The 121,180-nt window shown below is 34.7% G+C and overlaps 16 protein-coding genes across 22 annotated transcripts; 9 read left to right on the top strand and 7 right to left on the bottom strand.

Annotated features, from left to right (window-relative positions):
- Positions 1–16,989: 16,989 nt before the first annotated feature.
- On the top strand, positions 16,990–24,355 carry LOC136413931 (transcription factor glial cells missing-like). 2 transcript variants are annotated; one of them, XM_066397696.1, is made up of 6 exons: positions 16,990–17,183; positions 21,453–21,614; positions 21,675–21,877; positions 21,961–22,211; positions 22,947–23,043; positions 23,104–24,355. In XM_066397696.1, the coding sequence occupies exons 1-6, from the start codon at positions 17,173–17,175 to the stop codon at positions 24,072–24,074; spliced, it is 1,695 nt and encodes a 564-aa protein (XP_066253793.1). In that variant the 5' UTR covers positions 16,990–17,172; the 3' UTR covers positions 24,075–24,355. The 2 variants fall into 2 exon arrangements, with proteins under 2 accessions (XP_066253793.1, XP_066253794.1); XM_066397697.1 differs by having other exon boundaries at positions 21,675–21,865; positions 23,104–24,354.
- A 952-nt stretch (positions 24,356–25,307) lies between these two features.
- On the bottom strand, positions 25,308–26,273 carry mRpL20 (mitochondrial ribosomal protein L20). The gene is made up of 3 exons (XM_066397715.1): positions 26,082–26,273; positions 25,869–25,979; positions 25,308–25,592 (listed from the first exon to the last, which is right to left on the bottom strand). Exons 1-3 carry the CDS (start codon positions 26,166–26,168, stop codon positions 25,335–25,337), a joined length of 456 nt encoding a protein of 151 aa, XP_066253812.1. The 5' UTR covers positions 26,169–26,273; the 3' UTR covers positions 25,308–25,334.
- A 529-nt stretch (positions 26,274–26,802) lies between these two features.
- On the bottom strand, positions 26,803–30,786 carry LOC136414112 (uncharacterized). The gene is made up of 5 exons (XM_066397936.1): positions 30,391–30,786; positions 28,963–29,996; positions 28,840–28,912; positions 27,805–28,435; positions 26,803–27,616 (listed from the first exon to the last, which is right to left on the bottom strand). The coding sequence occupies exons 1-5, from the start codon at positions 30,643–30,645 to the stop codon at positions 27,288–27,290; spliced, it is 2,322 nt and encodes a 773-aa protein (XP_066254033.1). The 5' UTR covers positions 30,646–30,786; the 3' UTR covers positions 26,803–27,287.
- A 479-nt stretch (positions 30,787–31,265) lies between these two features.
- Positions 31,266–33,624, top strand: LOC136414038 (protein asteroid-like). The gene has a single exon (XM_066397830.1). It carries the CDS (start codon positions 31,343–31,345, stop codon positions 33,575–33,577), a length of 2,235 nt encoding a protein of 744 aa, XP_066253927.1. The 5' UTR covers positions 31,266–31,342; the 3' UTR covers positions 33,578–33,624.
- An 85-nt stretch (positions 33,625–33,709) lies between these two features.
- Gmppa (GDP-mannose pyrophosphorylase A) lies at positions 33,710–35,270 on the bottom strand. Its single transcript, XM_066397826.1, has one exon. It carries the CDS (start codon positions 35,093–35,095, stop codon positions 33,824–33,826), a length of 1,272 nt encoding a protein of 423 aa, XP_066253923.1. The 5' UTR covers positions 35,096–35,270; the 3' UTR covers positions 33,710–33,823.
- A 1,858-nt stretch (positions 35,271–37,128) lies between these two features.
- On the top strand, positions 37,129–44,849 carry LOC136414055 (CKLF-like MARVEL transmembrane domain-containing protein 4). Its single transcript, XM_066397850.1, has 5 exons — positions 37,129–37,342; positions 40,119–40,263; positions 40,323–40,495; positions 41,081–41,177; positions 41,463–44,849. Exons 2-5 carry the CDS (start codon positions 40,126–40,128, stop codon positions 41,607–41,609), a joined length of 555 nt encoding a protein of 184 aa, XP_066253947.1. The 5' UTR covers positions 37,129–37,342; positions 40,119–40,125; the 3' UTR covers positions 41,610–44,849.
- A 1,760-nt stretch (positions 44,850–46,609) lies between these two features.
- On the bottom strand, positions 46,610–58,025 carry Ack-like (activated Cdc42 kinase-like). Of its 4 annotated transcripts, XM_066397930.1 has the most exons (22): positions 57,845–58,015; positions 56,520–56,607; positions 56,279–56,460; positions 56,062–56,223; positions 55,634–55,820; positions 55,360–55,485; positions 54,727–54,863; positions 54,116–54,238; positions 53,914–54,054; positions 53,647–53,761; positions 53,138–53,405; positions 52,793–52,961; positions 52,455–52,530; positions 52,230–52,364; positions 51,946–52,105; positions 48,879–48,950; positions 48,668–48,821; positions 48,305–48,516; positions 47,801–48,022; positions 47,595–47,717; positions 47,136–47,355; positions 46,610–46,671 (listed from the first exon to the last, which is right to left on the bottom strand). In XM_066397930.1, the coding sequence occupies exons 1-21, from the start codon at positions 57,858–57,860 to the stop codon at positions 47,158–47,160; spliced, it is 3,066 nt and encodes a 1,021-aa protein (XP_066254027.1). In that variant the 5' UTR covers positions 57,861–58,015; the 3' UTR covers positions 46,610–46,671; positions 47,136–47,157. The 4 variants fall into 4 exon arrangements, with proteins under 4 accessions (XP_066254027.1, XP_066254026.1, XP_066254028.1 ...); XM_066397929.1 differs by lacking the exon at positions 46,610–46,671 and having other exon boundaries at positions 47,021–47,355; XM_066397931.1 differs by lacking the exon at positions 46,610–46,671 and having other exon boundaries at positions 47,022–47,355; positions 57,711–58,015.
- A 117-nt stretch (positions 58,026–58,142) lies between these two features.
- mRpS11 (mitochondrial ribosomal protein S11) lies at positions 58,143–58,955 on the top strand. The gene has a single exon (XM_066397938.1). The coding sequence runs from the start codon at positions 58,248–58,250 to the stop codon at positions 58,857–58,859; it is 612 nt and encodes a 203-aa protein (XP_066254035.1). The 5' UTR covers positions 58,143–58,247; the 3' UTR covers positions 58,860–58,955.
- Positions 58,956–59,263: 308 nt separating this feature from the next.
- On the bottom strand, positions 59,264–62,430 carry LOC136414140 (protein asteroid-like). Its single transcript, XM_066397990.1, has one exon. The coding sequence runs from the start codon at positions 62,201–62,203 to the stop codon at positions 59,687–59,689; it is 2,517 nt and encodes an 838-aa protein (XP_066254087.1). The 5' UTR covers positions 62,204–62,430; the 3' UTR covers positions 59,264–59,686.
- Positions 62,431–62,503: 73 nt separating this feature from the next.
- LOC136414144 (coiled-coil domain-containing protein 28A) lies at positions 62,504–63,807 on the top strand. 3 transcript variants are annotated; one of them, XM_066397996.1, is made up of 3 exons: positions 62,504–62,796; positions 62,855–63,017; positions 63,203–63,807. In XM_066397996.1, the coding sequence occupies exons 1-3, from the start codon at positions 62,659–62,661 to the stop codon at positions 63,490–63,492; spliced, it is 591 nt and encodes a 196-aa protein (XP_066254093.1). In that variant the 5' UTR covers positions 62,504–62,658; the 3' UTR covers positions 63,493–63,807. The 3 variants fall into 3 exon arrangements, with proteins under 3 accessions (XP_066254093.1, XP_066254091.1, XP_066254092.1); XM_066397994.1 differs by having other exon boundaries at positions 62,536–62,796; positions 63,158–63,807; XM_066397995.1 differs by having other exon boundaries at positions 62,536–62,793; positions 63,158–63,807.
- LOC136414145 (partner of xrn-2 protein 1-like) lies at positions 63,682–64,533 on the bottom strand. Its single transcript, XM_066397998.1, has 3 exons — positions 64,293–64,533; positions 63,841–63,971; positions 63,682–63,765 (listed from the first exon to the last, which is right to left on the bottom strand). The coding sequence occupies exons 1-3, from the start codon at positions 64,466–64,468 to the stop codon at positions 63,716–63,718; spliced, it is 357 nt and encodes a 118-aa protein (XP_066254095.1). The 5' UTR covers positions 64,469–64,533; the 3' UTR covers positions 63,682–63,715.
- A 217-nt stretch (positions 64,534–64,750) lies between these two features.
- Positions 64,751–66,899, top strand: Dus2 (Dihydrouridine synthase 2). The gene is made up of 6 exons (XM_066397991.1): positions 64,751–65,027; positions 65,259–65,397; positions 65,457–65,789; positions 66,051–66,338; positions 66,395–66,724; positions 66,779–66,899. Exons 1-6 carry the CDS (start codon positions 64,856–64,858, stop codon positions 66,885–66,887), a joined length of 1,371 nt encoding a protein of 456 aa, XP_066254088.1. The 5' UTR covers positions 64,751–64,855; the 3' UTR covers positions 66,888–66,899.
- A 294-nt stretch (positions 66,900–67,193) lies between these two features.
- bys (Bystin) lies at positions 67,194–69,916 on the top strand. Its single transcript, XM_066397992.1, has 7 exons — positions 67,194–67,367; positions 68,195–68,359; positions 68,470–68,639; positions 68,799–68,959; positions 69,018–69,221; positions 69,277–69,508; positions 69,641–69,916. The coding sequence occupies exons 1-7, from the start codon at positions 67,236–67,238 to the stop codon at positions 69,861–69,863; spliced, it is 1,287 nt and encodes a 428-aa protein (XP_066254089.1). The 5' UTR covers positions 67,194–67,235; the 3' UTR covers positions 69,864–69,916.
- A 293-nt stretch (positions 69,917–70,209) lies between these two features.
- LOC136413928 (uncharacterized) lies at positions 70,210–73,010 on the top strand. The gene is made up of 3 exons (XM_066397693.1): positions 70,210–70,310; positions 70,418–70,630; positions 70,684–73,010. The coding sequence occupies exons 2-3, from the start codon at positions 70,480–70,482 to the stop codon at positions 71,109–71,111; spliced, it is 579 nt and encodes a 192-aa protein (XP_066253790.1). The 5' UTR covers positions 70,210–70,310; positions 70,418–70,479; the 3' UTR covers positions 71,112–73,010.
- Positions 73,011–73,942: 932 nt separating this feature from the next.
- LOC136414143 (uncharacterized) lies at positions 73,943–74,976 on the bottom strand. Its single transcript, XM_066397993.1, has 4 exons — positions 74,622–74,976; positions 74,424–74,564; positions 74,217–74,370; positions 73,943–74,160 (listed from the first exon to the last, which is right to left on the bottom strand). Exons 1-4 carry the CDS (start codon positions 74,824–74,826, stop codon positions 74,016–74,018), a joined length of 645 nt encoding a protein of 214 aa, XP_066254090.1. The 5' UTR covers positions 74,827–74,976; the 3' UTR covers positions 73,943–74,015.
- A 1,524-nt stretch (positions 74,977–76,500) lies between these two features.
- LOC136414012 (protein big brother-like) lies at positions 76,501–107,345 on the top strand. Its single transcript, XM_066397797.1, has 5 exons — positions 76,501–76,734; positions 78,523–78,711; positions 93,911–94,123; positions 103,262–103,338; positions 106,966–107,345. The coding sequence occupies exons 1-5, from the start codon at positions 76,564–76,566 to the stop codon at positions 106,985–106,987; spliced, it is 672 nt and encodes a 223-aa protein (XP_066253894.1). The 5' UTR covers positions 76,501–76,563; the 3' UTR covers positions 106,988–107,345.
- The last annotated feature ends 13,835 nt before the right edge of the window (positions 107,346–121,180 follow it).

Consider the following 121,180-nt stretch of genomic DNA (forward strand, 5'->3'; position numbering starts at 1 on the left):
ATAATTCTAGGATTGGCCGACAAGCGTTAGCCCTAACTGATCTCGTTCCAGAAAATCTAATTGCTTCTCCAATTTTGCCCACAACCACCAAAGCTCGAACGTCAGGAACGCAAATCCAGCATCACTATTTGCAATAATAACAAGAATTCCGCCAACAAATCCCTGTGCAATTATTCCACTCCATTCCAAGGGGGTCAGAACTCTATGGTCGTAATTCGACTGCATTAGCCGATTATCCAGGCTGTTTATCTCCAACAAAGCTTCCTGCGAGTATCAGTTAATTAGTGCCGATGATCCGGCTGACACTACTTTGAGGGCGCAGCCCTATCTGATGGCCCTTCGCTTATCTGGCCGCTTTGTTTTCTGCTAATACACACACAAGAATTGTCTAGCAGATCCAGCATGCATGTGATATTTGGATATCAATTAATCTTATCTGGATTCCGTGCTGGGGAACGGAAAAAAGATGAGAGTGAGCAGACATCTGAGATTTTGCAATAAATTGTTAAAACGTAAAGATCGGACATGTTCTGAGGTGATTCGTCATTCTCCTTAACTTTTTGGAAATGACGCCTTACAAGGCAGCAGGGGTGGAATTGCACAGGATTTTCAGTTAAAACCAACGGAGCACAGTACTTACCCTTTACTAAGGGCTGGGGCAAACACCCTTGTTAATATGTCGGTAATAAATCTGTCGCCATCTTCAGAACCCAAAAAAGAGTAGGAAAACGCAAATAAACGGAAAACTAAAATATACAAGAGATTAATATTTAAAATATGTGAAACTCTCTAAAACTCCTCTTCTGGATCGTTACTGGAACATGAGGAGTCGCTCCCAAAAAATAAAAGAAAAAATTTAAGTTCCAGCCAAAAAGCTCACTTCAGACATTATCTCAACGCCTCGAGTTTCATCATTTATTTAGATGAATCTTCCCGCAGTTTATCTGTTCGACAAGGATGATTTAATAAACTGGCATCTACGACCATTTGTTCAAAAATGAAAAGAACTCCTCAAATTATCAGATCTACCACAATAATAATAGCAGTAGTAGCTACAACAGTATTATAATTACGATTTATCAAGTAAATAAATATATTTTGATACCATCTGACTGCATTCTTGCGACCTACGGTTTGCCAAGTGCGTACCTATCTAGCCAAAGACATAATGTGCTTATGGGCAAATCACCTGATTTGGTTAAAGGCAGTCGAATAATTACCAATCGTATACTGCATTCACTCTGGTTTATCAGCATTACCATCTGCTGACGTATTTGGTTTTCATTTGCATGCCCAACGGACTTTTTCACTCAAATCAAAATATGCGGTTTTAAGAAACATTTTGATCTACAAAAGATGCTCATCTCATCTGTTCAGTGAATCAAATGGGACATATATAAATATAAAACGAGTGAATCTACTAATCTGTCTGTGAAATCTACATATCACGCCGTGACCGCTTCAAGGGCTGCCTTGGGATTGCTTGAGGAGTCTAAAGCGTAGATGACCAGATCCTGAAGCAGCTCAACCGATGAAGGATGTTCTTCTAAAAATGTTGTCAGATTTAGCTCTCGTGAAGTGCCACTCTAACTGGCAATGTAAATGATTGCGAACATCTTCATTGCTACTTCGTTTAATTCACTACCTCTCTCGAATGTCAGACTAAATCCCGTGCACTCCATGAATGCGGTACAGCGGAATGAGCCGTGGGAGTCCCGCGGTGAGGTTGCCGCTATTTTCTATAGCGGAATGACCCGTGGAAACCTTGCCTTAGATTTTCCACTGTCTGATATTGAAGAAAATCGCTCAAATGGCAACGTTCCTTTTCATTTTCGGGGAAGTTGAGCTTTTGCACCTTTTTCAAATATTGCACAGAAACATTTTGCCACCTGTATAAGTCGTGCGAATAACTCTTCTCCTGGGGAAGTCGATAAGGCAAAGGTAATATAGTAAAATTCCATTTTCAATTTATTCGCTCTTTTTCTTTTTGCTAATAGGCTCACAATGGCTGATTAAATTTATTTAGACATAATGGTTAACCATACCCATGTATTAGCGTCGCACAAAGGTATGGATAATGGGAATTATTTTTCTCAATGGGTAACAGATAGAATTAGTTAATACTTTATTATGGTGGGTGTAGAAGAGAGCCAAGCAGTGGCGCAGTACGATTCTGAGAGCTCCCATCTTATTGCTCTTAAAGCGACGGTTTCTCATAACAAGAGAACTATTGACTGTGTGTGTGCAATTGAAAAAAAGAAAGAAAAATAAATAACTTATTTTGGAACTGAAGAACCACCAAGAAATCTTCCCAATATCGGGTACCACTGGTCGGTGCGGCTCGGTCGCGTATGAAATAAAAACCTTGACCACCGCCGGACGGTCGTTCGTAAGGATGGTCAAGTGCCGGGCCGAAAGAGCCATATTAATAATGTATCAAGATTGTTATCGACGATTTCGCTTACGATGTGCAAGCGAAATTACTTATTCTCCTCTCCAGCACCGCCAAAGATGCTTCGACCTTTAGCCTCATTGTTCGATGATGTCCGGCAGATAAGATTTTGCTATTATTAATTTACTGTTATAGCTGCATCCTGCAAGTGTTGATGTATTATTACTGACAATGCGCTATGTGAGTGCATAATCGATCAATTAGCTACAATATATTCCACCTGGTTATACATTTCCAATTCAAAATCTATTCAAATACTTGCCAATCAGGCATTTGTTAGAGGTTCTTTGAGAATGTTTCTCTTTTTTTCCTGTCTTGAGTGTAATTTCTAAGAATTAAAATCAAATTCTTAAAGGGCACGTACACCTAATATCATCTAATGTTACAAGTAAAATTGAAACTTAAAATAAACCCTGTAAGGCCCAAACAAATTTCCCCTTTAAGCCCTTTAAAACAAAACAATACGGTGGTTGTCGACCGCCCGGAGAGCGAATAAGTTTGGGGATGAACTTTGAATGACCACTCGTGCGAAAGATATTGTTTATTACATTATTGTTTGCCCCTAAATTTGGTTTCGTATTATCTGATGGATTAGCGGGGGGCTGGGAAGATGGATGAAGTTTTCAGGGGATGTCGAGCCTGACAGTGATCATATAGACGATTGGACCCCATTGAAGTAGTTGGCTATCTTTAATAGAAAAACCTTATTTTACTTAAAAATCTTTGCTATGGGGCAACACATTGTCCTTCTAAAAGCAAAGTAGGTCAGTTCCAGAGACTTGAGATTAGTTAATGTATTTCCGTATAATTGATCTACTTAGGAGGAAAATCACAGAAGGTTAAGCTACTGAAAGCTGTGAAAACATGCATTTCTGCTAAAAAAAACTTTATATGAGTGACTTAGGTTAGAGGATGTCTGTTTCTGGAGCTCTGTAAGGATTACATACAACACGCACATATAACTTAATTGGTTACCTGCGTCCCTGTCCTGGGTCCCAGCTACTGAACTTTTCACATTCAATTCGGAAAATGCAGCTCTACCATAATTTTAGCGCGGTCCGGATATGGGGGAATCATAAGGTGGTTTTCAGCAGTTAGCGTTACCACCATGTTGTCACATCGGAAAACTGTGGAAGAGCTTCAAGTTAATCTAAGATAATGTAAAATTATATCGTATAATGCATTAATCTTAAGGCAATTTCGACGTTCTCGGTGAAAATGTGCGTTATCCACGCTTTTCACACCATTCACAAACATCACATTCAATACCCAACTAAGTTGAGAATGCCGGTGAAAAGTCGCGGCCTAAAAGAAAGGGACGTAGCATTATTATTTACAATTTTGTCCCCCTTTTTGGCAAATGAGGCACTAATTCATGGCGGCGAAATCGGAGAAAATAACGCCAGCATGAGCGCGCATGATGCATCTCTGGCGCAAAACGACCTCAAAAGTATGGCGGCCTTCCGGCCAAAAAGTAGAAGTTGATGGATCATTGGTGAAAAGGAACGAGCATTTCACATTCATCAGGTTCGCGCGGATTCTTCGCATAATGAAAGACGAAATCTGATACACATTGAACAAAGCAATAAACATTGGTAATTCATGAATATTCAGGTGAACGAAACTTCCAGTGAAACCTTGTAGTGACCTTCCAGCAAGTTGACTACCGCTTCCGTATCGAGCCTTAAAATAAAGCGGGATTCAAACAATTTAGATTTTATGAAGACCGAACCCAAGATGAACGGTACCAAACTCGGACGCCGCCATAGTATCATGCTTTATGTTGTTTTAGTTACGGTTATGCATTTTACGACAGCTCGTGAACTTTAATTGGACCTAATAATATTCTACAACATTCGCTAATGTTTTTGAACCGGACTTGAGCTACACCTGGCGCCTTCCTATTATCGCAAATAGCGCGAGCAGCGCTCACTGGTTCTGGTACCATTTTACCGTCGCAGGAAAAAATAACCCCATCTACGGCTTCAAAACCAAAATATTTATTCCCATAGTTCCATTGTGTAATGAAAAAAGTCACCGCTTTCACGCCCCAAATTTATTGACACACAAAAAAACATACGCCTTCAAAATTAATGTCAAATAAATCATCCTTTAGTCACAACGTTGCCAAATCAGAACGGCCTAATGCGCGTAATTCTTCCCGAGAGGTTCCCCTTATTATGTAACAATGTAACCGACACCCCCTGCATGTCAAACGTAAAAAATACCAGTGTCACTTGAATAGATGAGGCCAGCGCCGGGCTCAGCACTTGGCATTTTCGCCCTGCTCGCCGCGCTACGCACTAGAACCCTTGCTGTTGACAACCTCAACGCTTCCCACCATTCGACAACATTTTGACAGGTCTGGCAATTGACAGATGACCACAATTGACGAATTTGTAATCGCAAAGAAACTGCTGAAATTCACAGAATCCCTGAATGCGCCCCTGTTCCGATCCCTTATTAGCGTTTTTTATACATCTATTAGGAAGCCAGAGTGAACAATCGAGGATCGAGAGAGGAGCGTGTGAACTTCTGGTATTATGGAGTGGGCATAATGATATATTTATAACAGTTGACAATTAAAATATGGAAATGGCCACTCGATGCCACCATGATTGCGAAGGAGATCTGCGATTGTAAAGTTGATTGGGGCTCATTCAAAAATATGTAACTTTCATTGTTCAGGGGGTGGTGGTGGGTTAGAGCGTGTGACTTTTCTGGTTTAAAACTTCGAGTGCAGGGATTGGGCGCAGAAATTAAATGCCTCAGTATTTCGCAAGCAAGGAAAATAAGAGAGGAACCGACAAAGATGTGCCAATCAACAAACATGAGAATCGAACAGATGCGGATTCAAGGGAGCAACTTCAACCTTTGATTCCTTTATTTTGTTCGTTGCCTTTCCTCGAGTTTTAAGTTCACAAAATGCCCTTTGATCTTCTTGTTTGCACGCTTCTTATGTACACACCTATCTTGAAGTTGGAGTAAATTTTGTAGCTCTTTCGTTGGATAGTGTTTCCCCCTTTTAGATCAGGCAGCCGTTTTAGGCGAAAATGAAAATGGATTTACGAGGAAATTTAAATTTATATCAAATTAACATTTCAGTCCTGTCAGATAGAGGTATTAAGATATAACGCAAATCAAAATGATTACACACAATTAAAGATTTAAGCATATTCGTTGATGGCCTATCATCTCCGAAGATGTTAAATTAAATCGTGATGCCTGGTAATTTTTATTCGTCACTTCTCCACTTACATTAAATTACTGGTGCAGCTTATTAAAATTTTATTCATTATGTTGGGTGCTTTAAAGTTATAGAGATGGCTCGAATGTAAATTAACGTTCTCTGTACTTAAATCTTATTTGCCTTCTTATTGCCAATAATACCCAAATTAATAGTTTGTATATCGCATTCGGGTTTTATTTGCAAAGCGGCAGACTCTGTAATCTTTATTTGTCCTCTGTTCATTTTGCACATGTCTGTCATCACCATTAAATTTTTTAGAAAAATCCACAGAGACCTTGTATGTGACACATTTTTCTAAGTTTTTAAATAAAGCAATTGTGGGAGGTGTACATTCTCCCGTGCAGACCCTGTATAAAGCTTCTTCTAGACTTACCCCATTCGAGAGATCAAAAGTAACCGAACAAACCTGAATTATTTAAGTAAACACAGTTAATATCTTTACAGTCTTCTATAGCAAATTTCAAACAAAAACCTCAAAAATTAAGACATTTTTCAAACTTGGATTAGTTAATGTACTATACAGTGGGTCCAAAATATGGAAACACTGCAAGAATCTTCTTCAGTACTTTCCTTTTCCTATATCAAAATAAATTTGGAAGCAGATGGCCACTTTTTCTCTATGAAATCATGTAATTCGATGTGGGAACACCAATCATCTCTCAATCATTTCATAAGACCATTAGCGTACATGAGCCACCGAACGAATATGCGCTATTGTTATTAGGGTGGGATACTTCTATTAAATTTCCTTTGAAAAATTGTGTTGGGTAAAAGTGAAACTGAGCGATAATGAAAATCAGATGAAAACATGAAAAATTTCTAACGGGCTCCATGAAATTTACAAATCACGCTGCCATTTGGAGCAATAACTCAGTCTGCTTAAGCAACCGTTAAAACGTAAATTCTCATTTACGTTTAACCTTATCTGATACAGATGGATGTATTAATTGAAGTACTATGGTGTGATTTCAGATTAGTTCCTCCTAAAGGAGATTAACTGCCAATTTTCACCTTGCAGAGAGGGAGTCTGCGTGGGTCTTTTAAGACGCTTTGTCCTTCATGATTTTCACCTCACACTTCATAAACGGGTTACGCAGTGCATGTGAAATATGAAATTAAGGCAGTAAATCCAAAGAATCGTCGACAAAATTGAGTTTTATGTTTCTCGGACATGGCATGTTTAAGTAGTTATGGTCTCGTGCAAATTGGATCATATTTATTGAATCGCTCATTTTCATCAGTTCACGAGCTGTTTTGGATCGGTCTTACTGCCGGTAATCATCATACCGTTTATGCTTTTTATCACTTTAGGCCGGAGATGAGGAGGTAATGTCTTCATTAGGAAATACGTAGGTTTAATAAATTTTAAAGTTCCCTCCTGTAAAAAATACTTCGTCTATACGCAATAATTTATTGTTATACAAGAAAAATCAGGTATCCAATCGCAGAGGGTTTAGATCCATGAAAGTGGGTATTGAATGATGCGGACGTGTGGTTATCAATGAGATATAATAAAGGGACACCCGATCCTTCTCTGGAGAGCAGACATCCCTTTATATCGAGAAATAAAATAAAGCGAAGCAAATCCTATTGACTAGACTTGGTTGTGGCAACACATATTATACAGAGTGATGGCATTCATTATGTACATCAAAAGAGAAATAAACCACAACACCATATGTAGGGTGTCCCGAATTCCAACTGCGACAATTTGTAAAAATGTAACAAATTGTAAAAATTGGTCAAAATATTATATAATCGAAAATACTTTAAAAACTTGGTTTTTGCTAGTTCCCTAAACCTGAAGATAGAAAAATCCATTGGAATCATATCAGGAGAAATAGGAGATGAACTAAAAAAATTGCACAAACGATACATTGATCTATTCAGGGATTAAATCCGCCAGATAACATTGTAGAAAGAAAATAACTAAGAAAACTGTATTAAACTTAAAAATATATATCGAACTTTTTTTGACCGGGCGCAATTTAATGTTTCTCGTAAAATCTCAGAAATAAAAAACAATTTGGCAACGCTGCACACGACATATAGCAAGTCGATTTTGGACGTAGCGATAGTGGGCACACCTAACTAAAGCACCCTGTATATATGCCCAACGCAATTCAGCTTAGAATAGTGATCGAAAATATGAAGAGGGCGTTCATAAGGCCAATGAATTTGCTCTTCCCCTCGACTAGCGGTCCACTTAGTGGTTATGACTTGCATTTTTTTGTAATTGTGGGAAATTTAAATATTAAAGTCATTATGCCTATCGTTAATTTTGGCTTATTTAAGGACCATTATTTATATCGTTGATTTTAATGAAAAAGGCTCAACTATAGTTGCAGCTACTCATATAGGTCTTATAAAATATTTTAAGTGTAATCATTTATGAAACTAATGGTATAAAAACCAAATATAATGGTTTTCCTGGAAGTTTAGAGGGCTACAATACACACTCGTAAACGTATATACATTTTTAAAATGGAAAAGTAACACAGTCTAGTGCCCATAAAAAGGCTCATTCGAAATAATTATTATTATCAGCTAGTAGCACGTGTGCTCTGCAATGCAAGGGTGAATTTAAAACCCTCCGTTCCAGTGAGTCATTCAATTAACCATATTAACACACTGATTGGTTGATAATGCCGCCGAATAGAACGTTTTATTAACGCTAATGGTTTTTGCCATTTACCTAAATGGAAGATTGAATATCAAATTTACTTTTTTATTTTTTGGGACATAAAAATGAATTAGTTCAACTGAGATGTTCAAAAAATATGTAATAAGCGAAACGGAATGCAGGCTGATTTGTTATAAATTATGTTGATGAAAAAAGTTGTTCAATTCCAGTTTTTCACTAGGTCTTCATCGCTTTTGAAAAATCATTGCTCCACATATGTCGAATACTTTCAGAATTGTATCTATCGGATTAAAGGCTGACACTGGCAATCTTGAGAATAATGTGATGTGTCTGACGATAATGTCATACTGTGATAATGCGACGATAATGCAATAATGTGACGATGGTGTGATAATGTGATTATAATGTGATAACGCATCGATAATGCGATAATGTGGTCTCTGATAGTATTACGGCGAATGTTCTCGATGGATAATATTCAATTTTCTTTACCTTTAATATAGCCCATATTCCTGAGTGCTTCCGACCATCTCCTACAATTTTGTACGAATTTTTCACCGATTGGATTTACGGTTCTTCCTAGACCATTTATGGGCACTAAATTTCATATAGAGTACAGCAATTTTTTATATTACCTATAACAACAAATTACGGAAATCAATTATCCTTTTTCATGGGTCGACTATCGAAGTTATGCTAATGCGAATCTTAATCTCGTGTTACGACGCATACTTTCCAACGTTCTGAAAGTCAACCCTCCAGAGTGCCACTCTTCACGAGTTAAGTACATCGTAAAAACAGGAATTTCGCATCTTAGGATAGAAAATCAATGATATGGAAAATTCTGTTAGGGCCTGTTTTGCTAATTTCGAATTTCTGGACATTTTTCTAGAGTTGCGTATTTATGGACGATAATGGTAAAGTGTATTAAAATTTATGAAACTTTGTTCTGTAAACTCGTAAACTGGACACCAACGGATAATAAACTGATGCTTATGGCTAGTTAAGTAAATTTCATTTAACTACGACACTGCACGATAGTACAACTAAACAAACATGCAAAAGGAAAAACCAGAGCAAATTCGTAATTAGTTGCCTTCTTAGGGTTAAAAGCTTTGTAATTAGACCGGGTAATAATATAAAATCTACAAGAGGCACCTGACAGGATGCCCAAGCTGAATCGATCTTCGGAGAGTGCAAACCCTTAATTGGAATTAAAACATATATTATCGATACAACTAGCTACTGCCCGTCATAAATATTACAGAACTGCCTGTAAATTTATTGTGTCCTTCAATTTCAAGTTCGGATTAATTTAACAGCGGTACTTGTTATCACTAACCTCATGTTAAGCTTGGTAATCTTGACTTGGTGCAGGTAGATATTCTACATTAAAGTTACTGCCTTTGTAAGGACCAGTTTTTCAATTTAAAGTTATGATAACCATTACTTCAATTATTTCATTTTTAACCGATAGTGAATACAGAATTCCTTTGTTTTACACTGGGGTGACGGTCCTTGAAAACATCGTATAAATGAGTCATAAACATTTTTATTTACTTACGCACGTTTCATGGCTTTACGGGGTAGAGGACAAATGGTGATATATAATAGAAAGATATGATACAAGTTTGATTTTTTAGCTTCGCCTATCAACCCAAAAAGAATCGCCCTGATTGCAATTAACCGGACGATGAGGAGCGCAGTCAGCAATCGAGTGCGGTAAAGCATCACTTTCTGCACTTGATGAATAATAATGATTAAAAAATAAAATATAATCCTCTATGCACAGCCCGTTAAATATTTTGGTACGCTGTTTCGTTAGTTAGATTCATAGTTTTTCTTTGAGAAACAGTTAAAGCCTTATTCCTTAAGCCCAATTTTAAAACACCCTGTACAATAAAAATCGGTTTTAGGTGCGTAAATCACCGAATTTAAGACACTGTTCGCATTCGATTTGGGTCATCGGGTATACTACGTATTGGTAACTTAATACATGAGCTTTCTGGTAAAATCACTACCAACTAACAGTCCCAAACTGCATCAGAGTCCACACTACCACTGAAATTACAATATTTTGTAAAGTCAACTTGATGGTTTAGAGATTGAATAATACTGCTCACATATTTACTTCGTTTAGACATTTAATATCCAATTAATCGGATCCAGTTACCAGCAAGATGCCAACAGCAAATTATATCTTTTGAAGAAATAACTTATCACATCCTGCGCTTTTTTTCGTGTAAGTGCCTTTAATACGTTTGAAAGAAAATAATGAACTAATTAATAATAACTAAGTAAATAGCTCCTTAAGGCTGCACAGAGGTCTTCACGTGTTTATAAGCTTTTTGTCAGAGATAAATTGCCATTATTTGATATTAATGAGAACATTCATTATCGGCAAGCAAACCTCTTGATCTAATTAAATCTAGTAAAGAAGAACGTTCGAAAAACTCGAAACTACATTCAAGAATTGCACACCTTTACAAGCAGGAATCGTCATAAATGTCAACGTAATTAAAACGTAAAACCATAATTACGTTTATGTGTAATGCAAAGTGTTTTTTTTCTTTTGTGAAAATTCACAGTTAAACAAGAGATTTGTTTCGCTTTTTATGTTTTATTGTCTTAGTCACCCTGATGAATGTTCCCTTATTAATTAAAGTGACTTTTTTCACTTATAAAGTAAACATTTAATTATTTATTTTGCGTGATATTAGTGAGCTCTATAACCACAACCTTCTATGGCCACATTGTCTTTTTTGCCCTCTACGTGTTCGGCAGTTTGAGAAACTGCTCTGATTCGTCATACTTTTTCGTCACCGATTCACCATCTTTGGGTATTTCCCAACATTTCACAATACACGGACCGGCACTAGGACGGAGACCACTAAAACTGGTCGTTCTGTTTGAACGGAAGGCCGTCACATGTTAGTACCCTTATGACGTCACTTTGTCGCTAGAGATGCGTGATGTGCAACTGGTGCCTATAGAAGACGTGGATGTCAAGGTGACATCACTTCCTCCCGTTAAACCGCCATGGATTAGTGCCTCATTTTGCCACGAAGGACGGACAACATTAAAAATGTAGCATAGCATTCATTCATCGCCGCTTTGCTCCTCGCTTTGCAAACTAGCATCTTAATGTATGAAAATCGGACTTTGCCCTTGAAATCAATTTTTTCGTTTTGCTGCTCTATGAACGAGGCACATGACAGTAGTCGAGTTTGACATATGAATGAACTTTTTTATAACTCACTCCTGCTATTCCACTACTCCCACGTTTACAATACGTCAAACTCGGACGCTGTCACAGCCCCTTATTTATACAAGGGCAAGACAATTAGTTTCCGAGTTTTGAAACCTCCCGATTGTTAATGAGTGGGAATAGCTTATGCGAGTGGGAAAATCCATTTTTTTGTATTTTTTTTTTAAGTTAATCTTAAAAATTGATTCATTTAAACGGATTCGCTTCAAAAAAAATTCTGTAATACTATTCCTCCAGGTGTCTCACCGACACGAAGAAAACGCGCCCGCCAAACCGGAGGCAACGCGGCCGTGGGTTATTTACCTGGTGGCTGGTGGTACACTTGATGACCGCTGAAGAAGACGACGCCGAAGAGCACGAGCCCCTCACGAGTTGGGTGTCACGATGCGGTGCCTACCTGCATAAATGCTAATGGGATATCGTTTTAACTATTGCCGTCCACGTGCCCCAAAGGACAAGGATGGGCAAGGTAACAATGTCCTTTTCTTACCATTCTGGACCTCCTGAAACGTAACAGACATTTCATGAAAATTCTGACATCAAATTAGTGTTTCCACAGTTTTTCAGTTATTTTGCTGTAATCTGATTCATCCAATTTTTAATTTGGTCAATTAGTCAACTTTTAAAAACATGAAAATGTACATATCTGTTTACAGCGGACTAATTAAAATGCAGCATGGAATTTTAGAGCATTTGCCTGATGTTGTATGTGGTTTGCGTATATTATTTTTCATGCAACCTAGTAAATCTCCATGCGAATAACCATAAAATAAATCTAAGTGCTCCTAGGGTATGGTACTACCTAATCCAAATACTGTTACGCATAGTGGTACGAGTAGAGCAGTATGCGGTATGCGTGATGCGGAAGTTTTCCGGTACATATTAAGGTGCTGCACTTGAAAAAATTAAATCATAGAAAATATTCACCTATCACATGCTGTGTGCTCTTTCAGCATATACAGATTGAGCCCCACATAGGCATAACATAGAATGGAAATACAGGGTGATAAAAAAATCTAGGACTTGATCAAGAAATATATCATACATAATTCAAAAAATTGCCTACGGGGTACCTAATTACACCCGATTATGGGATTATGGGTTCTGAATTTTTGATTTGTAGATTATTTTGATTTAGATTTTTGTCTGGGTGAAACCCCATAGAAGGAATGTATAGGAGATTTAAGCCGAACGGACAAGAAAGCGATTCAAACAATCCTCTTCGCCCAATTCTGAGATCTGGAGAGCCATGACTCTTGGACAGACAGTCTTATTGGGGTCATGCATTACCGTCTGGTTATTTTATTACTACCGTTTACGTTAGGAAAAATTAAAGCATTTTGCGGTATTCGGTTGTATAGGGGCTCGATTTTTTTCAACATTAGACTAGATATTGCTGAGACTTCCAACAGTCTTTGCGAGACGTTTCAGTTTTAATTTGGAATCTTTAGCGTTTACGCAGAAGTGCATATGGTGAACATGAAATAATTAATATTGCAAAATGGACATTTTTGTCAAATAAATTTTCCCAAACACAAAGAGGTGGACAGAACACACAACGTCTAGTTGATTTTTCTCAAAGGTTTGCTCCTTTAACCAATTGTTTCCATAGAACTTCAGTTTTCTTACCTAGCAAACTTCCGGACCATCCTTGGTCGTTCCCCTCTTCGAGGTTGAATTTCTCCAGCAAACGGATACTTCCGAAAGTTGCAGGAGATTTCAGCAATTCCGTTTTAGGGTTGCAGCAATCTAAAAGATGCACCTTGTATAATTGCATGGATATTTCAGATTTATTTCATATATCCATGCAGCGACCACGCATAGCGTCAATTTTCGCAAATCTATTCGTTCTTTACGGATCATGCAGTAAGTCTACAAACTACTGAAGGGCTGAAAAGCATTAGGAAAGCGTCTCTCAAAGCCAAAGAGGTTGTCCAAAATCGGGATCATAAATACGTATGTTTTATCTAACATTAAGTTATTCTGACTGTTAATCCAAGAGATGCGAATTAGAATCTTTAATAAAAATCAGGAACTTCTTTGAAGATTCTGAAACTCCTGCGTTGGTGGTCTACCTGACAAGCAAAGAAAATCTTAATACCGAGAAACGGAACCAAAACTGAATACTTTGTCACTATCTCCGAAAATATCTGAATTATTTCGTTTGACGGGTAAAGGCCCATATTAGCGTGAAGTCCGGATAAACAAAATCAGCAAACCGGTCCCTCGGGTGAAAAGGCGTACTGCATTCTTCAAGTACGACGCGGTACTTAAAAACGACTAATTATAAATTCTACGCGCAATCAATTTTTATCTGGACATTGTCAGTGCAAATATTTCATTCATGTTTCCAATCCCGAACGGAATTAATTGAATATGAATTCGATTTCACTTAATAGCAGTGGACTGATTGCTAAATTTAAGCTGGTAACGATCTTAAACCTTTTTCGTGTCTTAATATAGTTAACCACGCAAAAAATACTCCTCTTCGCTGCATAGAGCTTTTTTTCACATCTATATCGAACATGTATGCATGAAAGATATGCCATTGTGTGTGTAATTTAATTTATTCCTTCGAATTACTGGAGTTGTTAAAGGATTACTTAAATTCTTATAACTCTATTAGTCAGTTACACGTAGTGTAAGAATTTTAAGACTTAATTACCTGTCGGTTGATTTGTGCTGCAGTGTGAGTCTAAAGGTTTCGTGGCCTCTTCTTGGGTGTGTTTAAACCAGACCAGTACTATTATACGTTATTTCCTTACTCAAATGCAAGAGTTCGGTGAAAATTCTTTAAACCTTAAATTTACTGCTAAATTAAACTATTTAAATAAACTTACTATCTAAGGTTGGAGGAGTTACTTACTTAAACCCCTCCAACCTTAAACGTTCACTCACACTCATCGCCCATCCCCGCTGACTTATTAAAGAATATTTATCCTCACTGAATGGCACAATATATTATTGAATTAGATTATTTATTTATTTATTATTTTAGATTAAGCTGAGAGTCAAAATAGTGTGAGTGAACATTCGGTGTTATTTCTAAATGCCCAACTTCATATTGCAAAATGTAGTTGAACTAAAACAATAAAAGTAAATAAGTAACACAGAAAGAAGCCTCACGCTGTGGTCATAAACCCTTTGATCTCAAAGTTTTTATTGTTTGCGATGTCAATACAAAAAGGTCGGCGATATCTTAGAGGGAAAATTAGCATTGTGAGATTAAGACGAGTTGCTCATGTTGTTATACGTTTCTTTATAATTAAATAAATAATGCATTTACGGCCTTTTTGTAGATGCAAAATACGACCGTAAAAATGAAAAAAAGAACAGATACATAAGCACAACAATGCGAAGGGATCATCACTACAAACGAGGATGATCCAAAAACAGTATTTTGATCATTGATTAATTCCATCTTTAATGAGGACCTTCATGCCAGAAAAAATTACGAAAGACATTAAAGTAAAGTTTAATAAAAAAGTGGTATTAAGTACTACGCTGCTCATCTATTACAAAACTTTTGCGAAGCTACTTTTTGCCATTTTGTAATAGAAACTTTTAGTTAAATTCAATATGAACTCTATCGAGGTTCGTTGCTCGGTGAGCGACTTTGTACTAGTCAGGATTCCGCAACAACACTGTGCTTCCCATCCATCCGCATTAAGGCGAATTCCTCTTCATTATCAAACGAGATAATTTAAAACTTAAGAAATTACACGGACCTCCTGGAATGAATACGGTTAGCGCCAAAGCAAAAGAACAAGACCCAAAAAACGTCGAAAACGTGTCGGTGTCGCCTTTCGTACCAGCCTACACAAGCAAATAAGGGAAACACAAACAAAAAGAAAGAACTTATGAAAAAATGAATACAAGGGAAATGGGCGCAGACAAAGTAAAACCAGCTCAGAAAATATTCCTTTTATAGTAACTCTAAAAGTGAGCGGAAAGTTTTCAAACCTTTTAGCCGTAATTGGAAAAACGAACTTCTTAAAACTGCCAAGCTATAGAGGATGAAAATAATTCAGTTAATGATCACAAAGGGCAATGCGGTAAATCTACAGTCCAAAATCCATATACTTTTGGTATAATATCTCGAAAACAGTTGGAAAACGGAATAGAATAATATAGTTACTACTGTTACACAGGGTTACCCTCTCTTAACGCAAGGTTTGATAAGCTATTGCAAATGTTGCTGTAGAGCAGAAGTGAAGTCATGTCGGCTAGGATTGCTTTTTAAATATGGTGATCGTTATACAGGGCGATCCAAAAATTGTGGCGATGAAATGATCACCCACATGTTTTTTTTTTAACGAAACAGCCTGAATACTATTATTTATTTCAATTAATAGATTATCTCGCTTTCTAAAATTTCCCCTGCAATAAAAAATTTTTTTAATGTAGCTTTGCAACGTGACGTCACGTATTCCAAAACGATGTTTTTAATATTAAACGCTATCGAATTCTGCTACATGAAATATTTGCATACTTTTAAGGCAAAAAAAAAGGATTTTCAATGGCTTTAACCTTTCAGAACTTTCTTTTCAGTTGCCCCTTTTCTAGGCAACTTCGTAAACTGGAAAATATATTAAATCGATTCTACAAATTAATTTATCTACTTTTCTTTTCCCAGTATTCTATGAGGAACGGTTTCTGAAATATACAGAAACTTCCCTTATTATCCAGAAATTATATTTAGTTAGACGAATAATGTCATAAAAAATACAAGCATATAAAGCATACAGGGTGCTGTAAATTTATGGGGATGTGTAGAGATCTTCGAAACCATAAGATATACAGGATCGTCTATTATAGCAAATATGCACAATTTTTTTTCCGTTCATTCAGCTCGTTTTACCTGACGCTTACCCCTACCTACAAACACGTGGTAGAAAATACACGGATGACGTTCTATAGCGGCCGTTATATAGCGACGTCGTTTTCTTAGGAAACCATAGCTTTACCTAAACTTAAATACACCATCAAATTAAGCACTAAAGGTGATTAAATCATTCACCACGGCTGAATAAAACAGTGGCCCCTGTAAAACCATCGCCCAACAATAAATCAACCGCGCTCCATCTGACAATAACCGAATCGATAAACAGACCCAATAACAAACACACACCCGCCCCTGAATCGCCGAAATTTTCAGGGCCTCACACCAATCACCTTAACTTGCGACGTTCGCTTGTCTAACACCTGAAAATCGCGGGGGTGTACCCACGGTCAGCCGCAGCCCCTATTGGCTGACACACCGTTAGAAATACTGGAGAAAGGGAAAAGAGGCGGAGCAAATAGACGAGTAGCAATTGTTTCAGCATCGGCGAACCAGAGCTAGAAGAGTTTACAGGCAGTTAGATTTAGAATTTGTTAAGAGACGGTTGCCAAGGGCTGCGCTTGCGAGCTCTCAGTAAAAGCTTACGTGCGTTGTCGTCAAAAGTTGTAGAACTTTGGAAAAGTATGTCGCATCGAAGTGATTTAACTGGGCGGAATATGTGCATTAAAAACTGAGATTGTTGGAGCAGTGTTACACTATTCAGCCACAGGAAGATATGGTAATTTTGTAAGTATTTACGAGTTTCTTTCGTACTTGATTGTTAATATCCCAAGATCATACTGCAGCTCGATGAGTTTGCGGCTTATGTTCTCGTTGATATCTACGAAATCTTAAGTAAGCTATACGTTATTTTTTCGTTAATTAAACCAAAGCGGGCAGTTTCTGTAAATTACATACATCTAAGAGACATCAATCATTACTCAACAACAATGTCATCAAGATTGGTTAAATTGAAGCAAAAACATAATTTATCATTAATTAGGAGTAGAGAGTTAACGCTGCACGTTAATCTTTTAACTTTAACGGTCAATTTTATTAACCAGACATAAGATTTAACGAAAGCGGCAGAGCTAAAAGTAGAGTACCATGGTACTTTGTAGTACCATGGTAGCGAGTATGACAGGTACTTGTTAAAACTGATGCCTCTAATTACCTTATTAAAGTTTATGTTATGTAATACTATAATATGTTATATCCTCTGTTATTACCCTTACTTCACGCTGGAACATTTAAGACACACTAATCGCGACAAGAATAATTGGAGATTAAAATTTACTTAGTGTTAAAAAGTCCCGGTAGCTTCGGAACGATAATTTCCATAGAAATGATGAAATAAAAGCACAATATTGGTTAGGTTCTTGATTACCACGCAAATTATCTCCTAGATTAAAGTTACCAGGACTGACAGGATCTAGTTACGTAACTACTAATATTTTATTTATGTATAACATAATAACTATACAAAAAAGGTCCATTTAACAAACCAATTAATAAAAGAATATGTGTACAGAGTGGTCACGGAAACCACAAATTGTGAGACATAACTATTATTATATGAGTACTTCCGGTTTGACCTAAAAGGACCCTAATTTGATATTTTCAAATAAGCCATCCTGTGTTTGCTTAACATTTTCGATTTTAGAGGGTCACTTCACCGTATGGTACTGCCCTTTCTTTATTTTTTCTTTTTTAATTAGTATTTTAAACTCAACCTAGGTGGATATTTTAGGTTAGTGAACCTTTTTCAAAAGCAGGAAAATCAAGCATGAATGCCGTTAAAAAAACCACATAGAGATACATAATATCATGTCATTCGTATATAGCTTCCTGTAGTTGTTATAATTTTTCCTTTTAACCGTAGCACTCCTATCCCTCATCGCGTCTAAAGTTTCTGGTGTCTTTTTAGAATTGTTATTATTATTTGGCAAACAATGCTTAATTCACAGAATATGACACTTTTTTTGAATAATGAAAATAAAGATTCAAAAATGCCCTAAAGAAACGGCAAAGGTCGTTTCCAGGTTACGATTAAGCTAAAACTTTTATTTTGTCTAAACGAAGAACATTTACTTCAATATCTTGAGAACTATATTGCAACTTCCCTAAAATATGTTTCAAGATAGCATTATAATACTTTCCACACCTTTTTACCTTCCTTAACTTTTTTGTGGTGCGCCACTGACCATTTCTTTCTGAAAAATCGAATTCAACGTTCAATTTAGAAACATTTTTTCTCCTTTTTATTTTACTATATAGCTATTACTGGTTTAGAGTTATTTGTAAAAATTTAGGGCATGCAGTTTTCATTATAATTTTTCAGAACTCAATACTAAGGCACGATATGTAAAAATACCACATTAAGCAGGTATGTCAATAGAAAAATGGTATGTATTGCCTGGTATTTGTGCAAATAACTCTAAAACGGTAACAACTATATAGTAAAGTAATGAGAAGGAAGAGGGAGTTTTTTTTCCTATTAAAGAGAGGATTCGATTTTTCGGAAAGAAATAGTCACCAGTGCATTACAAAAGAGTTAGGCAGAGTGGAAAGTATCATCCCGTAGATTTTAGTAATAACTTAATTTATCCGCTGGAGTCAATCTAAATGAATAAGCTCACGTGAAAATTTCAATTAAAAATTACAAAAAATGTTAGAGCTATGGGAAAAATTGATAAAAATTATCGAAAATTTTACAAATTGTGTAAGAAGAATATAAGGTCACCCCATGTATATGTCTAATATTTCAACGTTGTGCATCACTTTATCGATAAATTGTATCTATAGTGAAGTACAGTTGACTGATTTATTACTTAATTTAGTTATTATTCGCCCCTAGAATGCATTTAACTTTAGTCAATTAAGCGGGTAGCTAATAATTTTTATAAATACTTTTTTTTCCTTTTTACTTAAAACTAAATTGCCGACCTATACATGCATCAATTTTAAATATTCGCCAAAGCATTTTTCCCATATTAATTAATAATTTATGCATAACCTCCTTGCCGGTGTCCGTGGCCAAGCTTATCTTTCATCCGGATTTTTCAGAACCAGATCCTTATCTGGCCAAAGCAATTAATCAACTGAGATAATTACAGCCCGAGCCGCGACAACTCTAATGAATTACAATTGTTTAATGTCGATAACGCCCCGGGCATTCTTCAATCTGTTATTCACCGTTTTACTCTTTCTCTTTATGCACGATTGACTTTTTTCATTGAGAGCTTATGATAGGTTTTGATTCTTCATTGTGGTATCGTCGATCTCTATAATCATGTATTTGCATTAACTTGGAAAATATTTGTTGAATGATGAATTGGAGAACAGGAAACCGAAGATTAAAACTCTTTCAGAGAGACTAACACTTGGGGCTTTTCCCAATGTAAAATAGCATGTCGAAGAGAAATGGAGACTCGAAGAAAATCAGAGATAAAAAATTCGACCACTGCCATTGTATTGTTCAACCCCTGTAACTGACCAAACTACTATGTGATCTTACAGGATTGTTTTATCACTTCGAATATACTACCTACTAGTAGAAAAAATAGATATGATTTGGCAACTTCAAAAATGGGGATGTGACACCTCGTTGGCAAAATGTGAACTCAAGGAAAACTATTTGAGATTATGATTTAGTATTCTTTTTCTTTGGATTATTTACTTTCTGCAGCGCCCTCGTTGTTAGCTAAGAAGCTACAAATATATTTAGCTACGCCACTGGTTATTCTATAAACCAAAAGGGAATCCTAGCGTAACGCGTGGGCGACGACGTCTGACGGTTAACATTACCTATAGTATTAAAGAAAATAATAACTGGAGGGTTCTTAGTTTATCTCCAATGGTTCATTGGCACATTCTGCACAAAATGGTGAAGGCGCTGGTAGTAAAGTTGGGGCAGAGCAAGCCCTATGATTTAGGGCTCTAAGGTCCTCGTCACAACCCAATTTACCTCTCTTCACTCCACGCAAGCGCCCACAGCTCAAAACAACCCGTAGCCCTTACAAAGGACAGCATTCTACCTCATTCAGAAGGCGAAAGTTCCTCCTGCAGGGGGGATATTACACCCAAGAGAAAATACTCCTCCTTACTATAATAACTATTGACACCTTGGATGGGTCCGTTCGGGCAAGATATCCTTGATTTCCATTTTACCTTTGTTCTTGTACACGGTCTAAGCTTAATTGTAAATCCCACCTAGCCAACTCATCGGCCCCTTCGTCTTCCTCAACGCCCCTGTGACCTGATTCCTATCTTATAATGACTCGTTGTGGGTCTGCAGATTCCTGAAAAACGTCTCTGGATCCTTATACGATCTCTGAATACATTTGGCTTCTGCAGACAATTCGCAGGTCTACTCTGTAATCAAACCGTATTTCGGATTAGATTTCACAAATTTGACTTTTACGTATTCTTGAAAATTTACAATTTCAAATGAGCAAAAAGAAAAAACCCATGTTTTTGTGTTTTTTTAAATCTTTCTAGTACAAAATAATATCTAGATATTTGGACCAAGCTGATCCGAATGTTTCAAATGTAATGAATATGAACCCTATTACAAAACATAGCTGAAATGGTAAATCTTCTTTGATCTTGCACTACGTGCAATATCAAGATCATCTTCATAGAAACAGGATCAAGGAGAAGGTCAACCTTGCACGCTACTCATAAAATAGTTTTGTGGTTTTTTTTATCATCGGGTCGGATATGACCATAAATTACAAGGTGTCCAATATAATAGAACATTTAATGGCTTCAATGGAAAATGCTATTTTCATTAATTCACTAAAACCATTTTTTTCCTGTAAATATTTTTTAAATTGGACGTGAACTGACGCGAAGGAAAAATGTTATACCAAACACATGCGGGAGGGCAAGGACACCCTCGTAAGGAAAAAGGCCCTTTGCGCAATTCTTAGGTAAAGAAATGATCAAAGATTTGACCCATTTTTTACTTTCTTTATCTTGAAATGTTTTTCATTCACATTCACGTTTTTGCAGACATACGCCCTCCCTTTCCCCTGGCATGTCTTGCCGGACAAGCTACTCGACCAGCGGCGGAGGACACGGGGACTGGGACATCAACGACAGTGCCGTGCCGAGAATACACGAGTTCGACCCTTTTTCCGAATGGGCGGACGGTCATTGCCGGCTTGTTTATCGGTGAGATTTCAACCTCTCAGATCTGTATTCCTCCCATAACCGAATCTTAACATTGATTAGGTCTGACAATGAAGAAGCCAAACGGCACTCTTCCGGCTGGGCCATGCGAAATACTAACAATCACAATGTCCATATTCTCAAAAAAAGTTGCTTGGGGGTGCTGGTTTGTTCCTTAAGATGCACCCTGTCTAATGGGGACAAAGTTCATTTGCGACCCGCTATCTGTGATAAAGCGAGAAAGAAACAGCAAGGTAAGGATAATGGTAAGTTCGGCGGCTTACCAATCTTAAATTTCTCTATCATTTCAAAAATGTTCAAAAAATCTAAAATTTTCTCTTTTTAAAAGGCAAACCGTGTCCAAATCGTCAATGCACGGGCAGACTAGAAATCCTAGCATGTAGAGGACATTGCGGCTATCCAGTGACGCATTTCTGGCGACACACGGAACACGCGATATTTTTCCAGGCAAAGGGGATGCACGACCATCCACGACCAGAAGCTAAAAGTACCAGCGAGGCCCGAAGGTCTTTAGGCAGCGGAAGACGTGTTCGAGGTTTAGCTGTATTGTTAGCCAAAGAAGCCGCTTTAGGAAATAAGGTAGGCGACAAAAATTATTACACCGCAACTTCAATAAAATATTAATCCAGTTGAAGCTCTCCCTCGAATGCCTAAAGAAAGAACGTAATTACAATATGTATTCAAGTAATAACAGAGTAAAGATATTTCTCGATATCTCGACAACGGGCAGAGATACGACCTGAGGCGGGGCAACAACTAACAATACGATTGATGCAATAATCGGATAAGTCTTGAATTCTGATTAAGTTACCATTTTTCAAATCAAGTGTATTGTAGTAATGGGAGATAGGGATCGAATGCGGAAGGATAGATATGCAGAGTATATTGAGTGAGATACAGGACAAAACTATTGTTTAAAAATAGCGAAAGGCTTAGTTGTCGCTTTAAATGAATACATGCAAACCTTGAGTGCATCTCAATTATTTCACACGCATAATTTACGTGTTCAATTTTTGAATGTAAAATAAATCAGAACCGTGCGCGACAGAATCAAACAAATTACAGACACGTGCGTTAAGCTGCTAAAATAATGGAAAGGTGCAAATATTGGAAATTCAAAACTTCATGAGGAACTTGCAAATCCATATTTTTTATTGACATTTTCAAGTATTAGCCCACTGTTAAAGTTAACAAAACATTAATAACTGGGTCATTAAAAGCGGTTTTGTTTACGCTGCCCAATTCTGCTTCCACTGGTTATCCTCATTACTTTAGATTATTTCACTTTGCTAAAAAAGCTCTTTTGGCTTTCAGTTAATGTCGCTACGAGAACCAAAAAGGCCTTGCAAAGAAATCAACCAACTGCTACGACCAAATCATAGCGCACCTCTAGTTACCAATGACGAAAAAAGTAAAAACCTTACTCTTGTAATATAATCGAACCCCAACTTAGAAAAAAATCTGTTTTCAGGATATTGTTCTTGTCCTCCTTTCGAATGCATCTGCAGTTACCAGCCCTCACTGCCTCATCAAATCCATCAACACTTCCCAACGTCACCTCAAGGGTACCAACAAACACCATCATCTCAGAGCGCCGATAGTTATTGGTCTCAGGAACCTGCCCATGCTCAAGCGTACCCCTCCGACATAGCTACTTTAGACAATCCCCCATACGACTTCAGTGGTATATCCGCAGAGTTATTCCAACCTGAAGAGATCTTTCAACTAGATCAACCCATTAAACCTGACTACGTCTATGTTTCGGGAGCGACGGATGTCAGACCAGGTAGCAACGACTTAGCAAGGTCACCTCCGACTTTACTTGATTTGGGTAGTGGCACTATACATAGAGAAATGAAGACTGAAGAATACTGGCCGCAAAGTGGAGTTGGTTTTTTGAACGACGATTCCAATACTAGCTCTAATAGTAGATTTAATGTTAGTCAAAGTCCGGAAGTTCCTAAAGTCCTAAACAATAACTCCGTTGTTCCTATAGATCAAGGATTTTATTCCAATAGTGGTAAGATTGATTCGATGAACTACGGCGTCTCTAGTGGCTCGCATATAAAGTCTTCTACTAGTGGTGTTTATGACCAAAGCGGTTTGATGGAAATTGGTGAATTTAAGTCGGAAAACTCGCACCTTGATCTTGGTATTGCCAACTCAAAATTACCCCAGTATTTCTATAATACAGACCACTTTAATCAGTCGTTCCAGAATTGTCAAGGCACTCCAAAAACAATGAAGTCAAACTACCAAGAGTTCATAGATTTAGGGCAATATAGTGACTATGCGAACTTTCTAAATGTCTATGAAAATAAAATGGGACATGAGAATGCCAACGTATTGAATGACTTGGATTTTAGAATTGCCAGTTCGAGTTTTAACGACGGATTAGTTGATTATAACGGGCAAAACTTTAATGGTGTTACCAACCAATAATTGTTATTGTGATCTCTATTTGTAAATATGTATAGAATCCACAGCACGTCCGAAGTTCTTAATTTTGTTTTATCTATCCACCTTTTGATTGTGATTTTAATATAATTTTATTAAGAATAAGGCAAGATCTGAAAAATCATAGAAATTTTTGTTCTTACAACATTGTGAATGTGTAAAAATATTATATACTTAGTGCCTTAAAATGCTTTCTATGATCTTCTCGTTTTCACATGTAGCATATGAAATAGTTCCGAGTTATACTCTACATAAATGAATCATTTTTAAAATGATACTAGTCTTTTCTTATAGCCTTTCCTGTAACTAAATATAGGGTGTCCCAGAAAAACATTTAAGAATTTACAGCCCATATAAATGGGAGGGAGAAATAAGCACTTTTTTACTTAAATTAAGCATTATGTATTTCTGACATGTCGAATGCCCAAATTACTTATTTTTAGCTCCTTTTTTTTCCTCTAGGACTATTAATATATTTGCAAGACCCCTGTGTATAAAAAATACTATCGACCGATCTAAGTAGGCTGAATTAAAATTAAATAGCAACAAATTCAGTACTTCAAGCAAGTATCAAATTGTTCGCCACAGTGATTTCACTTTCACCCTCAAGTGCACTTTAAAATCTCTTCCAGATGCACGTACAAAAAATTCCCAAGTCCCTAAAGACATTCGTGGATAAGAGAAAAGAAAGGCACAGTTTGGCCATGATATTCTTTTAATATCTTACCTTTCCTCATCTCGTTCCTTTACCCACACACACACAATTACAATATGTAAAAAAATTACTTCAATGAAATCCTCCATATAGGAGCTTAAGCTGATGCCAAACTTCCAAAATAAAAAATTGCATGTCTTTTAAAGACAAAACTATTATCAATTTTCCTAAAGCTACATTTGAACATATTCAAGCTGCATTCATGCCACAGTAGCCATTGTTGTTCCTTGCTACATTTGTTACCTCAGTTACAAAGTGAAGATACCTGTTTGTATTTTGTAACGAGTTACAAAAATTTATGTTGATATGGAGATGTCATATGCATTGAATTGAAAATAAGTAAGAGAAAAGTAAGGATTTTAGGACTAGCAGGATATATCTAATTTTTAAAGAGGATTTTTGTACTCACCTATTTTCCTAAAATCAATGGTGTTTAAAATTCACAGACAAATTAGGTAAAACTAAACATTTCTTCAAAAAACCTACATATACTGAATATCACTCAACTTCATTACCATCATTACAACAAACTATTTGTGGGTGCTTAGCATCCCTCTAGTAATAACTTTATCTACTTCAGTTTCATTCTTTATAAAAGACAATCCGTCATCTAAGACCTTTCTTTTAGCAATGTCAGTCAGAGCTTTAAAACTATAAGGCTCCCATATAGCAAGGTCAGAAAGTGTTTTTTTGTTTAACAAAATGTCCAAATCACGTAAAGATGTTTTAAATAAGCCATATTCAATTTCATGTTGATTGCATGCTGCTTTGATTCTTGTGGTCCAGAGCTGAAACAAACTTTATTAGTCATTAACATCTGGTTGAAAGTCTAAGAAGTACTGTATAAAATGAGGTACAAATGAAAATTGAATAATATTAGTGATTGGTCCAGATTTCTTCACATATAGGCAGAATTTCGGATTCAAATTCTTTATTCAGAAAAAGATTTAATATATTCAGTATTCATCCCTTTTCTTAATGTGTCACTGTGCCTTTGTGATTCACTACTCTTTTAAAATATTAGGACCAAAAAATCGGAGAAAAATCATGTATGAAACACTTACGTCTAGCATATCCATTTTCTTAAGCTTCCTCCCCTTCGTAGCATAAGCTAGAGCTCTATGGACATTACGAATTGCGAGGCTGTAGCAGTTGCGAGGTCTTCCAAAGTAATGCTAAATATATTTTAAATGTTTTTATGACACAAAAAACTTCCAGGTAACGATTAGGGCAATAGTAAATAAACATAAATACTCCATTAGAAAGGACACACTTACAGCGGAAAGTTTGAATATTTTTCGTTTTCTCCAGAACTCATCTGGACCACGGGAACGAATAAAATTGACGGCACTAGTGAACACCATTTTTAAGGTTGTGTCTTTAATAAAGTGCTTTTTATTTAAAAAAAATTCAAGCTATTAAAAAGTAACTTTGAGGAGAAACTTTCAAAAACGTATTTAGAGCATTTCGTTCTTAACCAAACAAAAATAAAGGTTATATTGAATGACAAAAGGTAAATGTCAAAAGCGCCCTCTAATATGTTAGAAAGAAAATTAACTAGCAATCCGGCAACATTGGAACTAGAAGAGCCATTTTATAACAAGATATTTAAAATTTAAGAATAACTTATCCGGTTTCTTAACTTTCGAAAAAACAATAAGAGTCTGCGACTCCTAATTAATCCCAATCGATTCCCAATACTAAATATAGCAGCCCAGAATTCACTAAAAATAATTCAAGAATCAGGAAAGAGCAAAATTTCTTTCTTAATCTAAGAAAAGCAAAACCAAGGTAAGCGCTGCTGTTTTATTTATGGAAATAGATGGAACCTAACGAAATTCACTGACTTGCCCATTAATGTACAATACATAGTTAATGTATTACGGTTTTTTTCGTTAGGATTTTAAAATCATTTATTTGCTTTCTTAATTTAAATACTCTTTCCCTTTAATTGAAGTCAAAGTTTAAATTAAGCTTAAATTATTATAATGGATGATATTAACTAGGAGTGACATTGAAATGTTTCGATAAATGTTTAATTGCGTCGACTGCCTCAGAGTCTGAAATGTATACATATATTGCGTTTGCTATGTGTTCAAGAAACGTTGGAGATTTTAAACTAAAACACAAATTTTTTGCAAATAAGGTGATAGTATTAAATAAAATAATATACCATACACATCCGTTAGACGTTGTTCCATTATAGCTCTTCGTACAGCCCTCAAAAAACTCGTACTGCAACAAATTATATACTGAACTTATGACATGAATAAATATTTCTTATCTATATTCAGAGCTTTCTGCGTTAAAGTAATTTTACTTTTGGCCACTGTGACGAATCAGAATGCAGTCACCCAGCGACTGACGCAATATACCTAAACCTTTGTTAGTCCTGCTAAATTACTTTTACTATTTTTATTTCTTTCATATAGATTGCCTAATCATAAAAACTATACCTGATATTTTGGATTCTCCATAGGCAATTAAAATGTAGATTTTTTTGAAAGCGGAGCTAAACAATTTTTTAATAGATTAAGATCTTCTAAAGTATCTATACTTTCAAAATGTTTCATTAGTTTCAACCGTAACCGTTCTTTTTCTTTAGCCAAGGATGTCTCCGCTATTTGCTGTAATCCTTCTTCAAATGGTTCCTGAATATGTTTTTTTTCGATTTTTCTGCGTTTGGGTATACTTCCGCTTTCCGTTATCAAATCACAGTCGACTGCTGAGGTAGTTTCCGCTGATGTTCCTGCGTCAATTTTGTGGTCTTCGTCAAGGTTTTTATACTTCTCTTTCTCTTCGATTGAAGCATCTGAATAAATGACGAATTAAATTCACAAATTAGTAAAATTACAATAAAAACATTAATCAAGTAGAGGTATAATGCAAATTTGAAAGATATTCAGAAAACAGCACAAACTTATTAATTATATAATTCGACTTTCAGTTACTTATCGGTTAAAATATGTGGATAACTCAAAAAAAAATACAAATACACACCTGATTCTTTCTCCACCATATACCGACAAAGAAAATGTATATGTTTACACATATTCCATTGGATAACTGAATTAGTACATGAGCAGGAATATTTGTGTATGCAAACATTGCAGAATGGACATTTAAGACGACAATGACACATCTGGGATACTTCAGTAATCTTATAACTTTCCCTAGTATTCTCCATGTCCTCGGCAGGTGGTAAAATCTCCCACCAGTCATCCTTATTAACTAATTTAACATCCAAAGGTAAACTGAGAGTATGCTCCATTTTTACCATATTCACTTTCGTGGTAATATTCATCTTATTCAACATATTCAATTTGATGAACATTGTGTCTTTGATGAATTTCATAATATCGTAAAGAGCTAACTCGTAATTGTCAATATTTTTTTCGTGTAAGTATATATATTTGATAACTCTATGCATACGTTCTAGAGGTTCGTTGTTGTCTGAATCTGTATAGGAATTTGCCCATGATTGAGATGTATTAGCGAATTGGTCACGGAAATAGTTTGCAAATTGTAAGGTATCCGGATCGTTTTCAATGTCTTCACAGAATCTTGCCAATGCCTCTGTGAAATCTGACTGTTCGTCCACTAGGAGTCTTAAGCGTTTATAAATTTCAACCTAGAATCATATTAATAAATTCATTTACAGAATTTATATAGTGCGTTATTATTAAAACGAGTCACACTACTTTAATTTTTAAAGATAAATCCTGCACTTTAATAATTATGTCTAACAGGACGTCTCATGATCTAACAATCAAATATATCAATGGTGTCTTTAGTCTTTACTTCTCAACTCTAATCGTGCTAAAAATTTCAAATTATGGGATTGACTGTTACCTCTTATTTGAGGAGTCTTTGCATTACTACTGCGTTTTTATAGATACTAGAATATTGTTTTCTCAACAACCAATGAATCAAGTTTTGAGAAATAGTATAGAAAAATCGGATTTATCAGAATCAACTCTATTAGGTTAGTTCAAGTAAAAGATAAGTTTGAAGAAACAGAATTCGCTTACTTACTTGCTTTTCTGGGAGCTCGATTTTTTGCAAATTTTCTCGCCATGACTTGTCTACATGCCATGGAGAAAAGACTCTAGAAAAACAAAACCGTTCAGAAAGTGACATCACTGAAACAAAACTTACTGTTTTTCAGCTGGTTTCATCACTTCTATCCAACAGTCATAGAACATAGAGTCCACATCAGACATAAAAACTTTGGTCAAATTAACTCCTGCCCATTTCTTCAATTCGGAATAAAACAGACTCATAATACGCTTGTCAACTTTATTGGTGGCTAAAAATGCACAGGGAAATCCTTGATTTTTCCCATCAATTACCATTACAGTCACTAATTCCAGCTGAGAATTGTTCAAATTGTGTGTACGGTCAACACAAATGCACTCACTGGAAAAAGAGTTTAAAATTTCAGATTGTGGCTGGTTCATTAGTATTAAGGCAAAGTCTTCCTCAAGTAGCTCTGGATATTCTAAATTACTTTCACCAATGGGTTTGTAGACTAAAATACTTCCACTATCTCTTTCAGCAATCACCCAATCCTTGAGGTTCAGGAATTTCTCACTACTTTCAGAAGAAATAGAGTCCAATTTAAAGGACAATTTAATATTTTGCAAGTCTTTTTTTGTGGTCCTACATATCCTTTTTGGGTAATCATCCACTGAATTTCTGATATCATTTAAAATGGCTTCAAAAGGGATTCCACTGGCTATTTTTACTGCTAGTTCGTTTCTCTCTTTGGGATTTAAAGTTAAATGTTCAATTTCATTGCCATGCCCCACATGCAAATTAATGTATTCAACCAAACATATTCCATCTTGTTCTACTTTAACTTTGATACTTGCTGGACAATATGCGTTGATTTTATGTGATCCTTGATGTTTCAAACGCCGCTTACGCTCGCCATCCTTTTTGGAAGGATTGTAATATCCTGACCGATTGCAGATATAGGCAATATGTCTACATTTACCTATATGCTTAGTGTATTCAGTTGAGAAAGCAGCATCTTGAATGTTGCTCTTCCAATCGCAAAAATCACGTATGTTGTCAAAAGTTAGTTCTTCTAGTGGTATATTAATCTCATGTGAATCTTGATAGTGAGACAATAGATCTTCTTTTCTTGAAGCAGTGTAATCGCAGAATGCACACTTCTTAGTTTGGCCCTGAAATGTGAAATTAAAACAAATTGTAAAAAAGCCAAAAAAAAATCTGTCCCATACTAAGTTGAATGCTAATGAGGTGTTCTGCCAATTTTAATGTACTGGTCATCATAGTACATTTTAACTAGCTACATATATAATTCTTTTGCAAGTATTTATCTATACTTAAGAGCCTGAATTTAGAGTTAATTCGACTCAATATCCATTCTGCAGAAGAATACTATATGCTTGTTGATGCCCAACCTTGCAATCACTATGGGAATTTCATGACCTCATACAAAAACTTCAACAAAAGCTTCTAGTGTTATCTGTTTTTATTTCGTGATCTGATGTATTGAGCTTTAGTCACATCTACAGCAATAGGTTGAAAATAGTTTTTTTTTATTGATATACTTACACTTGTCTTTGAAATATCAATTTGATGCACTTTTTTCAAATGAAACTTGAACAGTCGTTCGACATTAAAATTTTTGCCACACTCACAATTGTATAAATAATTTTCTTTCACCCCATACACCTTAGGAGCATTATGTTTCTTTTTCATGTGGCGAATTAAATTCGGAACATTGGCAAAAATGTAATGGCAGTGAATGCATTGAGTTTTTGGGTTTTTCTCATCCTTTTTCTTATTTTTATTAGACATTCTTTTCATTATTAAGTATTCTAAAGCATCTGTCACGCTAAACTGAGAAGTAATTGATTTTTGCCAGATTTTAAATTATTAACTTTAAAAACTATATTCACTCAAATCAAAATACTTCATCACGAACAAAAATTACAATTCGAATTTCATTTTAAAATACATATTTGTTTACATATTTTTATATATTTGACATGTACTAACAATTGTCAATCAACACATCAGCAGCATTTTCATAATCCCAGAAAGAGCATTTAGAACCTAAAACAGAATGAGTACTGTTTCGGGTATATAAAGTACCACCTTCTGCACTTAAATAAGTACCTATTCCCAAAATGATTTTACATTTCTACGCGAAATACATCTTAAGGATTCGGTTTAGATTTCAAGAAAAATACTGTCTGTGTGTTTTATACGCAAACACTAATATAACACACAGGTACTCTATTTCAAATTACTAAACACTACTGTCATATGGTAATATTAATGATGCGGCATAAGGTTAAGTGTTCCTGTTTAGTTTACTTTTCTTCATATTCGTCTTAAACATATCGGAATTGAAATGAACTATTTCCTAGTTTGTTTATGTTTCAATTCATGTTAAGAAATATAAAAGAAGTTGATCTTGAACACTTTAGCTCTAATAAATTAATGAAATTTAAGGTCAGAGAACCAGTTGATAAATTTTTCAGTAAACTCGAAGACTACGATGGGTATAAGAGGCCTCACAACATTCATTAACAATAGAGCCCACCTCTACTTAAAAGAGTACGAACTGCACGATTGCAATGTTGTCATTGATGGCAATAGTCTTGCTTCAAATCTTTACAAGTGGCACTGCAAGAGTAACGACTGCTTTGGCGGCGATTACGATAAATTTGCCCATGTCATCCAAGATTTCTTCACAGTCCTATCTCAGTGTAATATCACTCCATATGTAATTTTGGATGGAGGTTACGAGAGGCGCAAACTTAACACTGTTTTGAGCCGCATGAAGAACAAAATTCATGCTGCAGCATCCTTAAATCCTGTCACCGAAGGCAGTAACTCAGTGTTTCCTTTATTTCTTCGAGAAGTTTTTGTGGACGTTGTTCTCAAGTTAGGGTTAAAAGTAGCTAGGTGCGAATTTGAAGGAGATATGCAGATTTCAGCGATAGCTAAAACTTTGGGTTGTCCAGTGATTAGCTACGACTCAGATTTTTATGTTTTTGGCTGCCTGTATATCCCTTTCACCACTGTGGATATTGTTCCAAAAAAAGCCAAAGTTAAACCTCCAGAGAAACCATATTCATATCTTTCCTCTAAAATATATCACATTGAAGAGTTTCTTCAGGTTTACGGGGGATTAGACAGATCAAATCTGCCGCTATTGGCAGTACTTCTGGGAAATGACTATGTAAATGGAAGCATCTTTAGCCCATTTTTCAAAAACTTAAAAATGCAGAAATGTAGTAACAGCCAAAGTGACCAACAAAAAAGGATTAAGAGTATAATTGTGTGGCTTCAGAATGAAGACGTTGAGAGTGCAATCCAGAAGGTTTTGTCAAGATTTAAAGGCCCTCAAAGAAAACATATTTTAAAGAAAATTCAAAGGGCTATGGAGGGCTATAACCAAGTCAGCCCAGACTTGTTAAAATATTTGAACATTGAGCCATTACAGCAGAATAGGCCTACAGAAGTTGACTTCAGCAATTTTGCCATAAGTGATGATGTTAATGTAGCAGAAGAAGATAATCCAGAAGAAATTGAAGATGAAGCTTTAAGTGATTGTTCAGGATCCATTTCAGAAGTAGATGAATTGAACATTGAAACACAAATTGATAATGAACCTGAATATATGTTACCAGCAACGTTTCAGAATAAATACAGGATGTGTGAATATCCGGCCTGTTTTATGGACATTGTGACTTTAAGGAAATATTACTGTGTGCCCCAAGTGGAAGACAACACTTTAAAAGATTCCCATACAATCAGTTTGGAAATATTGAAACATATTTTTAAAATTTTATGCCCTAATTCCACTAGAAGCCTAACACTAGCATTCAGAATTGGAAAAAGGAGAATCCAATTTGCTTCTTTACATGGGTTCATGGAAAAACTTCCATCATTAGAAGATATAAGAAGCTTCAGTGAAGAAAATAGAAAACTACTTTTATTCAAATTATTATCTATTGACAACAAATTTAGTGTTATTTTCAATTCTTTTCCAGTGGAATGGCATTTATTTCTAATTTCTATGAAATATGCTTTTGATAATAACACTGGAAATTTTGATAATGCTCTCCTTTATGCTTGTGTGTTGTGTTTCATAATTCTAAACTTTATAGATCCAAAAATTGGTTTTTATAGAGTTTCGAAAACTTTTGACAAAAAGTTTTGTCAGACTTTAACAGAAATGAAATCTGAAAACATTCCTTTGGAATTTACAACTTTTGACAACTTGGATAAATCCAGCTGCTTAATGTTTATGGATAAAATGATTTCATTTTTTCAAATGGACTCCAAGCTGAAAATGAATTACAGATTATTTGACAGAACATTAGTGCACTCTTTATCCCAAATTCAAAGTGTCTTTCTTCATGTTAAATATTTAAATGCTCTTTTGGACAATCCTTTTCCTACTCTAGAAATACATAAAATATTTGATGGTACCTTTATTTACAATGTGATATCAAACTTCAGAAAAAGGAAAAATATTATTGAGTACTTAGAGTTATTTCTTAAAAATTGCCCTAGTGTGCTAAGTGCTATAAAACAAACAATGAATGTAGTGTCTAGTTCTATAAACAATACAACAGTTAATGGTCCTTTAAAAAAGACTAGAAAGAAAAAGAAAAAAGCAGTTACTGAAATCGAAAATCCTGAAGATTCACGAATTATTGTCTCAGATGAAGAAGTAATGTTTGATCCTAATAATCCTTATTCACTTTTAGCTATAACATAGTTTGTAGTTTAGGAGAAGAATTAATATATTGTTATTCATTCAGGAAAGTGATAAATTTGTTTATTTTCGTAGGAACAAAAAATAATGGAAAGAAATCAAAGGAAATAACAACCATGTAACAGAAATACTGATAAAATAATATTCCTCTTTATTTCTTATAAAAGCTTTCATAAAACAGCTTAAATAGAGACAGTTTAAAAAAATATGGTGCAAATAATCAGTCATAACAATTACTATTTGGTCTGTTTATAGTATAATTTCATTTTTTATGCTTCTTGACAACTGTTTATTTGGCAATACAATAGAATTCAACAAAATTGTTTCAGAAGGCACACTCACTGAGCAGCCCAATATCGTAATTGATGGATTCAATCTGCCATCATTATTAAACAACCTAGGATTTTCCATTTTGGCAAAAGGCTTATTTGGATCAGGATCACATGGTGTACCCTCAACTCTGGCCCATTGGCCCACTGTGGAGTTCCTTCCAATAATGCTGTGTAAGACTAGACTTCTTTGCTCTATAACTGCTGCATCCAAAACAATACTCTCTCTTATTCTTACTCCCGCTCCAATGTGAACTCCTGGACCAATAGAGACATTGGGACCAATAACTGCAGTTGAATGGATGGTAGCTGAAGGATCAATATGAACGTCTGGAATGATTGTACATTGTTCAGCCCTTTTTCCTGTAGATAACCTCTCAGGATGCTTCTCTTTGTAAAGTTCAAGATAATGACGGTTGGCATATATTGCTGCACTTGCAGTTTTTAACTGAGACCACCAATTGGTGGTCTGTAAAGCACACATTTTGCCAGTTCCAGCTAAAGGAGTTAAGATATCCTGCTCCAGTTGAAGATACCCAGTGTCCTTACTCATGTTACCATTGCCAAATTTGTAAAACTCTTCTTGCTTGAGATTAAAAGTTTCCCCCATAATATTAAATATTTTTAGCGAAAAAACATATATTCCACAATTGATTAGTGTGGAAACATAAGAGCTGGGTTTCTCAACATAATGGGTGACTTCCTGTGTTACCTTATCAATCACCATACATCCAAAATTAAGGGACTGTTGATGTGTAGCTTCTGTGCTCATTACAGTCACCAAGGAAGTTGAATTTCTCTCATGGTGAAACTCGTACAATTCTCTTAAAGGGAAGTCCGCACATACATCCCCATTCAACACAAAAAAGGCATCGGGAGACCCTGAACGAATCTGATCCCGAAAATGGTACAAGCTCCCAGCTGTGCCGAGGGCAGTGAATTCTTGCAAGTACTTAATAGTAACATTGTACTTCATCTGCATGTCACAAACAAACTCTTGTAGCTGAGTTACTGGATAAAATCCTATTATCAATATTTCTTTGAGATCTTTTACCTCTTTACAGGCTTCAATGTGATGCTGAATTACTGGTAACCCGGCCACTGGAAACAGTGGTTTTGGGATGTCTAAAGACAGAGGTCTGAACCTGGTTCCTTTCAAGGGGCCGCCAATTAAAATTACTGCTTTTAACATGGTAGAAGGGTTGTTATACAGTGGCTAACAGCAAAGCTAATATTGTGCATACGTGTCGTAGGATTAGATGTGGCAAAAACTTTAAATGTGCCACGAAAAATTGATCAACACTAAACGATAATAGAATTAAGCATTTTGTTTACTCTGTTCGAACGTAACCTAACTTTTTCAAAGGACAGATGACCTTCCCTCCTAGCAATCTGTCAAAAGTGCAAGGATTTATCAAAACTGAAATCCATTAAAAAATCCAGCACTTAGTGCGAGTGGTGTATGGAGTACGTAAGTGTGAAATGATGATGCCCCATACTTAGTGAGGTAACGCAACACTCCTTTCGCACAAATATACTTTTTGCCCAATAATATATATAAATAAGTAGTGTATGCGATTTTCCTTATGTAACAAAAACGTATTTTTGCCACATTCAACCGGTTTCGCATAACATGAATGGGCTCTCTATATCTCCGCCACTATTAAAATCCCTTGAATCCGTGAGAACGGAAAAGCCTCTATTGTATGCTGCTGGCACAAATTTTACGCTACCTCCTTAAGAACACACACCCGAGGTGGAGGCGGCGAACTAGAAGTTCTCGAATGGAAACAACGGGCAACTGAAATTCCTTAATGGAAACCACAAGGTAAGAAATTGATGGAAAATTATATCCCTTAATTTTCCTAAATTCGTTTATGGAATTTAGACAACCCATATTTCAAACGCAATAGGGACACTCTTAAGGTGCTCTGCAAATGCACAAGTAACTAACTGAATAACTCAAATCTCTTCATTTTCAAAATACTCAACAGAATGATTTTATACTGTCCTCATATCATATTTTTGGCAGCCACCAGACCAGAGATTATCATGGTCCTTTCTACAGTCAGTAAGCCATGAAAATTTATTTGTTTCGCTGCCATAGTTTTGATTATTTTTCCAAACACATTCTCCTTCGACGTTTTCGTTCAGTTAAAAAGTTTAAAATTATTTATCTTCCTCGTCTCGGTGAAAGTTGTATGCAACAAAGTTCATAAATCTAATCGAACGAATAAAGGGCCACCTACCATGACCGAACCACAGCAGACCGCAAAAGACGACAAGCCTACCGAAACGCCCCAGCAAAGACTTGGTAGGATACTTAAGAACCCATTTTTCAATTTTCTCCGAGAACTGAGAAAGAACACACAAGGAATGACAATGATCGCATCTGCTGTAAAGGGAGCTGAGATATGGAGGAATATGTCTCAAAGCGAAAGGGAACCGTACTATTTGATGGCCAGGCAGGCTTCATCTAGGAAACGCAAGAAGTCCAAAGTTCGCAGCGACTTGTTAACAACCAATAATCCAGACCATTGTGATGAGTCGGTCAGTAAAATAGCTAAGGCCAAGAGACGTAAGAGTAGGTCGAGGAGCAAGAGAAAAAGGTCCAGGTCGCATTCGAAAGGCTGTCAGTAAAGGAATATGAACCCTATCAAAATCTAAGTCCCGGTGTAACGAATAAACTCCTGTTTAGTAATTTTTTCATTAGAGAATTTTCAAGATCCTACCTGTTTCTTTCTGTTTGTATTGTATTGAATCGACTGGACTGATACAACAATCCTCCACCGAAACCCGAGATTTATTGCGGCCCACTCGATGCAAGGTGTCTTGCTGAGTGCCCTCAGTATGTTTAAATTCCTCAGCATAGCCCCCTCTGATCCCCTCCCGAGCGAAATATATAGTGTATTGATCCGAGAACCGACCAAAGAACTATATTATAGAAATGAATTGTTAGTAACTCTATGCGACTTCTTAAGTCATTGAGGTATTTCTTATATAATATTCATATTGCAAAATATTGCTATAATTTCCTGCTTTTTTTAATTCTCACACCTTCGTCTCCTTTTTGAAATTCAACTCGTTTGTATAGAAAATTGGCGTTGAATTGCTTTAAAAACGTGATACCACCTTCACGGCGTTGCCACGTTTATAATATCTTGTACTGGTGGAAATTGCGTTTTAGTTATCATCCATTCCGTCAATCTGCCTGTCAATGTGAACTTCAAAGGGAACCTGTCTGTTTTTTGTATCTTTTATTTATTTGAATTTAAAAATTGTGAGGATTGGATTTTTTCCAAATTCCGAAACGAGAAAGAACATTAATTTTCACAGTCCCGAGTCCTTGTCAATGTCAGTTTCTAGTTTCCAGTAGTTTCTGGTGCTGTTTTCTGCATTTCAACATATCTAAAAATAATCTAAATTTGTGACGAACTTGGTAAGTTGACCTATATTATTATAATTGTTCCTATTTAGCATAGATTGAAGTCGTTTTTATTAGATATATTTGTTGCTCATTCCCTAATTGTTGTTAAGCTTGAGGTATTTTGGTAGTAACTGCTGCCAAATTGATATGAAAATTCTATTATTTTATGAGTTCCATGGGACACAGAAAACTACACACTCATATACTTATGTTATGTGCAGAAGATAGGTGTATGTCTATAATATATATACTGGGTGTTGGGCATCAAGCGAAATGTCAAGCCAGATTTATGCCTCCAGCTAATCTGGAGTTGTACAGGGCAAATGATAACATAATGCATACTAATTGTTACAAAGTCAAAAATATATTAACTTTCTATGTCATTCGTTGTATATACCAGAGAGTGAGGAGATAGTAATACTAAGGATGTCCCATTTAAAAATCATACTTTAGGAACGTCACAAACTTTTCCCTACATCCTGCACAGTCTTCAATGTAATTTTAAAATATGAGGAGTATTTCTTTAATATGAATCTTTTCCCATTATGTGCTTTACCATGTATTGCATGAAGTAGATATTTGTATTGTAGGTCTTAAATCACCAATGTTAACTCCTTAATAACTGCCAATTTTTTCTAGTGAGTCTAGAGTTTTTATGTTTAAATCAATTGGGAAATACTGAAATCTAATAACACCCACACTCAAATTACCTTCAATAATTCAACACCAAGATTTTTGGAACAGTAATCAAACATTTGATCATTTCAAACTCTAAAAATTGTTATGGATAGTATCCAATATAAGCAAAGGATGGTGAACACTCTGTTGAAATAAACAACTGAGTAATTAAGTAAAGTTGAGTCATTCAAAATAATTAAACTGCATAATTAATGAATGTAGATTAAATATATAAAAGTAAATTCTGGTGTTTCCCTTTAACAGAAATTAACAATTAGCCCATATTACCCCATATTTACTTATTCCACATCTGTTAAGGCTCCAACCCAAAGAATTATAATCATTAAAAAAATATCTTTTTTCTACTCTTATCATCTTTATTACATTTTTTGGCTTCATCTCACGCATTTACAAGCTTTTTTACTTGTCCTTTTTACTTAAAACTTTGTACTGCACACAAGACGTTTCTATTATGTTTAAATTGAATTTTCTGATGTACTATTTCGTTTTTTTCTCGTGCTTCTTCAATGTTACATTTTGGTGCTATTTTCCTAGAATTACCTCGTCTTATATACTTACAGAACGTGTGAATGATTTACTAACACTGAAACTGAAGGAGAGTACTATTTATTCTAATCCTGGTCCCCCTGGTGGGTGGATTGAATATCGATAGGTATACAGTCAGTACATAGATTCGGTACTTATTGAATAGTTTAATACTTCTTTAAGTGGTTGTGAAGGCAGGTAATGAGTTGTAATTATAAGTTTAATTTTTGTGAATCACATGCAAATTAGGGGAAAATTTGCGTTTATCGGTTTATAGTTCGAATTTGCAAAAAAAAATGTTAATTAGATTTTATAAGTTCCCCAGAAAAATAAGTTACATTTATATAAATCAGGTGATCACAGTGGCCCGTACTGAAGGCAGCTATTTCCGCCACCGGTCCATCGACTTGTGTAAAACAAATCATCCGTAAAAAGAATGGTCCTATAAAATAAGAGTTGAGCTGAATTGGCTTATTTTCACTTCAAGAATAAGTGGTACGCTCTAATACGGGAATAGCCTGTATTGCAGCAATCTAGTAAATCGCAAAAATAAATATTTTGGAAAAGCCACACTCCCAACTAATAATAGCGTATAAACACTGAAGAAATCCCTAGTTCTATTTTAAATTTACTATATTTTTATTTGTAGTTTCACCTCTGATTACAATGATGTCATGCCTCGTTTTAGATAATCCATTCACTCCTATCGTTTACCTCATTTCGCATCATCGGCTCTGGTTGCTATTTTACTGTACTGATCATTTGTCTTTGTGATTCAGGCTGCTGTTTATGTTGTAAATTAACATATTGATTAATATATGTATATAAGTTCTATTGGATTTCACTTAACACGTCAAACGAAACACGAATTTTTGTGTAAATGAACAACAATAAATAAGTGTTTCTGAGGCTATTTGCGTGAGCCTGTCCTCTGGCTTACTTATGCAATATGTGGCTTGTGCATGTGTAATAACTGAGTTCGTTAACTTTGGATACATTCGTGTGTTTAAGAGGTATTATGGTCTTATCGATTTCTTTGGATCTAAAATTTTAATTAATGGCTTAACCACTATTTTGTAAACGATTTTTTGTCGGACTTCTTCAATCGACATCGGCATAGTAGTGATAGGAAAGGGCCTGAAAACAAGTATTGGGACTTGTTTACAAGAGTAGTTATTGCTGTGAACACTCAATGTTCGTGTTCCTCATTGAGAGTTATTAAAGTTACAAGTAAGAAAACACTTTTAAAGATAATTTAAATAGTTGCGATATCTCGTAGGTCAGTAGAGACATTGCCCTAAAAAAAATTCATCAGATCAGATCTTCTTGTTTGTTATTTTCTATTGGGCGTATGTCGGCACAGTAATTTTTTGTCATATTTTTTTACTTTTTTCTAATGTTTTATCCGTATCATGCTTTTCCCACGTATTTCGAGTATAATTTCATAGCGTATTCCAATAGGCGCATGTCAGCATATTTCTTTTTAAGCACAGGCTCCCATTAAAATACTTTTATGTGTCTCAACTTATGATAAATGTATATTTGATTAGTTTTTTCTTTGCAGAACAAAAATGGCCGATCCAGGCTTTCCAGGCCAACACACGACGACCACAACAGTAAAGTCTTCAAATACAACAGTGGACACCACAATCCGCTTCGATACATCCTACATCACGACCATTCCTGGATATCTCAAAATTGCAGCTATTGTAAGCTTTCATTCCAATAACTTGTGATAAACACCGAAACATTACAATATTGTTTTTAGGCTTTAAATTTGCTGGGATTTATTTGTATAGAAGCTAGCGGAGTATTTTCATACCATTCCAGAGGAACATGGTTTAATTTCGTGTCCATGACCGCATTTTGGGTTACTGGCATACTTCTTGCTTTCTACTTGTTCCATATCATTGAGAGATATTACAGGATTCCTTGGCTCAAGTAAGTATTTTGTTTGTATTGTCGTGCCTTATATGTTTCAATTATTTCTCATAATTCTAAAAATGTGAACGAATTTGTTTTCCGGCTAACGATTCATCCAAAGGAATTAATGAGCATTGATTAAATGCGTAACATTGTTTTGTAATAAATGGAGAATTTTAATGTTTTCCCAGACAGCTTTCTCTTATCTTTAATATTTTGTCGAATTTGTTAAATAGCAATTATTGTGCTTAGTATACACCTAAGATAGCATAAAACAATTAGATAAGAGTAGGTACAGGTTTTAGAATGCCCCAATGTTGATTATGTTCTCTATAGAATAAGGATCCCAAAGTGTAATATTTTAAAATATACATTTCAGTCTGTTGTTAGGCCATCTTAGGGGTTTTAAGTTTTGAGGAGGTCATCTGGAGGTCTAAGGTTCACTAGAAACGAAACATAGATATATATGGCTCTCAATACATTGAGACCATAAAAGCATAAGATACATTCATTTCCGATACCATTTGGCTCATATTTAATATTGACGAATTAATCAAGCCCCCAACTTTCTTCCACATGCAATGAATTATCTGTTTTTACCAGGTTTGAATTCATCTACTGTGCATTGTGGGCAGCATTGTATCTTATAGCTGCAAGTCTGGCAGTATCGTTTAAAGTGGAAGCATACATCGCTGCAGGGGTAAGTGATTAAAATTATTTTAGGGGATGTAGGTTGTGTTTTTAATAGTAATTCATATATGTACATCGTTAGTTCCGTTTTATCTGCATTCTTGAAATGTTTTCAAATATAAGGGTTTTATTTAAAATTGAATTTTTAATGCCATTTCCCCTTAATCGGGAAGTGCTAAAACCCCGTTTGGTACTTCTTTTAATGCAATCTTATTGTGTGAGTTTTTATCATATATTAATGTGAGAAAGTATGTTTTCTAATGATATCACATGCTTAAATTACTTTTTGTTCTAGTTCTTTGGATTCTGCGCTATGGTGGTTTACGCCATCGATGCCTTTTTGAAATTCCAAGGTATCAAAACGGGACAGTTAGCTCAGGGGGAACGAGTTTTGAATAAACAATCAACCACCACCGTTACCACGCCCTCCGCTTACCCATAAAAATGCAGAAGAACGTGGCAGCTTTAAAGCCCTTAAGACGATGTATATTGGCCAGTTATCTTTTATTTCGGATCTGAAAATTTGGGTAAAATTGTATAATTTTTTTCTGTTGAAACATTGATTTTTCCATCCAGGTTTCTACTTTTAGCAGAGGCAACAGTTGTGCAACTGTGTGAAATTCCCATCAAAAATGATGCCAGCTCCTAGTTAAACATATTTGAAAAAAGTGCGCCTCTTAACAGAATTCAACACAGTTGTACAATTATTGATTCTGTCGAATATAGGGTCATTACGGCTAGAGCCATATTCTTGAGTCTGGGGAGTAAAATATAACGTTTTACGGGAGGTTTTCGTTCTCCAGAGCCAAGAAGCCCTAGATTTTTGTAAAAACTTAATAGTTTAAGTTACTTTTCAAGGAAAATAAGTGACTTACAGATACTTTTATTTACAAATAACACACGTACGAACTGGTATATGTTTGAAACGTAGTTTAACGCTAAGATATTTTTTTATAATCGTTGTGTTCACTGATTGTAGATGTTACCACTTTATTTTAAGGTAAGTTGTTAATGTTTTTAGAAAATTAAGTGTTAACGATTTTGCCTTTTGCTTGCTTTCATTTATTTTTAAATTTGCACTGCACATACCTGGATTATGAAGAAAATTCTGCATAAATTCCTATTTTTAGGAACTTGCGATAGCTTTACCGCATACGCATGCGAGCTGCAAGAAGCATTTTACCTCATGCAAAATAAAGTGGCATGTGTCAGTGTCAAAAATCTTTGCGGTTAATGTAATGCCGTGACCTTTGACATGTGTGCGATAAAACCTTTTACTGCATGTGTGCATGAAAAGCATTTATTACAGGTTAATACTTAACTTATAGAAGGCAGCAAAGTAACACTTTCGCGCTCGTAGAAATATATTGTACCTACCACGTGTGAAAGTGTCTTGTTCTACTAGCATACGGTAGAGTGAATTGTTGCACACTATGTTTTACCTTACGCGTGTCAAGCTGAGGCAATTGCTACGTGTACGGTAAAACTTTCACCAGACAGATTTTACCGCACGCTAATATTTATTATTTATTTATAACACGTGCAAAAGTAGCGCGTAAGAAGTTCGGAAAGTATTATCTTCGGAACTTGTTAAAAAACTGTTACGTTGGAGCAAAACAGAGTTCGGTAACGTTGTTTATTCAGAATATAGTTAGATTTTAGTACGATTCTTATTTATTAAACCGTAAGTTAAAAAACTGTTAGTTCCACATGCAATAATTGTGGAACCTTTTATTCAAATTGGTATCTCAAATATTTCAGGAGTATATCCAGTAAAAACTGCAGGGTGTAAGTAAATCGAAGTTGTTTATTCCCAAAAATATATAAAACTGATCATTACAGGATATAGTAGGAGAGTATGTTTCATAGTTAATGTTAAAATCACTTTGTGAAATACAGTGGAGATGAAGGGAGCTCCAATTTTGATGTAATATTTTAATTCTAGGCAGGTGATTTAATGCACAGGACGTTGGATAGCGTCATCTTGCTCTTAATATACTTGCGCTCTTGGGTTGTAATGTCAAGGTCAGTTTCTGTCATTTTGATCCTTTTCTTCATATCTTGTAGAACGGATTGATTTTATTAAGTGCTTGAAATTAATTTTGGACCTCCCAGGAACGGAGTTATCTTCCACGAATTAAATGCCCTCTAATCTAGCTATCCCAACTGCATCCAAAGCATTTAACGGTCCATACCCCATAAAATTTTGGTTTGGCATAGCTCCATCGGGAAAGAAACCATCCGGCAAAGGATGCCAATCAGCTATCTGTTCTCTAGTGACTAGTCTTTGGGCTGTGACGTGGGCACATATAAGCCTTATACTTGTTATGGTCTTCAACATTGATCATTTCGAATGTATCTGCTGTGTATGAACCGACCTCATAGAACGGCTTATCAACTTAGGGCTTAGACCTAATAAGGGCTCGAAGGTCAGGGATTACTCTCTCTTCTGGACCTGGACACTGGCCATTGTTTTCATTTTTATTAGTTATTGCGAAGCTGGAGTTATTCTTCTTATTACGTCTTCCCTTCCAGTTCTGTAATTGGAGGGTCGATTCGGTTCTGGACACAGGATAGATCAAGGGTTCTCGATCATTGACGAATCGTAGTTAGTCTTCTCTTGATGCTGCCAAGTTCTGTGCAAATTACATTCTGCTTCGTCTGTCAACATAAATAATAAAGAAAATATCATATTGATGCACTTAAGTTTGCGACCCAATGGCGAGAGTGAGTTTGGACCCTGAAAACTTTTCTTGAATCACCATTTTGTTGCCTAACTCTGTGTATAGCACAACGTTTTTATATGTTTCCAACCCTGACACATTCCTATGTACATGTTTCTCAATCACTTCTGCTTTGCATTATTTTTAAGTTTGTTATATTAATAATGAGACTCTAAAAACAACGAATCTCTCTTTCAAGGCGCTTGTATTATGCTTTTTGCGTTTTGTTGGTGTACAACCCTGCTTTTTAGGGAAAAATTCGTTTGATTTATTAAAATTTTATATCTGATAAAGCATTAATAAAAAGCTCATAAATGTAATTCTTGAATGGATATTAATTTTTTTTCTTAGGTGTAAAATTTTAAATGGTTTAATCGGTTTGTTACTTAAATACACGATATAAACATTTATATTTGTATTATCCTTAATATGTATTAAAATAAATCCATACCTATATAATGCAACATATCATGGTTAATATCAAATGGGTCCATGTAATACGTGAGATTCTACCACTACACTGACATAACAATAATAATAATTATTGCAGTAAGATCTAAATAAGTAATTTTGGATGCTTAAAAAGCAATTACTGTTTATGTGACTTTTCAGAAGAATACATTTTTTAAATAAATCGTTAGATCTATCTATTTTTTCTAATTTGCAATTTTTTAAATATTTTCAGCAGTGTATTATTGCAATTTAATATTCAACCAATACATAAGATGGTAAATAAAAATATTTATGATATACCTATTACATACGCGTGTCATTGACTAATCTTTTTATATCATCTTTACACAATTTAATCAAGTCACAATCTTATCACAACCTAAAACATGTATTTATATAATATTATAGTATGTACTGATATAATAGTTTTTAATTGTACTTTATACTGATAAATAGGTCCACTACCATGTTTGCTCGATTGCAGATATATAAATTTTAACCAAAAATCACATAATTTATTTCATTACTACTCCAATATCCCTTTTTGTTTAATGCTCACTTCCCTTTATATTTTAATAAAACAACCCTATAATTAATTTAGCGAAAATTCATGAATAACCGAGACCATTGCTCTCATTTTATTACACAAAATGCCCAAATTGTCATCTGTATATTGATCAATTATCGATTTCACCACCCAAAAATTCAAACTTCTTAACAAGAAGATAAACCGAATCGCAAGCATTTGATATATTGCATTGGCAACGACTGTTTATAGTTTTGGTTGATCTTGGCACGATAAATCCAATTGACGATGTGTCAACACTTTGTTATTACATATAATAATAGATAATTATTGTTGCAGATATTAACAAATTTGAATTTTTTAAATGAATCTAACATCTTGTAATTTCATAACGAGGCATTTCCGGACTATAATCTCAATAACAAACTAACACAATTTTCGAATAAATTATCCAGTTCTGAAGTTTGGTCCACTAATTATGACTCATTCTGTATAAGACTTTTCCAAACCATTCGAGAAACTAGCCGTGTACCACGTTGGCCTGCTGGTTACCGCCTGATCATCGAAGTAGAGCGACGTCGAGCGTAGTAAGCAAATTGATAGGAGACTGGAGATAAAGGACGACCTTCTACATCACCACAAAAAGAACTGGCCCTCAGGCAAAAATATACTTCATGATGTCTTTCGAAGATTTTTGTCGTGATAGAAAAAAACCGTTCGAGAAACGAATCTACAAACACAACGCAGGTATAAAAAAATCAATTTATTAACTGAACTGATTATAAACTCACAATATAAGTGCCTATGCAATGAAATAACTAATATTCTGAATGAAAATAATAATAAATTATCTACTTATAATAATATATTATTAATCTTAATAAATTGGATTAAAACTATTATGATAGGAAGAGATTTAAAGATTCAGCAGTAAATTTCCACGACAATGAGGCTTTAATAGACACGATTTTGATTTCTTAATTTAATCCTCAATTCTCTCGTATTGCAATAATTAGTTCTTTAAGGTAGATTATGAACTACAATATTGTCTTTTTACAAGTGTATCATGTAAATTTGTTATAATATGGCAGTAGCCATATCCGACATTACACAATTTTGGTTACATATTAAAAAAATATAGCAAAATCGCTTTTGACCAATTTATTTCCATTATTCTATGATATGTTATCGTGAAAATAAGCTGTTTGTTAGTTTGTAACAATCGATTAATAAAAAACATTTTCTTAGTGAATATAATATCAATATTAATGATAATTTTTTTCATTTAGATAAACAATGTTTAGTTTTAATTTTCATTATTCTACTAAACAATTTAACATACAATTCGACCCTGTTTACAAGCAAAAATTAATTTACTCCTTGTTATCTACTAATAACTTTTCTCGACAAATCAACAACCAAGAAGGCAAGAATTCGCTCACAACACATTACTAGAAAAGAATATTTTGTCTTGTGTTTAGGAATAACGCCTCATACACGAGTAGAGATCTTTCCGACCAAATTAATAAAAAGAATACTTCACCTCAAACGTATAAAACCTATTCAGAAAATAATGATAGAAAACATTATGCTATAGGGTGGTCCAATTGCCTTAGTTCAGGTTATGATTAACAGTATAGAACGCAAGTAACAATAGGGAACAATGGCAATTAGACAACTCTATATAAAGCTTAAAGAGGTGAAGCTATAAAGAAGTATCAAACAGTTGTACTTCACATGCATATTTTTAAAGACAAAAAACAAACCTCATGCTTCTTCGACGAGCCTGCGCTGATTATGACCTAAAACACAACCCTAAGTACCTTATTGAATAAAAAATGTCAGGAAGAAATAGTTTAAGTTTGAAATTTTTAGCGTTTACGGGAAGGAAGGTGTTACATTGTATCTGCTTTTGCACAAACGCTAAAAATTACAATTTAAATATTTAATTATTAAAATATCATTCTGTAACTATTTATGTTCCTGTTACAGCTGGATTAATAGCCATACATCAGAGCTAGTTACAGAATTCTCTATATGTTATAATGTATTTTCAGTAATGGTAATACGCATTATGAAAAATGTCTTTCGAAAATGCAGTTATTTCGCGGCTTGAGCCAAATCAATCAATCAATATTATTTATATGTTCGTCTTTAAAACCACAATAGGTGTTTGGATGAGCTTAAAAAAGTCATATTTATTGGCATATTGTTGAGGCGCACGTTTTACACCTCCATTATTGAAAATCACTACTATAATACCTACTAAATTCCGTTTTCGTACATTTCTACACTTGAGCGACCTCTCCATCCATTTGCAGGATCCATTGCGCGGCTTTCGTCACGTCCCACGTCGAATTTTCCAACGCATTCAGGCAAGTAGGTAAGTCGACATTAACTACGTTTTGTAGTTTCACTATTTTTATCGCTTTCATAACGTCCCAGTCTGATTGGTCGAGAGCTTGCAGACATCGTTCTGTTGGTATCTGTGAAGACAATTGAAATTTTGGTCATAAATCTAGTCGATTTGAGACATACAGGATGTTCGACAGTCGATGGAAATATATTCACTTTTCCTAAATAAAGACTATTATTATTATTATTATTATTAGTAGTAGTTAAGTATTTAAGAATTTTTTCGTCAATAATTAATAGAAACATAATTTGTTCTGATTTTTCAACAACATTGCGCCTTTTTATAATATGCTAATGTAAATTGACTCACATCTTTTCCCAACACTTTAGACATTATCCTAACTTCGTCTGAGTCATTCCCTCTCGTTCTCGAACTGGGTTTTGCATTAGCAAATTTTAACAGATCTTCGCAACTAACATGATGACTGTGTACCTATAATAATATTTATTGAAATATACTAAGTTTCTTCTTTTTTTTAATTAAGTATGCAAACGCATCATATGAAACGAACTCACCTTGTTGTCACCAGCTTTAAATTCGCCACCATCCACAACATCGTGATCGGAGTGAATATCGTCTAATGCGTTGAGATTTGAGGCGATTTCTTCCTCAAAGTGCAAAGATTCAGGATTTTTTTCCACTGCTTGCACCATATTATTAGAGTAAAGAGGTTCGTTGTTAGAAGGATGAGCAAACGGATCGGGGATGATCTTATTCGGTGGAGACACTGTATTAACCTTGAAAAAAAACACAAAAAGTGTAAAAATGCTTACTGCAAACTTTTTTTGAAGTTATACAGGGTGGTCCAATGGTGTGAGGAGGAGGAAATATTTTTGATTATACAGTGTGTTTCAAAAGCATATGTTCGCATAATAAGTGTCAAAATGGTGAAAATTGTAATGTTTTTAATTGAATCTAAAAAACTAATAAACCTTAGTATTTTTTTCGCTATAACCGTTTTTCTTCTATCCTTCGCTCCCCTAACTATTAAGCCATCTTGTATAGTACTTGCTAGGCACCTTATCCAGAGTTCTTTGGGCACTGGAAGGCGGTATAATCAAAGGATGTTTCCTTGTATGCCTTGGTTTTGCAGTTAACAAAGTCTTGTTGCGATCTCTGGGAGGTAACGGTATGGGATTTTCATCATTTGAAGATGGATTATTTAACCTAGGAGGTACTGCTGATCGAGGTATTGTATTGGTCACTGTTGACCTCGGTAGCGTTGGAAAACCTATAGATGAAGTTATAAAAAGAGTTTTAAAACATTTTGTTTCTCATTGCACAAAGTACAACATTCCAAGAATGAATTCCCATAATAGGAAATATGAAGACATGTTCAGCACCTAAATAAACTCCAAAAATTTCGGAGATTTCTGCTTTACCTGGCTTATCATTTAAATTATCAGAAATCGAACTTCTAGTAGAACCAGTAAATCTTGTAGGCAGGGTATTACTCGCCAGACTCGCTGACCTAATTCTGGTACTTATAACTGGTTGACCTGACCTCAACATCCTTAACGGATTCGTTACCATCAGCTAAACAAGTTTTAAAAATGCATGATTAAAAATACTGTATAAAAAAGTTTTTATTACCTGATTTACTTCTGGAGTGGGACTTTCGACTAATCCCTCATACGCCATTTGTTTCTCCTGCGTTATAGTCGACTAGAGGGAAAATGAACATAAAACAAAAAGGGAAAAAAACAAAAATTAAAATAATCAAATATCGAAATAAAAGCGAAATAAATAAAAGAATAAAGTGGGTGAGGTAGAGTGGGATGAAAGATGAGATACTCATGTTTCGACATTAGATATATTTGCTTATGTAATTATTATGAGTGCGCTGGTTAACAAAATCCCTATACGAATACTTATAGGTACGTTTAATGTCTCGAAAAAGGATGGAATAAGATTGTTCAACGTTATGGTCATTGTATAAAATGCGTACAATAGTATAGCCACAGTATAATAAATTTAATAAATTATATTTGGCATTCAGTTAATTTTACTATAAATATACTCGATAGGGACCATAATATTGTTTTACAAACAGCCTTAAGGTACGACACTAATTAACCCAAGACATATACGCGCATATAGTGTACTTTAAAAATTGGTATTAAAAGTACTTTCATGAATTCACTGCTGACAATACAGAGACAGAGAGACAACAATAAGACAACAACATATGAAATCATAGTAGCAAATGAAGAAAACGCCTCAAAGGCAAACAACAAACGAGAACTGCAGAATTCATAAATCCAGCTTTAATTCAGGGCCTATTTAAAATATAAAGTTGATGATAGTTCTTGAAAGTTGAAATCCTATGGAAAATAATGACTAATACATAGTATCACGTTAAAATTGATTAAAAATTGTTACGAAAAGATAATTTTGCTTTCCTTCCCTCTGCCCATATTTATGGCCCCTATAGATTTTTAGACAATATTTCCTAAGAGATAACCATACAACATACAACGAACGTATTCAGTTACTACAGTTCAGTAGATAAACACATACATTAATTTACCATATTCATTGTACCAAACTTTTAAGGAAATGAGGATCATAAACCTCGAAGTTCAAAAGTTATAATAACATTACTTATAATAATTAAAAGTTAAATATACCGGATGATCAGATATTGGGAAAGGTCAGTATAAAATGATTAAATGTCTATAATAGTTATTTACTTCATAAGTTTATTAGATGACTTATTACAATACGAGTTTTTTACAGACGAGACGACATCACGACCCGAGTTTGGAAAATATCAACGAGTATTGTAATAACACCTAATGTATGTGTATCGTATATGATTTTATTCCATACTGGCTCTTAATTTAAAAAAGATTTGTGTTCTAAGTAAAAAATAATCAATGTTTCTTGAAATTATGGTGAATGCAAAATTTATCTATACTTATCACTCCAAAACAGTTATGAGCGCAATTGAGTATTTATCGAAACATGCTAGTATCAAATGCATTCATTATTTATTTTATAAATATTTGATTTTACATGCAAAAATTTAATATTGTAATATTTTAATTACCTTTAGGTAAAAATTAGTTTTCATTATAGTTACAATAAAAAAAATGTTTAATTACAGTTGTGGAAACGACTGTAATGTTTCAAACGGTAGATCTGCAATTAGAGTCTGATAAGATTGGTTAGCAAAAACAGTATAGTATTAGGTACTGTAATATTCAGTTCACCGGTCGCAAATAATGTTAATATATCATAGAGAAAATAACTCTGCCTAGACAGTATGAAATAAAAATGTAAACAGGGAATTACCACTCATTTACAAACTGGAATCGCTGGAACTGCACCCAGATAACTTTTTGCATCGGGAAACCGAAGTGGGACTTAACCCGCTTAAAATACTGCTAGATGGGGGAGGAGACCGCCCCACCAACTTCAAATTACATTGAGGCTTCAAAAACGGGTTAGTCGATTTATTTATCATCTCAGACCGGACACTACAATTGGAACTGGAAAACTTGGACAAGCGCCTGCGCCTCCGCCAATCGAAATCGACTGAACCTACCGAAATGCAGTCACTGTCACTTGAACTGGACTCGTATACTTGCGGATTATAAGATTGCCGGCGTCTGTTCCGCTCTCTGATACTTCTGCTATTTTTCCTTGTAACATTCTCATGAACGCTACTAAAAGACAGAATTCTAGGTCGATGATAAATGTGATTGTCTTCAATTGTAGGAATAACTGGATCTTCAGTGGAAGCTCTCTTATAAAAAACGTAGGACGATTCGAAATACTGAAAAGGTTTCCGACAGGTATGAGGCTCTCGAAAGCTTTGGGTCTCTTTGACATCCCTACGAAAAGGACCTGCGTGCGCATATATTTTTCTAGTAACACCCTCAGACTTAGTCAAATCCCTACTCTTAGGAGAAACGAAATCATAATCTACAGTCCTCCCGAAATCATCATCGAAGCTTAAATTTTGAAAACGGTTTTCTATGGTGGGAGTCATTTGCCTGCGGCCCCAGAATGGAACATCAAAATTGTCGCTTCGAGGTGACGATGAAGTTAAATTTCTACAGGAACTGTGAGGAATTCTACGAGCCGCAGGAAATGGCCTGGTTAATAATTCTCTGGATCTAGCGAAGTAAAATTCCGCTGAAGCTTTATCCCAAAGGGGCAGGCGCAGTGTTGATAAAGGATCTTCCAGAGAAGAATGGGAGCTCACGAACTGAAGATTTGTTTAGACGGATGAAAACAAAATGAAATAATAAAATCAATATGGTTAACAAATCAACACATCAGTGTGTGAAATGTGTAATAAAGAAATAATAAAAGGGAGGAAAAAGAAACGTAAGAAAAATGTGTTAGTATGTGTATAGTAGCTTGCAATCAATCGCTTAATTTTCTGAATATTATTAACTTTTAATAAACCTAATCCGATGTTTATAAATTCAGTTACACATATTTCAGAAAATTAAGTTGAAATGAGCACAATTAAGGATCTTCTCGGTTCGAAATCATGTGTAAATATAAAGTTTTTTCATTTCATTAGAATCGTAATTATTATTGATCTTCAATTCCAGAAAGTCCTTAATCTTGCATTTCAGATAAAATTAAAACATTTGCTCAGTAATAAAACTTGAAGCAACATTAAATTCGACATGAAATTTACCTGTAAATCAGCTGTTGACAAAGCTTCTTCTGAAAAGTTCCTTCTAGCTTCCGGTTGAATTTTGTCCGCGTTATCATGTACTGACGGAAACTTGAAGATGAAAGAACTTTTTTTTTTGCTTGGAGATGCGGGAGTCGTAGGAGCCGGGGCCGAAAAGGATCTGTGAAATAAAATTATGTGCAGCGTTACGATTCGTAAATCTCAATTTTAAGACAGGGACATATTTTCTGAGGAATTTTTCATCGAACTTTTCATGATATGTAGCCCAACTATGTCTAAATTACCTGGTGGTTAATTCGTTAGCTAGAGCAATCGCAGTATCTAAAGTCTTTTTGTCGTGGGCGGAAATGGGTTTTACTGTGGCTTGTTTTTTAGGTTTGGCATTCAACTTCTCCTTTAATTCATTGCTCCTATTCGATCTAGAAAACCACTTCACTGTTTAAGCAAATTTAAATATCTCATTAAATAACTTTTTATTGTAATTAAAACAAATTTAAAAAACTACGTACCCTTCGTGATCCACTGATTGGCTCTGATTACCAAAATTGCTGAACATGAGTTCCATTTCGGCCATAAGTGAAGGACCTAAGAAAATTACTTTATTAATATTCAAGTTATCTTAATAGTTATACAGCGTACAGCGAAATTTCTCCCCGCTCTTCTTCCTTTTACCTTCAATTCATTAAATATTTAGTCTTTTATAATGTTGAAGTTAAAAAAACTACAGGTATATAAAAAATGAGATGTGGTGGGCCAAGTTGGTTTGGATTTTCGCATTAAGTAGGTTCAAATTAAAAAAGAACAATACTTCTTGTTTCTCATACGCATAAATTTCAGTAACACTTACCTAAGTCCAATTGAGGACTATTGTTCGTTTCCTCATCGCTTATTTCATGATATTCATGATCTTGTAACGATGAAGCAGCGGGCGCGCAATCCCCGTCTAAAAGGGGAGCCGCTTCTAGATCTTTGTGAGGTCTGTATGGGGCCACAACTTGTGTGGGAACACTAACGTACTAAAAATACATAATACCTTGGTTGAATTACACCTTGAAATAAATAATTTAGGAATTTAATGCTCTTGCGCCTCGTATATTCCGTCCTCGTAAATATCGGATAATTTCTTTAAAAATTAAATTCAAAATAGAAAAATTATAAACATGCCGAAAAAAGTAGACATTTAAACACATACATTTCCTTTCGAGCCGCCTAAGAAACTCAGATCGCCAAAATAGGCGCCATCAAGTCCGACGTGACCAGTATGTTTAACATCCCCTTGAGGAGCGCTGATCATTTCACTCCTCAATTTTCGACGGGACGACGATCGAGAGGAATCCATTCCCGACCGTTGAAATGAGGAGCTCGGCAAATCGCTGCCGAGATATGCTACCACGTTAACGGGATCGAAAACGCCTGTTTTGCCGCTGGGACTCGCTCCTTTCCAAAAGGGACTATGCGTTCTAGATATTTTGAAGAACAAATTCAAATTATATTAGAATGTTCTCAAACATACAAGGAGTTAGTAAAACCCGGAAGCTAGAAAGAACAGGAATCTAGCTTTTCAAAAAAAATTTAATAACGTTTTAATATTTTTTACATATTAAAAAAAAAATCGTCTATCAGCATTCTAGTTCTCTTTACTAACTCTAAATGTCACTTCAACAAAAATATCTCGATTCGCAGAATAAATTTAAGACTCACTTTTTATCAAGCACAGTAATAATGTCGCTAACCCTAAAACTCAGCATATGCGGGCCCTCATTGGAGGTGAGTTTGGCTTGCACTTGTTCAGGTCTGCATTCTGCAAGAATGGGTCCTAAGAAAATGAAATATTTCTGAATTATAAATTTCTGGAGTTGAGTTCTATTAACTTTAATTAATGTAATAAAAAAAACTTTGTTATTTTAAATACTTGTAAGCACTTTTCTCTTAACTTTTATTATAAATTTAAATAATAGCAGAACTAACCAATATCTGCAAATCTGGGCCTCTGAGCCGGCTCGTGCCGCCAACAATCCAACATCAAGTTATAGTGATCCAAGGGACAGCAGTCCGGTTGCTCCAATCGTTGAAAATTAGGTTCGTCTATCGCTTCCAGAATTTGTTGACCTGAATTAGTTAATCACACCATGAAAAATAATTATATGGACCAAGAAAAATATAATCGTACCTGTTAAAGCTGCCCAGGGCTGGAATCCGTAAGAAAACATCTCCCAAAGAGTTACGCCAAAAGCCCAAACGTCGCTGGCAGTGGTAAATCTTAAATAGCTTATACACTCAGGAGCACACCAAGCTATAAATGAAGTTTTCTTGACGCGAAGCGAATTGGCATAACAACGCAATTTATTCCCTGATATTGTGTTAGCAGCAAAAATCTAGAAAAACGTTCAAAACATTGAATACCACATTTTTCCATTTTTATAAATCCCCGTGACTTGAACTCCCTAGAGGTATGTTGAACAATCCGTTTAATTTGATAATGCGAGAGGCGACATGTGATAACGTTTTTTGAAGATGTCAGTATATGCTTTATGTGACTAAAATTTTACTCTAGCGTATAAGATTAATTTAATGATTTCTTCTCTGACATTACCCATTCGTTCGTACCACGGAACAAGAATTTTAATGTTATAAAGGATTAAAGAAAGATTCAAATTTCAAAATACAAATCACAATCTCACACATGCTCAGTCCTTTCAAATTTGGATATTATCCTTTCCTTCTTAGTTCTAACATTTTTCGAGATTTTTTCTGTTGAGATATTTTTGAAGACGCACTTACCAATAGGTAACTTTAAATTGACATTAAAATTAGTCTGATAGTAGTCTTTTCCTTGACCTAAGGCACGACTCAGTCCGAAGTCCGAAATTTTTACTTTATTTTTCGAAAATACTAGAATATTTCTCGCAGCCAAATCTCTGAAAATAATATTGTATATAATAAAATAATCTTTTGGGAAATAAAAAGGACAATATTTATATAAAAAATCTGTCGTTATAATTTTGTATTGACAACTAAAAAAAGTTCCAAAGAATTAAGTAAACCGAATATGTTTATATTAAAATATAAAAGAAATGTATGCAAAAAGGAAATTGCAATTGTGTTAAAATTGTGAATAATCTTTATTTCATACTGTTTGGGTAGATATTCTCTTTAGGTTAAAACTAGTGTCCACTATGGTCACAGTAAGAGGGAAAAGTTTGACACAACTGCAGTTATTAAAATAATAGAAAATGAAAATGAATGCTTAGGATGATATTTCGAATTTATTTTGAGATTCATAATAATTCGTTCTCGCAAAAGACACAATAATCCCTGATAATCGTGTTGTCGAAATATAAAAAAATAACGATAATGTAAGGAAACAGTAGATAATAAATATTACTGATCAAATTGTAATCTTAGTACACTCACCTATGAATCAGTCTGTTTGCTTCTAAATATTGCATGCCATCACATATTTGATATGCAAAATCACATAATGTTAATACGGGAAAACTTGACCTCAATGAAGGTTCTTTTAAACATTCCAACAATGACCTGAAAATTGTTATTAAAATTTACGTACATAGGGAGTTCCACTGGAAACAATAATGAATGAGATTTCCGCACTAAATTATGCGTTATAATTCTCAATTCTCAACGTAGCCGGTGAGACGCCCTGTATAAATAAAGAGAACTGAACTACCTAAGTGGAGCTAATTCAGTCACAAGCATAAGGCTGCCCTCAATATTTGGAAGCACCACTCCAAAAAATCGTACAATGTTCGGGTGGTCAATATTATGCATTATAGAAGCCTCTTTTAGGAATTCAACCATGTTGCTTTGCATTCTATCCCTCGACAAACATTTTATCGCCACTTGGATTCTTTCACCTAGAATATGTATTGCATTATATCATATAGATTTTATCAAATTTTTGATAGATTAACCAAGGGAATATACTTAAATTCAAATTAAATTACTGAACATTAAGCTAATCTGAATAACAAGGCGATAGGAAATTCTTAAGTATTAAATAGGTAATTACCCAGAGGATAATATTTTCTATGGATTTACAAAAATAACATACTTGATAGCTTGTTTTAATCTCAAAAAATAGGAAATTTTTCCTACCTTCATTACACCAAACACCCTGCTGCACCACTCCAAATTCTCCCATTCCCAATTCTTTGTTAATTGTTATACTTGCAGCTGGAATAATGTGTTTACTAGACACTTTAGGAGACTTAGACATAGTTAAAGTGTCAGTATTTAACAAAAAGTTTGCATCTGCAACTAATGATAAAAACCAAATAGTTAAGTACACAATAGGTGAAAAAATAAATTTTACCCGTATTTTCTTGCTTTTTGTGTGTTAACAACTTTTTAAATTTGGACAAATAATTGTGAGGGAAATGTTTCTCATAATATTTCCTCAATCTCCTTATCTCAGGTTTTGACATTCCAATTTCCAATAAGTCACTATCTGCCGTGAATTTAAATTGAGATGGATGAGCAATTTTCAGAGTATTTCTTAAAGAAGAAAAATTTTTATACATTAAAATTTAGTCAAGATTTAAAACCTCACTTACTTGAAACTATTAAAATAATGCTGCAATTCGGCTTCTACAAGGAACTCATACAGGCCTGGGCCTTTTTTCATAGAGGAGTTTCCAATCTCTAAAGAAAGTAGATAAAAAAAGGGAAGTAGTTAATGTGTTTACCTACATCTGCTTAAATTCATTCATCAGAAAGTAAACTTATAAGTACTTTCTATTTTCTTCTCTATTCTTAAATTCAAAGTAGGCTTTGCCACCATTAGGTTTATTTCAACAATTTCAAGCACGACTGAAGATTATAACATACTATCCATTAAGTTGAATGAAACATTTATGTTAAGTTACTAGAATTTTTACTTTGTGATGGACACAAGAGAGCACATAGAGAATCTTCTGTAGATAAAATTTGCAACCAACATATAAAGCTATTCTCTAGATAGCTCTAGTACATCTACTTTGAATTGTATTATAGTAATGAGCCATTCACATCAATTCAACAATCAGTTAATCAGCTCAGATAAAGAGTCTGATCCCTGCAGCATTTTTGTGTATACACTTAAAAAATGAATTGGCAGTCTACCTTTTGCCTCAAATATATTTTTATTCAGAAAGTATGCTGGATATTACACATATTCATATCATTAATTTACAATTCTATATTCAATTTTATTATTAACTATTAACTTAATTCATATATAAAAACTCCTCCAAAAAATAATAGAAAAATCAAAAATACTATAAAGCTATGGCACCAGTCCCAAGCTATATGACAAGATATATGTGTAGGGTACTAGGTTTGCAATGCAGTTAAGTACCTAAGCAATGTTAAAAGGAACACATTTCTTAGGTACATTAATCACAAAATTGGCTGAGCCCTTATTTCAAGATGTAACTCACAACCTACCGAACTTAATGTTAAGGTGCAATATTTGTGAAGTTTTATTTATTAGATGCAAAAAATGAACAAGTCCCAGCACTACTATTTAATATTGGTGTCCTTTCTGTAGGTACTTAGCATAACATATAATTAAATTTAAGAAAACTTTGGTGTGCCTCTTCTTCACTTTTATTTCAAAATAAATAAAATATAACTTTGAATGATTGAATAAAATTGAAATTAGTTAAAAAATATTAAAAAAAACATTGACCAACAACTTCAACAAAGTAAGAATAAAAAAGTATGGATGACATACATAACTAAATTAAAGAAAATGTAAATCATACCCATTTTAACCAGAGTTTTCACAAAGGATCCAATGTAAAAGGGCTCAGATCTAGTGCAATTAGAATAATCATGCAGGGGGTTTAGTGTGCAGTCCCACTATTCTAATTCCTACTGTTTCAATGCATTGTAATACCTGGAAAAAAATCCATTCTGTCTGGAACTAAATGAGTAACAACTCTCACTGGTATTTTCTTAATTTAATTATGTTTGTAATCACGGAGAACTTCAATGAAACTGGTTTATTTGTATTTATCAAATTATCTCTCGACCTCCAAGTCGTTTAAAAATAAAAACATTTCTGTCAATTTTTTTTCAATTGTTGACATTTTCACTTTGGTCCAGATGTCATCAATGGGAAAAATCAGAATTTCATCTCACACTCGCCACAACACGCGATGCAATATGTACCGGGTAATTGAATGATCATCTTAGTGTAGATATTCGAAAACACCTATTCTGTTTATTAACAATAACCTAACCTATGAGGAAGGTCTTATTTTATTAATATAAACAATTTTTTAATTTTAAACGAAAACATGTATAGGAACGTACAACTTTTCTTTAAAACATTATCACCACGTAGTGAATCAATCCTACAAAATACCCTTTCAAGGTCGATTAGCACAAACTTAATTTTATATCGAGATGTAGTGAATAGAAAAGAAATGTTAAAATCGCTTCCTACGATGGATGAAGGTACAGCAGGAGAAAAAACCAAAGCCGTAGATCAAGTATTACATGAGAAGCAGCAAATGTTCCCAACTTCCAATTCCGCAGACCGACTATTTGATGGAGTACCTTTCAAAAACTTACCAATTGTTAATGTTCGAGTGTCCCACAATAACACAATATTCAACTTCACAGACGCTAAAGGAGTGCCTAGAATGATTAGGTCATGCGGCATAGAAGGATATAAAAATACAAGAAAGGGCACAAATATTGCAGCACAAGCAACAGCTGTAACATTTGGTGTCAAAGTCTTGGAGAAAGGATTTAAAACTGTAAGAGTTCGGGTGCAGGGATTAGGTCCTGGTAGGATGTCAGGTATAAAAGGGTTACAAATGGCAGGATTGAATATTATTTCTATAACTGATAATACTAAAGTATCATGGAATCCTCCAAGAGCAAGGAAACAAAGAAAGTTGTAAAATTGGTATTGATTGGGCATACAGTGTTACATCTTATTTTAAATTATGTAACTTATAAAGTTAACAAGCAATGGTCATTCTTTAGTTATTATGTTGTTTTGTTTTCATAAAATTTCAATAAAGAACTGTTACACTAAAAAGCATTAATTAAATTGACCCTTTTTACCAAGCAAAACTGTTTTTATATACAAATTTTAAAAAAAGTATGGAAACTTAGTGCAAATTGTCTTGAGGACCTCTGTAAACTTACCCAAACAGGTGAAAATATATGTATATAGTTCAGTGAAATTAAAAAAAAAAAACTGTATTCATCAGTTCTTAATTTTTATTAGACAATCACATATTTCTCAGTTTTTCTTCATTTATTATAAGGGAACAATAGTTAAATCATAGAATTTACTTTTTGTTTTCCATCTCCCTTTTGTAAATGACAGATATGCAAAATATATCAAAACCAAACTCCACATCCTAAGTATCATCTATCGCTTTAAAACTAAAGTAAAAAGATAATATTTTAAATTAAAGTAAATGTAGGTATAGATAAGTACAGCTTACTGTAGGAAGAAATTTGAGATTTTTGTTGATCAATACATAATGCCAAGAATTTGACCACAATCAGAGTAAAATAGATAACGGTTTCTGATAAATCTCTGCCTAGATTTGAAGTGTTGTGAATTAATTAACATTAAACATACACAGGCAATGTCCTACCTAAATTAAGTAAATAAATAAATTGGTATAAAAATATAAATTCAATACATAAATCCACTATACATATATAACCAGCTTAAATTTCAACAAAAAAAAATTAAATACAAATTTTGATTTTATAAAATGATCTGTTTATTTAACATACTTAACACATATTTGAACCCGGCTAAAACGCTTGGACAGTCCTTAAAGAAAACATTTAAATAGTTTGTATCTAATTCTGTGGATTTTTCTTTAAAAGTTTTTGATAAATTATATATAAACGTCGAATCAAATATCTGACTTATTATTAAGTTTGGGTATGGATATTTCAATAGTGAATTTAGATATTTTATATGTAATAATACGCTTTGGATTTGAGCCATCTGATGAACTAAATGCCTGTCAAACGTTAAAGAGTTCTCATTAGGGTTAATTTCAAAATGTCTCAGTACTTTTTGTAATAAAATTATGCAGTCTTTGGTAGGAAAGTAATAAAAGCAATTTTTGTCTACTCTAAATGGTACATGATCATTATTTGGCGGCAAATTATGCATAAAAGAGTGAAATCTGTTCTTGTACCTTTCAGGTGACCTATAATATCCTACTTTTTGATCAATATAATTGAGAATCATAAAACATAATACTAAAGAGTAAATCAAAGAGGTGTCAAATGATATTTTTGATGCAACAAATTTTAGAGCAACTAGGAAAGTATGCCACTCAGTGGGAAAATGTTCCAATACTGATGCAAAGCTAGTTTCTATATTCAGTATTTTAAACCACACATCTCTCCTCCCCTGCAGAGTCAGTTCTTCAATTTCTTCCAAAGAAGGCACTTGTTCCAAATATTGTTCTTGTGGGAACCTCTCAACTTTAGTTCCATCACCTCTCCCTACTATTGTAAAGTCCACTGCTTGGGAATTTGTCACAATTTTGTGGATGGCACGCAATATATCAAAAGACACTTTATGAGAATTTTCTTTACGGTGATCTTCAACTTGGGGAATTAGATAAAAAATATTTTGGGTAAGAATGTCCATGAATGATGATGGGTACAATGCCCTGGTGAAGTTCTTTATAAATTGCTTAGAAATTGCATTTTTTGATGTATTATTTTTTTCCAAATGTGTTTCTTCAAAGCTGAATGTAGAGGTTTCATTATATGTGTTTAACTCTTCATTACCTCTTCCAATATTTTTAGTATTCTCTACTTCATTTGCTTCAATTACAACCTTAGTTTTACCATTTGCTAACTCTTCTTCAACATTACTGCATTTTACCTTGATGTTTGTTTTGGAGCAATTTTCTTCACATTGAGTCACAGCAATTGTATCTAGTGAGTTGTCATTTGAATCTTTACTATTCAAATTACTTGTGGTCAGTTCTCTTGGAGTTTCTTTGACACTCACAATTGTGGTATCACTTTTTCTTTTCTCTTCAATGCATTCATTACTACTTATTTCAGATCTGATACACATTTCTCCATTTTCCACATATTCAATTTGTTTCTGTGTGTCTAAATAACATTTTGATGCACTGACCTTGCTTAAATTATTTTCACCTTGATCTTCAACAGAGCTAACAATAACATTACTAGTTTTAGGCTTTTTAATACTAGTTTCAATCTCACTTTCTATACTTTCAATTTTTTCTCTTATATGTTTGAAATCTATTTTTCTACAGTCTTTGACAATGTGTTTTTTAATGTTCAACTGCCTAAAAAACTGGCTCTCAACAAAATAATATGACGTAACAATTTTTTCAACTTTGTTTAAAACAAAAAGTCTTTCTTTTTTGTTTCTAAAGCTACCTAAAATGAGTTGCACAGCTTTTTCTGGGGTTTGACTTCTGAGCCACTCAAGCACCATTTGTATCTTACCTTGATTGCTAACGTTAGCAATCCCTATTGAGCAAAGAAATGGATTGAATATATGGCTATCAATGTAGTCATTTCCTAATAATACTGGCAATAGATGAAGAGTGTTTAACTGTAAGCCTGGAAAGCTTTCCAAGAACTTTTCAATCTTATATATTTTACAAGAAATACACTTGTAAGGCCCAGTTCTCCAATTCCCAACCGAAGTTACTTTGCTGTCCAATGTTTTAAAGGGAATGTATTGTGCCCCAAATAAAAAATAGTCTGAATCAAACGTTAAAACTGGACAATCCAAACTCCTGGCAATACTAGCAATTTCAGTATCTCCCTCATACTCACACATCATCATTTCAACATCTAACTTCCTTAAAATATCTTTGAATGCTTCACGCATGAACAACGGGAACACGACTTTATTTGGCTGTTTGACTTCAAAGACTGGATCTAATTGGTTAGCAATGTTGATTTTGTCTTGCATCCGGCTTATGATTGTGGGAAGTTTCCGCTGCTCAAAGCCACCATCAAATACTACAATAGGCTTAACACAGATATCTTTAAACATTCCGAAAAACTTCTCCACAATACAAGCGTATTTGTCATAATCTCCCCCATAGCAGTTGAAGGATCTGGCATCGAATTGCCAGTGTTTCCAATTATACAATTGGCAAGATATACTGTGGCCGTCTATTATTAATTTGCAATCTCGGAGTTCGTAATTTTCGAAATAATCCTCAGCTCTTTCGTTCATAAATTTCGTGAAGCCCTGAATTCCCATTTTTGTCTGGTGCACTTTTGGTTTTCTACTTACATGCTAAAATGCCATGTCAACAATGGAAAGTACATCTATGAAAAGTGAGGTTAACTAGTAATTAAAAATTCATGATATTTTTAAATAATGAACGGGACGTGTTAGATATTATTTAAAACGGCGTTCCCCAACTTTTAAGTCGCCTAAAATGATGAGATTCGTTATAAACATTTTACTTTCTCAAAAAGGGGAAAATATACCCATGAAACAATTGTTATCTGGTGTATCACTCCTAGCAATGGAATTTCTGAACAATTCCATATTCCACATATGTGTCAAAGTTGACAGCAAAATAAAAACATATCGAACTTCATAAATAATAAAAATATCTAGTTTTAGAAGAAAAGCGACGTAAAATAATAAATGTGATATAAATAAATCTAAATCCAGTGTACACATATCACAACCAGAACTTGTTTACAATGGAATCAAGGGGAGAGATATCGGAACTTCAGCAACTAGTTTCAAGTGATGCCGAAAATGACGACAGTACAATTCAAGAAGATCCCACTGACACCACAGAATCGAAAGTTATGTCTCCTATAAGAAGCGCGAAAGTAGTAAATAGGTTTCAAAACATTCAGTAAACTCTGCCTGATATGAGTGCCTAATTTGTAGTTTTCCTCTTCGGGAAATACAAGCCACAGTTCCGTAGCAAGATCAGCAGGAAGAGGGCAGGTTGGGTCAACAGGAGGCTCAAAAATAGCCTTTATTAATGAAAGGAAGCCTTTCAGAGAGCCTTTGAAAGCTAGCACTGCTCGGCCGAGGAATCCTCATAAAGGTAAATATTAAAGAAAATAGTAGTTTGTAATAATATTTTCATTACTTTTCTACTATTGTATTCCTAGTTTATTTTGCACCAATGTTTTTTTATGTTTTCATTTTGTTTTGTTCTTTTTATTTCTTTCTCTGCATGGATAGAGCTTCCAAAAACAGATATCCACCACCATTCTTTTATATCCCAAGTGCCAGATGTTCGACACATGGAAAGAGCTCTTCTTGGATTATTGGCAGACTTCCATTCAGGGAAATTAAGAGCATTTGGGGGAGGGAACACAATGGATCAGATGACAAACATCAGGGAGCAACAGGAAAAGTTGGCCAAGTTACACTTTGACTTGGCAGGGTCTGCTAATATACCTTCATTATCAGAGGATAGTTTAAAATCCTCCCAAAATACCATGAGTCAATTGATACAAAGACTTGAACAGCTTAGTGTTTCAATAGAGGCGTTGCACAGTAATTCCACAAAGTAATTTTACTTTATGGTTAAATTTGTGCTGTGATTTTTATTGTTATAAATTATTATATTAGAAAGCCTAAAGGTAATTTAAATGTTAAGTAATTTTTCATCCTATGGGAAATTCATTGAATAAAAAAGAGAAGTTAGGGTTGTTGGGACTGTTATGAAGGTTTGTTTTCGAACAATATTTTGAGGTTTTATATTTTATTTATAATACATAATTATATAATTTATATTCAGGATTTTTTATTTGAGGTCGATGAGACAGTATCTGAGTGACGTTTTTCTGTAATGTAATTAAAATTAAATCAAGTTTTATGAAAAAAAATTATATAAGCAAATTCACATTATGGTAACTTACTTATTTTGTTTTCTGCTGCATTGGAAGCAGTAACAAATGTCCGTTGCAATTTGCCTTTCTTAGATTCCCTGTATTTTTTTGCCACTTCTTTTGATAATTCTGCAATTCTTATCATGACTGGTGCAGGGTAACTGAAAGGTGAATGGAGATAAAAATTTCCCTGCATTTTAACTTTGTTATTGTGGTAAGGGTACCATTTTTGGTATCTAATTATAGTAATAATTCTTTATTTGCTCAATAAACATCAGGGGTTTTAATTAAATAGAAGATTTATGTTCTTAGTAGTTTTAGTATCAGAATTTTGACCATGTTATCTTAACAGGGTACTTATTGAAATGTTTGTGTTATAACTTTATTTTGATTATAATTTTAATGATATTCCATGGAAATGTCATACCCCTAAATAGTTCATAAAACCTCGCTGCCACCTACATTTTTCTTTTCTTTCTTACCTGCATCCCATAAATTCAATATTCGTAAATGTCCTAGCTAATGCCACCAAATACTCCTCAGAAAATCTGCCTTTGTGAGCCTCCATAAAGGCTTTGCGGAGTTCCCAGTGCTCCTCGGGCTCCGTTTCGTCCTTATAATCGTCTATATTCCAGTCTAATGAACATTGATGGGTCATTCTGACTTGAGCAGTCGTCGTCAAGTTTATATTAGAAACCCTTAAGTGATAGAGCACTGAATTTAAATCAATACAACGTCTTCATTTACCTATTTCTGAGTTCTTTAAAACTAAAACATTTCTTGAAAATTTACTACACAGAAAATCTCATTCAAATCATGTTAATTTATGCTTCATTAGAAAGCGTGAGGTTTGTATTTTTGACAGTGACAATAATTGTCATTACTACTTGACAAAAATATCTTAGGTTAGTGGTATTTATTCAAATTTTTAATGTTTTAGATATTTTTCATAGAGATATACTAATATTTAAATAAATAATAATATAATTAATATATTTTTTTATTCTTCTTTGAGTAGAAATCATTATTGTGTATTTATGTAAATATGACAACGAGAAGGGTCGGTTTAAAGTATGATAATAAAATAATCTTAGCCCCAATGGTTCGGGTTGGAACACTTCCAATGCGGCTACTAGCCTTACATTATGGTGCTGATATGGTTTATTCCGAAGAAATCATTGATTGGAAATTACTGAAATCAGTGAGAATAGTTAATGGTAAGTTTACACATTCAAAATCACTTTTCTTTAGTACAAAATCACTGAAATTCTATGAAATACTTCAGGCACATAAAGTTTTTAACCTGGAAATGTAAGCTTGTCTGTGTTTCCTGTTTTTCTATGTCCGTATTGTGTCTGCTGGACATTCACACAGGACATGTCTGCTCTTCAAGAGGCTTAAAATGCCAAAGTAAACAAGATAAACTATTTTTATAATATATTTTTCAGATGCACTTGGAACAATAGACTATATAGATAAATCAGACGGGACAATAGTTTTTCGCACCTGTGCAATAGAAAAGAATAAAGTTGTAGTTCAGTTAGGCACTTGTGATCCAAACAGAGCTTTAAAAGTAGGGAAAATGATGTAGGAAACATTTTCACCATTTCCCAACTAGATTAATTCCTTTTCATTATTCTTTGTAGAGAAACTGATGTGGCTGGTATTGACATAAACATGGGTTGTCCCAAAGAATTTTCTTTGAAAGGTGGGATGGGGGCCGCCTTGTTGACTCAACCAGAAAAAGCCAAAGCAATTCTGTCAATATTGGTAAAAAATGTATCAATTCCAATATCATGTAAAATTAGGGTGTTTGAGGACATGAAGGCAATGATAAATTTAGTTAAGGACCTAGCTTCAACTGGAATTTCAGCTATTGCAGTTCATGGGAGAACTAAAATAGAAAGGCCACAGCATTTAAATCGCAACACAATGATAGCAGCTGTGGCACGAGCCATTAATATTCCCGTAATTGCAAAGTAAATAAAATTATTATACAGGTGTTCACGTGTTTTCTGTAATGTCCTTAGCATTGTGTATCATTTAATTTAGCAATAATATCGCATTCATTTAAGAGGTTGTAAGAATATGTGAAAAATAGTGGATATGACTTGCTTATTACGCTAATTTAATGCCTAAATTAGTAAAAACCATTCATATAGTGTTACACAAATTTTTACTGTTTTTCTGCTAGTATTATCAGCAGTCTGGATTGTAACATAATGTGCTCCTATTTTCAGTGGTGGTTCAAGGGAAATAGATAGATACAGTGACATATTAAAATTCAGAGATGAATGTGGTGCTAGCAGTGTGATGATTGCTCGAGCAGCAGAGGCCAATTGTTCTATATTTTGTCAAGATGGAATAAAAAATCTGGAAGACGTTATTGTAGCTTATTTAAAGCTAGCTGTAGATTATGATAATTCTCCCAGTAACACAAAATATTGTGTTCAAAATATGTTGAAAGAATTGCAGGAAACACCTAAAGGAAAAAAATTCTTGGAGTGTCAGACGTTGGAACAAATTTGGTATGTAAAATTGAGTGCAATAAGTAACAAATCGAAACAACAACATGGTATTGTAGTTCCATATGGCATTTAGGTGACTACTGCAGACAGCGACAACTAGAATTTCAAGCTAAAGGAATGCTTGGTAGAAGAGAAATAAGTCCTGACATGTTCAATGAAAGCCCCAAGAGGCCAAAATTAGATGCTGAGGAAGACTTAGATGTCTATACTGTGAAATGTGCATTCATAAGGGTCAATTTTCATGACCCTGATTTGCCAAAGAGCAGGCTCATATCATACTGTGGGAAAAATAAGCTGAAAGTGCCGAAGTATAAAATCATCAATAAGGATAAGCTTTTTAGGGCTGTTGTTACTGTTGATGAGAGAAGATATACTTCCTCTTATTGGTATGGTGGCTGAAGTGTTGGCGTAATGGGTCTTTCATGACTATAATGTTACAGGGAAAAGAACAAAAGATTTGCTGAACAAGGGGCCGCTTTGTCATGTTGTGTAGGTTTAGGATTGATAGACCGAAAGACGTTAGTTACCAATGGAAGCATACTTGAATAACACTATCAAAAAGAGACTATTGTTTTATTTAATTTCACATTCCAAAATAAATTTTTGTATCGACAACTGAATTTATTCAAGAACTTATCTATTTTTGGGCAGAATAACCGTAAAATTACTTTCTACAGATGTGGAAGTTCACCTGTTTCTCTTCATTTCCTCAATTATTTACTTTAAATTGTGGCTATTTATTCACAATTTCTTACCTCGGATCTGCACCCTACACTGACAGTGTCATTTAAAACACGTTTTTGATTGAGGTTAAGTTTATCGTCACTAAACGTCTCAAGAAATCCAAAATCATTTAAACAGGATAATAAGTAGAGGTAATATTTAAGGAGGAAAGCAATGGGGAAAACTAAAAAACTCAAACCGTCTGAGACGGCTTTGAAAGTGTCTTTGGAACAGGATATTTATAATATGAAATTTGTCACAAGCAAAAACAGAACCAAGGTGAAGGAGAGCCAAGAGGAGGAACAGGTAAGTTTCCTATAAAGAATGCTAGAAAGCGAATGGAATGGGAGATATATGGTACTCAAGTAATCATAGAAACTGAGTTGCTAAAACTTGGTATTGGGAGGAGATTTTCATTATGATTCAACAAATTTACCAAATCTAGATCGGTACATCACTAAAGTTAATGTACTAGACTGGATGTAGTAAAATTCTTGCCAAATTATACATTAACTCTTATTATAATACCATATGTGGTGGTGGCCCATATAATTAATTAACTGAATTATCTAACAAGTATGCTTTCAATAATAAGCAATTGCTGCTGTTAGCCACATTGCTAAATATAAAGTCAGCATATGATAACGTAAATACATATATATGCAAGTTGTGTAGTCCATTGTAAGATCAATTGATAAAACTCTGTATCAAAAAAATATTTATTTTACAAGTAATGGTGGAGAACTTTTTGGACAGCTATCCTCAATTTGGGAATCCCACACGGATCCCTTGTTAGCATACTTTTTTTTAATTTGATACATTATCGCATAACAAAATGCATAATATAGAAATTTGGCTTGACAGATATACCTATTGCCATTTATTAGGCACATAAATATGCATAATAAATAGCATAAAAAATTCATACCTTTTTAACTTTCTATGCAATTTTTATGCATTATGTTATGGACATAACATAAGTGTGACTCCTTGTTGCCACTTTTAATGTTAGTTATCTGCAAAGATATCTTGAGCCAATTGAAAAATTTGACTGAAATACCTTCATTACATTGTTATAAAAACTATTAAACAGCAGGTGAAAATATTTCTACTTACTCGAGGTGTTTTTCTAGTTTGTAGATTCAACTTTGTCCAGAAAAATTTTATCTGCTGCCAGAAAACAACAAAGAGAATTGGAAGAAGATTTTGAAGATGCTGGAACAAGTAATAACAAGAAAACCCAAGTGGTTAAACTTGATGATGGAATGCATAGTGACTCAGATGAGAGTGCTGAAGAGGTATGTGCAGTAATACACATAATAAGATGTAAACAAAATACATATGGAAAAACTTGTAAACTTTAAAAAATCCTTTCTTGTTTAATATTTTATGTGTTTGTTTCATATAGGAGGATACCTTAGAACAAGACATATTTTATGAAAATATAACAATTAATGAAGATGACGAAAAAGCAATAGAAAAATTCATGAGTCACAATCCTCTTCCTCAAAGAACATTAGCTGACATAATTATGGAAAAAATTACACAGAAACAAACTGAGCTAGATACACATTTCAGGTACGTAATTTTAAAATTTAGTCAACATGATCAAATAATTACTGCTCCAGTTTTAATCCCTTTCTTGTGGGGCTAATGCAAGATGTTCTTTTTAAATAACTCTTTAATATTATCAATTCAAATAATTAGTTAAAATTAGCCTTATGAAAATATTTTTAGTGATGTTGGTTCATTGCAATTACAAGACTTAGATCCCAGAATTAAAGCCATGTATGAAGGCGTTAGGGATGTCTTAAAAAAGTACCGTACTGGAAAACTTCCGAAAGCGTTCAAAATCATCCCAAATTTGAGAAATTGGGAACAAATTTTGTATATAACTGGTTGGTAGCCAAATGAATAATAACAATATCATCAAGAAATTTTGAATCAAATTTTCAGATCCTATCAGTTGGTCAGCCGCAGCGATGTACCAAGGAACTAGAATTTTTACCTCCAATTTGAAAGAGAATATGGCTCAAAGGTTCTTTAATTTGGTGCTTCTGCCGCGTGTAAGGGATGATCTCGCTGAATATAAAAGGTTGAATTTTCATTTGTACCAAGCGTTGAGGAAAGCACTTTATAAACCTGGAGCGTTTATGAAAGGTTTTTAAATATTATTAAGCTATAAAGATTTATGGGCTGAGTTACAATTTTACAGGTATTTTATTGCCTCTTCTGGAATCAGGTAACTGCACTCTTCGCGAAGCGATAATCGTCGGGTCTGTGATTGCCAAAAATTCTATACCGATGCTGCATTCATCAGCTACTATGCTCAAAATCGCTGAAATGGACTATACGGGAGCGAACTCGATATTTCTCAGAATATTCCTGGATAAAAAATATGCATTGCCATATCGGGTAGTAGACGCTCTAGTTTTCCACTTTTTAAGGTAAGTCATAATTTTGCTAGAGTAAAAACATCGTGTATCTCAAGAATAGAGCCTTTAGTATAGACGATTGCTCAATTGCTAGAACAAATTAACTCACTACACTTATATTTAACAAACTAAATATTTTGAAAGGTTTGAAAGAGATCAGCGGGAATTGCCAGTTCTATGGCATCAGGCTTTCTTAACCTTCGTGCAGAGATACAAAGCCGACATATCAACGGAGCAAAGAGACGCTTTGTTGGAGTTACTCAAAAAGCAACATCACCACACCATAACTGCCGAAATACGACGGGAGTTGCAGCACGCAAAGTGCAGAGACGCTGAAGATGCAGAGCCTAAAATGGACTTTGACTAATTTTATTGAAATTTGATGTAATTTAAGAATAAATATGTTTTAATGTTTTTTTTTTATATGGAATTATTATTGCAAGGAAATTTTCTTGATATATGTTAAGAGAGAGACGATTATCGCGTCTCATAATTCTTTCTGATGTAAATAGAATGAGTTGAGACTTAATAAATTCATCAGCAAGTAAATTTGATCTCTCATTTTTTAACTTGTCCTTCGGTTTAACACATCTAATGTGATTACTCAATTTCTACGATGTTTACAGCTCTGGGTGTTCTGTTCCAATGTTATTTCAACTTATATAAAGGGTTGGTTGTTTGTTAAGTCTAATCTGTCATATGACGTTTGTACTGTCAAATCCAAAAAGTAAACAAACCTTTTCTTTCAAAAAGTTGTTTTAATTTAAACCAACAATACATGATCACATATCTAATAAGGGTGATTTGTTAAAATGTAAGTAATTGTTTTAAAGTATTAGAAAATTAGAACATTAGAAGAAGTATTAGAAAATCAGAATTAGAAAAAATAAGAAATTCAGCCCATATTTTTGTGCCCCCTAGGCCTGCTTCTATTCAACTTCCCCTAAGTTTGGAAGGAAGTTTTCCCCTAGTACAAAATTAACATGGTTCGATACTCCACTGCTTTATCACACATTATTTTGGCAGTCACTGGGTTGTACTGCCTTAAAGCCCTAAGTAGATATGAGAATCCTTTTAGTAAAGTGCCATTTGGATTGGTAATTCTCCATTCTCTACTGGGCATATGGAGATGGGGTAGGTATTTGCGTGATGATGTTAAACTTAAGCATTATTTATTTTTTTCTTAGGTAACCCTCAATATGGCCACAAAATTGATAAATTCTATAAAATCACTGAAACATTCAAAGATTTGTTACTAATTCCATCCATCAATGCAACTATATGGCTTAAGTATAACAATTATTTAAGCCTCATGTGTAGCCACATACTTCTTTCTTTAGTTCCTATAGTCATATATTTTTATGACAGTCGAAAGCAGGAAGTAGTAAATGCCTTTCTCTTAGGCAATGCATTTTCTCTGATTTTGGTTTCTTATTGGAATGAAAACTTCTTTGGAATAAGTACCTCAATATCTTATGTGTTAAGTTATTTTGTTATTAAACAAGATATGCTCTCAGGTTTTTCATGTGAAGTGCCCACTCAAGATCTACTTAATTATTCCATGTGTTTTTTTGTATTTTTCGCAGTGAGATCACTTATAGATCCAGTTTATTGATTTTAAGTCTTAGGAATTCTAAAGTGTTCACCCTAGAAAATAAAACTTTAAATTTGCATTTTTTGAACTCTGCTAATCTTCCTACTAATTGTAATATGGGAGATTCCAAGTAAGCCAAATTTTGTATTTTGTTTTGGAGGTGGGAAAAAATTGTTTTTGAAAAATGCAGGGCCTCTAGAAAAGGAGGTAAATTCCTTAATGATTAAGGCACAAATTCCTTGTGCTAAGGAAATATGAATATTTTTTTGCAGATATTAAGTTCATGTTTTATAGATATTGGTAGCTAGTATGTTACTATAAAAGAACGACATAAATACTGCTGTGCTGCAGGAAAAACCCATAACTGACAATTTTTCAGTAGTAAAGACTTATGTCTACTGGATTCTAGCAGTATTTCATATTTTTTTAAGTTTTCTGAAAAAAAAAAGAACATTTTAGAAAAAAAGAAAACTCCCAAATTAAAATATTTGACCCTAAGTACCCCAAAATATCTATAATTCTTCTTATAAACACGATAACTGAAGAGACGTGGTAGAGTCATTTTCTCACTTGTCAGGAACAAGGGTTTATAGTGATCCTTGGCCTGAGCGCCATTAAATAGACCCCACAATTCTCTTCAGGAGCAAGTCACCCAATTGTTCACCTAGTAAGAAAACAACTTCCTCCATAGTAAACTCATCAGAGGCCTAACGCATCTCTGATATGAAGAAATTAATAGTAGCAAGTAATCTAATTCCTCAACTCTATTAATGAAGAATTGACATTTTTCTACAAATTAAAAAAAAAACGTCTCGTTTCCAAGAGATAGATTCTTCTTCATTGAGGAATGATCATGCATTTTCTGAAGGAGTTTATCTTTATCAAATTGACTTAATTTTTCGGTCATCTAGTAAACTAATACCTAAATTAGTTCATTTAGAGTTAGTTTTATTTGTTTGAATTAAAGTTTAAACCAAGCCTTTGCCCTTTCCTGAGATAAATTAATAAATTTTGTTTGGCCAATTCTAAAAGTTTACCCCGACCCTTTAGATTTGTTATATTGGAATTGATAAAAATGGCTGTTAAAATGTTGTTCGGCGAGAGCTCCCTGTCTTCAGCCGCCGTGGCTTTGGGATGTTACGCACTACAATTTTCGTTACCTAAGGCGTCCAGGTTTCAGGAATCACACAGTACGTTCGGTACTCTGGGATATAGGTATTTTAGAGTCATGTTAGAGGAGAGCTTGTGATATTATAACAGGATTTCTATTTATTTTGTGCTCATCAAAATAGGGTCTAACATTTTTAGTAGAGCCTGCCCAATTTGATTGCTAAATATGGTGATACAACTAACTCAGCCTTAGCATCTTACTTCCCCTTATTATGATATTGTCCAAGCTGTACCTCTTACCAAATATCCAATATCTCATATCAAACCTTGATGTTTTTGAATACCTCTTTATACGTGTTTAATAATAATTGCATATAATAATTATCTCATGAATAAGATCTGGTAGCTATCAGTCTGTCTCTATCTAATACATTGCGACTTATCTCTAATTTGATCAAGGTAGTATCAGTTATCTTTTAAGCAATACCAAATGGGTAGGCATCAAAATTTTCACCCCTGCATAATTTTGCTTAGTGTCTAGATAGTACCTTTATGACCATTTTATAGACGCAAATCCTAAAGGGCGTCTTATAATTAAGTTGAATATGAAAATTATGTGTATATGTTATTTGTGTAATTGGACCCAATCATTCATCTTTGAAATTTTTAAGTGACTAAGTGCAAAGTAGATACCTGTACTTCTTGTGCTTTGTATGGCTGCAGTTTCGCATATCAAAATATTATTGTAACTATAATTTATGTGGTGGAAAATCCATCCACTTATCTACATAATTCAAAACTTATTTTTATAGAAACTATTTATAAACATAATAATACATATATATTTGTTTGATTTTACTGAATAAATGAATAAATAGTTCGTTACTAATCGCCGATTATCTTTATTCCACACCAGCGATTTCTGCAGGGATGTTCGAGGAAAAAAATTGTATCTTTGGTTTAGACACATTGTCTGGAATGAAAGTCTGAGCAATCTGTGATACATGTTTCTACAATTTTTCCGACGAATTCTTCCAACAAACAGCCTTTGAAGTGAAGTTGGATGATGGGATATACGATTCAATTGCGAGGAGACGATTATATGGCTAAGTTAATGCCAAACCATAAATAAAGTTTCAAGCAGGGTAGGCTTTAGCCAATCTGGCGCCCTGGTCTATATTTTTAATTACGGTTGCCCAACCTTGCGCTCCCACTCCCACTCCCCACCCTCCGTAAAGCCGGTACTGGTCCCAAGTTCACCTCCTGTTGATCCTTGACTTCAGAGAATCCCTCCAATCTCCTGACTCTTTCTACGAGAGCTTTTTCTGGATCGAACTTTTGAGGACACTATTCATGATTGCGTATCTTAGTTGCAACTGTGAACATGATCTTAATCTGCGTCGCATTATTCCTACGTTTCACGTTCACTTCTTGTTGCTCTTTGAGACACTTCATGGGAGCTTAGTTTCTCATTATACGTCAGAAGCTGATATCTCAACCAATTTGAGTGCGTAATGTCCTTCTCTGGTATTCCTACTCTATTTTGGGTCGGAATCAGGGAATACCCATGATTGCGCGTTTGTCGGATAAATACCGGTTTACGACCTTCGTTCAGGATGATTCAGGGAAATGAATAGTAAGAATAAACATTTTCACTAGCTCTACTTATCACCTTTAATTTTTCTTTCATGTGGATCTAATTAAGAAAACGCATATTTACCCACACTTATCGCCACGAAACATCAGATTAGCGAGCAAATACCGTTTAGTTTTCGTAAGATTGCCGATAATCCCCACTTGCTGATAAGGTGTCGCCTACACCCATAATAAAGACCTAATCTTCTGAATGATGGTGTCATCAAACGAGGCAAGAGAGAAGAACGCAAAGGCTACCATTGCGAAATTGAACTTGTCCGCTGGGGCCATACAGCATGGTTCTTGTCGTTTGTACATGCAGTAACTGTTGATAAGAATTTTTTTGAATTTATCAAATTAGAATATGCTTATCCGGTATACCCTGCGATCACAATTGCAGTGGCTATTAAAATGACGACATTCGTATTTGTGGCTGCAATGTAAAGTAGACTCCCGGCATTGGCAAATAGTGCTAAGTCAGTTAAATCTCGCCTTTTGCTTTCCGAGACAATATACATCAATACCGCGATAATTCCTGTGCACGAATAACACACTTTAGGCGATTCTTACGATATTTCGTTCTTTTACCTAATCCCGCATGAATTGTAGCGATTTCAGCAGGTCCCGTTTCGGTCTTAATCCACATTTCTGCGGCATAACAGGGCAGTGCCAGGGTAAGTTGACAGTAATCCAAAAGATCGCGCAAAGGGTAGAAGGAACTTTCGTCAACTGCAAAGAAAGCCAGAGTGATATTAGCTGCCGTTTCATGCCTCGGTGAGAACTTACAAAATTCACTGAATCCGGTCAATCCGTTGGCAACCATAATTATATAAGAGATGAGCTGCCAGTGCCAGAAATCGCTGCCTGCAATATCGGTGAAATATACGGAAAGGGCTGCCGCACTAGTTGCTGTTAGCAGCAAGTAAGCGAGGCCCGCCATTGCCATGGGGAACTTAGGATGGCGTTTTATTTTCAAAAGTAAGTCAGACATGATTTTATCGCTTGGATAAAACTGAGATCGGTATCGTATAGCTCACAAAAGAATTTAGATTTCCACATAAATGAGATGACGGGAATGTTTGACACTGGCAATGTAACTGAAAGCGCAATTTTCGAGCGCCTTCTTTTAACCGGAGGGGAAAGCTTATTCGGCAAAATTCTGCGCATTCACCATTTCGTTACCAGTCCAATAGGTGTACGAATTAGTTTCAATTGTAATTATTTATCTCTTCCAGCGGGACCTGAAGCATTCAATATCATTCTGGCTTTGTTACCCATTTACTTATAATAATTATTAATTAAATACCATTGTGAGAAAGTGATTGTATATTTTTAAAATCCTTGCGCATCCACCAGTTCATTACCAGTCCAATAAGTATACTAATTCGTTTGAATTGTGATTATTCATTTTTTCAAACGAGAACCGAAGTATTCAATATCATGCCGGCATTGGCACTTATTTATTTATAATAATTGTTAATTTAATACCATTGCGAGAAAGTGATTATATATTTTTTTAAAACTTAACGCATCCACCAGTTCATTACTAGTCCAATCAGTATATTAATTCGTTTCAACTGTGATTATCCGCTTTTCAAGCGAAAACTTAAGTGTTCGATATCATTTCGGCATAGGAACCTACTTACTCATGATGATAGTAAATAAACATTCTTTCGAGAAACCGGGTTTATTTTAAAAAGTCCTACGCATTAACCGTTTGATTACTAGTCCAATAGGCATATTAATTCGTTTCAATTGTAATTATTCTCCTTTTCAAGCGGGAACTATTTCCCAAGACATTGCCATTCTTTACAGTTTTTCAGTATTATTTCGCAGGCAGACGGATTGCAAAAATAAAATGAGAAAGACTGGAAAATGGTTTTGTCGATTTTTAGGTGAACTTTCTGGTCTGGATCGGGAACACGTAACTTTTGAGTAGAAAAACTGAACAGAAAATGCGTATTTTATGACAGATCGCAAAAAAAATGTTTATCAAATTACGTACTTTAAAAAATCTCTTTACGCACCTGATTTTGCGGTTGCATTAAGTAGGGAGTAGGCCCGTGATATATTCTAAACAGAAGAAGTTAAAACACTAGAAAAGAGAACACATAAACTGTTAGTAACGTCGTCTATGTCAATGTAAGTATAGCTATGATTATGTTAACCAACACATTAGGTATAATAAGCTTAATAATATTCAAGTCGTTTATCTTCAATAGAAACGCGCTTTTTTTATCCTTCTCTTTGTAAACACCCGTTAAACGCCTGTTTATCTAAAAAGCTCAAAACACTATAATCCGGACATAATTACGCACTCACAAAAGCGCTCCATAACAATAAAAAATTTCAAAATCCTCTTTTGAAGTCGCTAACCAGATGCTTCAGGACAATGAGATTTACAATGAGATAAATCTCATAAAGTTTCGTGCAATAGGTCCCTGTGATCACTCCCCTTTGACGTTTCTATACGTAACTCGATTTCTTGTTTAGCGTAGAAGGGGCTGAAGATCGAATCTGATTGGACGAAATACGTTTTAGTTCCGCCCATTTCAGGTCCCCTCAATGAAAAACTTAGGCGCGTTTACAATGTTCCACACTCTCTCACTTTGCCTTTCAGTGTTAAATTGTTGTTTGTCGGAGGTTGTTGCGGGTTTTTTTCTAGTGATATTGCTCAGTAATTGTGCGTTTTTTTTTGCGAGTTTTGGTAGTTGTTAAAAAACTGAATATGGATCACACATCAGTGTTGGGTATGATGCATCATACTTCTTTCGATAATATTGGACTATATGAGCAGCCTAAGCCGCGGTTCATTTTCAAAATGCCGCGGGTAGTGCCGGATCAAAAGGCCAAATTTGAGTCTGATGAGCTATTCAGGCGGCTTGGCAGAGAGAGTGAGGTGAGTTTTGAACTTTCTGTTATTTAGTTACCTTTACTACCTCAGCTTTGATATCTAATTATTTGTTTTATTTAATTAATGCTAGCATGGAAGTAATTTACTAATTTCTGTTGAATTCTGTTGGAAACTGAGGTGTCTCGTCATAAAAGACGTTTTTTAGAAGGTAGCAAGCCTTTTTTATAAGATAAAAAAAGACATTTTTTTACAATTAAAAATTCACGTTCAAGGATGTACTTAACAAGGAGAAATCCAAAATATTCTAATAAAATGAATTAAAAACGATAACTTATGCTCCTATCTCAGCATTTTTATGCAATATGAAAAATTGTCTCAAACTGATAGATTATGCCATTGCTGCTGTATCACTATAATGCCTAGAGAAGCGCGTGGGCACACACGAATTAACACATTAAGCAATGTTTTAATATACAAGGGAAAGATCTCGGTAACCATAAGAGATACGTGGTGGGTTAAATTGGAGCATAGTTACGCAATTCGAAGTTCAAAAATATGTAATTTCATTAAAAAAATCTATGACTTTTGGAGATATTTGAAAAAACTGAAATTTTTGAGACGCATTTTTATTTTTTATTTTTTTACAACGTGGGGATGTTATATTTGAAATCCAACGTTTTGGTTTTCAGCAGCCATCATCAACTTTCTTATGGGCACCATTTTGGAATTTCACATTTTTGAACTCATTTATTTTATGATTACGATGATATATCATTTATTAAGATTCAATCTTGTAGTTTGGTGGAAATATAAAAAATTCTACTTTTGCAAAAAATGCCATGAACACCGCCTGAATTAACATCTACACTTTTGTTTAATGAAGACGTTCTTCACCTTCAGTGACAAAACGAGTATAAATTTACTAAGAAAATGTCTTTTTCAAGTGAAGAAAACCGGAATATGTGAGAAATTTATTACATTTCACATCGAAATATGCGAGTTGTTGCGAAAGCAGATCTACAAGAATATTCAGAAAAACATTAACTAGCTCAATTATTTTGAATTCCTTCATAAACATTTAGCCGAGTTTGGTGCATTTTCTAAGCCTAAAATATGTATTTATAGACCAAATAAGAATGAAGTGAAAACTTCATGAATTACATCAATAACAACATTTGCTTCAACCTCTTGACTAACCTCTGGTTTCAACAAGATGGTGCTGCGTCACATAACGCTAGGGCACTGGCTGATTAATTGAAATATTTCCCGGTAGAGTCATTTCAAACAATGGAGATATATTTTGGCCGGTACGCTTACCAGATCTGTCCCCATGAGATTATTGTTTATATGGGATTACGAAAGACCTCATTTATAAATCTGTACCTACAGCTATTAAGCTGAGAAGGAAGATCATCTCAATTTTAGAGACCAAAATAAGATGGGACCAAAATAAGAATTTCACACGACGTGGTGAAAAATAGTTTTTCAGAATCTGATAAAAATCAACTTTAATCTTAAAAAAAAATTTCAGCCTATCATCTTAATTATTAATGTTTCAACCTTGGACAACGAACACTCATTTCTGTTTTAAACCTGTGCGATCGAATACCAAGAAACGACCGAAAAATCCAGCATGACTAACCGGACATGCCCGGGATATTTCTCTTTATTTAATAATCAGATATGTATACTTCTGGTATGCGAGTCGGCCTACATAAATATAAATGTGTGAAACCCCCTTGGATTTAACGGATTCCCGATATATTTTTATTATTATTAGGAATTATCACGTTTGAACTGTAAATTGTTATTAACTATTTATCATTGTTTCAGGTTCGTTATACGGGCCACAGGGATAGGCCGATTGATGAGAGAATCAAAAGGTTCCTAGCAGCATGCCAAGAGGGACATACGGAAATAGCTTTTTCTGCCACAGGAACCAACCTACAGTTGGTTTTTAATCCTCCAAATCCGGGATACCTCCCAGACACTCAATGCGATTTCGAGAAGGAGCAAGGCAAGGTATGCATCTCTGAGAATTTCACTTGTGTCTTTAACCATCTAAACGAACTTCAACTTTGATCATCAAGATAAAACTGGTCTTTTACGTTATTCAACTTTTCAAAATGGCGCATACTGACGCTGGTTTCGGCGAGCCAATAGCAAGACCGCGTCTGTATTGATCGCACCCGACGCCATGTTAGAAGGGGGAGATTCTCCGGGGTTGTGACAACATAACAAAGACCCCTCGAGGGTCTTTTTCAATACAGTAATTCAAAACTGGAATAATGTATGTGTACAGTAATCTGAGAAAGAATATTCATTCGAGTTTATCGTGAAACGTTGAGGGAGGGATAAAATTAACGATTATGCTCCTATCCCTAGGCTCCGTATTGTTATAGAAATCTATGACAGAATGGTATTGTAGGGAAGTTGGTTGTTTGATGTAGAAATGAGACCTGTTTGTGAATTTACAGAAAATGATAATGAATTAAATTGAAAAACCAAAGAAAGTAAATAAACTGAAATTAAACATCTTTCATACTTTTTCCACTGATCATGAATGAATACCTTTTTCAGTTTTCGTGACTAGTGAAAAACCCAGTGACTACCTTTTTCATCCGTCCTGAATTAATGACTTTTTCGATTTTCACGACTAGTGAAAAAAAGAGTCATTATTCATTCACGACCAGTTTTTTAAAATTGTTTTGTTGCTTTGACAATCCACTTAATTAACGCAATTAACGCTTACTGAATCGAACAATCTATTCTAAATAACACCAAAGCAAATATTTATTGGTCAATAGCAAATCGAAACCGTAATCATCTGGGGTGCTTTCACCACATTCAAAGTAAGGATTTTACGTAAGAAAAATAGTCAAGGTTGAATGATATTTCATTTTAATTACAATTGTTAAAAATAGTATTGTAGAGAATTAATAAGTACTTTTGCTTTAATTAGATACTTCATCTACGATGAAATCATGAAAACACTTTATTTTACATATCAATGAATCAACTTAAACGAAAATGTCGTAACAATTGTACAGATTTCGCGTTATTGGTCGGTTTTAAAAGCATCGCATTTTTCATCCTTTTAATATTGAAAATCTCTGCCTCGGCCCGGCCTGACATGACCCCTGGAAACTCAACGTAAGATCATCTTTATTTAAGCAATTAAATACGAGATCCTTATTTCATTTATAGTTAAGTCTTATCGTAGGCTCACTAATTCCGCATTTTCCCAACTACAACCGAAATGTGACATTTTTCCGGGAAATTCAACCATTTTCCAGTGTAAAGTTCAGGTATTTGCCGAGCAACTCTTATAGAAACTTTCGTAAACTGCCCTAATGGTACCTCCCTAACTCCTAACTTTTTGCGGAAAGTACCTTTTCCCCAAAACTCGACTGCACGGCCGACTGCCGTCCAACTGCAATCGCCTGCGAAAAAGTGTAACTTTCCGCACTTTTAGTTAGGAAAATGATTATAGTATCTTCTTTAGACGTAACTTTACATCTATCTTCAAAAAATCAATATAATGATATATTTCTGCCTCGGCCCGTGCTGATATAACCCGTGGGAACCCAACGGAAGATCACTTTTATTTTAGCGATGAATTCTTGAGATTGTTATTTTATTTGTAGTTAGATTTTATTTCAATTCTGCTTTTACTCGGCTGTAACGGGGATGTGAGATTTTTCAGGGAAACTAAATCATTTTTTCATTACAAAGTCGAGGTATTTGCCGAGCAATTGTTACCGAATCGGTCGTAAACTGCCTTAAAAGCACATTGTGACCTAAACGACAATAAACACGACGTTGGGTTCGTTGGGCGTAATAAATTTTTAATGGGCACCCTTCAAAGCTACATTTTACACTCAATTTACGAGCAAAACATAACAATATGGCAAAAACATCGTCTGAGACGGACATTTTTTTTTGTGTTATAATTGCCGACCTTCTAAAATCCGTTTCTAAATTTTCCAAGAACTTTTTTTTGACATTTAGAAAGACTCCCAATCTGCTAGCATACCCGATGGGTTTTATGATCTAAAATTGCTCTTCCAATTTTTTTATTTGTAGCTTCAGGAAGGTCGGTTTGAAGCTCTGTTCTTGTCTATACGATGGTATTCAATGCAGTCTAGAACATCTGTACATGCCCAGAAGAATAAGCATCAATGGACTGGTAATTTAACCAGCCCTAAAGACTAGAAAAAAACGTGTTACCATGTCCACGCTGAATAAAATTAACACCTCTCCTTTGTCTAGCAGGCACGTTTGCTCTTTTATTAATAGAGGAGATTAAAATATTATAGGGCCTGTTACCCTTATTAACAAAGGGTCAAATTTTTGACGCGTCGTTCCCGAGATATTAATGGCCCGTGTTTTAGCTCTATTATAAAACTAGTTGTCCATTTATCATGCATTGTTTTCCGCTGCCTTGGCGTCTCTAACTGCTCCTCTGTTTGTTTTTTAATTTGAATAATAAAAGAGCGAAAGAGACAAGTTAAGTCGAGATCTAAACCTCTAATTTTTATTAAAAGACAATGTGGTACCCAGAGAAATACATATGGGGACCATTCAAAGATACTTTATCTTCCCGTAATTATTCGGCAGTCAAAAATTCAGGTCATCCCAATGAAATACGAAAGATTTATTAAGGTTTTTCCCCGGCCTAAGTGGGAGTTCCAACGTGTATCCATCTGTTCAAAACATCGTTCGGGGTTGTATATACTTTTCCTTAAACATCCGGAAGAATGGTTAAGTCCGTGTAATCCTGTTTGCTAATTTTTCGCCCTATATGAGAATTTATGAAAAATGTAAACACTCGGTGGATGCCACACAGGGAGCTTTTATGGGAATCCAAGGGGGATTAGCCGTGTTTGCCTTTCGTGCTCTTCGGGATTTGAAAGATGATTGGGCTTAGTGAATCGTGAAAAATTGCCACAGGTGTTCTTTCAACGAGCACTAAAAGAATAAAATCTATAGTTGAGAAAATCATGTTTCGTATTCTATTCTCTATTAGATTTAATGTTCTTGCTGTCTTGGGAGATATTTTTGAGTGGGATTAATATAGTTATACAAATGAAAACGACATCCCATCGCTATGCTTCAGTGGAATAATAAACTGCTGGCCAGTTGCTTTGCAACATTCGATTTTTCGAATCGAGTTTGACGCAGCATAACTCCGAAACGGATCAGTGGATTTGTTCAAACGAGGTGAATTCTGGTTGGTTCAGGTTAATTCAGGTTAGCTATATAATTTAAAGTATCATGAATCGTTCAGGTGAAATAATACAGAGCGGACCAAATGTGGATGTAATTTTGCTTATATATCTGCCTTTTTCGGTTTTCCAAAAATTGATTCAAGTTCTTATTTTTTTTGTTGAAAATAATGGTCTGAAAGAATCTCTTTTACAATGCGATTTCAATTCACAAAATGCCACGTTTCGTGCAACTCTCGAGTTCAGATTTTTGTTCTTGCACCATGGTGGCGTCGAGATTTTGTTGGTGGAGACCCTGAGGAAAGTCGCCATGGTTCAAGACAGTGTGGCGTCTCAACCTCGAGGAATCTTTTCTCGATGAACAACCGCGAGGGGGTACATTTCATTGAAACATATTTTAGTCCACTAAAGCAGAAGGCATTAAATTTAAATAAAAAATATTCCAAGATATGTAAAATTATAATGTAATGTATATCGCACCTCAAGAGTTTAATGTACATTTGAGCTATTTAATATAGGAGACTCTCGTTAAGACTTACGCCATCTTATGTCCACACTAAGGGAGGATAATACTAAATGATATTTTGAAATAATATATTTTTATAATACCTCATGAAGGGAATTTGATACCAATAAAGTGCATTATATTAATTATACTGAACAGGCGATGAAGAGGAAACGGAAAACCACTGAAAATATGATATGTGAGTATATTTACAGGTCGGGTTTACCAAGGTTTACAAACTTCAAAACTGATACGCAATATCTGATTTTAATTTATACAGAGTGTCCCTTTCTCTAGTTGAACCATGGGGATCTTGATAACCGTAACAGATAGGAGGTCGGTTAAATTACTGTAAAGTTGTGCAACTTGGAGTTAAAAAATATGCTGTTTGCAAATTAAAAAAAAAAATAGTTTCTGCAGAAGTGGACATCCTGTAGACCGTTTCAAAACATAATAATTCCATATTGTTGAATAATAAGGCATAATAGTTTTGTTTTCTAAAGGTCTTTAAAATTCCAACATACAACTGTTTGAGCAATTATTTCTAATCTAATGGAGACATTTTTCTAATTGTCTGCATCTAGTGATGGAATTTCCTCTACTCGCTTATTGCGACTTGTCCAAATGTCCTGCCGCAGGAGGAAACGTCTAGCCGCGGGGCTATCAAATTTCAAAGAAACGTCGATGATATAAAACTCATCACATAAAACGAGCTATTGTTAAGATTAACCACTGATTATTTACAAAAAGGCTAAGTCGTAATGACTGCCATTCAGTAGCGTTGCGAGACATTACAAGAACCAGTGACTCTGTAATAGGCCGGAAAGAGCAGGATCCGAATGAGATCAACAGAAGAAAGTTCGAACAGAAAAGTGATTCACAAAGAGATGACTCAAACAGAAAATATTGTAAATCATCATGTTCTTTTGTACTCCTGTTAAGGTATATTATAATTTTTGGTATAAGTCCCTTAATGGAAACGCATTATGATTTTTGCCATTTGGAGATCATATCCGCCTATGTCTCTTTAAACATCTTGCATAAAGGCGCCTGATCTGTCATAAACCGTTTTACAGTTATTTACAAAGGCACGGGGTATGGCAGAGTTACAATAAACACGGTTTATAGTCCATGTTGTGTTGCTTTGAGGGCGCCGCTCACTATTTTAATTTCTACAACTGAATACTAAAAATTACTTTTGTGTCTTTTGTGGGCCTGTATCCACCGGGCTCTTACCCAGGTACAAAAAATCGACGAAATGAACTTTTTCACCAGTGCCGATAATTTTAATATTTTTACGAATTCTGATGCTCTTTCTGTAAAAGATGATCTGCAAAATAAAACTCAAATCACTAACCGTCTTCGAGATATTTTTAATTCAGTTTTCGGTGTATTGCCAAGCATAAAGATTCGATAAAAATAAAAAAGTTTAATACTGGAAAATCCAGAGACTGGTACCAGACGTATCTCTGAAGCGGTGGGGGTCAGCAAATCGGCAGTTTCTAAACTTCTACGGAAACAGCAGCCGTTTCCACACCATTCTCCGCCCAGAATTAATTTCTGAGATCTGCTATTCCAAAAGCAATATCATGATCCTTTGTTTTTTAATAACACATTGTTCACCGACGAGGCAACATTTACAAGGAGACATGGCACCCAACGTTTATTTATACCATTATATTTGGGACACTCTGTATATCATTCAGTGAGTGTCTAACATTCCGTTTGTCTCGATGAAACATAGTGAACCGTAAAAATTGCTTTCCCGAGGCATCGGTTTCAAAAAGACTTTACATTCAGGCGAGAGCAATAATTTGTTATTAACTCGAAAGGAGAGCATGTGAACATGACTAAGATTTATTTCCAGATACACATTTTTATTAAATTGGAGTCACGAGATTGAACCCTTCTGAAATAGTCGATTAGTAACAGCACGGGTTATCACCTGGGCTAAAATCTGCCGGGACAAAGGGTGCGATGAGCTTAATATCTCAGTAATTTGTCATACAGGATAATTTATAGTGGGGGGGGAGGTCGTGAACATCCTTGTCAGTGACGAGTTGGACAATGTAAGAATCGATTAGTTTATTTTTATTAACTTTTTTGACTATTTATTGAAAATTTAGTGTCGAAGCGAAAGGGTTCATTAAATAAATAAAAAGAAATGTTTCTATGACGCTGATTCACGATAAATGTGATATCAGAAAATCTGAAAAATATTACAAATCTTTTACGCAATTTCGGTTTTTTATTGCTTTGTACATTTTACATGCGCAGATCCCTTGGCGTCGTAAAGCTACTCCCTTGAATGCGCAATTTTTCTCCGATTTAACCAAATCTGTGTCTGCACGAGATTCCAATGTTGAACATCCTTATCTTGGACACTCTGTATAAGTTCTTATACCTACACGCATGTTAAACAAGATCGTCTCCGATTCGAAAGGCACGATCTAATAACGCAATGGGGTGAGCCTCCACCTTCTACAGGGTGGTCCTTTCAGTTGCACATACTGGGTGTAACTGCCCGATGCGCAGTGTCAATACAAATTCTCTCGCTTGGACGGACATTTCGTGAGGAGTTTTCAGATTGTCTACGTTTACGTACCCTAATTCCATTATTGTTTTATCGTTGTTGCGCACTGTTTGATTAGGGATATGTGTTGTTGAGCCCTGAAAGTATTTTCTTGTTTGAATGCCTTTTTGACCCTCTTGAAAATTAATCATTAGAAATTTAGAGTGCAGAAGTGGATTGCAACGCCAAGAGTCACCGAGTAGGTTACACGTCGAGTGCGTTTCTCAAAGATATTATCTTTCAGTGTATCTCTATCGGCATGTAATAATACTCTCGATATCTCTCGGTCGTTTGTACGGTTTCTCATTAAAAGAAAAACAAGAACATTAATAACGTTTTTAACGAACTTTGAATCAAAACTGAAAATTTGCCGTTACTACCTTCAATGTAATACGGAATTTGGTTGCGTGTCAATAATAACCACGCACAACACCATATGGGTGAGATCGGTCCAATTCGGGCTGTCTTGGTTTCCTTTTCAACCCTAGCACGAGACTGTTGCTCGCTTAATTTAACTCTCATTAAGTCGATCATCTACGAATCATCAATAACAGAAGGCACGATAATGTTCGCGAGAAAAAATAATTAGTCCATTTAGGCATTTTTTCCCTGAAGCTCACTGATTGTTATTTGCAAACTTCCCCGACGATGGATAAGGGTGCAAACACACCGGAAAACGGGTCACGTGTCGCCCATGGCGCATATCATCTTGAAACAAAAGAAAACTCTGATGGACGCCGTTTCATAATTGACGTCACAAAACAGAAGAACCAGTCAACAACAGCGCTAACTAGCGCGCGTATCCAGACACCGTGGGGGAGTTAAAACAAAACGAGCTTTTGTTTTTTCGTTAATGACATAATAGGTGTTTTGTTCTTTTGTTTTTTCTTAATTGGAGCTGGGTCGGGGATATAGTCCGGCTACTCGGTTGAAATATATGAAAGCTACATAATTTACGCAGATGTCATCAGTCTAGAAAGATTGATCCAGAAGCGATCGGTTTGCCTATCTGTCTGTCATCGCGAACTAATATGAAACACTATATCCTGATATCTAAACTATCATGAGTGAATTGTCTTGTCTAGCAGGTATGTTGCGCCTTGGCTTATTAAATGAGATCAACAAGTAACTAGAAAGCTCTCACAAATGTACAATCTTCCTATTTATGAATGCATTCAAGGACCAGCAAAAATTGAATTGGGCGTTGTGTTGCGGGCTAAGATCAGGTTAGTTTAGGTTAGTAGCAGGTCACAATAATAAATTTTCATTTTTACATTTATTTGTTCCTATAGAAACCAGGCCCAGCAGGAACGTATTGAAAATAAGCACCCACCGAGACGTCATTTAACTTCTTACGAAGTGTTGCCGTTGTTAAGTACTGGGCGCATTCAGGGAACAGCAGTGCTTTACTGCAGCGGTAGTATTTCGCTGAAGCGCTCATTTAAACTCGTAAAATGTGTCGCGATGGAATTTTAAACTTTTAATTGTTACAGGTTTAAACTCATAGTTGTTTGTCAAATTAAGTTGTCACGGAAAAAGTAGTCAGCAAATTCGAACTTCAAGTACTGCAGCGCTCGACTGCTGTCAGTCGCCCAAATGCGTCCATTAAGTATAAAAATTATTTATTATTTTTTTGTGGGAAATTAACGAATAAAATTTTTTTGAAGAACATTTAGAAAAAAAAGTTTTTCTTCAAAAATTTGATAGATCTCGACATGTGTTAATTTTTAAAACCTCCCTCAACAGTTACTCTACCATGACAAGTGATTTCCGTGATAAAGTATACTAATTTGTGATGTATGATAATTAATTTTTATATACATTTTCTATGAAATTTCTTTAAAAACTCAAATATACAGGTTTCTAATTTTTCCGCAGTCAAATTAGAGGAGCAGCAAAACCGACGTTTCACCGTGCAACGACACTTTTAATTTTGCAATCAAAGTGTGTTAATAAGTATTTTTCTTATCCCAAGCAGTGACATAGTTTTTTATTCTTCGCGGAAGCGTCGCACTATTCGGGAATTATTAGGAGGATAATACGATTTTATGGTAACTTTCATTCGAAAATATGCCGGATAATGCAGTTTTAATTTCGCATAAATAAACATGTTGTTATGGGTATAAAAATCGCCATAAGAAAAGTCAATTGAAGATTTTTATACTAATAAATTCACTTGACTATTAAACGCGCTAATGATTCCAATTTTATTATAGAAAGTACCGTACTTTTCAACTTCAGACTTTTTAATGCCTTAAATGTTTCAATCCATCGGCGGCCTGTACGATTTTTTTAATTGAACATTGGTGATTCATTACTTCAATTGCCTTAACCCGGATTATATAACTTTATTAGCAACAAAGGCTAATTAAATTGTAAATTCGACGTAAAGAGTGGTTAGTGAACTGACTCATGCTCCTTTCGTAGGACGCATCGAAATGAATTGCTTTTCCGGTACAATTAACGATTAATAATAATTAATTCGATGACGTCGGTAAATTTTCCGTTCGTTCAGAAAGTGAACGGATTGAAACCCGATCTGTTGTCATTCACCGTTGGTCACTTGTTTTATTAACATTATTAAAAAGTCATCTTTCTGACCATCTGCCGAGGACGAGGGACTTTTTGTCAACTACTAGATCGAACCTAATTCATTTAGAACGGCAGTCTTTTGAATCTGCCTCATAAAGTGGAACGTGACTGGACAATTTTACTTTTTCAGATGAGATTGCTTACAGCACAGGGATCATTTACCCTAAATTAAATCACTGAGCACAACATTTTTAGAATATAATTTACAAAACTACCTACAAAAACACGGTCATTTATATGAAGCAACAAAAAACGCACCAGTTGTCCGATGGCTACTTTCACCCTTGAAACCCCTTTTCGACGGGCCAACCCATACGTACCATGCAGCGGCCTATTTGGAACATTCTTATGGTAATTTCGATATTTCGGTGAATCAAAATAGGCGTGGTTACTTTTCATCTTTTATGAATAGCAAACAATAACAATTCTTTTCGGTCTGACCAATGGCCTACTTTTTTCCATCATCGGTTTATATCCGACAAACAAAGGAATTTGTTTTGCATATGTTTTGATGTCCTTATTTTCGAGGTTTTCATTAGTGGTTTTCTTATTGATAAAGAAATTGAGCGGTATACGCGATTCATGCACAGTGTGTTCCAGCCTTATGGTCACCACTTCAATGGACAGTCATATGGAAAATCTAAGTAGCCTTAAAAGTTTTTCAAATATTTTTCGGGTTTTCATTAATTTTGAAAAGAAAATCTGCCAAATCTTGTTTTATAATAATGGTTTTATACCGTGCAACATCTAAACTGTTGTTTTTTGACTACACAGGGATTTATAGTCTCACTCGCAGTTTTCTATTTTGAAGACGGGCCTGGATTTTTAATTTGCGATTTTTAACCAGTTTAATTCAAGGCTCAAATTACCCTAAAATCGATAAAGATAGCTATAGGAAAGTGATCAGGAACTGTGCTTTGTGATTCACAGGTTCATAATATTCAATGATACATACAGAGTGTCGTATGGAAAAAATCAGTCTCAGATGCGCCCACAAAGCTCAAAGTGGTGGTTTGAAGCTAAAAATTTTTATTTGTATTTTGCAACGGATATGCGCAAAAGTATCTCTTTATTAAAAAAAAAAAATTTTTGGAAAATTATTTTCAATGTATTTTCGATCTATTTTTCGCAGCTTTTTTCTTATTTTTCAATATTTGTATGCGCAGACTTTGCAACATCGTTTGATGTTTGGTTTGCAAATGCCTGCAATAAACAGTGGGATGAACTCTCTAGTCATGAAATATGGGCACAGTATATATACCTACGGTAAACCCATAATACCTAGTATTTCTGATTTTGCCACCTTGTTCAACTTCTATTGTAAACAGGTCTAGCTAGCGAATATAATAATTACCTACACCTAAAATAGTAATAAATCATGACGTAATCACGTTCGTCATAAACCCAGAACTTATGAATATGGAAAATCTTACTGCAAATCAAAATATATGTATAATACCAGAATTTCCTTGGGAATTTTTACTGTTCTTAAATTCTACTGAATTGTTTTTAATAATTTGTTTGCTGTTCATTATTATTGTTATTAAGGCCCTTTAAACCGGTCGATAAATCGACTATTAGCACTATGTAATAAATCTACCAGACAGGGCGACGTGATTCCTCGCTGGCAATGTTTCCCTGAACATCAAAATAAACCTAATTCATATTCAGCTCGTTATCATCGTATACCTTTTAATAAAACGTTTATTAGTTTTTCCAGTAATCGCTATTGCTGTTCTGCATGGGATTTCCTTAACACGATACACGTATCTCACATTTGTTATTCATTGACTTAAATTATACTGCTGTGACCGTGAAAACGGAGCTTCAGTCCTGTAGGTCACCTTCTACAAACTCTCTTCTGGAGGTTATTGTTGAATCAATATTGGTGTTTGTGAAATTATGCACGTTTTTTATAGTTAATCGCGGGAAATTTAATGCGGAGAAGATTATCTTTAATGATTGATTTGATTTTCTTGAATTTCAAGTCAATCAATAAACTCAAGTACTAATGATTTTGGCTCTTATTTAAAAAATAAAAAATTTGATTAAATTGAGAACATTGAAAAAAAAATGTAAATTTTTAAATAGTAAGTAAGTAAATATTAATAAAAAGTGCTTTTGTCTTTTTGACATGTCCAGTATTTAAGAATTATTGCTCGAAAACGGATTCTTCTACGCCACTGCTATTATAACTATTAGAATTTTTTTCTTTTATATTTGACATCTCAGACGTTAAATTTATTTAATATTATTTTATTTTATTAAAAAATTATAACTCCAAAACATCCTTTTGCAGCACCGAACGGTTGATTTTAGGTAAAAGCAAGTTTCTCTGTATCATCTTTCAGAAATTTACGTAACTCATTGGTGTTTTAAGCGAAGGGAAAATTGAGAAAAAAACTTTCTGAAAACCGTTTGGAAACTTGAGAACTCAGAGAATAATAAGTTTAAAAAATCATCGCTAATCCGGCCAAGCCACAGATTTTTCACCATTGAAAATAGCACATTTTGTTTTATTTTTGTGTTCAAGCGCTGCAGCACTTGAAGGTTAAATTCGCTGAGAGTTTTTGTCTGAGAATTTGATTTCATAAACAGCTGTTGAAATGCAACCGCTGCAATGGAGCAGTTTTCTGAATGCGTCTATAGGGTGAATTCAAAACCCATTAAGTGCATTCGTAAGAGACTAATGTTGTCAGGTTCCACATGAAATACTTGATTTCTGGTCTTAAATTTGAGCAATACCAGATCTAATCCATTGATTTTCCCCGTGAATCTTTGGGGCACTTTAAATACAAGCTAAAATTTTAAATAACCGAATCCATTAGGCGAAAGATGCACTACTAAAGGCCCCAAAGTAAATTGGGATATCTACCCGCTATACAACTGACGACATAAACGCCGCTCTAGGACATAAATTAAAACGACCTTAAAATGTGCTGTGTGCGGCGTCGGAACCCCTTGGTTAGCTTTGTTGTATTTATTGTATTTGTTAATTTCTGACTTCCAGCCCTTTCTGGGCAATTACGAAGTTGTTAAGTTAATGCGGTATAATTGCCTTCCAATTTTAGGGTAGGAAACTTTTAAATTTTATTAGAAGTCCGTAAAATGCCATAAGGTTACAACTAACGCAGAGAATTATTAAAAATTTAAAATTTTATTTCTAATAACGAAACTCAATTCCACTGAAATCCGTTAAAACGGACTGCACTCATACCAGATCTACCTCCATGCGACATTCCCTAATTTAAGAATCTTAAAGATTCAGTCCAATAGATTGAAGATTCTATGATATTTGGACATTTTGTGTATTCCAAAATAGGCTAATAACATATTTATTGATCGATGTGTAACAATCAACTATCGATTGGTAATTTCAATATCGTCTACTTCTAGTTAGATACCATGTTACAAAAGTGGTTGATGCTTTGAAAATTTGTTTAATGGATCAATTGAGTGGTAGAAACATGTGAAAGTGCTAAATGACCCCCTGGACGAGCGTCAAATAAATGTGCACAACTGGTCATAATGCAAAAAATCATTTTTGGCATGAGTTTTACGCGAATTATTTATTATTTATATTCGTTTTTGAAATCAACTTATAATTAATAATTCATACTTTTTAATTTTTCAATAGTTCGCATTAAAAAAGGAATCAGTGATACTATCTTGTGAGTTATATGAGACGAAAAAATTAAAGCTAAATGATGTAAAATGAAAATTTTGAAACTTAATCGTAACAATGTAAAATATACGGTATAAGGTAATAATTACCGTTTTTAACTAATAATTTATCGAATTAGTGCCTAGTGGATGAGAAACATCAAGAGAAACCATATCAGTTGGACCATAGACGGATATTAAATAGACCTATTTTATTAATTTTTTTACGATTTTTTCGGTTTGTCTAATAAATAAATAAAAGCAAATAATAATTCTGCGTGAAAATTCTAAAAGCTTTTAACCACCATGACGCCTCAGGAACTACTGAACCTTTTCTCATGAGCAAGAAATCAAATACGGTTTGCTACCGTGCCGGCCGGTGAGATTCCAGAGATATTGTTCTGAAATAGTGAATGAAACACTCTTTCAAGAATAAACTATTACGAACGAGCATTAAATTTCTAAAAAGAAATCAATCTTCACCGGAAATTGAATTTGCCGAGTCATGTCGGACGTGATCTCATTAGCGACGTAAAGATCTTGGTCTTGGTCCAGCTACTATTCCTCCGTAAAGACGATCGACCGTGGATTTTATTTAACTGAAAAACTATTGTACCGCCACTGTTTTTCCTTCGCCTTAAGATGTACCTTCATACTATAAATTCGTGAAAGGCATTGGTTTGAAACCAATATAAATTTGACACACATCAAAGATTTTTCAGTGCTAACCAGGAAGAGATATGGTGAATTAGAAGTAGATTTGGTCAATATTTGAACTTGTGGTGTCATGAAGCTGTAATTTGTCTTTTTCTCTATTGGTGCAAGACTTTTTATTATTTAAGAGAGCCATGCGCATTAATCTGTTTATAAACATTGCTTTGGTTGGCGCATATATTCAACCGAGAAACCGACTTTTTAGTCTTTTTGGGGAGTTATTTGACGTAATAAAATTTTATTACTCAATTTAATTTTCAGACGAAGTCTAAAGCAATATGTGGAATGTCCATATAGGGTCAAACAATACAAATTGTTACTCTTAACATTTTCCCACATCGCCCTGCCATTACCATCTAAATCGAAAGAGAAAACAGTCCCTTAGCACAAAAAATAAGTCACATTGGGCAATAATTCAATTATCTACATAGGAACGCCCTCACAGTAGGAAATTGGACGAAGGGTACATTTTAGAACAAAACTCAATATCTCGGTGGGCCTAACCCATCGCCATGGGACACTTACGGGAGATTTCACCCTTTCTAAACCTTTTTCTGTTATAATGACTTTATTTCTACTTAGAGGGTGCTATACCAGGGAGAATTTTATATTACTCTACCAGGGGCCAAAATAACATGAAGGTGAACAACGACATGAAGAAGTCCAGTTGTGCCATGACAAACACTATGATCCTCATTCGGTTCAGTTTTAGTACCATTTCAGTTTAGTTTTCTTGCGCTCTGTTTTACTATTTCCTGCTGAGCCTTCTAATTAAAATTTGAAATTGTATTTTTATAAACCAATAACTGATCCACTGAAATTCGTTAACATAGACTGCACGCACACTAGATCTAATTCCATGTGACTTTCTCTAATTTAAAAATCTTCAAGATGCATTCTAACATATTGAAGATTCTATATTGATATTTGGATATTTTGTGTATTTCAAAATAGACTCCCAAATCTCGTTAATTTTATTATCGCTAAATTAAAAATAATTTTACATAAACAAGAAATATAATATAAAGAATTTATGGCCATGGCTCTCAAAACATTCGATTATCATCACAATGGGAATTAATTTTACTGAAATGTATGTGACAAGAATCCGTCTCATCGTCCCCGAAAATAAATAACGTTAAATGATTCACAAACATATTTATTTGAGTTACAAGAATTTTTGTATGAATAATTGTTTAAATTTGGCTGACTAATAATATATACTTTTTATATGCTTATTGTTGGTTCATGACGCATAATTCGTTTATAGAAGGACGAATTTTCGACTTGTAAAAAAGGTTGTTTTTAGAAAATCATTAATTCTCCATGAATTCTACCAATATTTTTGAAAGCCAGTAATCTCAAAATCAGTCCTCCCCTTTCATTGATCGAATAATGAGGCCCATAACAATTAGCCCAGGCAAGGTGATAATTGCGTAGGGCACATATGAAAAGGTTCTGCCCTATTTATACAAAGTTCTATTTAGATGTGATTAGTAGCTGTTTTCGAAACAGGAAGTGACCATTGGGTCGAATGTTACACGGGAATTAAGAACGGAAAGTCGAGCTTGTGTAATAATTCTTCTTTTGTCGGATGACTGTTTTGGAGATATACGTTTCAACAGAGGACATGTCAATTGATACATTTCGGAGATTTACAGATTTTTGGTGATACTAGCGAACTGCGCAATTTAGGCGAGCAGACACGTTTAATTTTATATATTGTGTCTTCTTCTATCTTTATCTTCTATCTATTTTCAGTGTCAATTTCTTTATCAATACTTTTGTAGTAATGCCAAGGCTTAATCTACAAAACTCAGACTATGTTTGATTTTGCCAGACAAAGAACAAGACCTGGTCTTGTGGTGTGATGTAATTAACTTCTTGAATACTTACAAATTTTTTATTACTTTAATTATTTAATATCATTTTCTGTATTGTTTGCAGGTCCACATAAAATCTTCATTCATCATGAATGGGGTGTGCGTAAGATGGCGAGGCTACATGGACCTCGAAAGACTGGATGGTTTGGGGGCCATTGAGTTCGACGAGGAAGCGGCCATGAGGGAAGATGCAGTCTTGAGAGAACAGATGGAAAGATACACACAAAGGCTCCGGGAGTACGAGGACAATAAACCTCGCTACAGGTCGGAAGATGAGGTACGTCATGCCCCTGGGGCTCATGCCATGGGGTCTAGCTCGACGGCCATGTCCATGAGAATGAGCCAACCGTTCATGAAACTTTATTAAAGTTATTAAATAGACGAGGGTACTTAGGATAGGGAATGGAAGAAGAATGTGGAATGCGCAAATGTGATTGTCAGGCGTTTATGTTAGTTCAGGTTAGTGCTTCAGTGGTGTTGCCTCATCTTTCCATAAAGTCGTCGAATTGCAAGCCGATTGTTATTGCCCTTGAAAACGCATTGAAGGATGCGCTGATAATTATCATAGAAGTTTGTGTGGAGTTTACATGATGCAAGCTATTAACAAGGGACTGGCAATAAGATAGCAACGGATATATGAGAGAGTACCACAACATTATTTTTGCTGCAGCTCACATATCCGTCACACCTCCTTATCTCTCTCTCCCTTCCCACATATAATCTCCCAGGTAGCATAATTTAATCCAGTGGACTTCCATATTCCGTCATCCTATGGATACGTGGAAGATCTACTGAAAATCCACAGGATAGTCTTAAACTGGATGGTCATTGTCAATTTCGTATGTCTCACTCGTGGGCAGCCATTTAGCCTCCATTATTAGTCCTTATACACAATATGTGTAGTTTTACTGTTCCCAGTTTCGAGGATAATCAAATCGAGCGAGATTGCAAGATTGTCTGATCATCATAATCACATCACGAGTCACTCTTAGGATTCGCTATCACCAAAAATCATGTGTGAGCTGTCTAAATCCGACTAGCCATCTATTGCCATGTGAGTAGCTTGCATTATCGAAACTAGGCATTGGTATTCTTTCTTATACTGGGTGTCAACTATGTTCTACAATAATTAAATTATTTCTTCGAAGTTTTTTGTGATGGTAAGATGAAATTTGGAGGAAAAATAAAATAAAATAATAAATGAAAATATGAAAAAGTCATTAAAGTTACTGCGCTCGGGGATGGCCTTAGTTGGTAGAACCAAACCCTGTAAAACTGTAAACGCTAAAAAATCAAAACTATTTTACCTAAAAGTAGTATACTTTAATACGTCACAAACTGTACCATAGTACTAGAATTTTTGGAGCCAAATAATGCTAACGGGCTTGTTCGGTATTTTCCCATATATTATTGTCGACTATCTAAGAGTAGCTAAATCACAAATTAAACATTTTCATTAGACGCACCACCGGTACACCATACCGTTTTTCAGGTTACAAAGTTTTTACTGAGCATGCGCAGGAGTATGTGTAGAACTCGAAAATTTTACTCAAATCAAACTCAAATAATTTATTTTCACTTCAAGTACTACACATGACCGCTGCGTAAAAAGTGGGATGTTCATTAATATGTTCATTGAAATTGAAGAAAACCCTATTATTTCCTAAGATGTTTGCAAACTGTGCCATTGTGCTCAGAATGAAAAGTAGTATCTACCAAACGTTAAATAAATCGGTAACATTAACTGATGTTAGCATTCGAAACAAAAATAATAAGAGGTTATATTTTTTAGATCAAAATATTGCCACTTGCTCAGTGACTGTCAATTTCGATTTTTGACAGCTTTCAACAGAAATTTGCAATAATGTTGTGTCATGTGTCATATCCTTTATGTGACAATATTATAAAATCACAAATTAAAATTATTTTAGAAAAAACTTAAAACTGTAATGTCTGGCTTAGTGGAAAAATTGCGTCACAAATTTTTTTTTTCCCAAATTTCAGATTAATGTCATAAAACACTTCGAACACATAAATCAGAAGTATCGTTGATACCCACTAAACATTGGATCTAAATAACGAAATGAACTTAAATAATTCTGATGCCTCAAAAGTTTGAACATACTTACATTGAATCAAAAATTAATAACAATGCTATAAAGGTGTACCTAGTAGGTAGTGAATGATGTTTTTAACATATTAGATGAAGCAACAAAATAACCAAAGATCTCCATTTACTCTGAAAGTTGTGATCTGATAATTTTATTATATTAGTAATAGGCGTGTGGGGGCATGAGATGTGAAAATTTCGTGTCTGTAGGGTACAGCTAAAAACCATATTCTATTGAAACAAATATCCTGAATGTTTTTCTCCTGATTATTGTTTCTTTACTTTAGATTATGATTTGCCTATTTTAGCATTTTGCCAGTGTTGTAGTTGAGTCTGATCTAACTTTTATACTACATACACTACTTTACACTACTTTTATACTACTATATGATTATTGTAGGCATTTTTTGGTTGAAACGCTTTTTAGAAGAACTTCCATCGTTCAAATTTAAACGTAAAAATTCACATACTTTACTAATTTTCTAATATCTAAAAATTATACAACAGTAAACGATTTTGCGGCGGTGGCAAAAAATCAGACTTCTGCTACATCACTGGTAACTTGAAAACTGATTGTTTTATTGTATGTAAGTTTGTAGTATTCTGTATTATTGTAAATAGGATTTGTTGTTAAACTTGATTTAATGCTGCGATATTTTGTGTAAATATTTGTTTAATTAAATTTATTTTCAAACGATTCATTTTGTGTTTTTTTCTCTCCCCCTTATTATTTTGTTCTTTCGCTTTTTATCTTTTGTTTTTATTCCTTTAACGCAACATCGACGATAGATTTCAATGGAATTGCTTTGGATTTTCACAAGAAGGCAAGGAATTGTTTGACTTTAAATACCATAATATCTAAAGACAAAATGTGGGGAATCTGTAGGCAGAAATTATCAGTAGGTAAATAACTTTTGTGATAGGAATATTTTGCTGCTAATAATCCTTAAATTTCTTATAAGATCACGATCGGTTATATCGCTAAACCAATATAAAAGCAACTTAATTTTAAAGACGGTGGGGATTTTGATAATTATATTCACCCTTGTCGAGAAGTAAGCCTCTATTAATCCCATGTAATGAATTACGAACAGAGAAGGTTTTTAATAAAAGAAGGCGAGTATTCTGTCTTTTCAGTCCTGTTAAAACATTTCACTTTAATTTGTGATATAATTAAGTGAGAAAATATATTGTGTTAAAGAAAGTGTCTCACGCATGAACGAAAAGTTTGTAAGTCGAGTCGAAGTCGAAATCTACGGATTGGCGAGTCCGTAGACCTCGTCTTCGACTCGGCCTACAAACTTTCCGCTCATGCGCACGATACTTTATCTAGCACAATTTATTTTGTCTCTTAATTATATTGCAAATTGAAGTTAGTTAAATTATAAATTGAACAGCCTCACTTGACAGCCCTTCGGCATTTACCCTAATCCATTAAAAAATAACAATAATTAAAAACAAGGTAACTACGATTAGCTGATAGCTGTTAGGAAATAACATTCTGTAACTAGTGATGAGATGCATTTTTTCTGCAACTAATATAACGTTGGGAATGAGTTATTTCTGACGTAGTATTGGAGGAAAATTATTGATTCTACAGGGTAGCAATGAGAAAAGTACAAGGCTTAGTACCAGGTGGTAGAGTTAGGAATTCCACGACCAACCTCTGCTAATACGAACGTCCCTAGAGTTACCAAAAATTACTTTTTTTAATTCGAAACTGGCACATAAATAAGTAATAGTATAGATTAAAATAGCTAAAAAAATCCATCTCCAGCTATGCTTCCAAAAGATCCTAAATCTCCCTAAGCATCCTCTTACATAAACAATGTAGCGTGGCGCTTATTTTTTCTATGCTTTTTTAGTATGGGCGGCTTTTTTGAAGGATTTAAGGGCTTACCGTTCGCTTCTGTCCCTTATTTACTCCCACTAAAAAAATAACAAAAGGGAATTATGAACGGTCTTGGATTTAATCGTATCAGTCTACAGGAAGCTTCGAAGTTGTCACGCTATAAAGACATGTTGATAGTTTACGGTTCCGAGGCAGGTAGCAGTTCAAGTAAAAAAAAAACAGACAAAGCACAGAATCAAAAAGGTAATTTAAAAAAAAATAAGAATTTAGTTTTCTCTATTAAACAACTTGTAAGAGTTTGACAACATTGGTTGGAAAAACCTAGTATGTATCAGTTTTTTTTTAGTTGCGAAGTTTGTTCCCTGAGACATCGTTGTCTTTGTATTTGCATTATTGTGCGAAGTCATTGTCCACAATAATACACGAATATAACATATTTTTTACAAGTGAATGTCTAAAAAATCTGATACATATCTAAATGATGAGCTTTTTTAAATTTTTTAAATAATTTTTTTAATAACTTTTAAAAATGTTTTTATTATTTAAAAATTTTCTTTTGTTTTTCGATACTACTGTTCCCAGTGTATCCGCAGTGCTGGACACTCAACTTGTCCCAAGAAACCTTACCCAATTATTAGCAGATCGTATACTTTCCAGTCCATTTCCGTAAATGCCATTTAAACACTCCTTCCCACGATAAGATCAAATACCAAAATGGACATTGACAATGAAAAACGTTTTGAAGCCGCCGGTCTTAAGTGAAATGTAAATCCCTTAATAACCTTCTTTATACCCAGATTTGCGCAAACAGTATACAGAGTGTCCTTACTAAATCGCACAAGAACAGATAGGTGTCAAAAAAATTTAATGCGCAAGCCGGATTTGGTTATTCGTTGATGCACCCTGTATGAGGATACAGGTACAGGTGTCACTGAAACTGTGAGCTATCGTTTAAGGGATACTTGGAATTGACCTTATCTTTGTTCAATATGTGGCAGGTAGCTGGACGATATTGATCTCTATAGTGTAATATATCAGGCAGGTAGCAACGCCGAGCTGCCTCTAGAAAACGTCACGTTGCAAAATTTCTCATAGATTTTACTATAAATTACCGTGACTCTTTTTGTCAAACAGGTGCTGTTTGATTGAATGAAATATTCACTGAACAAACAACGACCCTCGAAAATCCAATATTGAAATCCTCCTACAAAAGAACAACTATTTAAGAAGTTTAAACTACAGGGGTGTTTTATTGCAATCGCGGAGATATTTTGATTTCAATTAAATGGTTTTATTGAATCGAGCCCCCTCGCAGGAATGCCATTATCAACCCCTGTGCGATGGGGCGACATTTCAAAGGGGTGGACCGTAAACGGAGCCGGTTTAGATATCCAACTGGCCGGACTGATCCAAGAGGTTTTCTGTAAATTTAATTTAAACCTAATTTTATTATTTAATTTTATTGTTAGGGATAAACTGGTGAAAGCCTATAGCTCAGAGAAGAAAAGAAACAAATTAGCCGTATAAGTTGTAAAACGTATCAAATTGTTTCGAGCGTGCAGTAAATTTCCATTATCGCACGTATTTTCAAGATGAAAGAAGCATTCTACCGCATCTTACGAGTGCGAAAAGTGACTTTTCGCATGCGTACAGGATAATACAAAGTAGTTGTCCCTCTGAACCATGGAGACTAAGAAATGAACACTGTTATAGAGGGCGTTCTATGAACATTGACACAATTTAGGACAGCGGATTAGAAGATCAAAAAATATAGCGATTATAGGCTTATAGGAACATTGATCTATTTTATTATACAGGGGGTTTAGCAACATTTTTAATTTAGTTAGTAGGAAAACTTGTCACAGCTTCTAAACTATGTACATGGAAAGTTGTTCATAAGGGAATTTTTGAACATAATCGATTTACTTACAATAGTTTTGATTCGTTCCTCTCCGAGCAATTTCCAGCCCGTAGGTTAATTTCTGCGAAAATTTGCAGATGAAAAAAAATTGCTGTCTATAGGGTGTAAACCCTATAGACAGAAAGAACATAGCAACCGAAGCGGCACATGATGATGGGCGTATCGAAGATGGGAGGGAGCTAATTAATCCATGCCTCTGGAAAATGGATAGAAAGGAATAACCAGAATAGGCCAGACTACACGCAATCAGGTGGAGACTTAAAAATTCGATCTTGGAACAGTCCTGGCTAAAAGCCAAGATCTAGATCTATGCAAGATGTATCCGGAAATATTTTCACAAATGAAACTAATTATTTTAGACCTCAAAATAGGAAGAAAACTTCATACAATCTGGTATGGGAAATGCATGTAATGCATAAATTAAAAATCGAGACATTCGGACTTCCTGTTTTAAAAGAAAAAAAGCAAAAATACACTGATGAAAATCCCATTTATAGACAACTCTACTTTTGCCGATCGGGAGCATAAGGGGGTGAAAATTCAGGAAAAGGAAGAGGGTCCCTCGACAGAGAGATTGGCCGTCAGTACGGGATCCTAATAAAGAGCCCCCTCTAATTTGAGAGGGTCGCGCCCTTCAATGCCACCCTCGTTGCTCGTTATAGAAACAACGGAGAACTTTGGCCCTAATACACAATCCAAAAAAGCTCTTCTATTATGCGCGAATAATAATAAATCGCATTCCCTTGTTGTAAGTAAGGAAGATGGAATTTGTAGGAGTAATGCGGAAAATGTATTTTCAGGTTAGTTCAGGTTAATTCAGATTAGTTGAGGTTCGCATAACTGTAGGAACACAAGGTGTCGGATTTTAAATCTGCTACCAACCTCTTTTTAAATCCTCCACCCATTTTGCAACATGTCATTGACGACAAAGATTATCAAAAATAGAGCGTAAATTAATTTTAAATTTAATAAATAATTTTTCAAAAATTTTGGTCCCTTCCGAATATTTTAAACACAGGACGAAGTCAAAATATTAAAGTTTTAAAACAGCATTTCACTAGGCTCAAAAATGCTCTTTTTTTAAGTTTCGCGAATCCCTTTCCATGACTGCTATGCTGTTAATTCTTCTGTGGAGTGCCCTAAAGATTTAGATAAGAACTTGTTGCTCCCAGGACTAAGGCGGGTATGGTTCAATATCCAGATTCAGCTCTAAAAATTCTTAACATGTGGAACGCATTAACTAATCCGATTGACGGATTAAAGGGCAAACATTCACAAATAAAACTCCTAAACTGCAACCCTATAGGACCTCGGGACATGTCTCAATTGCGTGGGAGACACGAGGTGAACAAACAGATTCTGAAATTAATGCCGAGGATTTCAATTCAAGGGATGAACCCGGTGTATAAATAGTAAATCCTACGGACTAACGCTTTTAGCGGGATGAGGAAATTCATTCGGGAACAAGCTTAAGGGTAGATTAAAGCTGTCTTAGTTCGAGTGAGAGAGAAAGAATAAAACGGGAATTTCTCACCCTCTAGTAATACGGGGATGACCCGCTGAATATCAAATTCTAAATTAATACATCAATGCTCTTGAAAATTATAAATATTGCGAAAAATATCCAAATATTATACAAAACGTTCATGGCCTCTTCAGATCAAGTGCTTAAGGCTTTCTTAGTTCAAGTCAAAGAGAGAATTAAACGGGAATTTCTCACCCCTCAGTAACACAAGGACGACCCGCTGGGTACCAAACTCCAAATTAACACGTCAACGCTCTTGAAAATCATAAATATTGCGAAAATGTCTAAATATTATAGGAAATGCACGGTGCCACTCGAGATTGAATGGGCGCAGCCAATCAAGGGCTGGCCCTTAATAATAAATCATCTGTCGGATCCTGGCATTATGTTATTACTGATATTTGCAGCGATTCAACATCCTGTTTAGGCAAACAAGGGAACAAAGAGCCGTTGCACCGGTCAGTTTTGGCACAAAAGGTTATTGGGCCCTATCACCGTTCCAGTTCGCTTTCACTTAGAAGTTAAGTAGGACGGAAGGGCGCAAGTGATTTTTCAAAAGGATCGATCTTTCAGTTGGTCTTTTGGTCTTTTTTGTTGTCGAGAATTTCAGTCTATTGTTGGTTGTAGGATTCCGATATGCATGTTAGTTAGGGCATTTAACTTTTCAATCGCCATTCCTACAACGAAAGAGGAACTTTTACAGCAGCAAATAAAAATACTACGTGGGCAATAAAAAATGGTATACATTTTTATTTCTTTTTCTTCAATTTCGAGTTGATTTTCGACACCTTCAAAAATCCCTAAAAGGAGAAATCTAATGAGTATAAGTCGTGACGTCCTGGTGGTCACGCATGTTTGCCCTAATCAATCTTTCCTTATTGGTGTCGAGTAATAAGCACGGACGGTATCCTACATAAAGCAAAAATATTCTCTTAAAACTAGATGAACGTCCTCCAAAACTAAAAGTAACTCGTTTCTTAAGAAGCTCAAGTCCCATTTTCTATTTAGCTTTGTCCGAAAGTTAACTGGAACCAAAATCCCAGTACCCTAAAATCTCACACAACACATTAATTGGAAATTCATGTTGAAAGCGACGTTCCCTCATTAAACGAGGATTTTATGTGTCGGAAGAGTCACTCTTTTTACAATTAAACATACCTCTTTTTGTAAATGTGGGCTAGCCGGTGAGTGAATGAGTGAGTAACATTTTATTAAAAAACAAACAAACTTAAACGAGGCATATTTAGCTGAATCGCTCTATTCTGGTAACACACTATCTAAATGTTTCTGGGACATCCTGTACACTTCGATAAATATATAGTAAGAGGACACCTACCTATACATACATCGTAGATTTTTCTTATCATAGTTATCAACACCATTATTTTTCTTTGGCTCATTAATGGGATTCTAATAAGTCAAAACATGGTACTTCAAATAGCAGTAACCTTTTCAGAATCAGCATTCATTGAGCTCGTTCCGCCCTTATTAGACACCCAGGGGGGGTGCCCCCCAGGCTTCATGACCCCCTTCGTGCTGTCAAAAACTAACAATCGCCCTCTCAGCACGATCGTGCCATTCAAGCGCTCAAAGGTGCCGAAGTGCAAAATCAAAAACGAGGGACTCATATTTGTGTTTATGATGCCCCCCGGGTGGATTCAAGTTTAGCCACGTTTTTGTTACAGTATTTCCCAGTTCGGAGAGCATATGTCATGGGAATAATAAGTTTTGAAATTTTTAACTGACGTTTTAATGCTGTTTGCATTCATCGCAGGTATTTTTCAAGAGGCACTATAGAAAGGGCGAATTTGGCTGCTATTTTTGCTCGAAAATAAGAACTTCTATTGGTTTTAATAGCGATTAAAATTTAAGTGCCTGCCAATTTAACCAGGATTTAATGTTGTTAAACGGGACATTCTTACCAGCCTAAGTTTTCTGTGTACTTGATGATTATCAGTTTACATAATCAAAATTTTAAGGTCTAAAAATGGTTCCCTTCTCTTACAGCTCAGAATGGCGAATAATCATCTGGGCCATCATGGTCACCACGGTGCCGTCACATCCCGCTGCCACGGACCACCAAGGTAAAGAGATGATGGCATTTTTAAGACCCACAAGGTGTAAATTATAAGGTGTCAGTAATTTATATAGTATATAGGGTGTGTAAAAATATTCACGAACTATGAAAAACTGTGTAGGGTTAAAATTGCAATATGTGGTATATACAGGGTGTTTGCCAAGTATGGTTCGTAACTTTAGGACACAATTTCTTATGGTATTTAAGGAAAAAAGTTCCTATAAACATGTGGCGGGAAAAGTTTAGATTCCAAGATACAGGGCGTTGAAAATAGAAAATATATATTACGACGCATGTCCACAAACTAAGTTCCGATTTGTCAAGACAGCTACAAAACATCTTTCGTTTTAATTCTTTTATTGAAATTTGTTTAAATATATCTTAAATTATTTCTCAACATAATCGTCATTTGTATTCAAACATTTATCATAACAAGCTTTTGTATACCACTATCTAGGAAATGATGATAATCACTGAGTGCGAGATCGGGATTGTAGGGTGGATGATCAAAAATTTACCATTTAAATTTCTTCAAAAGTTATTGTATGAAACCGGCAATGTGCGGTTGTGCATTATCATGCAACAAAACATTTCCGGAAGTAAGAAGACTTGACCGCTTATTTTTTATGGCCCTTCTTAGACTTTGTAGTGTAGCACAATAAACAACTACGTTTATTGTTTTTCTTTGCTTCATGAAATCTACAAGCAAAATGCCGTGCCTATCTCAAAACACAGTAAAACTGCACACTTCTAAAAATAGGTTTGTGTTAGTTTAAAAAAATTAAAAGACCTTTTTTATTGTAAAATGTTAGGAGAGTCCGAAAATAATCAAAATAGTTCAAAAAATCCATTGGCGTTCTACATTTTATGACAAAAACGTCGACTGACTCACCCCTAACTACTTTACTGGTGGCAGATGAAAATTGATTTTATGTTAAAAATGCAGCTCCTTACTAAGATACACTAACAGCAAAATTTTAAGTACCTGATGTTGATGGTTCCAAATTTATTTCAAATAATAATATATTTTTTTATTTTCAACGCCCTGTATCTCGGAGTCTAAGCGTTTCCGGCCACATGTTTATAGGAACTTTTTTCTTTAAACACCATAAGAAATTATGTCTTGAAGTTATGGACCGTACTTAGGAAACACCTTGCATACAAATTATTAGCGCTGTATGATTTTCCCTTCATAAGTCATGAGCAACACAATTATTCGTTAACAGGTCATAATAATACAATTATTCCTCTACGGACATGGGTTTAGCGCCAAAATGCACTTAATGATACGTCAATCTGAATTTCATATCAATATATCAAATGCGGGCGCAAAGTATTGATGTGCAGCAAATATGTGCGGAAAGTAGTTTTTTCAATAATTCTTACAAAAAAAACAACAGCATTGCGCTACTTCTTAAGTAATGTTTTTTAACTGAAACCACTAACCCAACTTAAAAATTCGTCAATCGACACATTAGGGTGACAAAATAATATTGGTATACGCTTGTTCTCCAGGTCATTCGAAACAAATGTTCCACTGTCCCTTCAAAAAGGGTTTCGCGATTTGCATAGGGCCATTCGATGTGCTTTTTCTGATCGAACCCTTCCCAGTTCAACTGCGAATATTAACGTCCGATATTAACTTGTAAACAGATGTCAGAAATTTTATGTCGATTTCACGTTTAGTGTTTTTTTGTCGCTGGGGATTATTAGGCCAGATAAATCATTGTGTTGACAGGGTGATGATAGGGCTGATTTTTGCCTCGGGGACTGTCTTAGGAATGCAAATTAAAGCGTTGATGTTAATGAACTTAAGGGTGAAACGCAGGAATATTTTCTATGATACTATACGAGTCCCATGAGATTGATTGCTGGTTTATTAAGGTTTAATCCCTACTGGGTCAATGCGTGTCACTTCTTATTTGATTCGTCAAGTAAGCAGAGAAATCTGGGGCGTTTGAGTAAATATTGACAAAGCTCTCTTAGGTGTTATTTCTGAAATAATTTGGCAGGAAACATGGCAGAGGTACACGTGCCGGAAAGCCGTGTTAGGCCACGCGATTATAAGGTTTTGGGATAAGACGTTTTTGATTAATTCCTTGATGAGAGAAGGGATGAATGAAAAAAGGAATTAAAGATAAAAAATTAAAGAGAAAGGAAAAAAAGAAGAAAACAAGATAGCAACTTGCCTGTTGATATCTTATAAAGTATCTGAGGTACAGCATCACTTTGATCCTCAATTTTTGCAATTATTTTGTACCAAAAATGAGGGTACGAAGAAAGGTTCTTTGCGAGGCTTCGCGACACTGAAGTATCCACAGTAAATATAGAACGCATGAGTCCATTGAACTGATAAACAGTACATCGAAAATTTCGAAAAATGTCAAAGAAGGGAGGATTTTTTGTCACTTTTAGAACTTTGAATGGCGATAACTCGGGCAGATGTGGGCCAATTACCTTAAAAAATACTTCAAATTAATATTCTCGACAATCTCTTTAAGATGTCTCTTTTTTTTCAAATTAATACGGTCTCGAAAAACGGCGCTTTAATTTTTTTTCAGTAAGACCACGATCAATTTCCAATTTTACAGGGTGTCCGTTTCTGGAGTTCAACCATGAGCACCTCGGTAAAAAAAGTTGTAAGTAATTTTCGCTGTGCTAAAAATAGTTCAGTTGCTTAAAATTTGCTTTTTGAGTATTCAACCCGCTGGCTCATTCATAGATGTATAAACACAATAATTTTGCTCTTATCGCACATACATTAAGAAAATATTCTGATGCTTGTAAGAAGCTAAGACAACGCCCCAATTGTCACCCAAACATTGAATTATTTGTCTAGTCATATTTGCTGCTTAGTCAAGCAAGGTGATACGGATTTACTTTAAATTGTGACATCTATCCAAGGGGTACCCTTGTCAACAGAATCCCAGGTAAAATCACCCGATTTCCTGGTCTAATCACCCCCCGTTGTCGCTACTGTGCTCTTTCTAAATGGTGACACTTACACAATGGCACAAAAAAGACCCTTGCAGTAACCCAAACAAAAATTCTCAAATTGAACCATTAAAACGGCTAGAACATAGTGCTGGGTCACTGAGTCTGAAACTGATATGTTTGAAGATCTTTGAACTTCTCAAAGGGCTCTTAGTTTATGTCAGGATGTTATATGTACCGACAAAAGGGCATTTGCTATTATCTCGTAAAAATGCAAACATCTAAATTGACACTTGAATTTTTTTATTTTTTTGGGGAGGCAGGTCAAGGCTCCCTTTATAGAAGCTTTTCTAAGGGAATACTTCAGGATAATTGATGATTTGGCTAAGCCTTAGAGTGTAGAAATATTTAGTGTTATATTGCTTTTCAGGGGCGCAAATAACACAAAAAAGCCCCAAACATAAAAACAATTCTCAAATTGAAACATTAAAATTACTAAAAAATGGTGGAGGGTCACTGGGTCTGAGACTGATGATCTTTGACCTTTTCCAAAAGCTCTTATTTTAGATCAGGATGCTATATCTGTAGGCAAAAAGGCCGGTCAAGGCTGCCGTTAGAGAAATCTCTTCAAGGGACTAATTTAGGATAATTTGACTAAGCTTTAGCGTGTGGGAATATTTAACGTTTTATTGTTTTGCAGGGGGGAGCGAAGGCTGACATAAACGAGAGGAGCGCCGAACGGTTTTATAGCATTCTCCAACTCATTAATGTGCAATGAAAGGTTTTGTCTGTAAAAATAACATTGGAAATTTATGGTTTTTTAGCTAGTAACTTTAGTTGTTCTAAAGCCCAAGATACTTGATTTATTCGTCATAAAGATGTATAGAACTGCAACACTGTAATTTTCCCATTGTAATAAATTTAACACGTGTAAAGGAGAAACAATGAGAAAAATACATATTTCGCCATAACAAGTGTGAATAATTACACAATAGCAGCAGCTTTATTAGGACGTATTAAGGAATTATGTACGGTTGGTATCCGCAGAAACGAACCCTTTAATATAAAGCAAAATTGTCTCAGTGGAATACAATGCCTTTTATTTCTCACCCCTTTCCCCAAATCGGTGAAATTATCAACATGTGCCGCATTGACCCCCTAAATTATGACTTTATAGATAAATGACCGGTCGATACAAAAAAAGAGTTATAGTTTTTGGGATAATTCGTAACACGTGTTCGATGACGTTTTATGACCCATGGAGTCAGACAATTTAGTTACAGATGGAAAAATTATGGAGAACGTTTAGGAGGTCTGGTGGTACTATAGTGTAATGTACTTCGATGCAGGAAAATAATGAAACCGTCCTTTGGTTCTGGTACTACTATAATTAGCGTTTTAATGGTCTTATTTCTGCATAGGAAGTCCCTTATAACTGACTTAGGCCTATATTTATATCTAAACTTACCAATTAGGAGGGTTGCTTCGTGTCGATATGTTAATTACTGTTGAATTTTTTCAAGTTCACCTTTGGTTTATCTTCACTACTTTATTATTGAGCTAAAGATTGAGTTTGTGTGTGCACTAATGGTGCTTTTTCATGGGAAAGATAAATAAATCTTGATGAAAAAATATTAATAACCGATTTAGCTTCTAAGAATATTGCGTCACTAATAGCATTCGATGGGCACACTACAGTATGGTATAAAGACGATAGCATATCATACAGAGAGATCATTTAAATTTCACATCTAGTCGGCTGTGAAGTTTGTTGAAAAAAAGAACGTACGTCGATAAAAGTAAATAAAGCAACATAACCTCACTCGGCTCTTTTATCAAAAACTAATTTTAACATCACTTTGCCACATATGATGGAGCTACGACCTACTTTTTATCTTTTATCTCTCTTGTATGAAATCTCACAGCTGGCTAGATATGAAATTTTAATGATCTCATAGTAGTGTAGTAAAAATTGTGGACGAAGTGATCGAGAATTGGGAATTATACATGTTTTGTGAATTGGTTTGTACAGGGCGTTCTAGAAAAATTTGTACAGCTGAGCATAGCGTGCCCGCTGATAGAAGAATAGAGCGACTTAGCTAAATTTGCAAAAATTTACTATTTTCATTCTATGTATAGAGGTAGGTATTTTTTACCCTGTAAATTGGGATAAACCTCATAGTTCTTGATTAACCGTCTTCAAATGGTTCATTTTTTGGATACGATATACATATTCACTTAAAATATATGTTTCAAGCCAATTTTTATCAGTACCGATAACCTCAATATTTTATGATTTCTGATACTCCGAACTCCTCCATTCATCAAAACGGTTTTGTGTCAAAAACTCGCATCTCTACTCGTTTTCGAGATATTTTTAATTAAGCGCGTCGATGTGTAGGTGCGGTATCAAGAAAAATCTTCAACTCCAGTTGGAGGGACTGAACAAACTTTTTTGTGTTGTTTTTCTCAAGAGATGAAATCTCTCGAGACACACTATGAAATCCCACACTATCCAGTGTTTTGACCACTGGATAGTGTGGGATTTATCCGAGGCACATTTCCTCTCGTCTCAACCCTTATGTTGCCCCAATGCGTCGTAGACGAAAGTGGTTCCGGACACCTATGTACCGAAACACATTGGGTTCCCCGGAATCGACCTAAGGCACGACTTCAGGGCCCAAATGAACCGAAACATTAATTTATGTAGGAATAAAGTTGTGATTATAAGAACGCCCTATTAATTATCATAACAATATGAGCGGTACTAACCAAAAATGTGTACTTTAATTCATAACCAGCTAAAATCGATTCGTTTCCAATAATTTACTAATTGCAATATGAGTAACTACCAAACTTCTTAACAAGTCATGCATAAAGTGCTAATTCTACACCCGAGGCATTGGTGGTGTGACATTTATTTTTTCCGTAATTGTAAATAAAAATTATAAACGCGGTCACGAGCAATTTGTTATAAACAAAAAGATCATTCGGGTGTGAACTTTCTCTCTGACTTTTCCACATCGGAAATATATAAACTGCGTAACAACTTTTTGCTTCACCAGCTCTGATTATAATTAGTGATCGATAATTTTTAGGACAGCGATTATTAATGAGCCAAAGCTCATTCCCGTATGATAAACTGAGATTACGCTTTTGATGATTCTCCAATTAACCTAGGATTAAGTTGGTAAGGGCACGTGCACGTGCCTACATGGGTGGCCACGTGATGAGATAAAGAAGGGTCCCATGAATACATAATTAAATCGATCTGATCTGTCGCTCATTATTAATCGTGTGACATAATAGTTTGGGGCTATTGAAGAAAGAGGCTTTTGAAGGGGTCTTATTCAAAATTGGTGTTTTTCGCGGGTCAGGACGTTTCTGAGGTGTCACAAAAATTGCTGCAAAGGGGTAAAAAATTCCAAAAGAATAAGTGGTCGTTTGCTACTCATGTGGTGCTGTGCCACTCATTGATTCTTTTTTTCTACCACTTGAAATATTTGTGTGGTGGTCCTTTGCTACTCAAAATTTTCAATCTTGCTAGGTGTCCCAGAAAAAGAAGTGCGTCACTGATATTCGTGAATATTGATTTCCCCTAATTATTCATTTTATATTAACAAAAAACAGTGTCGTATCAAAAGATGGTTAAAAAGGTGAGAACTAAACATTCCTAGAACCTAGAAGAAATCAATCAGTGGCGTAGCACCACTGATTATTTTTTCACTACTATGTCACTTCCATAGAAATTCAGGGTGGTATTGAGGGGTGGAGAGGGAAATAACAAAATGATAAAATCGAGTTGGTACAAAAATCCCTTTAAGTTAAAATAATAAATCTGTTTAAGTTGAATAATTTATGCCCATGTGTCACTACAAAATTAACTCCAATAATTCCGTTAAAAAGGAAGAAAATAAATCGAAAAACCACTTAAAATCCTTTAAACCGCCCCAATTTTCGGAAGCATTTCAAAGATGTTTTGTTTTCACAAATGGCTTTATTTTTAGTTAACGATCCTGAACTATTGAAATGTTTTGACACATTTCTCTTGGGATTAACGTCACATATAAATCTCACACTAATGGTTCACATGGAACGGAAACAGATAATTTCACTAAACACGACGGCTTTTATCTTTCTTCCTATGCCGATAAATATTCCTGTGAACTGGTTAATAATTCTCACATCGCTCTGGTTAATTTATTATTATGCGATTACCTTATCACAATAAGGATTTTAGCGGTGAAGGTGTAGACTGCAATGTAGACGGATTTGTAGACTCGGAAATCAGGCTATCTGTGTTTAATAATATTATATGTAATATCGTCTTTTAATTTTGAGGTGAAAATTGCAACATCCAATTTTTTATACTTTCAATATTCATGAAAATCAATGGCGTACTTCATGATTAGAATTTCTACGAGTTTTTGAGATTTAGTCACTTTCTAAAATTATTTCTTTCGTGTTGCTTCGATCTCTCAAAAATGTTATGAGCGTTGGTTTAGTTACAAGCTGTAAAATTCATTGGCGTATCAAGAATATTTTAAAATACAGCAATTTTCCTTTTTTTTTCTTTTGCTTCCTCGGCTGGTTTTTACTTGAAGAAAATCGAGATCTGGTCGTTCTTGGCTTGAGTGGCTTATAAAAACACATCTCGCTTTTGTATGCACAATGAAATATATTCGATGCGATTAGCTGAGCCACACTTAACAATTAAGGAGCCACCGTATAATATTTTCGAATATCTTTATAATATACAGGGTGTCCATCCATGAATCTCAAGTATGAGGTCTGACTTGTTTCTTATTTTGTTATTTAAAAGGCAGTGCAAACTGCAAAACTGAACCTTAATATTTGATATATTAGCGTAATCAGGAAAACAGCTGAATTCCAAAAATGTAAAAATTTAAAATGGTACTCGTAAGAAAGAACGAAGTTGATACGGATTGCCAGAAATAGATACGTCGTGTTTCAAATATGACAACGCCCTATTGTACAAGATGAAATTTAGCAGTGATGAAGTGTCAATTATTTTGAATCAACTCGTCAAATAAACTGAGGAAAAAATATGGACGTTTTTTCAAAACTTCATGTTTTTTCTCAGAAAATCATCTGATTTTTTAAAATTTCGAAACCGTTATCCTTGACCTCCTAATTGTGCAGCTTTACCTCAATTTAATCAACCTCCTATCTTTTATGAATACCTAAATCTCCATGGCTGATTTTCAGGAATGAACATCCTATATATATATTCTAGGAAGCCGAAAAAATTTGGTCCTACGACCCTTGAAGAAATCATATTTATTTTTCGAAAACCTAAAAAGTTCATTAAAAAAATGTATTGATTGGTTTTTGGACACGACGCCTTGCACAATCCAGCTATAATTCAAATTCTGGTAAATTCGACAAGGCCCGTCCCAGACCGAAAAGATTCTTGGCCCTTTAGTACTAGGCCATTTGAGAAATAATTGAATTTTTCACACTTGATTACTCTTCATTCTCCACTAGAATGATTTTAAACTATATCCATTTAACAAAAGGGCAACCCTTTACTCGCATTGTGAAAATTTAATGTTTCGGAAGAATCACGCCAACTTAATGATGTTGTAACAAATGTAATAAAAATGTTTTTGATTTGTTCACAGACTGTGCATGTCGTCCCCCTTGGATTCACTAACAGAAATTTGAAAGCTTTTGATGTAGGTAAAAAATTGCGACATCCTGGTGGTCTTCAGAGTACAGCTGAACTTATAAAGTGAACCCAGGTAAGTGTTACATTTAAGTAAGTTGCAAAGATGGCATCAAAGTGAGGTACTTATTCACACCAATGGGAGAACTTTCAGCTATTAATCAGTCCACCTAGATCCTTACAGTCATATTATAGCATAAAGTCGCGGATTTCACTTTTGTTAAATCGTATATTTTTTCTAAACCCGGTACTTGATGATCATTCATTTGGGCGTTCTGAGTGGATCTCACCTATAGTACAGTATGATGGAAATTTCATTTCCAGCGTAGGATAGTGAGGCCTCATTTTAGTTGAAGAAAATTAAGGCCTATTACGACTTGACGTCGCATTTCAGCTCCGAATTTAATTAATTCGAACGCCCCGAAGATTATTAGATCTCATCAGTTCAGTTCACGTCGAGCGAGATTTAAACTCAAGCAGGATTCAGCAATGTAAACAGTCAATATGTTGGCCCTGCAGGGAAATATCCTACCTACGCCATCTATCATCTTTCAGTTTGCAAATTTGGCGCAACTTTTCAAACTTCAAAACGGAGTATTTGTGAACTTTAAATTGCGCAACTTTGCCCCCATTTTAAACCAGATCCTCGTGGTGGAGCTCCAGAAATGGATACCCTGTACGTATTGGAAAGTATTTTTTTAAGTATCTAGGTAAGTTCAGGTGTGGTCCCTGCCCCTTATTCAGTAAGGATTAGATTACGCTTCGCGTCACTTGGCATGGGCGAATTGATATGAAGAGGACGATCATTGTTTCACGCTCAGCTGCCTCCGATTATTAGGGAGTAACAGTGACTTGTAACGTATAATTACGAAACCCGACCTGCTACACGGCTTTTTGATCCCTTAACAATGAGTTTTCATAAATAGAAGTCAAAAAGAGTTTTTTTTCAAGAAAAGTAGGCACAGGGCAAGTAAAAAAATATATATGTAAAAGTAATAAAGAAAAAATATATAAAAATACAATATGAAAAGCGATCGGACCTTTAGCTGAATGCGAAAATAGAGAATGATTGTTTATTAGCTAACCAAGATCAGGTGTGTGCAGCTACTTCCACTCACATGATTCATGGTTTAGTATTTAGACCTAAAAACTTCCGACTCATATAAAATGTCGCAATCGAAGAAGAAGAAGAGGAAGCAGCGCCAACGTGGTGCGCTCATTAAATTATAAGATTAATAGAGATGTGAATCACCTCAATGAATCATACTCATAGGCTGGGCACTCGACGGCAGGTCAAATTCAGAGGGAATCCTGAGAAATTGGGAAGAATGGAAATAGAAATTCTTATAAAATAAAATTGTGCAGCACCCATCGAGGGTAATTTAATATTTCTTTCATGTGACCGTGAACTAGTCAATTTACCGCACGTGTGCATGTTAAAATTTTTACTGTTCCGCAATATAATTTTCTCAATTTAGAACAGACATAAAAAATTGATAAAAATGATTTTATTAAAAAAATTATACTTTACACGTGTAAGAAATACGTCTTACCGCATTCGGACTGCTGAAATCGTTCTGCCAGCTAGCAATTGGCGTGGGGTCAAGTCTAACTTCCCACAATCGTTAATTAAATAAATATCATGTTAGTTACATTTCAGAAATCGGTGTGGTCAATTGTTCGCTTAAAATTCTACTTATTATTATTTTCAACACTTCCAGATCCCTTCTGAATCTCCATAACACTAAAATCGTTGATTCACTTAAGTCCTTTATACATTCGTCCCGTCCGTTCCGTATGGTTTTCAATTTCGGAAGGATCGTTATTGATTTCGAATTGCCCCGTGAAAAAAAATCATTGGAAGCCGACAAGAAGTTTGAATAAATTCGGTTCTGTCTCAGTACCTCTGCATAACAAGACTGCAGATTATGAATGAATGATGTATTTTATTCATCATCCATCTAGGTAGATGAGAAATTCAAGATGTTAAAGTAGTTTTGAATTACCTTGTATGATAAAATTTATAACGAAATTTAAATTTTTCTACGACAGCCAACTACCGACTTAAAAATTATGTCGAAAGATCCTTAATTTCGGGGTTTACAGCACGAAAAAAACAAACATCAAGGGTCCAGTAGTCATTTTCGTAATAGTTGCTAGGTACTGTTAGTTATAGGGTACTGAAAAAAAATAATCCACCTAAGTTTTATTAGGGGATTTATGAAAAGTTTCCTCTATAAAATAATTAACAAAAATCTCAAGAATTCTATCTTAGTTATTAGTGTAATAACTTTTACAATCGAGAAATAAGGTATGTTGTACTAAAAAATGTATTTAACAGGTACCTGCCTACATAAGATTAGAGACATCTCGTTGTTGTTAAAATGAAATAGAGAATAGTCAAGAACAAAGGGAATTGAATAAATAATTAAATAGGGGAAAATGAACTAGTATATTAGTATACGAACAAGTAGTAATTTAAATATAACGTTCCTAGGCTAAAGGGTACCTACACACCATGTGGCGTCATCATTAATAAGTTTCATTTGTAGGCTCTTGAACGCCTTCTTCAATTTTTAGCCCAAACCTTAAACAATTTAACGAATAATTAAGTAATAGAAAAACGAGGTGAAACGATAAAAGTCAAATTTCTCTCATAATTCCCAATTTATTGCATGTCTCTCCTTTGAACGAGCATACCGCTTTGTGACGTCACACCTGCTATGAGAGCATTTCGCACGTTCAAGAGAATTATGTATATACGATATATGTATTTCTCACAGAACGATTTATCTGATTTTTGTAAAATTTTATGCATGCAATTATAGGACCTTATTTACCAATTTTATAATGTTAAATAGAATTTTATTTTTTTTCTAGTCCTCATTACCGTCCTTCTGTTTTATGTTAATACAATGAGTTCAAATAAGCAACAAGTTCATTAATATATGTGTAGGTCGGTATCAAAGAGCACAGATGGAGGTTTGAACCAATTGCTTGAGCTAGTACTCAAAAATTAAAATTAAGTTACTGCTTTGACGTCATCGTTTTGAACAGAAATCGGTTGGTTCTGTTTTGGTTCTGGTTGGTTCTAGTGGAAATGAAGATGCTTTAAATTTAAGCTCAATCTTTCTAAACCAGACCCTTGTGCGTTATGAATACACATAAGGAATTTATTTATGTAAAATTTACGAGAGTCGTAGATAAATCAAGCGTAAGCCATGATTCAACCGCTCGGCCTTGGATCTCGGCACCGACTGGAGAATTTGATGATATTCTGCATATCAGTAGGACATTTGATGAGTTTAATCTCATAACATATAAAGTATTTCTTTGTTAGAAAAAGCTAGTAGAGTTTTTTAATAATCCACATGGTTGGGAAAAACATTTCATAAGAAAAAATAATGTAAGATTTGTTAGTAATTAGGTATACAGGGTATAACATATCACATGGAGATATTTCAGGGAGCAATAATATTTTGCAAAATAATAAAAATACTAATATACTCATGGTTAAAAACGGACAATTTTCAATATACAGGATGGCAAAGTTTCACATTTTTAAAGGACTTTTTCAACAGTTTTTAAATTTTTTGTTTCATTTAGATTTACTTCTATTTTAAGAACTTTGATTAAATGTTACGAATTGCTTCAGATAGTTGACAACTGAGCCGGATGCCGATTTTTTCCTTATTTCCTTTACATCCTTAATTTACGTTTATAGATATTTTTGCAAATTCTACCAAAACAGCAAAAGATACAGAAATACTGCAAAGACCAAAAAGTTAAAGAAATGAAGAAGAAATTTAAATTTGGCATTAGGACTTATAAAGGGTGTTCCAAAAAAATATACTAAACATAAAATAGTTGATCCAAAAAACATAATACGCTGTATGTGGCTACCGATGATTTTGACAATTTGTTATAGGAGGTCTTAAACAAAATAAGTGGCCGAAATTTCGATAAATTAACTCAAAGTATCCTTAAAAAAGTGAAAAATATAAGAAAAATGTGAAACTTTGCCACCCTGTATATCGAAAATGGTGCGTTTTTGACTCTGGGTCTCTTAGCACTTTTTTATTATTTTACAAAGCTCTATCGCCCCCTGAAACATCTCCATGATGATATGTTACACTCTGGATATCAATTTAGGTAATAGTTACATGTTACAGTTCAGATGAATTCAGGTTAATTCAATATTCGATTTAATAGCAGTGACAACAATCAATGAATTATAAATCAGCGATTTTCAGTATTCTTAGTGTAACAGGCCGATAGGGTGAGCATTTATTCACTACAGCTTATAACATATTTATAAAGTCATATCAGTGTTATAATCTTCGCTAGGGTCAGCGATTTGCATAAATCTGCATCTCATAATAGTTAGAGGGAAAGCAGGTGCACTACACAAGTCAAAATTACAATTAGGCATATCGGCAAGCTGTCCATAACTAATGAAAGGGTTTGCTGTACACCGATGTAAGAGTAAAATGTGCATATCACGTCATGTAAATCTCGAATTACTAAAAATGCTTAATGTTTAATATCTTTAATATCTTAAATAGCAACATAGAGAAACTGTCTTAGAAAGAAAGTATGTTACAATAATTGATATGAACGCAACATTAGAGCCCCCGAGCTACTGAAGCGAAATTAAAGCGTTCAGCCCCTGTGTAATTCGGTGACATAAAAAATTATGCAAGGATTGAAAATTATGCAAATCGAAGTTATAGACGAGAAATTAACACGTCACGCCCTGATTCATTATCAAGATCTGGTGACAAGTGTACGTAGTTTGCATATTCAGCAGCAGCTGGGTGCAATAATCCTGCAACAACACCCCCAGTATTTAAATTTGATTAATCGTCACGCATACCCTTTTCAGCGCTCTTTTTGGCATCCACTGAGATGAATCCCTTTCACCTTCTTTTACAGGCCCATGTTACTAAACACACGTCTTAACTTTAAGTATTGAGAATGTGAATTCAATGGATTAATGACCCTACGAGTAGCAAAACATCCGGGATGAGGAGCGATATTAAATCCGTGAATAATAGGTGTCGCATATCAATGCCAATTGAATTGTCAGGGAACAGTAGTCAGTAGTATTAACAGGGCAGACTGTCAGATTAAGGAACGTTGGTCCGAAAAAAAAAATAGATGATAGGGGTATATAGTCGAAAGAGCACCTTAAAAGGGGGCTATGTCGAAATTAAAGGGTATCCAATAATTGTAATATTCCACAAATACGAAGACATGTCAGTAGCTTTACTTAATAACTTTTCTTTGTTTTCATTCAACATCTCTTCGGAAGGTAAACTAGGAATCAAATGTACACCTGCGAGATAAATGTACCCAACAGCTAATATGGCGACTTATTCTGACAATGTAGGGTGTGTTGCCTACAATCGCGTGTGCCTCGATTGATCAGGTTTATATCGCTGATGATCATCCTCATAGGAAAAATCCTAGGATTACATATGTATATTCTGGCTTGATTTGAGATAATATGTGAGACATGCCGAATGCAATGTGTTCTAAATATAAAAATGAACAACATCGTCTGCAAGTACAGCGGAATGGTTTCAGATTCGGTTATAAATGGGGAAGAAGTGTTACAGTTTTCTCAACTTGTTGATTTTCGGTTTTTCTCAAAAAACTTTTAAATCCACAAGTTTGCAATTATTTTTAACAGACTTGAATAAGCATCTACGAGATAAACGTATTCAACAGCAAATTTATCTGAGAATGTAGGATGTATTGCCTACAATTGTGTATGCCTCGATTGACTATATTTATGTCGTTGATGATCATCCTCTCAGAAAATTTCTTCTAAGTAAATTCGCGAGCGACGCTATTAATTCTAAAAAAATAAAATTAATTGCAAAAATTTAATTCTTATGCTTATCACAACCTATTTTTAGATGGGTATTTATTTACCCCCTTCCCCTTAAATAGTTCATATCACTTAAAACATGCAAACAAATGACATGAAATGAAAGGTATTATAGTTTTCAATTCAATCAATCAATAATGCCCCAATAATGGCCATTATTGAAAACTACAAAAGATGTGGTGCCTGCCTATAGTGAATGAAATTGATTGTTGTAATAGAACACCCGCGCAAACAAAGGACAAGCTCAATTAACTTCAGTAAACACAATAAGAGAAAGAATGAGAAAATTACAGGTATGTCGGCAATTTTGTTGAAGAGCGTGTAATAGGGGAGTTAACATGTTAGTTATTTGGGCATTGTTAGTGCAACTGGACTGGAACATTACCCTTAACATAGGGTGTTCCACCCACGCAAGCGACATTTTTCCTATATCTTTTTTGAAGAAATTTTAGATGCAAAAGATATCTAGAACACCCTATAGATCCTAAATTTTTTTAGAATAGGGCCCTTTAAAAATAGATTATAAATAAATATAAAGTATAAAAAACATGAAAAATAAGGTTTTTTGGAATAGATCTTATTAGATTTTTTTATAAATTTAGTGATATTTTACATCACATTTTTGAATTCTACGAAAAAAAGTCTAAAGATCTTTCAGTTCCATCGTATTACACGGGAAGGCTAAAATATTGTTTGGTTCTGTCTTGAAGGAACCCTGCACGTAGAATATACATCAACGTTTTTACAATATTGTTATAACAAACACGAACTTTTAATTAAGAGAACTTTCAGGCTAACTTTTTTCTTGAGTTTATAATGCAGAAACTGCAGTTTTTTCTTCTATTACATTTTTGAAATCTATTGATGAAGGGGACATTTTTCTACAGTTAACTTCAGTAGTTGTCGAAAAATGGCATGTTTCCAACGCTTTTAAAATTGTGTTTTTAGAGGTTCTCAGTTGATCTAGACTAATAAACTAATGTCTGCAACTCTGTAACTTTCGATATACAAGTGGTCACTGAAAGTGCTCAATTTCTTACCTAAAACCTCATAAAATTCAGGTAAAAAGCTATAACTGCTTACGTATCCATGCGTTTATCATAAGAAATGCGCACTAGAGTCGTGGGTACGCACGTAATGCATTGTTTATTTAAAGGGTTTGAAACAGGCATTTTCACCCTTTCTCTAGAACGCTACACGTAGGGGTGATATTAATAATTGCGTTAAATCGTAAAGCAAACATATTCCTATGATACAGGGCGTTAAACCGCGAATTTAAATAGAGATATCTGCCATGAATAATATCTGATTTAATTCAGCTGTTAAGCTGTTTAGCATGATTTATGCTGTCAACCAGTACGGTCAGAGAAGAGATACAAAAAAATAACAAGAATATCATCAAATTCCTGATCAAGAATGCTTTGAAAAAAATTCCCTTACCCAGGAATTTTATACAGGGTGTATCCTCACAGCAGATATTTGAATCAAGGTTTGGAAAATATTTCTTTACTAATAATATATCTTTCGAATTTGTAAATCATATGATAAATACGGGGTGTCTATGGAAACCCCGGATTAATACTGAAATACTAATTGCTGAAGTGAAAATAAGCCGATTGAGCTCTATTTAGACGGATGAAATGTGTGTCAAAATATTTTTGTTCAAGAGTACTACGGAAAAATTTGCAAGAACGACTTGTATATACAGGGTGGCCCACCGAATTTTTTCGTCTTATGAACCTTTTTTTCGTTTTCCACAGATCCAACTTCTCGAAATTTTGTAACCAGACTGCGGACGAAAGTGTGGAACGCGCATTTATCAGAATATTGCTCATTAAATAAATTTGCAGTCCTGCTGGTGCAATCATTGCTTTGAAAAAAGAGCGAAATAATTTAAACTTTTTCTTGAATAGTGTAAACCATTTTAAAACGAAGCGATAGTGTTTATCGAAGTAAATAAAGTACTGGACTAGTTAAAATTATTAATGTTTAAGTAGGAATAATGGTTTGATTCGCAGTTTTTCAACTTATTTACTAAAAACATTCCGTATGAGTTTTATTACATTCTTAAGATAACATCGCTTTTTTCATCTTTAATTTCTCAAGAACTGATCATCTAAAATTTTAAAAATAAGGTGGCATTGAAAAGGCAATTGAATGACGCTTAAAATTATGTATAACATGACATTACTTTTTATTTAAGATTTTTTGGATGAAAGTCACCTCTTCTTGAAGGTTAACCGTGGGAAAATAATTATACCAAAGACATATGACCTTGAAATTAAAATTGACAGGTTCGAACGTTTTCGTGTTTTCATAAGACAAAAGACTTCGATGTGCCACTCTGTATATATGTATATTGTGTTCGATTTGATGAAAAATCACGGAACGTCTGTAGAAAGACACAATGTTTTAAATATAGTACTGAAAAGAGAAAAATGTACGGATTTACCAATTCCATCCATTGAGAACAAGGGACCAAGCAGTCTGGAGCAAAAAAGCGTCGAATTCGAAACGGCTCGACTCGTCGCACGTATTTTATTCACGCCGCGTCAATATCGTTTTCCCCTTCCGAAAAAGACCCGAAGAACTGGTAATCCGTTATTTATTAAAAAAGTGCCAAGAGCTAGAACCTATTTAGCGGCAATGATACATCAATTTTGACGAAAATAAAAAATGATCGATTGGTAACGCACACTTGATTTATATCAAAGGATTAAAAGAGGGAGTCTACGGGTCTACAGGGAAGGATCTCAAATTTTCACATCAAATGTGGAACTTCCTATTACCTCATTTTTCCTTTTCCTGCAATATCTTGTTTCTTTTCTTCTTAAGTTTTTTACTTTGTTTCTTAAAATTTTTATAGATTTTAATTTTTCATTACGTAACTCTAATTTTTTTTTGTTATTTGTGATTTTTTTAATTCTGCAAATTTCCCATTCCTCGATTTTTTGAGTTTATTATATACGCATTCAACTAAAATATTTCATTTGAGGAACATTTTTTAACTTTGACAATACTAAATTAGGGTTGAAACATTGAATGAACTGAAATTTAAATACATCTTCTACTTTTTCTCCCCTAAACAGGTTCTTAATGACTGTTGAAAACTCTCTCCTATTCCATCCCTGGGAATGAACCCTGAACATGCAATCACAGTCGAGCCCTTCATAGTTTTGTCATGTTAAACTAACCCACACGCCCTCCACGTGCGCCTTAAAAATCTCCCCGATAAAACTGTACAAAACGTGCTATCTGGACATTTTTGTAAACATGACAAAGCATGTAATCGATCGCGATGACATTTAAAGACAGAAATAGGTACAACGA

This window comes from Euwallacea similis, chromosome 16 (assembly GCF_039881205.1).
Source record: "Euwallacea similis isolate ESF13 chromosome 16, ESF131.1, whole genome shotgun sequence".
NCBI classification, from domain to species: domain Eukaryota; kingdom Metazoa; phylum Arthropoda; class Insecta; order Coleoptera; family Curculionidae; genus Euwallacea; species Euwallacea similis.

Bases quoted from the DNA above. Each gene is read 5' to 3' on its own strand.
- LOC136414140 (XM_066397990.1), bottom strand. From the start codon at position 62,203: ATGGGAATTCAGGGCTTCACGAAATTTATGAACGAAAGAGCTGAGGAT.
- LOC136414055 (XM_066397850.1), top strand. From the start codon at position 40,126: ATGGCCGATCCAGGCTTTCCAGGCCAACACACGACGACCACAACAGTA. The intron at 40,264-40,322 runs GTAAGCTTTCAT...TATTGTTTTTAG, and splicing joins ATCTCAAAATTGCAGCTATT to GCTTTAAATTTGCTGGGATT. The intron at 40,496-41,080 runs GTAAGTATTTTG...TGTTTTTACCAG, and splicing joins TACAGGATTCCTTGGCTCAA to GTTTGAATTCATCTACTGTG.
- LOC136413928 (XM_066397693.1), top strand. From the start codon at position 70,480: ATGGTTCGATACTCCACTGCTTTATCACACATTATTTTGGCAGTCACT. The intron at 70,631-70,683 runs GTAGGTATTTGC...TTTTTTTCTTAG, and splicing joins ACTGGGCATATGGAGATGGG to GTAACCCTCAATATGGCCAC.
- mRpL20 (XM_066397715.1), bottom strand. From the start codon at position 26,168: ATGGTGTTCACTAGTGCCGTCAATTTTATTCGTTCCCGTGGTCCAGAT. The intron at 25,980-26,081 runs GTAAGTGTGTCC...AAATATATTTAG, and splicing joins AAATATTCAAACTTTCCGCT to CATTACTTTGGAAGACCTCG. The intron at 25,593-25,868 runs GTAAGTGTTTCA...AGTTTGTTTCAG, and splicing joins AGAAAATGGATATGCTAGAC to CTCTGGACCACAAGAATCAA.
- mRpS11 (XM_066397938.1), top strand. From the start codon at position 58,248: ATGTATAGGAACGTACAACTTTTCTTTAAAACATTATCACCACGTAGT.
- LOC136413931 (XM_066397696.1), top strand. The intron at 22,212-22,946 runs GTAGGCGACAAA...TTTGGCTTTCAG, and splicing joins AAGCCGCTTTAGGAAATAAG to TTAATGTCGCTACGAGAACC. The intron at 23,044-23,103 runs GTAAAAACCTTA...ATCTGTTTTCAG, and splicing joins AGTTACCAATGACGAAAAAA to GATATTGTTCTTGTCCTCCT.
- Ack-like (XM_066397930.1), bottom strand. The intron at 52,962-53,137 runs GTATGTGTTTAA...ATGTATTTTTAG, and splicing joins TAGGCGGCTCGAAAGGAAAT to TACGTTAGTGTTCCCACACA. The intron at 47,718-47,800 runs GTGAGTTCGTTT...ATATTATTATAG, and splicing joins TTAAAGCTGGTGACAACAAG to GTACACAGTCATCATGTTAG.
- LOC136414112 (XM_066397936.1), bottom strand. From the start codon at position 30,645: ATGAAAAGAATGTCTAATAAAAATAAGAAAAAGGATGAGAAAAACCCA. The intron at 29,997-30,390 runs GTAAGTATATCA...TTCACATTTCAG, and splicing joins TTGATATTTCAAAGACAAGT to GGCCAAACTAAGAAGTGTGC. The intron at 28,913-28,962 runs GTAAGTTTTGTT...TTGTTTTTCTAG, and splicing joins ATGAAACCAGCTGAAAAACA to AGTCTTTTCTCCATGGCATG.
- LOC136414038 (XM_066397830.1), top strand. From the start codon at position 31,343: ATGGGTATAAGAGGCCTCACAACATTCATTAACAATAGAGCCCACCTC.
- Dus2 (XM_066397991.1), top strand. From the start codon at position 64,856: ATGACAACGAGAAGGGTCGGTTTAAAGTATGATAATAAAATAATCTTA. The intron at 65,028-65,258 runs GTAAGTTTACAC...TATATTTTTCAG, and splicing joins ATCAGTGAGAATAGTTAATG to ATGCACTTGGAACAATAGAC. The intron at 66,725-66,778 runs GTATGGTGGCTG...ATAATGTTACAG, and splicing joins AGATATACTTCCTCTTATTG to GGAAAAGAACAAAAGATTTG.
- LOC136414145 (XM_066397998.1), bottom strand. From the start codon at position 64,468: ATGACCCATCAATGTTCATTAGACTGGAATATAGACGATTATAAGGAC. The intron at 63,972-64,292 runs GTAAGAAAGAAA...TTCACCTTTCAG, and splicing joins ATTGAATTTATGGGATGCAG to TTACCCTGCACCAGTCATGA. The intron at 63,766-63,840 runs GTAAGTTACCAT...ATTACATTACAG, and splicing joins TGCAGCAGAAAACAAAATAA to AAAAACGTCACTCAGATACT.
- LOC136414012 (XM_066397797.1), top strand. From the start codon at position 76,564: ATGGATCACACATCAGTGTTGGGTATGATGCATCATACTTCTTTCGAT. The intron at 76,735-78,522 runs GTGAGTTTTGAA...TCATTGTTTCAG, and splicing joins GGCTTGGCAGAGAGAGTGAG to GTTCGTTATACGGGCCACAG. The intron at 78,712-93,910 runs GTATGCATCTCT...TATTGTTTGCAG, and splicing joins TCGAGAAGGAGCAAGGCAAG to GTCCACATAAAATCTTCATT.
- Gmppa (XM_066397826.1), bottom strand. From the start codon at position 35,095: ATGTTAAAAGCAGTAATTTTAATTGGCGGCCCCTTGAAAGGAACCAGG.
- bys (XM_066397992.1), top strand. From the start codon at position 67,236: ATGGGGAAAACTAAAAAACTCAAACCGTCTGAGACGGCTTTGAAAGTG. The intron at 68,640-68,798 runs GTACGTAATTTT...AAATATTTTTAG, and splicing joins GAGCTAGATACACATTTCAG to TGATGTTGGTTCATTGCAAT. The intron at 68,960-69,017 runs GTTGGTAGCCAA...TCAAATTTTCAG, and splicing joins ACAAATTTTGTATATAACTG to ATCCTATCAGTTGGTCAGCC.
- LOC136414144 (XM_066397994.1), top strand. From the start codon at position 62,659: ATGGAATCAAGGGGAGAGATATCGGAACTTCAGCAACTAGTTTCAAGT. The intron at 62,797-62,854 runs GTAAATAGGTTT...CCTAATTTGTAG, and splicing joins CTATAAGAAGCGCGAAAGTA to TTTTCCTCTTCGGGAAATAC. The intron at 63,018-63,157 runs GTAAATATTAAA...CTGCATGGATAG, and splicing joins GCCGAGGAATCCTCATAAAG to AGCTTCCAAAAACAGATATC.
- LOC136414143 (XM_066397993.1), bottom strand. From the start codon at position 74,826: ATGTCTGACTTACTTTTGAAAATAAAACGCCATCCTAAGTTCCCCATG. The intron at 74,371-74,423 runs GTAAAAGAACGA...ATTCGTGCACAG, and splicing joins TACAATTCATGCGGGATTAG to GAATTATCGCGGTATTGATG. The intron at 74,161-74,216 runs GTATACCGGATA...TCTTATCAACAG, and splicing joins ACTGCAATTGTGATCGCAGG to TTACTGCATGTACAAACGAC.